The 144,179-nt window shown below is 43.7% G+C and overlaps 2 protein-coding genes, 1 long non-coding RNA gene, 1 other non-coding gene and 1 pseudogene across 8 annotated transcripts; 3 read left to right on the forward strand and 2 right to left on the reverse strand.

The window, feature by feature from the left end:
• Positions 1–3,381: 3,381 nt before the first annotated feature.
• Positions 3,382–3,542, forward strand: LOC120360935 (U1 spliceosomal RNA). The gene has a single exon (XR_005577317.1). It is a non-coding gene; the product is annotated as a U1 spliceosomal RNA (small nuclear RNA).
• A 2,394-nt stretch (positions 3,543–5,936) lies between these two features.
• Positions 5,937–9,310, forward strand: MRPS24 (mitochondrial ribosomal protein S24). The gene is made up of 4 exons (XM_039462039.2): positions 5,937–6,089; positions 6,169–6,237; positions 6,454–6,565; positions 8,889–9,310. The coding sequence occupies exons 1-4, from the start codon at positions 6,051–6,053 to the stop codon at positions 9,170–9,172; spliced, it is 504 nt and encodes a 167-aa protein (XP_039317973.1). The 5' UTR covers positions 5,937–6,050; the 3' UTR covers positions 9,173–9,310.
• An 18,055-nt stretch (positions 9,311–27,365) lies between these two features.
• Positions 27,366–27,446, reverse strand: LOC141580179 (U4 spliceosomal RNA; annotated as a pseudogene).
• Positions 27,447–31,343: 3,897 nt separating this feature from the next.
• Positions 31,344–107,923, forward strand: LOC141580130 (uncharacterized). Of its 4 annotated transcripts, none has more exons than XR_012512219.1 (3): positions 31,344–31,506; positions 62,992–63,367; positions 107,012–107,923. It is a non-coding gene; the product is annotated as an uncharacterized LOC141580130 (long non-coding RNA). The 4 variants fall into 4 exon arrangements; XR_012512218.1 differs by lacking the exon at positions 107,012–107,923 and adding an exon at positions 106,137–106,427; XR_012512217.1 differs by lacking the exon at positions 107,012–107,923 and adding an exon at positions 75,730–80,214.
• On the reverse strand, positions 38,645–82,613 carry BLVRA (biliverdin reductase A). Of its 2 annotated transcripts, none has more exons than XM_039462157.2 (8): positions 82,525–82,613; positions 72,294–72,326; positions 60,086–60,207; positions 56,771–56,890; positions 55,194–55,291; positions 46,298–46,405; positions 42,426–42,597; positions 38,645–39,097 (listed from the first exon to the last, which is right to left on the reverse strand). In XM_039462157.2, exons 2-8 carry the CDS (start codon positions 72,303–72,305, stop codon positions 38,842–38,844), a joined length of 888 nt encoding a protein of 295 aa, XP_039318091.1. In that variant the 5' UTR covers positions 72,306–72,326; positions 82,525–82,613; the 3' UTR covers positions 38,645–38,841. The 2 variants fall into 2 exon arrangements, with proteins under 2 accessions (XP_039318091.1, XP_074235878.1); XM_074379777.1 differs by lacking the exon at positions 82,525–82,613 and adding an exon at positions 72,524–72,606.
• Positions 107,924–144,179: the final 36,256 nt, after the last annotated feature.

Raw genomic sequence — 144,179 nt, forward strand, 5'->3', positions numbered from 1 at the left:
TGCTGTGGGTTTCGGGATTTTACAGATGCTCCACCTGCTGCTCCCAGGACATCCAGACTTGCCTCTGTGTTCCAGGAGCCCGGTTCTCTGCAAACCTGGTCTCTTGCTAATAAGTTTAGGAAAACCTTTCCTTTTTTTTTTTTTTTTTTTTTTTTTTTTTTTTTTTCTGATCTGTTGCCTGGGCTGCGCTGCAGTACAGTGGCGAGGTCTCACTGCAACCTCCACTTCCTGGGTTCCAGTGATGCTCAGCCTCCCAATTAGCTGCGACTACAGGCATCCATCACAAAAATACAAAGAATGTTTGTATTTTTAGTAGAGATGGGGTTTCATCATGTTGGCCAGGCCGGTCTTGACCTCCTGGCCTTAAGTTATCCACCTGCCTCAGCCTCCCAAAGCGCTGGGATTACAAGTGTGAGCCACCATGCCTGGCCTCCTCCCATCCTTTTTGAAGGATTGATGTTTCAAGTCTGTGAACTGTGGATGGGCCTTGCCTTCAGCCCCCCAGTCAGTGCTGCTCTTAGGATTTCAATGAACCCAACACCCAGGACCTGCCTGGCACACCTGGAGCTCAAAATGCTCACCTTCAGGTCTGGGAAGCCCCAGAACTTGCCATGGGGCTACTGGACACTCTTGTTCTTGGAGCCAAGCTTAGCAGAGAGAGCCACCCAGAAAGGTGGACAGGGCAGCAGGCTGCTCACCAGAGCGTGGCCATGTGCTCACAAGGGGTCCCGTCTGATAAAACTGTGAAACCAAGCTAGTAGCATCTTGGAGGAAATGGGCCTGAAGAGTGCTTGGAACAAGGACCAAGAGTGTCTTCGCCTCTTCTGTGAGATGGGGTGTAGCTTGCTTCAGCACATTGGATGTCCAGCCTGGTTCTGAACCTTGGCCTTGCTTCCTACTAATTATATGACCCTTGAGCAAAGTTACTTGGCTTCTCCAAGCCTTAGTTCCCCCTCCTAGCACCTGTGTAGGAATGGAAGGTGCTTACACGGTGCCTGCCCTGTGGTGGAAGAGCTAGTCTGTGCATAGGACAAGTGAGGCACCCATCTTCATGTCTACACCATTCTGCACACCCATGAGGCTTGTGCAGAGGAAACTGCCTTCTGCATCAGCCTCAAACATTTTAACATGTCAGATCAGGGTTCAACTTTAAATCAATCAATGGAACCTTAAGAGAATTTGCAGCCATTTTTCCTTTTTTTTCTTTTCCTTCTTTGAGAATTTGGAATTAACATTTTTCCTTCTTAATGGTATGTAAAACAGCACCTTCTCACCGATGTTATCTTAATTTACTGAAACATAGTACCTAGTGGGGCTGGTGTTGTATAGTCTATATATATGTAATATAAACCTGATCCGGTAGCTGCTCCAACTCCTTAGGTGTGTATTAGCCCAGTAAAAGAGAAAATCCTCTTTCTAAGTCACTAATAAAATGATTTGGCCATAAACCCATCCTGAATTCTTGTAAGACTCCAACAAAATTTCACCAGAGTGCAGCTTTAAGAACACCGATGAATCAGGGCTGCACAAGATCAAGATGACCTTGGTCTTGGTCTCATGTCATTTCGTCGACCACACTCTCACCCCACCACACGCTCACTTTGGAAGCCATGGCTTCATCCATGCTGCTGTCTGCCTGGGGGCCCCTTTTGCCTGTCTCTGGCCCTGGCTGACTCTAGCAGACCCATCTCTCAGAACAACCTTTGGTGCCAGTTGCATCTCCATTCTTGCCCACATGGGGTTCAGGGGACTCTCTGTGTGCCCTCCTTGGTCCTTAGCACATTTTCCTTGTCTCCTCATCTGAGCCCATTATATCTAGATCTCACGGTTTCTGGGAGCCAGGGAGTGGCAGTCTCAGGGGCTGGAGCTCATGAGGCCCATCCCTCAGTTCTGACTTTTAGCCCAGGGTCCCAGTGTGGCACTGGGCATTTTGAATTGCCCACAGCTCTGATAACAGGAGAGTGGATCCTTGGGACCCCAAAGCTGACGTTAGTAATTACAGCTTGAGACCTCACCCACCAAACCCAGCCCTTGTGCCTCAACAGAAGGAGAAAGGAGGTAGGGGGATGGAGCGGGACCTCTCAGGGAAAATGGCTGAGCCGTCTTGGCATCTGGGTTGACACGCCTCCCTACTTTACTCATAGGGTTTCAGTTGTTTGACCTAGTTCTCAGAATAGAGCTGAGAGCCTCTGGGATTCTTTATTGTGAACGAGTTGTTATTAGGAAAAAAAGAATCAGGAGGAATAATGTCAACAGGTTTACAAAGTGTAAAGTGTCAGCAGTTCTGAGTTAGGATAAGTCAGTTGTAAAGAGAACCACCATGAGTGGAATGATCTTGGCTCACCCTTCTGCCAACAGGAAGGGAGATGGCACCTCACTGCCCCCAGGCTGGATTCTGAAACTCTTCAGGCTCTGGAAGTACAGTGGGGCTGAGGGCTCCCGTTTACACAGCGTGTCTCCACAGCCCAGCCAGTGCTGTGTCCCCTGAGCACTCTGGGTGAGCCTGCAGTGGCTACACCGCACCCAACGGGAAAGATCATCTCAAAGAAGTCCAGACCTCCCAGCAGATTCCTCCTCCCTTCCTCTGCCCTTGTAACCAAGAGTGGCAGGCGTGGAGAGCCTGCCCCTTGGAGAGCTGCCATAATCTTCCAGGAGCATCCAACAGCCTTCTCCCCTCAAGGGCCTCTGCAAATACACATTTTGGGAGTCTCCCAAATAAACAGGTCAGGACACTGGTTCTCAGCCCCAATTGCAAATCAAAATCATCTAGGGGCATTTTAAAAGTGTGAGTGCCTGCCCTCTCACCACAGAGGTGGTGTGGGGCCCAGAGGCTCCGTCATGCAATTGGGGTTACAAATCTCTGCTTTGAGAGCATAGGCGCAACTTCTGGTTCCTGGTTTGCGTCAAAGGCTCACGTCAGAGAAAAAGCAGTCTTACATCCATGTCCCTGCATTAGGCCCCAGGAAGGGTGCAGATGGGTCCTTCATGCGGGGTCATAGGCTCCTGGCCTTTGCCCAGGCAGTCCTTGATATCTAGGCAGTCCACGATGGCCAGCTGGGAGCTGTCTACAGCAAGCTATGGAAACCCAGGCCATTTCCTGATCCTAACTTGGGTCTGAACCCTCGCCCCCAGGAAGTGAAACTGAAGGAGCACATGCTTTGGAGCAAAAGGCCTGCTACCATTTACTAGTTCCATAACCTCAGGCGAGTCTGTGAGCCTCCCTCTTCTGCTCTGTGAAGCCTGGAAATACTGCCTCCTTTATGGAATTGATAGGAGAAGGAAAGTGCATCAAAACGACCACAAATGGAAATTACAGAAAAATAAAACATCCCCAGTCAGATTTTTCTGCTGATGATTTAAAACAGTATAGCAGTTCATACTATACTTACCTGGCAGGGGAGTGTACCATGATCACGAAGGTGGTTTTCCCAGGGCAAGGCTTATCTATTGCACTTTGAATGTGCTGACCCCTGCGATTTCCCCAAATGTGGGAAACTCAGCTGCATAATTTGTGGTAGTGGGGGACTCCACGCTTTCCCCTGGGAAAAAACACCAACAATTCATACTGATGTATAAAAGTCATTTTAAGCGATTTTAATCATGTGAAGACAGACATGACCCCTTTTCCCCAATCGCAGTATAAACAAAGCTAATAAAGGATAGGTAACAAGATACCGGAACCCCAGAAATGTCTGCCACTGAATTGGCCATTGTGATACTTGGAAAGATCTAGATTGGTTTGGAATTCCGGAGTCACCTCAAGCATAAGGGAGAATGGCTTGAATAGAGGAAAGCGTAAGTTTGACCATTTTATTGCCTACTGCCTTATGGGCAAAACTTGATTCCCAATCACAGCCTTCTTGATGCAGCCCCTGCCCACCTTGGGCCCCAGTAGGTGTTGTGCCATTGCCACCTCTGCCTCTGATCAGCCCAAGTATCTTGTTTTCCTTTCTCCTGACAGGATGGTGTTGCTGTGAGTTCTCATAGAAGCCCCAATAACTGGCTCATCTCCCTAGTGTGGCTATCAAAGACTCATTAAAAACAACAACAACAGGCCGGGCGCGGTGGCTCAAGCCTGTAATCCCAGCACTTTGGGAGGCCGAGGCGGGTGGATCACGAGGTCAAGAGATCGAGACCATCCTGGTCAACATGGTGAAACCCCGTCTCTACTAAAAATACAAAAAATCAGCTGGGCATGGTGGCTCGTGCCTGTAATCCCAGCTACTCGGGAGGCTGAGGCAGGAGAATTGCCTGAACCCAGGAGGCGGAGGTTGCGGTGAGCCGAGATCGCACCATTGCACTCCAGCCTGGGTAACAAGAGCGAAACTCCGTCTCAAACAACAACAACAACAACAACAACAACAACAAAACCCACAACTGCTCTCTTCCTCTGGCAGGCACATCACACTGTAATTTTCACAACCACCATTATTGTCCCCAGTTTACAGATGAGGGAAACTGAGGCTCAGGAGGTTCAGTCACTTGCGCCAGTTACATAACAAGGAAACGCTGGGTCCAGGATTTGGACTCAGGCAGTTTAGATGCCAGATCCCATGATCCTCACCACCTTGGTGTAAATTAATGAAAATAATTATAAAATTATTGAACGTTATGAAAACTTTAATAAATATTGTCAGTTGAAAAAGATTCCTTAGGAAAAGCTGAAAATTCTTACATTTGCAAAGTGTTATGGATTGGAAGGCATCTCATTCCTGTTATGTCCCTTTATTCAATATGCAGAACAGTTGGGGGCTACAGTTTTTAAAAATTAAGAATAAAACATTTCTGAGGAAGTGAACATGGAAGACCTTGTCCTTTTATTATGGGTTTTTTTGAGAACCCACCTTCCTGTAATCAGAGGAGTCTTGGTCATGGAAAAATGGACTGGACTGAAGTCAAGAGACTGTGTTGATCCCTCTCTCCCTCTTCTCAGTGTGGTCATGGGCAACTCATTTCCACCTTTCTTCCATTTCCCCTCCCCGTACATCATAATGCAGTCCTCCTCCGACAGGAACCTGCAGCAGTATGCAAGTACTGTACCATTAAGGAGAATGATGTAGGTCCAGAACGGCCAAAATATTGGCAATTTCATATGATTCAACCAAACACAACCCATCATTTATTAAATACTCTCTCCATCCTAATGGCTCTCTAAGGTAGTCCTATTATTAAGACCCATTTTATAGATAATAGAACTGAGTCTTAACTATACAAAGATTGTTATATATACATGGGCCTGACTCCAGAGCCCGTGTTTTACCCATCACCGTGGTGAGTTCTAAAATAAAATATCCCGTGTTACTATTTTTCCGTTTGACATTAATAATTACTGGATACCAATTATAGTGGCGACGCACTGGTTTGAGCATTACAGGCCCTGAAATGTTCTCATGAATTTCCTTGCTCTCTGGCCCTTTCCCTCATAGTTAAAATGTTCCTTCCCCAGGGGCCAGTCACCAGTATGGCCACATGTGGCAAACCCATCCTTGCATAACTGCATTAGTCATCCTTGAAGAACTGGGTGACGTTTTAACCAAAACATGTTTCTCCTTTATTTGTTGATAAGAGTCTGGAGGGTTTTTCTGTTTTGTTTCATTTTTTACGAATATTATTTGGAGGCAGAACTCAGCAGCCTGATTCCAAGGACCTGGGAAAACGCTTCACTCCCCTTCGAGCCCCGAGGGTTCGGTTGGGCAGGGCTGGGTCCGGTGGGCCGCACACCCATCCCCCGTACTAGAGCTGAAGAGGAAATCTCACGTTTCACACCCTCAAATTTCCAGATCTGAAATCTAATGCAAGCAGCCATCGTGACAGAGTGAAGAGCGGCGGGCTAAGCATTCACAAGGCTGAGCACTCAAGGCTGAGCATGCACAGGGACGCGAGGAAGGCGGGAGTGAAAGCTCACAGCACCACGCGGCCCCGCCCAGAAGAGGGCCCGCCCCACGGACGCCCTGCCCCGCCCCGCCCCTGCGCCTCCGACTTGGTCCCGTCCGCAGCCGTCCCCACGCCGCAGCACGCTGTGGTACGCGCTGCGTTCCGCGCGGCGCAAGATGGCGGCCTCCGTGTGCGGCGGGTTGCTGGGGCCAAGGGTGAGTGGACCATGCGGCGGGTCCCGGCGAGTCGGAGGTGGGGTCCCTAGTTTCCGCCTCACGCGCCCTCCCTCCACAGGTGCTGTCCTGTAGCCGAGAACTGCCTTGCACGTGGCGCGCCCTGCATACCTCTGCGGTCTGCGCCAAGGTGAGCCCCGCTGGGGCGGGGGCGGGGGCCGGGGTCGGGGACGGGGCGAGGGCTGAAGGGGGCGTGGCGTGGGGGGGTCCGAGGCGGGGCTAGAGTCGAGGCACGGGGATCTTGGGGTTGGGGTCGGGGAGCAGTGTCAGCTGATTGGAGGAACAGGGCTCGGGGTAGGGGTCTGGATGCGGGGTCTCGTGGAGTCACGGCCCCTTTTGCTTCTAGAACCAGGCGGCCCGAGTCCGCGTGAGCAAGGGAGACAAGCCGGTGACCTACGAGGAGGCACACGCGCCGCACTACATCGCCCACCGAAAGGGCTGGCTGTCGCTGCACACAGGTGCGGGAACCTCAGGCCTCCAAAAGGAGCACTTTTGGAGGATACGATTGTGTTGTAAACAAAATGAACACGTGTCACAGGTTTCCTTTAACTAGGGAGGTAATACCAGGGTCGGAAATCTATGGAACCAACTCAAAGGAGACATTTAAAAAAGCAGAGACATATATAGATCAGGATGTTGATTCAGATTTGAAGATGGATGCAAAACTGACTTCCGGAGGGCAGGGACTCAAATGATCCTCCACTGAACAGAACTTATTTTACTTGCATATCTACAGACAAGAATTATTTTACATTCTTATCAGTTATCTGTAACTTACAGAGCTGTAAAATAAGCTCAGAGTCAAGGAAAGGAGTGAAGCCCTTATAGAATTTGATAACATTGGAGAGTGTACTCTAAGGAATGCAGTTTTTCACTGATGCACAACTTTTTCTCTATGAATATATACAGACGACCCTCATGAATACATGAATTCCATATTTTCAGATTTTACTGGCTAAAATTTACTTTATTTTTATTTTTTGAGACGGAGTTTTGCTCTTGTTACCCAGGATGGAGTGCAATGGTGCAGTCTTGGCTCACCGCAACCTCCGTCTCCTGGATTCAGGCAATTCTCCTGCCTCAGCCTCCCGAGTAGCTGGGACCACAGGCACGCGCCACCATGCCCAGCTAATTTTTTGTATTATTAGTAGAGACGGGGTTTCACCATGTTGACCAGGATGGTCTTGATCTCTTGACCTCGCGCTCCGCCCGCCTCGGCCTCCCAAAGTGCTGGGATTACAGGTGTGAGCCACCGCGCCCGGCCTAAAATTTATTTTTAAGCCCCAAATCAATACTCTGGACACTTTCAAGGTCACTCTGAGATATGGGTAAAGCAGCCACCCCCCAGCTGCATGTTCCGAGCTCAGGTGGGCAAGGCTCTGCCTTGTTTCAATTCTCATACTATAAAAAGTATCCCTTTTTTTTTTTTTTTTTTTTTTTTTTGAGACGAAATTTCACTCTTGTTACCCAGGCTGGAGTGCAATGGCATGATCTCCGCTCACCGCAACCTCCGCCTCCTGGGTTCAAGCAATTCTCCCGCCTCAGCCTCCTGAGCAGCTGGGATTACAGGCACTCACCACCATGCCCAGCTCATTTTTGTATTTTTAGTAGAGACGGGGTTTCACCATGTTGACCAGGATGGTCTCGATCTCTTGACCTCGTGATCCACCCGCCTCAGCCTCCCAAAGTGCTGGGATTATAGGCGTGAGCCACCGCGCCCAGCAAAAGTATCCCTTTTATGGTCTAGAATTTCTTTTCTTCTTTCTTTCTTTTTTTTTTTTTTTTTTTTTTTGCATTTTTGTCCTTTTCGTTAGTGATTTTGCTGTTTAAAATGGCCCTGCAGTGCTGAAGTGCTATCTAGTGTTCCTAGGCAGGAGAAGGCTGTGAATTGCCTTTGGGAGAACATATGTGTATTAGAGAATTTTTCTTCAGGCATGAGTTGCTCTTGGCCCTAAATTCAATGTTAAGGAATCCACCATATATATTAAGTAAGGTGTCTTTAAACAGAAACAAATGAAAATAGGTTATGTATTGACTTACTAACAAAAATATGGTGCTCAGAGGCTAGAAGGAACTTAACTCTTTATTTCCCCTAGAAGCAATAGTTCAGTATTCACTCAGTGTTGGCAGTGACTTTATAAAACCTAAGTACTGTGAACTATTGAGAACCAACTGTGTTTTGTTTAGTATGGGAGTTCTCAACTTGGATGTTTGAGATGCATCTAGAGAACTTACTTAAAATACAGATGCTTGTCCCCCACTCTATCAGGTTCTGGTCTGAGGTTTGGATGTACGTGTGCAGACTCTTAATGGACATTGCGAGGGCTGCAGGGGATCCAGGGTTCACACTGAGAATCCACTGGTGGAAGCCCTAGGCCTAGCTCATGAGAAGATTCATATCCCTAACCTCAAAATAGCTGGTAGCCTCATCTTTCTGGCTCTTGGGATGGCCAGTGTTTTTATAAGGCAGCCAAGAAAGGCTGGGAAAGGGGTTAGATATGGTGGCATCTTCTGCGTTTTGTACCCTGACTCAGGCCTCCATCTTCCTTTTTGTAAAATAAGAATAATGGTAATACCTACTAAACAGAATTGGCTTGAGAATTAATGACATAACGTACCTCAAACTTTAAAGCATTGCTTTTCTTACTCTATTAGCAGAAGAGAAGAGGGTGGGGCTGAAGGGTGGGATTGTGCTCAGTGCTTTTAGGGGTTGACTCTGGAGTTATGGCAGGGCCTCGGGGCGATGAGTTTGACTTGTCTATGATGCCCTTCCCTCTTCAGGTAACCTGGATGGGGAGGACCATGCTGCAGAGCGAACGGTGGAGGATATTTTCCTTCGAAAGTTCATGTGGGGTACCTTCCCAGGCTGCCTGGCTGACCAGCTGGTTATAAAGCGCCGGGCTAACCAGCTGGAGATCTGTGCCCTGGTCCTGAGGCAGCTGCCTGCACACAAATTCTACTTCCTTGTGGGCTATAGTGAAACTTTGCTGTCCCACTTTTTCAAATGTCCTGTGCGACTCCACCTCCAAACTGTGCCCTCAAAGGTTGTATATAAGTATATCTAGGATGATCCCCCTTTTTCGCATCAAGCTGTAGCCTGCAGAGAATGGAACTGTGGGAAAGGAATGGAACGTGAGGAAACGCATCCCCTCAGAGGACCGCGGCATGGTCTCAGCTGCTTTTAATAAAGACCCTCTATGTTGTCTTGCCTCTCTGTTTTCACTCTTGGATGAGGGAACTAGAGTAGCATTTCTTTGACGGTGCTCCAGGGTTCGCAGGAAGGCTGCTGCCAGTTGTTTGAAGTTTGATTCATAGCTACAGTTTGGTGAGTACCTGTGCCAATCATTCTGTCAAACACCTACTAAAGTTATTTGCTTTCTCTCAAAATGGAAAGATCCATTCAGTGTTACTTTTTAAGAAACAAAACAATGTGAACATGTATCAAATTGCCTATGAAGCTTTTTTTTTTTTTTAAAGACAGAAAATAAGTGATGGCAAGGATGTGGGATTGGAACTCTTGTTCACTGTTGATGGGAATATAAAATGGTATAGCCCCTACGGAAAACAGTATGGTGGTTTCTGAAAAATTAAAAGTACAATTACTATGTGATCCAGACATTCCCTTTTTGGATATGTATCCAAAAGAATTGAAAGCAGGATCTTGAACAGATATCTGCACATTCATGTTCACTGTGTCATTTTTTCTTTTATTAATTTTTTTTATAAGAAAAAGAATAAAGAGGAAGAAAGAGAAAGAGGAAGAGGGAGAGAGAATGGGGGTATTGCTTTATTGCCCGGGCTAGAATGCAATCTAAATATGGGTATGCCTATAATTGTCCTTAATAATGGAGATATAAAAGAAAATGAAGGAAGAGAATAACAAACAAGGAGCCAACGAACATTTCGTTTAAACTTCTAAGTTGATATGATGTGGTACTGATCTACGTATTCCTGTATTGGGTGCGTATATATTTAGGATCTTTAGCTCTTCTTGTTGTTGCATTGATCCTTTTATCATTATATAATGTCCTTCTTTGCTTCTTTTGATCTTTGTTGCTTAATTGTAACTTCTGCTTTTTATTTATTTATTTTAGCTCTCTGGTTGGTTGGTAAATCCTTCTCCATCCCTTGTTTTAAATCTTTGTGTATCCTTGAATGTGAGATGGGTCTGGATGCAGCATACTGATGGGTTTTAGTTTTTTATTCAAATTGCCTGTCTGTCTTTGGATGGGGGATTTAGTCAATTTAAATTTAGAATCAATAATAATATATGTGAGTTTAATACTGCCATTTAATATTAGCTGGCTATTTTGCCCATTAGTTGATGTAAATTCTTCATTATATTGATGCTCTTTTTGGTATTTTTTTAGAAAGGCTGATACTGTTTGTTCCTTTCTATGTGTAGTGGTTCTTTCAGAAGGTCTTATAAAGCAGGCCTGGTGGTGATGAAATCTCTGAGTGCTTGCTTATTGACAAAAAACTTTATTTTTCCTTCACTTGTGAAGCTTAGTTTGGCTGGATGTGAAATTCTGGGTTGAAAGTTCTTTTCTTTAAGGATGTTGAATATTGGTCCCCACTCTCTTCTGGCTTGTAGGGTTTCTGCTGAGAGATCTGCTGTAAGTCTGATAGGCTTCCCTTTGTGGGTAACCTGACCTTTCTCTCTGGCTGCCCTTAGTATTTTCTCCTTCATTTCAACCCTGGTGAATCTGACGATTATGTGCCTTGGAGTTGCTCTTCTTGAGGAATATCTCTGTGGTGTTCTCTGTATTACCTGGAGTTGAATATTATCCTGCCTTACTAGGTTGGGAAAATTTTCCTGAATAATGTCCTGAAGCGTATTTTCCAGCTTGGATTCATTCTCTTCCTCACTTTCAGGTACACCTATCAAGCGTAGATTCGGTCTTTTTACATAGTCCCATATTTCTTGGAGACTTTGCTCGTTCCTTTTTATCCTTTTTTCTCTAATCTTGTCTTCTTGTTTTATTTCATTGAGTTGGTCTTTGACCTCTGATATCCTTTCTTCTGCTTGATCAATTCGGCTGTTAAAACTTGTGCATACTTCACGAAGTTCTCGTATTGTGTTTTTCAGCTCCATCAATTCACTTATATTCCTCTCTAAATTGTGTATTCTTGTTAACATTTTGTCAAATCTTTTTTCAAAGTTCTTAGTTTCTTTGGATTGGTTTAAAACAAGTTCTTTTAATTCACAGAAGTTTCTCATTATCCACATTTTGAAGCCTGCTTCCGTAATTGGAACACACTCGTTCTCCATCAAGCCTTGTTCCGTTGCTGATGAGGAACTGTGATCCCCCGCTGAGGGAGAGGGGTTCTGATCTTGGGTATTCTCAGCCTTTTTTGGCTGTTTTCTTCCCTTCGTTATAAATTTATCCATCTGTGGTCTTTGTATTTACCGTCTTTGTAATTGGTTTTCTGAGTGGACGTACGACTTACTGATTCTCAGCGCCGAAATCTGAGCAACCCACTGCACCGACTAAATCAGCGGCGTTAAGATTGATGGTGCTTTTCTGACTCTGCACCAAGAACCAACGCTCCGAGGCGCTGGCAAAACCGCCTCGCCAGTCACAAGAGTCGCGCCGGCGACCCGTGGGGCTCCTCCGCTGGGAATCTCCTGGTGCGTGAGCAACAAGAATTCTTGTGAAGGTATGGCGTCCTCTCGTTCTTTGCACTTTCACTGGGAGCTACAATCCCGAGCTGCTAGTGATCAGCCATCTTGGATCTCTCTCCGTCTCTAGTCGCTTTCTTACAGTTCTACTCTAGAGAGAACTACTGTGAACAGTTTATTATATTTTATTCCCAGATGTACTTTTTTACAGGAATACTTTAATGCACACTCATCGATGTTAAAATCTTGAGTGCCTATTCTGTGCCAAGCACTCTTCTAAGCGCTTGGGACCTGTTAATGTGCAAAAAATTTCATTCCAAGATCACTGCCTTTGCAACACTCACGTCCTAGTGAAAAGGCAGGGAGTGTGAGGCAGCATGGTCCATGCACATGAAGGAGGAAGACATGCAGGTAAATGGAGGAAGAGCATTTCAGAAAGTTGCATCCACAAAAGCCAGCACCTGGTGCGAGAAAGTAGCACAGAGGTTGCTGAACCTGACCTTGACTCTCATATCTTGACCTCATGCTGATCTTTATTCTGATCCTAATACCTTTAACCTGACCCTGAGCCTCAACCTAACACCTTTTTTACTCTGAACTTGATAATGGCCCTGACTAACCATGACCCTAATGCTGACCTTTACCCAGACCTTGACATGCAGCCTAAGCTTCACCCTGACTCTCACCTAGGCCCTCTCTGGGCATGTGTCTCACTCTGAGTCTGACCCTGACTCTAATGTTCACTTTGAACTTCACTCTGAACATGACCTCCTTACCATGACTGTGTTAGTTCATTTTCATGCTGCTGATAAAGACATACCTGAGACTGAGTAATTTATAAAAATATGCTAACAGACTTACAGTTCCACATGGCTGGAGAGGCCTTGCAATCGTGGTAGAAGGCAAAGGCAGGTCTTACATAGCAGACGAGAGAATAGTAACCAAGCCAAAGGGTTTTCCCTTTATAAAAGCTTCAGATCTCATGAGACGTATTCACTACAGTGAGAATGGGGAAACCACTCCCATGATTCAGTTATCTCCACTGGGTTCCTCCCACAACATGTGGGAATTATGGGAGCTACAATTCAAGATGAGATTTGGCTGGTGACACAGCCAAACCATATCATTCCACCCCGACCTTCCCAAATCTCATGTTCTCACATTTCAAAACCAATCATGCTTTCCCAACAGTCTCCCAAAATCTTAACTGATTTCAGCATTAACTCAAAAGTCCAAAGTCTCATCTGAGATAAGGCAAGTCCCTTCCATCTATAAGCCTGTAAAATAAACAGCAAGTTAGTTACTTCCTAGAGTATACCCCATACAATGGAGGTACAGGCGTTGGATAAATACAGCCATGCCAAATGGGAGAAATTGGCCAAAGCAAAGGGACTGAAGATCTCATGCAAGTCCAAAATCCAGCAGGACAGTCAATTTTTTTTTTTTTTTTTTTTTTTTTAGATGGAGTTTTGCTCTTATTACCCAGGATGGAGTGCAATGGCTTGATCTCGGCTCACTGCAACCTCCGCCTCCTGGGTTCAGGCAATTCTGCCTCAGCCTCCTGAGTAGCTGGGATTACAGGCATGTGCCACCACACCCAGCTAATTTTTTGTATTTTTAGTAGAGACAGGGTTTCACCATGTTGACCAGGATGGTCTCGATCTCTTGACCTTGTGATCCACCCACCTCGGCCTTCCAAAGTGCTGGGATTACAGGCTTGAGCCACGGTGCCCGGCCAGGGCAGTCAAATATTAAAGCTCCAACATGATCATTGAATGCAGCTTTTCTAGGCACATGGTGCAAACTGTCGGTGGCTCCGCCATTCTGGGGTCTGGAGGATGGGGGCACTCTACACAGCTCCACTAGGCAGTGCCCCAGTGGGGACTCTGTGTGGAGGCTCTAACCCCACATTTCCATCCCACACCACCCTAGCAGAGGCTCTCCGTGAGAGCCCCACGCCTGTAGCAAACTTCTGCCTGGGCATCCAGGCATTTCCATACATCCTCTGAAATCTAGGCAGAGGTTCCCAAACCTTGATTCTTGACTTCTGTGCACCTGGAGGCTCAACACCACATAAAAGCTGCCAAGGCTTGGAACTTACATGGTTTGAAGCCATGCTCAAGCTGTAACTTGGTCCCTTTTAGCCATGGCTAGAGCAACTGGGATGCAGGGCACCAAGTCCCAAGGCTGCACACAGCAGGTGAGCCCTGGGCCTGGCCCACAAAATCATTTTTTTCCTCCTAGGCCTTTGGGCCTGTTATGGGAGGGGCTGATGCAAAGGTCTCTGACACGCTCTGGGGTTTCCCCATTGTCTTGGCAATTAATATTTGGCTTCTCATCACTTATGCAAATTTCTACAGCTGGCTTGAATTTCTCCTCAGAAGATGGGTTTTTCAGCTGGGCGTGGTGGCTTGGCTCACACCGTAATCCCAGCACTTTGCGAGGCTGAGGCATGTGGATCACTTGAGGTCAGGAGTTCAAGACCACCCTGACCAACATGGTGAAAACTTGTCTCTACTAAAGATATAAAAATTAGCTGAGTGTGGTGGTGGGCACCTGTAATTCCAGCTACTCGGGAGACTGAGGCAGAAAAACCACTTGAACCTGGGATGCAGAGGTTGCAATGAGCTGAGGTGGTGCCACTGCACTCCAGCCTGGTGACAGAGCAAGACTCCCTCTCAAAAAGTGGGGGCGGGGGCGGGGGCGGGGGAGGGGGGGCGGGGGCGGGGGAGGGGGGGCGGGGGCGGGGGAGGGGGGTGGATTCCTTTTCTATCCTATCACATCATCAGGCCTCAGATTTTTTCAACTTTTATACTCTGTTTCCCTTTTAAAATTGATTGCTTATAACAACACCTAAGTCACCTTTGAATGCTTTGCCGCTTAGAAATTTCTTTTGCCTCATATCCTAAGTCATCTCCCTCAAGTTCAAAGTTCCACAAATCTCTAGGACAGGGGCAAAATGCCTCCAGTCTCTTTGTTAAAACGTAGCAAGAGTTACCTTTTCTCCAGCTCCCAACAAGTTTCTCATCTCCATCTGAGACCACCTCAGCCCAAATTTTATTATCCATATCATTATCAGCATTTTGGTCAAAGCCATTCAACAAATCTCTGTGAAGTTCCAAACTGTCTCACGTTTTTCTGTCTTTGTCCGAGCCCTCCAAACTGTTCCAACCTGTGCCTGTTACTTGGTTCCAAAGTTGTTCCCACATTTTTGGGTATCATTATGGTAACACTCCACTCTCCAGGTACCGATGTATGATATGAGTCTGTTTTCACACTGCTGATAAAGACATACCCAAGACTGGGTAATTTATAAAGAAAAATAGGTTTAATGGACTTACAGTTCCACTTGGATGGGGACGCCTCACAATCATGGTGGAAGGCAGAAGGCATGTCTTACACAGCAGCAGGCAAAAGAGAATAATAACCAAGTGAAGGGGATTTCCCCTTATAAAATCATCAGATCTCATGAGGCTTTTTCACTACCATGAGAACAGTATGGGGGAAGCTGCCGCCATTATTCTCTCATCTGGTCCCTCCCACAACATGTAGGAATTATGGGAGCTACAGTTCAAGATGAGATTTGGTGGGGGGCACAGCCAAACGGTATCAGTGACTGACTCTGACCTCATCCTAACTCTAGCACTGATGCTCACTTTGACTCTGACCATGACCCTCACCCAGACACCTATCATAACCTTGACCATGAACATGGAAGTCATGTAAATCTGACCCCCACTCATCTCTAACCCTGACTCTGGCCCTGACCTTGACTCTATCTCTTATACCAATCTAACCCTGCCCTCGACCTGATTCTCACATTCAACAGTGCTGACACTGGTTGTCATTCAGGCCCTAGGACTTCCCTGTTCCTTGACCCTGGCCTGAAGCAGATTCTCAACCTGACCATAATCTGTGTGCAGATCATGACTGATTTTGACCCTCAACCAGACTGTAAACTCGGCTTGACCCTGACTTTGTCTCTCACCTTTTCCCTGACTCTCACCTTCCACTTAATCAGACCCTAACTTTCACCCTGATGTGAATGTTTTCTCTTACCCTCACTCTGACATTGACTTGACTGTGAGCTCCATTCTATCATGGATAACTGAACCTCATTAGAACTTGATCATGTCCCTGACCTTCACCATGCTCCTGACTCTGACCTTGACTTTTATCTTGAACCTGATTTTCCTCACTCTGAATAGGACCCTTACTCTGACCCTCACTTCCTCTCCTCTCACCCTGACCCTAACCCTAACCCTTGTAATAATCCTGACCCTGATATTCAAATGGACATAATTTGACACTGACTTTGACCCTGAGCCTAACACCCTGATTCTTACTTTTATGTTGACTTTGACCCTGACTCACATAGACTTTGACCATGAGCCTGAACCTGGCACCAAATCACACACTCAGTCTCACCCTCTGACCTTCAACTTGAGCCTGACTTCACCCTTACCCTGCACCTAACTTCAACCTGATTCTAACCCTAACTCTTACCCTCACCCAAATTGGTTCCTGCACTTGAAATTTGAGTTTTGTGGGTCAAAAGTCAGCCATGGGTCTCACTGTACTAAAATCAAGGGATTGGCAGGGATGCATTCCTTTCTAGAGGCTCTAGGGGATAGTCGGTTTCCTCACCATTTCCAGCTTGTAGCGGCTGTCTACATTCTTTGGTCTGTGGCCCCTGCCTCCATTTTCAAAGCCAGCAGTAGTAGGTCAAATTCTCACTTTACATCACTCTGAAGATTGTTGTCTGGCTATTCTCTTCCACCTTTTTTTTTTTTTTTTTTTTTTTTTTTGAGACGGAGTTTCACTCTTGTTACCCTGGCTGGAGTGCAGTGGCGCGATCTCGGCTCACCGCAACCTCCGCCTCCTGGGTTCAGACAATTCTCCTGCCTCAGCTTCCTGAGTAGCTGGGATTACAGGCACGCCTCACCATGCCCAGCTAATGTTTTGTATTTTTAATAGAGACAGGGTTTCACCATGTTGACCAGGATGGTCTCGATCTCTTGACCTCGTGATCCACCCGCCTCGGCCTCCCAAAGTGCTGGGATTACAGGCGTGAGCCACTGCGCCCAGCCCTTTCTCTTCCACTTTTAAGGAGATTTTCTTTCTTTCTTTCTTTCTTTCTTTCTTTCTTTTTCTTTTTTTTTTTTCTTTTTTTTTTTTTTTCTGGCAGCCTTGCTCTGTTGCCCAGGCTGGAGTGCAATGGCATGATTTCGGCTCACAGCATCCTCTGCCTTCGGGGTTCAAATGATTCTCCTGCCTCAGCCTTCTGAGTAGCTGGGATTACAGATGCACATCACCACATCTGGCTAATTTTTGTATTTTTAGTAGAGATGGGGTTTTGCCACGTTGGCCAGGCTGGTCTCGAAGTTCTGAGCTCAAGCAGTCTGCCCACCTCAGCCTTCCAAAGTGCTAGGATTACAGGTGTGAGCCACCATGCGCGGCCAGGATTTGGGGTTATTTTGGATCCACCTGAATAATCCGGGGCATCTTACTACCTCAAGGTAAAAGGATTAGCAACCTAATCAAATTTGCCACGTAAGGAGATGTTCACAGGTCCCAGGGATTAAGACGTGGGCATCTTTGGGGGCCATTACTCTGCTACCATAAATCTAAGTGTGCCCTTTCTCTGATTTGACCTACATTCTGACACTCACCCTAACCATGAAGTTCAACTTGACCCTTTCTCTGATCCTTATGGTGAATTTGACTGTCACCTTGTCCCTGACTGGCACCATGACTCTTAATGAGGAAGGTGTGGCCTGACCCTCACCCCAACTCTGACCTTGACCTTGACTAGAAATAGACCTTCACCCTGACAGTCACCATGACCCTCCATTGACCTTGACAGTGACTCACTGATTCCAGCCCTCATGCTGACCCTGACCCTATTCTCAACTTTACCTTTATTCTGAACCTTATCCTCACTGTGACCCTGACCCTAAATCTCAACTTGACTGTGGTTGGCTGAATAATAGCTCCCACAGATATGCATGTTCCAGTTCCCAGAACCTGTGAATATGGTACTTTGTCAATATGATTAAGAATCTTAATACAGGCTGGGCGTGGTGGCTCACGCCTGTAATCTCGGCACGTTGGGAGGCCAAGGTGGGCAGATCACCTGAAGTCAGGAGTTCAAGACCAGCCTGGCCACTGTGGTGAAACCCTATCTTAAAAAAAAAAAAATCATAAAAATAAAGAAGAATCTTAATACAAAAAAAAATTAGCCTGATGTGGTTGTGTGCACCTGTAGTCCCAGCTATTCGGGAGTCTGAGGTTGGAGGATTGCTTGCTTGAGCTTGGCAGGTTGAGGTTGCAATAAGCTATGATCACAACACTGCACCCCAGCCTGGATGACAGAGAAAGATTCTGTCTCTTAATTAATTAGGCCATGCATGATGGCTCATGCCTGTAATTTCAGCACTTTGAGGGGCCAAGGCAGATGGATCACTTGAGCCGGGAGTTTCAGATTAGCCTGGCCAACATGGTGAAACCCCATCTCTACTAAAAATACAAAAATTAGCTGGGGATGGTGGTCCACTTTTGTCATACCAGCTACTCGGGAGGCTGAGGCGGGAGGATCGCTTGAACCTGGGAGGTGGAGATTGCAGGGAGCTGAGATTGCATCACTGCACTCCAGCCAGGGTGACAGAGAGTGACTCTGTCTCAAAAATAAATAAATAAAAAGTCAAAAAAAAATTTTTAAACAGAAATTTTCTAAAAAGAGACAGGAGCTCATTATGTTGCCCAGACTGGTCTTGAACTCTTGAGCTCAGGTGATCCTCTTGCCCCTGTCTTGGTAGGATTACAGGCATGAGCCACCACTCCCACCAGAAAGAAGAATCTCGAGATAGGGAGATTGTTCTGGATTATCTCGGTGAGCTCATTGTAATCACAAGGGCCCTATATTAGTGTTCTCCAGAGAATTAAAAAAACAAAAGTATGTGTAGCTCTGTATCGACTTGAGAGATATATTTTAAGAAATTTGCTCAGGCCAGGTGCAGTGGCTCAGGCTTGTAATCTCAGCACTTTGGGAGACTGAGGTGGGTGGATCACCTGAGGTCAGGAGTGCTTGACCAGTCTGGCCAACATGGTGAAACCCTGTCTCTACTAAAAATACAAAAATGAGCCAGGCATGGTGGCAGGTACCTGTAATTCCTCTACTTGGGAGGCCGAGGCAGGAGAATTGCTTGAACCCAGGAGGCAGAGGTCGCTGTGAGCTGAGACCACACCATTGCACTCTAGCCTGGGCAACAAGCGTGAAACTCCATCTCAAAAAAAAAAAAAAAAAAGAGAAAGAAAGAAAAAGAAATTTGCTCACATGATTGTGGAGACTTTGTGGTTCCAAAATCTGATAAGACAGGCTGGCAGGCTGGAGACCCAGGGAAGAGCTGCAGTTTGAGTCCAGAAACAGCCTGCTGGCAGAATTCTTTCTCGGTAGAGGGAGGTCAGTCAGTCTTCGTTCTGTTGAGGCCTTCAACTGCTCACCCGAATTATGGGAAATAATTTCCTTTACTCACGATTCACTAATCTGAATGTTATTCTAATAAGAAAAAATACTTTCGGGGTGGGGGGTGCAAAAAAAAAGAAAAAAGAAACAAATAAAAAAAAAAACTTACACAGAAATGAATAATGTTTTTTTCTTCTCCTCCTCCTCCTTCTCCTCCTTCCTCCTCCTCCTCCTCCTTCCTCCTCCTCCTCCTCCTCCTCCTCTTCTTCTTTTCCTTCCTTCCTTCCTTCTTCTCCTTCTCTCTTTTTTTTTCCTTTGGGACAGAATCTTGCTCTGTCACTAGGTTGGAGTGCAGTGGTGTGATCTCTGCTCACTGAAACCTCTGCCTCCCAGGTTCGAACAATTCTCATGCCTCAGCCTCCACAGTAGCTGGGAGTACAGGTGTGCACCACCATGCCTGGCTAATTTTTGTATTTTTAGTAGAGACGGGGTTTCACCTTGTTGGCCAGGCTGGTTTTGAACACTTAGCCTCAGATGATCTGCTCACTTTGGCCTCCCAAAGTGCTGGGATTGCAGGCCTGAGCCACCATGCCTGGCCAGAATAATGTTTCATGAAATATCTGGGCCCAATGGCCCAGTTAAGTTGACACATAAATGCTCATCACTACAAGTCCTTCTAAGGGAAAGAGGAGTAGGATGGTCAGAGTTAAAGGAGATGTGACTAGAGATAAAAATAGAGATGAAGAGAGAGGGAGAGAATGATGGAGGAGGAGAAAGAAGAATTTGAAGATGCTTCCCTGCTGGGATTGAAGTGGGAGGAAGGGAGATGAGCCATGAAATGCAAGGGGCCTCTAGAAGCTGGAAAAAGCAAGGAAAGAAATTCTCTCCTAGGGCCTCTCCAGAAGGAATACAGCCCTGCTGATATGTTTTAGACCTATGTTGAGTAGTAACTATCTGGGGCTGGTGGTGCAGGAGGTAAGGGAATTTACCAACACTGCTGTATATAAAGACAGATTTATTAGGGAAGTTATGAAAATACTTTTAAGATTGCAATGGGAAGTGCAGCAGAGAATGGAGAATGCGTTGTCTGCAAAGAGGCTGGGGCTGCAAGGAAGTTTTTTGTTTTGTTTTTGAGATGGAGCCTCACACTGTTGCCCAGGCTGGAGTGCAGTGACTTGATCTTGTCTCACTGAAACCTCTGCCTCCCTGGTTCAAGCAATTCTCCTGTGCAATTCTCCTGTGTCAGCCTCCCAAGAAGCTGGGATTACAGGCACCTGCCACCGCACCTGGCTAATTTCTGTATTTTTAGTAGAGATGGGATTTCACCATATTGGTCTTAAACTCCTGACCTCAGGTGATCCACCTGCCTCAGCCTCCCAAAGTGCTGTGATTACAGGTGTGAACCACCATGCCCGGCTTTGGAAAGAAGTTTTATAGGGTTGTGCTGGAGGGGGCTGCATGCAGAATGAGGTCATTGTGCCCGTGGAATGCAGTAGAGATCATTGTAATTAGTCATCTCTTAAAACAATTGTTTCTTGTTCTTCCCCACCTAGAGCCCTCCCCAACTCAGGGCCCCCTTCCTCAGAGTGGCTTACTTATCTTCTCAGGACTCCACACTTCTGATCTCCACAGCTGTAAGATAATAAATGTGTATTGTTTAGGCGGTCAAGTTTTTCACTCCTGTAGCTCAGCGAGCAGGAAGGAGTGGCACCAGCGGCCTCTTCACTCCCACAGCTTAGCGAGTGTCACAGCTCTTATTCCTGCTGCCCATAGCTCAGTGAACAGGAGTATTACAGCTTTTTAGTTCCTGTGGTTCAGTGAGTTCTGGGTTCTTGTCCTGCAACCAAGAGGAATAAGGTATGGGGACACCAGAGAGTGAGTTAAGGCAGAGTAGAGTTTTACTGAGCAACAGAAAGAAAGCTCTCAGCAGTAAAGGGTACCCACAATCAGGTTACTGTCTGTGAGGCTGAGTCCGGGATTTTTATGAGTTTAGAATGGGGAAATGTGTGCTGATTGGTCCATGGGCAGGCTTGGAAAAGACACCATTCAGTTGGTTAAAAGGCATCATGAAGAGGGAGCCAATCAAGAGAGAATGGGTAAGATGGAGATGAAAGTTCTCACTCTGGTCATGGACTCTATCCAGAATCGGCAGCTTGGTTTTTTGGTTTTCAGGCTTCAGACTGTCCTTGGCCTGAAGGTCGAGTTTCCTCAGGGACCTGTCCCTGTCTAGGAATTTGTCTGTCTCCTGTCACCATCAATAATGTGTTACAGCAGCAATAGGAAACTAATATACTACTCAACCTCTGGATGTCAGCTTAAAAGTCATTTCTGTTTAAATTTGTAAAACAAGCATTAATTGAGAGCCACTCAGTAACACACACTTAGGGCCGGCCGTGTTCTGAGATGGATCTCCATAGTCTCTGACTCCCTCCTGTAGATTTCCTTATAGCACGGATCACAAGTGCTAATGGAAGAGTAATCTGATGGCTGTTTAATATCTGTTTCCCTGTGCCCCTAGACAGTAGGCCCTGTGAGGATAGCCACTGTAGGTCTAAGTTTCCAGGAGACCTGAAGGAAAAGGCTAAATGTGGGGGTTTGGGTCCTGGGTCAGCACAAGGAAGGTGGTGGGTGAGGACTCACTTGGATTCCCATTTGCCCAGGCTCTGTCCTGGAGGGGGCAGAGGGGAAGGAGCAAGGGAAAACCTGCCCAGGCCACTGGATACCCTGGGCCTATGAAGTCAGTGTGGGCATCAGTGTGGAACAACTGACTTTCCGGGATGGGGGCAGGGAAGGCATCTGCCAATTTCTGTGGTGTAAATGCTGCTGGCACGGCTGACTTCCAGACACCACTTTCTTGAAAGTGGAGTTGGGAAGTTTAGAGTGTGTTCTCTGATACCAACCAATTCTTCAGGTTTTCTGACACCAACTGGGTATCCAACAATTTAAGAAATAAAAATGAAATCCTAAACCCCCCAGCCAACTGAATGAACTCTCCTTTTGGCCAAGGAGACCCCAAAGAAACCTTGAAAACAGTTCCAGGCCATGACAGGATGGGAGATTGGACACACCTTGTTATTACCCTCACCAACCGTGATGAGGCTTTTTTTTTCCCCTAAGGGCTAAACAGAACCATCAACCAGTGGCCTGCTGCTGCCCCTTGTTTTGTGGTTTTGGCACAACCATCACCAATCATGAAGTGGTTTTGACCAGTCTACAGAGGATGTGCAGTAAGAGTTTTTATGTCCTCTGCTTCACTTTTTTATATCAGAGCGCTGGAAAACTCCACCTTCAGATAATGCTAACACCACCATTTTTGAACATGGGTTCCTTATAAAGGCATGAAGCTCAATTGCGTGTGTACACGCTTCTACCTTCATAAATATTCATGACTCCTATAGCGTATTGAATATGTATATTTGGCCACATCATTCAGCATAAATCCCTGTCTCATTCTTCTACCTTTGAAGTGTCTGTTTCTGGCTTCTGGACCCAGGCTGTGCTCCCCAGCCTTTCAGAATGGCTGCCCTGGAGGCTGCAACCCTTTGTGAGAAATAAAGCTCTCCTTTTCACATTTATCAATCTCATTATTCTTCTTTGGTTGACAACTTCTTTTCAATTCTGACACTAATCAGCCAGATTAGCATTAGACCCTACAAGTTAAATGGCTCAGTTCCATAAAACTGCCCCCACTTCAGACACCAAGGCCACCCATACCTCTGTCCAGCTGACTACAAATTGGGGGTTTCTACAACACCCTCCTTATATTTGATAATTTGCTTAAATGGCTCACAGAACTCAGGAAAATACTTTTACTTACATTTGCTGGTGAATTATATTTAAAAAGACTTTTTTTTTTAGAGATTGAGTGTCAGGATATTGCCCAAGCTGGTCTCAAACTCCTGGCCTCAAACGATCCTCCCCCCTCAGCCTCCCAAATGTTGGGATTATAGGGATGAGCCACTGTGCCTGGCCTACCAGTTTATTATAAAGGACACAAGTTGTTTTTTGCCTTGTTTTGCTTTAGTCTCACTGTGTGATGTTACCCAGACTGGAGTGCAATGGCACAATCATGCAACCTCAACTCCTGAGCTCGTGTTCCTCCCACTCGGCCTCCCAGGTAGCTGGGACTACAGCCACATACCACCACAGCCAGCTTTTTTTTTTTTTTTTTTGGGTGGGGAGTATTTTTTGTAGCGATGGGGAGTCTCACCATGTTGGCCAGGCTGGTCTTGAACTCCTGGGCTCAACAGATTCTCCCATCTCAGCCTCCCAAAATGTTGTGATTATAGGCATGAGCCATAGCACCCGGCCTACTAGCTTATTATAAAGGATACCACTTTAGAACAGACAAATGGGAAGCATGCATAGGGCAAGCTATGCTGGGAGGGGTACGAAGCTTCCCGGCCCTCTCTGGAGGCATCACCCTCCTATCCTCAATCTGTTTGCCAATCTGGAAGCTCTTGGAATCTCATTGTTCAACAGTTTTTACAGAGTTCAATCTCCAGCTCCTCCTCCTTCCCAGAGGTCAGTGGGTAGAGCTGAAAGTTCCTGTCCTCTAATCACTTGGTCTTTCTGGTGACCAGCCCCCTCCTGAGGCTAAGAGTCCCACTCTAAGTGGGGCTCATCTCATTAGCATAAACTAAAGTAATCGGTAACAAAAGACACTCTTATCACTCAGGAAATTCTAAGTGTTTTAAAAGCTCTGTGCCAGTGTACAAAGACCAAATATATGTGTGTGTGTATATATATATATATATATATATATTTATGTATATATATTTTTGAATTATACCATAGGAAAAGATATGCTATAGCACATTACTTCGGTATGCATGAATAAACATCCTCAAGAAGATAGTCACATTCAAATTAAATCAAAATAATTATGCAAACTGACCAGGTGGTTGAAATAAAAAAAATAATTAGATGTGATTGGTTTTGTTTTATTTTATTTTATTTTTCTGAGACAGGGTCTGGCTCTGTTGCCCAGGCTGGAGTACAGTGGTGTGACCTCCTCTCACTGCAACCTCCACCTCCTGGGCTCAAGCAATCCTCCCATCTCAGCCTCCAGAGTAGCTGGGACTACAGGCACATGCCACCACACTCAGCTAACTTTTATATTTTTTATAGAGATGGGGTTTTGCCATGTTGCCCAGGCTGGAGATGTGATTGGTTTTAAATAAATATTACCTTTGTTTTAAAAAAAATTCATTGTAAATTTTACAATTTAATTGTTAATAATAGGTTAACTGCAAGAAATAAAAATAAAATTCCAGGCCCCAACTGACTGAATGGATACTCTCTTGACCAAGGGAACACCAGAGAACCCTTGGAAGACTGAATTAATGTCTAGGCTGGTCTCAAACTCCTGGGGTCAAGCAATCCACCTGCATTACAGGCCTAGCCACTTTGCCTGGCTTGACTAGTTATCATTTATCTATGCACAGGTCTTAGCAGAATTCAGACCCCTCCTGTAATTCAAACTTTGTGGTCTTTTATTAGTTTTTACAAAGATGACTTCCATCCCCAGATAAGTGTGTGTCTGTGGGGGGGTGGGTAGTTTTCGGAAGGGACTATCGTTATCTTTGTTTGTTTGTTTGTTTGTTTGTTTGTTTTAGAGACAGGGTTTTCTCCATGTTGGTCAGGCTGATCTTGAACTCCCGACCTCGGGTGATCTGCCTGCCTCAGCCTCCCAAAGTGCTGGGATTACAGGCATAAGCCACCATGCCCAGCTGGGTTTCACTTTTTATTAAAATGAAATAGCATATCCCTGAGCACCAGGCCTATTAGCTTTGTTTTAAGGTTAAACTGCACACTGAATTCCTTCCATGGAAAGCCTGGCCTATACCCAGGAATAGTGAAGACAATCGGCTTGTGAGGTTAGAAGCAAAATGGAATCAGTTATGTCTCTCACTGTCGTAATCTTTGCAAGGGCAGTTTCAGTAAGGTCTGTTTAGAGCTATTGGCAGCCACTCTGGTGGTGTAAATGGTGAAAAATGACAGTGACAATAATGATAATGGTGGTAGTGATGAAGACAATAATGACTGCAACGATGAATCGCCCCATCCCTCTGGGCAGCACTGCACTGGTGAGGGATATCGCCCCCCACTCCCTGCCCTTATATCCAGAACCTTTTCTTTTATAGCCCTCCCGACTCCAGGACAGTCTTCCTGTGCGGAGACTGGAGGTCATCACTGTTTGAAAGGGAAACCTTTGAGCAGAGTGAGACGGAAACAGTGAGGATTTTTATGCTCACCTATAGAAAGAATGTCCTGGAGTAATATGAGGATGTAGCAGAATAAGAATGTAGTAGAATGAGTAGCAGCAGAATGAGGATGGTTCTAAGCGCTCTCCAGTCTCTGAACAAATTATTCCAGTTGAGTTGCATTGTCAGTGATATAATTTGCTGTAACAGAACTTATAGTCACAGTGTCTCCAGTATATGACTCAGTGCATGTGGGCACAGAGCAGATCTGGGAGAGTCCCATCAAGCCCATTGCTCACTCAGTGGATGATGCTTTACTGAGAACCTGTGATGTGCCTCGATCTAGCTGGTGTTCTGAGGACCTTGAGAGGATCCCTCTCGGGGATGGTTACCAAGGAGCTCCTGGTCTCTGGAAGAAACAGACACACATTCAAACAATTACAACACCATGCTGTGGGCAGGGACCAAGAGAAGAGTGGCGACTCCACCTGGAGTAAGCCACCATGCCTGGCTTGTGTAGTAAATTTCTATTCAACTCTATTGGCTTATCCATTTATTTATACACATACAGACATCCAGAAAGTAACTTTAAGCTTTGGTTAGCCAATGCTGCAGTCTTTTGTTGCTCAGGAATTCAGGCCTGGTTTGGCACCTGGGAGCTCTTTCCATTGGCTCCTGTTTTTTGTTTTTTTCTTTCAGTTTTGAGATGGAGTTTTGCTTTTGTTACCCAGGCTGGAGTGCAATGGCATGGTCTCGGCTCACTGCAACCTCCACCTTCCAGGTTCAAGCAATTCTCCTGCCTCAGTCTCCCGAGTAGCTGGAATTACAGGCGCCTGCCACCATGCCCAGCTGATTGTTTGTGTGTTTTTAGTAGAGATGGGGTTTCACCATGTTGGTCAGGCTGGCCTCGAACTCCTGACCTCAGGTGATTCAACTGCCTGAGCCTCCCAAAATGCTGGGATTACAGGCCTGAGCTACTGTACCCAGCCATTGGCTCCTGTTTTACTTTGACTTTGTTCAACATTGTTCATCTGGGGTAATACCCGAGGTTTGTCACGTCAGACCCAGGAAATCAAGGATGTGGACATACATGGAGTGAAGTTAAGAGCAGAAGTTTAATAGGTGAAAGAGAGACTGGCTTGAGGAGGCAGCGTCTGATTTACTCAGGTCCCAAAGATTGTTTGGACCAGGGGTGACATTTCCAGAGCACAGGAAGAAGCTGGCTACCTCACTCTAATCTTACTATGCAATTGAGTTTTCCACTCAGCCGGTGCCATGTTGTCTACGTGGTTGACAAGGAAAAGGGAAGATGGAGCCGCCGTGTTGAACATGCCTAGCCCCCAGGTAGTCTTTTCCTGTTGGCACAGCTGCTGGCCTTCACCCCTGTGAGCTCCCAGCTTGCTCATCTATTATCTACAGCTCGATTTTATAGGCTGCTCTTTGTTAGAAAAGAAATGATTTGGGGGCTGCTTTTTATTAAAAGGGAAACCTTACTGAGGACTTCCTTACTCTCGCTGCCTGCCTAGAGAACTTCTGTTTAACCCTTTTCAAATTTTTATTTATTTATTTATTTTTTTTCAGAATAATTCAGTCTCCATAGAGACTGTCAAAAATTGCCAATGCCGACTGTATTAAGTCGTCATGGTGGGGTATTGGGAAAAGTTTTCTTTCTTTTTTTCTTTTTTTTGAGACGGAGTTTCGCTCTTGTTACCCAGGCTGGAGTGCAATGGCACGATCTCGGCTCACCGCAACCTCCGCCTCCTGGGTTCAGGCAATTCTCCTGCCTCAGCCTCCTGAGTAGCTGGGATTACAGGCACGTGCCACCATGCCCAGCTAATTTTTTGTATTTTTAGTAGAGACGGGGTTTCACCATGTTGACCAGGATGGTCTTGATCTCTCGACCTTGTGATCCACCCGCCTCAGCCTCCCAAAGTGCTGGGATTACAGGCTTGAGCCACCGCACCCGGCTCGGGAAAAGTTTTCAATTAGCAATAACTGCGTCTGGATAAACCTCATTGGCTATGATACTGCCACTGAGCAAAGCTTTTAACTCCTGTATCATTAATTTCATCTATTTTTTCCTGAATACTTTTTAACCTTTTTAAATTTTTCATCCTTTGTTGGATGTCTGAAGACCACACTTTTTGAGAGTTCGAGATTATCCTAGCTCATATATTTACTGTCCCAGCGCTAGTACCAACCATTTCTTCAAACAGCCCTGATTCCTTTTATTAAAGGATATTAGCTGGGCGTGGCTGCTCATGCCTATAATCCCAGCACTTTAGGAGGCTGAGGCAGGATGATCACTTAAGCCCAGGAGTTTGAGACCAGCCTGGGTAAGGTAGTGAGACCCCGTCTCTACGAAAACAAAAAGAAAATTAGCTGAGTGTGGTCATGCACACCTGTAGTCCCAGCTACCTTCGAAAGCAGAGGCAGCAGGATCCCTTAAGCCCAGGAGTTTGAGGTAGCAGTAAGGCATGATCACACCACTGCACTTCAGTCTGGGCAACAGAGTGAGACCGTGTCAATAAAAATAATAATAATAAATATGGCTTTCCAGATTTTCTTTTTCTTTTCTTTTTTAAAAAATTAATTAGAGATGGAGTCTCACTATGTTGCCCAGGCTGGTCTCAAAGTCTTGGACTCAAGCAATCCTGCCTCAGCCTCCCAAAGTGTTGGGATTACAGGTGTGAGCCACCATGCTTAGCCTAATGTGTTTCTTTCTAATACTGATTAATATTCTGTTGCATGAGTATTTCCCAATTTGCTCATGCACTTTTGCGAGCAAACTTGCCTCTTCTAACTTTGTTCCAGTGGTTGAAGATCTGTAAATGAACTGACAATAGATACATTAACAGGGGGACAATGCTTGGTTTCTCTTCTCACACGTGTCTTTGTGGGACATAATGCACCAAATGGCAGCATCCAGTTTTCAAAGAGATGAAAATAGCTCAGAGACAATGAACAGGATTAGAATTTGATCCTGTGAGATTCTGAAATCTTAAGTGTGAGTTGTCTGTCGTTTTCCATTGTGTTTTCTACAGTCTCCCTTAATTTTGGTCAAATATAATCAAAGTACAATTATTCTTGCTTGCAAAATAAATCTAGATTAGACTTAGATTTTGCCTGATTGTTTACATAAGTGCAGTAAGAATGGTAACCATATAGTCTTTTTAAGTTGGCTTTGCTGGAACTTTTCATAAGGAATGTTAGCTTGAGGCTGGGCATGGTGTCTCATACCTGTAATCCCAGCACTTTGGGAGGGCAAGGGCGGGGGATCACATGAGCCCAAGAGTTTGACCATCCTGGCCACATAGCGAAACCTGTCTCTATTTAAGAATAAAAAAAAAAAAAAAGGAACATCAGGTTGGACTTTCAAAACCCCTCTGGAGGCTAGGAAGCCAAGCCAAGAATCTATTATGAGACTTCACCTGCAGTAACTACAGATTTGGGTGAATTCTTCTCTTCTTCAAGTCCCCAAAATATCCTATTTTCTGGTCTTTTCAGGAAGTGACCATCTCTACTCACTTGTTAGGTTTGGAACTCTGTAATTTGGGTATGAGCCTCCCCGTCACACCTAGTCAACCTTAGTTCCTTAACGCTGTCTGGTCATATCCTATGTACATCATTCTCAAATGGGACTTTACAGTCAATGCATTAGTAATATTACCAATTTTCTCAATTATGTTCTAAGGTAAAGATATTACTGAATTTATGCAAATAACTATATTGCCATGAAACTAAGAATATCTAATAAGAGTTTCTTTCTTTTTTTTTTTTTTTTTGAGACGAAGTTTCACTCTTGTTACCCAGGCTAGAGTGCAATGGCGTGATCTCAGCTCACTGCAACCTCCGCCTCCTGGGTTCAGGCAATTCTCCTGCCTCAGCCTCCTGAGTAGCTGGGATTACAGGCACGCGCCACCATGCCCAGCTAATTTTTTGTATTTTTAGTAGAGACGGGGTTTCACCATGTTGACCAGGATGGTCTCGATCTCTTGACCTCGTGATCCACCGACCTCAGCCTCCCAAAGTGCTGGGATTACAGGTGTGAGCTACCGCGCCCGGCCTTTCTAATAAGAGTTTCTAAATTCTGGAAGGATCAGGCAGGGAGAAAAAGATAAATATTTCATTTCTGTTTATAAAAGTATCGTCTCCCAAATTGTTATAAGATATAGTTAGCTTAAGAGAAAAGGCTTCTTTAAATCCAGAAAATAGAACATTAAAGAACCAGCAATAGCTGAGTGTGGTGGCGTATAATCTCAATTACTCAGGCAGCTGAGGTGGGAGGATGCTTCAACCCAGGAGTTCAAAACCACTGTGGAAAACATAGTGAGGCTCCATCTCTACCCAACCAAAAAAAAAAAAAAAAAAAAAAAAAAAGCCAGGCGTGGTGGCATGTGCCTGTATTCCTACTTGGGAGGCTGAGGCATAAAGATTGCCTGAGCCCAAAAATTCCAGGCTGCAGCAAGCTATGATGGCACTACTGTGCTCCAGCCTGGGACACAGAGCAAGATGCTGACTATAATAAGAATAGGCCAGACAAAGTGACTCATGCCTGTAATCCCAGCACTTTGGGAGGCCGAGGTGGGCAGATTGCTTGAGGTCAGGAGTTCGAGACCAGCCTGGCCAACATGGTGAAACCCCCGTCTTTACTGAAAATACAAAAATTAGCCGGGTGTGGTGGCATGCACCTGTAGTCCCAGCTACTGGGGAGGCTGAGGCAGGAGAGTCGCTTGAACCTGGGAGGTGGAGGTTGCAGTGAGCACTCCAGCCTGGGCAACAGAGTGAGATTCCATCAAAAAACCAAAAAAACAAAAAAACAAAAAACAACCCCAACCCAAAAGATGTAAATTGGCTAAGGTTAAGGTCTGATGAAAGTTCATTATAATGCAACTAGCAAGGAAATTTGGTTGTTTCTGTGGTATACAACATTTAAAATAATAAGTAGAATTATGACTGATAACATTACACTGGGACAGATCTTGGTTAGGGAGGGCATTGACAAACTCCCAGGAGCTTGACACAATTTCTGAAACAATAACATTTTACTAATTCAAATATAACCTAGAGAAGATGATTATGTCACTCTCTCTCTCTCTCTCTCTCTGTCTCTCCTCTCTGTCTCTCTCTTTCTCTCTGTCTCTCTCTCTCTCTCTCTCTCTCTCTCTCGATAAGTTGTCTGCCACCCAGGTTGGAGTGCAGTGGCCTAATCAGGGCTTACTGCAGCCTCCACGTCCTGGGCTCAGGTGATCCTCCCATTTCATCATCCCTAGTAGCTGGGACTACAGGTGTGCACCATCAGGCCTGGCTACTGTGTGTGTGTGTGTGAAAGCAAGTTTATTAGAAAGTAAAGAAACAAAAGAATGACTACTTCATAGGCAGAGCAGGCTAATTTTTGTATTTTTTGTAGAGATGGGTTGGTTGTGGGGTGGGGGGTGTCCAGGCTGGTCTCAAACTCCTGGGCTCAAGCAGTTCTCCTACCTTGGCCGCCTAAGGTGCTGAGATTAAGGTGTGAGCCACTGCACCTGGCTAAGTAGTTGTCGTTTGACATTGCTTTCCATGTTATTTAACGTAACTTTAGAATTTTTATAGCTTTGTATTTTAAATTTAAGTCAATGGACCATTTTGAATGAATTTTTGTGAAGCTTGTAAAACAGATCTACATTCATTTCATTCCAATTAATTGTTCCTTTAACATTTTTAAATTTCTTTTTTAATTTTTTAAAAAAATATTTTGCTTCTTTTTTCCTTTAACATTTTTGAGAAAGACACAGGATAGCGGGCCCCATTTTAATTTGAACGTCCAAAATCATGGCATTAAATAATCTGCACACTGAATTTAATTAATTCAGCCAGACAGCCAGGAGAGGGCACGCGAACACCACTAAACAGTGAGCGAGCGCCGAGGGCCCCGCCCTGCCCCAGACGACCAGCAGAGGGCGCACGAGCTGCCTTGTTGGACCCCTGAGAAGCCCCCACCGCCTCCGTGCGCCTCCTACGGCCGCCAGCGCCCGCGCCCGCAACCGGGACGAGAACCTCATTTTCCTCACCGCAGATCTAAGGGGACAGCGCCTCACTTTGGGACAACTTGAGGCTGCGTCAATGGTGAGTAAAATCCTTCCTGTCACAGTCCTGACTACTGAGGAGCAGCCGGTCTTCAGAGTCCCCAGTAGAGGAAGGGCTTCCTGCGGAATCTCGGAAATGGAAAAACCCCGGTTCCCACCACACACGAGGTCGTTCCCCGCGGCTGAGACACGGCGGCTGCTGGCATCGTGTCTCGCTGCGCTTTTGATACTAACCTGGCATTCACAGGCTTCCCAGGGAGACTGGTTTCCTAGCTTTGGCTGAACTGGATTTGAGTCAGGCTTAGCCTCTGGAATGAAGTTTGATGTCCCCTCTGCTTTACTGACCTGGTATTGACATGGTAGTTTTATTTATTTATTGTTATTTTCTCCTAGAAACAGGGTCTCCGTATGTTGTCCAGGCTGGTCTCCAACTCTTGACCTCAAGTGATCCTCCCGCCTCAGCCTCCCAAAGTGCTGGGATTACAGGCCTGAGCCACCATGCTTTAGCCTTATTTTTATTTTTATTTATTTATTTATTTTTGAGACAGAGTCTTGCTGTCTTGCCCAGGCTGGAGTGGAGTGGCTCCATCTGGGCTCACTGCGGCCTCTGCCTCCCGGGTTCCAGCGTTTCTCCTGCCTCAGCTTCCTAGGTGGCTGGGATTACAGGCACACACCACCACACCCAGCTAATTTTTGTATTTTTAGTAGATACAGGGTTTCACCATTTTGGCCAGGCTGGTGTTGAACTCCTGATCTCAAGCAGTCCTCCCACCTCGACCTCCCAAAGTGCTGGGATTACAGGCGTGAGCCACCATGCCCAGCTTCATTCCATTTCTTATTAATCTCTTAAAAGCAAAGAAACTACTCCATAAATCCTGTCAGGGTATGTTTACATGAATTTCAGTATGGTAACTACATTCCTTCACTGAAATAATACTTTTCACAACACACTGCATAAGTAACATCTGTAGAACGTCTTTTTAAAATCGTATATAAATAATATTTCAGAAGCCGGTTTTAACATGACTACAAACACTTCGCTACTTTCATTTCTTCCTTACATGGAAGTTACACTGTTCTTGGCAAACTTTGTAAGGAGCATTTAGAAAATTTCTTCTGCTTATTCCTGGAATTATAGGCATGAGCCACCAGGCCTGGCCAGAAACATCTTTTAAACAATGCCTACCCAATTAATCAATAGAATCCTTTCCTGCTTTCAGCATTGCTACAACAGATAGGGAGAGAGAGTCCTCAGTCACTGCAGCAAATTAACACCAGGAGCATTTTATTCAGATGCTATATGAGCCAGTTCGAGAAGCTGGAGGTCAAGGAGGAAGAGGTGGCAGTGGCTGTGGAGGAACTGCAGAAGCTGGAGGCGGTCATATGAATTACATTCAAGTAATGCCAGGGAAAAGCAGCTATACAAAGGCTAAAGGCATTGGAATTTTCTGAAGGACTTAGAATACAAGCATATTTCGTTTGTGAGAAGAATGAGAATTTGGCTGCCATTTTTCTTCTATAGCAGAACTTTGATGAAGATTGAAAGGGACCTCTTGTATCACACACGTCATACCAGTGCATGACACTAACCTTGTTCATTGGATTGTCTGGGTTGATAGGCTCATAGCCACGGTACTTGCTATAAAGTAGTAGATTGTTGGAGGTGGGGAGGGAGGATCTAGGATACAGGGCAGGGATAAATACAGTGCATGTCTGCCTCAATGAGCAGATGCCACAACTCCAGTGTTTAAAATATTATACAACCAAAAATCAGCTTCTTCAGGTTTTTATTCCTTCTATAAAACAGTAGGTTTACTTTGGTTTTGACTGGGTGCAGTGGCTCATGCCTTTAATCCCATTGCCTTAGAAGGCCAAGGCAGGAGAACCGCTTGAGCCCAGGAGTTCGAGACCAGCCCAGGCAACACGGTGAAACACCATCTCTATTATTAAAAATAAATACATAAAAAGAAATAATATGAAATAATGGCCTTTCTTACACACTAATTTTTTTTTTTTTAGACAGACTTTAGCTCTTGTTGCCCAGGCTGGAGTGCAGTGGCGCTCTGTTCATCGCAACCTCTGCCTCCTGGGTTCAAGTGTTTCTCCTGACTCAGCCTCCCAGGTAGCTGGGATTATAGGCATGTGCCACCACACCTGACTTATTTTGTAGTTTTAGTAGAAACAGGGTTTCACCATGTTGGTCAGGCTGGTCTCGAACTCCTAACCTTAGGTGATACACCTGCCTCAGCCTCCCAAAGTACTGAGATTACAGGTATGAGCCACCACATTCAGTCCATGTTAATTTTATACTTAGTTTTGAAACAGCAACAATTAACCATCAATGATTTTGTATTTCTGTTTCTAGATGCTACCAAAAATTTTAAATTCTACACAGCCAGTGTTGCCATGAAACAGACACTGTAAATTCTAGGTAGCAAAGATTCTTTCTGATACCAAAGTTAAGTCAAAGAAATATAAAGCAGGGTACTGCACGAAATTTCTGAATCTAGTTCAATAAAAAGAGTGAAACCTAGGGAAAGTCACCTACTGGTTTTTGTTTTGGTTTGTAAAATTTTTGAGACAGTGTCTTGCTCTGTTACCAGGCTGGGATGCAGTGGAGTGATCACAGCTCACTGTAACCTCAAACTCCTGAGCTTAAGCAATCTCCTTCCTCAGCATCTCAAGTAACTGGAATTACAGGTGCACCACCATGCCCGGCTAATTTTTATTATTTTTCAGATGGGGAGTACAGTGGCACAATCTTGGCTCACTGCATCTTCCACCTCCAGGGTTCAAGTGATTCTCCTGCCTCAGCCTCCCAAGTAGCTGGGATTACAGGCAGGTGCCACCACAGCCGGCTAATTTTTTTTTTTTTTTTTTTTTTTTTTTGAGATAGAGTCTTCACTCTGTCAGGTTCAAGCAATTCTCCTACCTCAGCCTCCTGAGTAGCTGGGATTACAACCCTGCCCCCACCACCACCACCATGGCCAGCTGATTTTTATATTTTTAGTAGAGATGGGGTTTTACCATATTGGCCAGGCTCAAAGTCCTGACCTCAGGTGATCCACTCACCTCAGCCTCCCAAAGTGCTGGGATTACAGGCATGAGTTCCCGCACCCGGCCTGTTTTTTGTATTTTTAGTAGAGACAGGGTTTCACCATGTTGGCCAGGCTGATCTTGAACTCCTGATCTCAGGTGATCTGTCCACTCAGCCTCCCTAAATGCTGGGATTACACCATTTGAGTCACCATACCTGACCGATATTAAAATTTTTTTTTTGTGGAGACAGGAGTCCACTTTATTTATTTTTTGGAGGAGACAGGGTCTCACTGTGTTGCCCAGGCTGGTCTTGAACTCCTGGGCTCAAGCAATCCACCCACCTTGGTCTCCCAAAGTGCTAGGATTACAGGAGTAAGCCACTGCACCAAGACAGTTCTTTGTTAAATACTTTGGGTGGGAGGGGAGAAGAGGAAGTTTTTCTTTCTTTCTTTCTAATTTTTTAATAACATACATACTCATTGAGAGGAAGTTTTTATTAAAATGAAAATAATTACTGCTATTTAAAAATTTCATTTTTTGTGAGGACATCTTGCTGTAGATATTTTTAACTTCTTGATCATTGAATATGAGACCCTTCTAACATGATTTGAGACCTCAAGGTTGTAGGCTATGAAGATGGGAAAAGGCCATCCATCACTCTGGCTTCTTCCTGCCGACAGGGGACGTAGTAGGAATGGTGAGAAAGTGGAACTGCTTTGCAGTTGTCTGAGCTTACTCTTGCAGGCCTGGTTGAGCTTCCAAGGCTTGCGTGGCAAAAGCATTAGTACTCTCATCTCTAGTTTTAGTACAGTATTTATGTGAACAGCATACTATAAGGTAAATAACGAATCCTAGGATGAGGAGTACAGTTTCCAAGTTTAAAAGCAGACTGGAGGCCGGGCGCGGTGGCTCACGCCTGTAATCCCAGCACTTTGGGAGGCCGAGGCGGGTGGATCACAAGGTCAAGAGATCGAGATCATCCTGGTCAACATGGTGAAACCCCGTATCTACTAAAAATACAAAAAATTAGCTGGGCATGGTGGCGCGTGCCTGTAATCCCAGCTACTCAGGAGGCTGAGGCAGGAGAATTGCCTGAACCCGGGAGGTGGAGGTTGCGGTGAGCCGAGATCGCGCCATTGCACTCCAGCCTGGGTAACAAGAGCGAAACTCCTTCTCAGAAAAAAAGCAGACTGTGAAAGCATCAGTTTGGGGACTTTTAACACATAAAGCATTTAGAATTTAGGCTAAACTGCAGGAAAAAAAACCCCTGAAGAACAACTAACAACAGTGTACTAGTTTTTCTTCTGAAGCCTAATTTTTCTCTCTCTAGTCCCTGTTTTTGTTAAAAACAAATCCTGATAGAACTGATTTGCGTACAAAATAAACTTCAATCTTACTGTACTTGGCCTGACTATTTGCTGGGTTATCGAGGGATTTTCCAAAAACAAGCCTTTTCTGGAGTAACTCAGGTGTCACTGACCAAAATGTCCTACTTTTTTTTTTTGAGACGGAGTTTCGCTCTTGTTGCCCAGGCTGGAGTGCAATGGCGCGGTCTCGGCTCACTGCAACCTCCGCCTCCTGGGTTCAGGCAATTCTCCTGCCTCAGCCTCCTGAGTAGCTGGGATTACAGGCACGCACCACCATGCCCAGCTAAGGTTTTGTATTTTTAGTAGAGACGGGGTTTCACCATGTTGACCAGGATGGTCTCGATCTCTTGACCTCGTGATCCACCCGCCTCGGTCTCCCAAAGTGCTGGGATTACAGGCTTGAGCCACCACGCCCGGGGTGTCATACTTGTTTTGACTGGATTCCTTGAGGTGGAGGATCATGTGGTAAATTTTTGGGATTTTAAGGTCCAGTAAAGAATATTTTTTTCTCTCCTCCCAATTTAGGGGACCAATTAAGCTATAGATGCAAGAGAAAGATGAAGTTTTAAAAATAGTTTTAGGATAAAGTTGATCTGGGAATGTGGGGATCTGCAGCCAAATAGGTTAGGCTCTGTCTTAGGGTAACTCTGTCTTAGGGTAACTCTGTCTTAGGCTCTGTCTTAGGGTAACTCTGTCTTAGGGTAACTGTCTTAGGGTAACTCTGTTTTAGGGTAACTCTGTCTTAGGGTAACTCTATCTTAGGCTCTGTCTTAGGGTAACTCTGTCTTAGGCTGTGTCTTAGGGTAACTCTGTCATAGGGTAACTCAGGCTCTGTCTTAGGGTAACTCTGTCTTAGGCTGTCTTAGGGTAACTCTGTCTTACGTAACTCTGTCTTAGGGTAACTCTGTCTTAGGGTAACTCTGTCTTAGGGTAACTGTCTTAGGGTAACTCTGTCTTAGGCTGTCTTAGGGTAACTCTGTCCTAGGCTCTGTCTTAGGGTAACTCTGTCTTAGGATAACTCTGTCTTAGGTAACTCTGTCTTAGGGTAACTCTGTCGTAGGGTAACTCTGTCTTAGGTTAACTCTGTCTTAGGTAACTCTGTCTTAGGGTAACTCTGTCGTAGGGTAACTCTGTCTTAGCCTCTGTCTTAGGGTAACTCTGCTTAGGATAACTGTCTTAGGGTAACTCTGTCCTAGGCTCTGTCTTAGGGTAACTCTGTCTTAGCGTAACTCTGTCTTAGGTAACTCTGTCTTAGGGTAACTCTGTCTTAGGGTAACTCTGTCTTAGGCTCTGTCTTAGGGTAACTCTGTCCTAGGCTCTGTCTTAGGGTAACTCTCTTAGGGTAACTCTGTCTTAGGGTAACTCTGTCTTAGGTTAACTCTGTCTTAGGCTGTCTTAGGGTAACTCTATCCTAGGCTCTGTCTTAGGGTAACTCTGTCTTAGGGTAACTCTCTTAGGGTAACTCTGTCTTAGGGTAACTGTCTTAGTGTAACTCTGTCCTAGGCTCTGTCTTAGGGTAACTCTGTCTTAGGCTGTCTTAGGGTAACTCTGTCTTCGGGTAACTCTGTCTTAGGTTAACTCTGTCTTAGGCTGTCTTAGGGTAACTCTGTCCTAGGCTCTGTCTTAGGGTAACTCTGTCCTAGTCTCTGTCTTAGGGTAACTCTGTCTTAGGCTGTCTTAGGGTAACTCTGTCTTAGGCTCTGTCTTAGGGTAACTCTGTCTTAGGGTAACTGTCTTAGGGTAACCCTGTCCTAGGCTCTGTCTTAGGGTAACTCTGTCTTTAGCTCTGTCTTAGGGTAACTGCCCTGCCTTAGGGTAACTCAATTCTTCATCACAACTTCAGGCCACCTACTTGCAGAGGAAGAGCCTGCCTCGGTCACCTGCCATGTGGACCAGCTCAGGTGCATCCTAAGGATGTGGGGTCAGAGGAAAGTGTGGCTGGGTGTCATGTTCTTAGGCCCTCTCCCAGCTTCACCCGACAGGCAGGTGACTCCTGCCACAGGGAGAGGGGCTGAGGGGCAAAGGGCCCCACTCTGGTCACTCTTGCTTGGAGACACAAGGCCCTCCTGGAGATTTTACGAGCATGAGTACATTGGGATTAAGGGCTTTTTCCCCCTTCAAATTGGACAGAGGGACAGATTGCTGAGGAATACATGTGGATTCTTTCCTCTGTGACACTCTCAAAGAATTGTTCCTGGGGCTGGGGTGCCACCTTCAGAGGCAGGAGTGTTTAGGAAACGCTGTAGTGGCACATGACCCTCGAGTGCTCCAGCAGCAGTAGCAGCCCCCGGGGAAGAGAGGGCAGCTGAGAATGCGAGAGCGCAAGGGCAGTGCTCCATCATTTCAGAGGGTTCTGTTCAAACAACATTTTCTAGTATACAATGAGAAAAGACCTGGGGCCAGGCGTGGTAGCTCACGCCTGTAATCCTAGAACTCTGGAAGGCCGAGGTGGGTGGATTACATGAAGTTGAGAGTTCGAGACTTGCCTGGTCAATGTGCTGAAACCTCATCTCTACTAAAAATACAAAAATTAGCCAGGCATGGTTTGCCTGTAGTCCCAGCTCCTCGGGAGGCTAAGGCAGGAGAATCGCTTGAACCCGGGAGGTGGAGGCTGTAGTGAACTGAGATTGTGCCACTGCACTCCAGCCTGGGTGATAGAGTGAGACTTGGTCTCAAAAAAAAAAAAAAAAAAAAAAAAAAAAAAAAAAGAGGACTGCTAGTGCACATCTCATAGGGCTGTCAGGAGGAGTAAGTGAAATCAGACACAAAGCATTTAGTTCAGCTCAACCAATGTTCATTCTCGCCTTGTCCCCACTGCATAACCCGTAACCCCAAATATCCCCCAAACACAGCTCATAACAATAAGATTCCTGTTTCCACCACGTTTAATTGTAAGAATAGAGATGATGATCAACTCTTGAGAAGAACCAGACTCTGGTGCCATCTTGGAAGTGTGGCATTGCCCGCTCTCACTTCCTTGAACAGTATTTCCGGATTTCTTCCGCAAGCCCCAGGCAGTGCAGGATGCGTTTCTTTTCAGCAGCCAGTTCCTTCTCAGAGAACTGGCCCAAGAGTTTCTGGACAAATATATTTTGATCTTTCAGAAATATGTTCTTATTTATTCCTACATTTGGCACATTCTCCAGGGACCCAGACTTGAAATGGAAGCTTAAATATCTGTTTCGTTTTAGACCAGGCCCTTTTTCTTCAATCCATGTCAGTGGACTGCAAAGACAAAAGACAAAAGAATCATGTCATGGTAGAGATGACACAAGAGCGCCAAGTGGGTACTTGCTGGCACACGACTGCCTGGTAACAGGTCCTGGTCAGGCACCCATCCTCCTTGCGGGCACCAGCCTCCCAGAGGCTGTGGGTGACTTTGTCAACTTCACGGCCAAACAGGCTTTTATTTAATTTTGCCATCAGGCAGGGAAATTCATTCAGTGACTTTTTTTTTTTTTTCCTGGGATGGAGCCTTGCTCTGTCACCCAGGCCGGAGAGCAGTGGTGCAGTCTCCACCCATTGCAACCTCTGCCTTCCAGGTTCAAGCAATTTTCCTGCCTCAGCCTCCCAAGTAGCTGGGACTACAGGTACACACCACACACCCAGCTATTTAAAAAAATATATTTTTAGTAGAGATGGGGTTTTGCCATGTTGGCCAAGCTAGTCTTGAACTCCTGACCTCAGGTGACCCACCCCCTCCTGGCCTCCCAAAGTGCTGGGATTAAAGGTGTAACCCACCACACCCAGCCTTCTGAGACTAGTTTTAAAAGTTCATAGTACAGTCTGGCAAATGTTCTGGGATATGGTAACAAAGATTAATTTTAGGGCAACTTATTCTCTACTTTGACACTGAATAAAAATAAATGAGGTATTTCTACATAGTCTAATCCACCTAAGAAAATGTCTCATGTCTTTTTTTTTCTTTTGTTTTTTGAGACAGTTTCACTTTTGCTGCCCAGGCTGGAGTGCAGTGGTGCAGTCTCTGCTCACTGCAACCTATGCCTCTGGGTTCAAGCAATTCTCCAGCCTCAACCTCCTGAATAGCTGGGATTACAGGTGCCTGCCGCCACGCCTGGTTAATTTTTGTATTTTTAGTAGAGATGGGGTTTCACTGCGTTGGCCAGGTTGGTCTCAAACTCTTGACCTTGGGTGATCCAACTCCTTAGCCTCCCAAAGGGCTAGGATTACAGGTGTGAGCCATCATGCCCGGCCTCTCATGTCCTTTTAAATAATATGAAATCTTGGGATTTAAGGGAATATAGAATGTCAAGATCTTTCTTGTACCTCAATTTCCTCACTAGTAAAAATAAGTAATGGTAATAAGTATATAGCTTTACCTATATGTGGTGACATTGTGAGACAAAAAAATGCAATTTGTGGCCAGGTATGGAGTCTGATATGGGTGGATCATTTGAGCCCAGGAGTTCAAGACCAGCCTAGACAACATGACAAAAACCCATCTCACCCAAAAATATGAAAATCAGCCAGTCTCCTAACCTGGTCTCAAAATAAATAAATAAATAAATAGATAGATAATTATTTTAAAAAAATGCAATTTGTGACATGGAAAGTACCATGATTTTAAGAAGTTATTATTATATGGTAGCTGCCCTCTGTCCCAACCCCTCATCTGATGCTTGCCTCTCCTGTGCAAAAATGAGAGTCAGGGCTGGGTGCGGTGGCTCACGTGTATAATACCAGCACTTTGGGAGGCCAAGGCGAACAGATCACTTGAGGTTAAGAGTTCGAGACCAGCCTGGCCAACATGTCGAAATCTCATCTCTACTAACGATACAAAAATTAGCCAGGCATGGTGGTGGGTGCCTTAGTCCCAGCTACTTGGGAGGCTAAGGCAGGAGAATCACTTGAACCTGGGAGGCAGAGGTTATAGTAAGCTGAGACTGCGCCACTATACTCCAGCCTGGGTGACACAGTGAGACTCTGTCTCATTCAGAAAAAAAAAGAGAGTCAGCCTTTGCCTCTCCCACATCTTTCCTCGTTGACTCCTACTCAACTTCAGACCAAACAAGGCACTGCTTCCTTCCAGAAGCATGAGCTGACCTGTCCAGGGTCCCATTCCCTGTGTTCCCACAGCACCCTACAGTATCTACATCACCCCACCTCTGATTACAGAGGACTGCAACTGTCTGTGGACAGGTCTGACCATGGCTGCAATCCTAACACTCACGTGGCCACACCGGAGCCTGGGCAACCACTGTCGGTGCACCACAGGCAGTCCTGCTGAGTTCTATGTGCTTTGCCTTTATCTGTCAGGCCTCTGCCTTTTCCTAACAAAGAAGAAACTCCTCAAAATGGACTAGATCAGGCTTCATTCAGGCACTCAAATTCTTTTCTCTTTTTAAAATACCCAATGTCGTCTTCTTCTTTTTTTTTTTTTTTTGAGACAGAGTCTCATGCTGTCGCCCAGGCTGGAGTGTAGTGGCATGATCTTGGCTCATTGCAGCCTCACTCAGGGTGATCCACCCACCTCACCTCCCAAAGTGCTGGGATTACAGGTGTGAGCCACCACGCCAAGCCCAATGTCTGCTTCTTTTAGGAGACCCACCTCCCTGGAAAGCCATCAGGAAACACTCTAAAACCTTTACCGTTCTAAATAGTTTACAGAGCCCAGGTGCTTTGGGAGGAAAATTATGAATATGCTTTTGTTAAAAAGGACTTGGTATGAGAAGTAAGTCAGAATATATGGGGGACAGTGTGACAGTGTTATGTGATGATGACGGTGAGACACAGATCCTTGCACTCTGGCTGCACCAAGGGGTGAATGTGTGGTCCTGTAGGGAACACGTACAGTGTTAACGGCAGAGTCTAGGGAGTAGGTAGATGATGTTTACTGAAAAATTCTTTCAACTTCACCATATGCCTGAAAATTTTCATAAGAAATCACTGGAAAAAATTCAGATCACAGAGTTAACTTTTTTTTTTTTTTTTTTTTTTTTGAGACAGAGTCTTGCTTTGTTGCCCAGGCTGTAATACAGTGGCCTGATCTCAGCTCACTGCAACCTCTGCCTCCCAGGTTCAAGCAATTCTCCTGCCTTAGCCTGTCAAGCAGCTGGGACTATAGATGCGCACCACCACATCCAGCTAATTTTTGTATTTTTAGTAGAGATGGGGTTTCACCATGTTAGCCAGGCTGGTCTCGAACTACCAATCTCAGGTGATCCGCAAGCCTCAACCTCCCAAAGTGTTGGATTACAGGTGTGAGCCACCATGCCCAGCCAAGTTAACATAATTTCTATTACTAAATTTGCTATGAATGACTTGTGTGACTTAGGCAACCTGCTTACATTCTGTAAGCCTCAGTCTACTGACTGGCAGATGGGATTACGTTTGTCTCCTTTACCTCACAGGGTTGCTGAGAGGATGAGATGAGGCAACACAAGTGTGATCTCAGCACTCCATCTGCAGAAGCAGACAGCCCTTCTGGAGCTGAGACTGAGGGTCCAGCCCCTTGGGGCTCCCTTTAGATCACACCTGCAAATGCACTAGGATGTCTTAAATTGCCTCCTCATCATGGCTTCTCATGACTTACCTTTTCTTCTCTGTCTCCAGGCATACTGTCATTTTCATATACTGATCTTCCTTTCGCTCTTCCAAAGTAGCAGACACAAGAGAAAGCTCCCCAAAGAGGGAGACCAGCCAGGTCAGGCGAGAGATGCCGCTGAATGCGGGGAAGCCAAACCGCTCTTCTTCCAACGGGCCAGCTGTGGGAAATCACAAACGCTGTGGGAACTGGGAAGCAGGAAGGCCAGGTGGAGAGCAGGACCCAGGATCGGGGGTGGCAGTGGAATGAAAAGATGTGGCCAAGTGATCAGCACAATGGGGCCTTGTGCTACCTGCCTTATGTGGCAGGTAGACAAGATGATTAATGATACTGATGAAAACTCAGGTGGCTGAATTTAAACTCTACTATAAACCCATCTCTGTCTTTTCCTGTTTATTAGATTCAGTTTTAGTAAAACATTCTGCTGGAAACCACAGTCAATCCAGCCAAACAGAATAATAAAACAGTTTCAGGCTTCTAATATATACATCTATGTATACATATGTAGACACACATACATACGCGCATGTATCTACATATACATATGTATCTATCCTTTTAAATTAGTGACTTAAAGTAGTCTGGTAAAAGTAGAAGAATCAAGGTATTTTAGCCCTGCAAGTCTGTATTCTTATAATTACCTGGTATGTAAGTGACAATAGGGTGTGAAGGCATTATAATAGCTATAGAGAAAATGGTAATACCTTTGAGCTATTTCAGTATCAAGAAAACTGATACAATGTTAAATGTTTTCTTAGTCTTTCTAATCTTGTGAACAAAAAAGTACACTAAAAAGAATATTGGAGCCAGGCACAGTGGCTAATGCCTGTAGTCCCTGCATTTTGGGAGGCCGAGACAGGTGGATCCCTTGAGGTCAGGAGTTCGAGACCAGCCTGGCCAACATGGAAAAACCCATCTCTACTAAAAAAATTACAAAAATTAGCCAGCCATGGTGACAGGCGCCCGAAATCCCAGCTACTTGGGAGGCTGAGGCAGGAGAATTACTTGAGCCTGGGAGCGGGGAGGTTGCAGTGAGCCTAAAAAGGCCAGGTATGGGTAGCTCATGCCTATACCAGCACTCTGGGAGGCCAAGGCAGGTAGATTACTTGCGTCCAGGAGTTCAAGACCAGCCTAGGCAACATAGCAAGACTCTATCTCTACAAAATACACAAGCAAAATTAGGTAGGTGTGGTGGTACACACCTATAGCCCCAGCTACTTGGGAGGCTGAGGTGAAAAGATCATCTGGGTCTGAGGAGTTCGAGGCTGCAGTGAGCCGTAACTGCACCATAACATTCCAGCCTGGGTGACACAGTGACACCCTATTTCAAAAAATATATATAGAAATTAAAAAAAAGAGTATTGGTGTGAGAAATCCATTTGGTCAAGATACTGCTCCCCTCTGCCTCCAGTCAAAATCTTAAACATAACCTAAGTTTAAAATACTTCATATCTGTTACATTATAAACATTTCTGAGCCTCTTGATATTCACTTAAAAATGACTAAAAACAATGAGTATATTCTTAAAAAGCAGTAAGTTATATATAAAACCAAACACAAATTAGAAGTTTCATAGACAGCATGGTTTGAAATCACTAGGACCTAAGTAACAAACTTACAAAACAGGAAGACTTCCCAGGGCTGGTTACTTCTGCTCTAGTTCTTTTTGTTTGTTTGTTTGTTTTGTTTTGTTTTGTTTTGTTTTGTTTTGTTTTTTTGAGACAGAGTTTCGCTCTCGTTACCCAGGCTGGAGTGCAATGGCACGATCTCGGCTCACCGCAACCTCCGCCTCCTGGGTTCAGGCAATTCTCCTGCTTCAGCCTCCTGAGTAGCTGGGATTACAGGCACGTGCCACCATGCGCAGCTAATTTTTTGTATTTTTAGTAGAGACGGGGTTTCACCATGTTGACCAGGATGGTCTCGATCTCTCGACCTCGTGATCCACCCGCCTCTGCCTCCCAAAGTGCTGGGATTACAGGCTTGAGCCACCGCGCCTGGCTGTTTGTTTGTTTTTAAGACAGAGTCTTGCTCTGTTACCCAGACTATGCAGTGGCACGATCTTGGCTCACTGCAACCTCTGCCTTCCAGGTTCAAATGATTCTCCTGCCTTAGCCTCCCAAGTAGCTGAGATTGCACGTGCGTGCCACTACGCCTGACTAATTTTTGTGTGTGTGTGTATATATATATATATATATATATTTTTTTTTTTTTTTTTTTTTTTTTTTAGTAGAAATGGGGTTTCACCGTCTTGGCCAGGCTGGTCTTGAACTCCCAACCTCAGGAAATCCACCCGCCTCAGCCTCCCATACTGCTGGGATTATAGGCATGAGTCACTGTGCCCAGCATAGTTCTTTGGAGAGAGTACTAAGCAGCCACCAACAGCAGTTCCATCCACTTAGAGAGCTGAGCTCTAATCCGGCTCTGTCTCATGAATGCTGTGTGACCTCTGTGAAGCCACTTATGTCTCTGAGCTGCTTCAGTTTATCTGTATAATGGGGGTAGTGAATACCACTTTATAGGACTCTCATATGGATTAAGATAATTTAAATTGAGGCCGGGCGCGGTGGCTCAAGCCTGTAATCCCAGCACTTTGGGAGGCCGAGGCGGGTGGATCACGAGGTCAAGGGATCGAGACCATGCTGGTCAACATGGTGAAACCCCGTCTCTACTAAAAATACAAAAAAATTAGCTGGGCATGGTGGCTCATGCCTGTAATCCCAGCTACTCAGGAGGCTGAGGCAGGAGAATTGCCTGAACCCAGGAGGTGGAGGTTGCGGTGAGCCGAGATCGTGCCATTGCACTCCAGCCTGGGTAACAAGAGCGAAACTCCACCTCAAAAAAAAAAAAAAAAAAAAAAAAAAAAGATAATTTAAATTGCATACTTAGCACAGTTTCTTGTACAACTTAATAGTTTGTACCCTCATTACAGTACCATTTTCAAGGATGAAGACAGATTTGAAATGAGGTTTTACTGTGTATCAGAGGCTTTACCATGCAAAAATTCCAGGCCATGTCAGGGTCTCCTTTCTGTAATGAAAGCTCTCAGGAGTGGTGGCCCAGATGCCCAATGATACAGCCAGAGAAGGGACCATCCAGAAGTGACCACAAGAGCAGGAGGTTCCTGCATGCTCATTTCCATTGCTAATGGAGCTGCTCACACAGTGACCAACATCAAGTAAATAGCTACACATACAGCAGATCAGATACTGTGGTCAGCTGGGTGTGGTACCTCATGCCTATAATCCTAGCATTTTGGGAGGCCAAGCCAGGAGGATCACTTGAGCCCAGGAGTTTGAGACTGGCTTGGTCAACATAGAGACACTGTCTACAAAAATTTTAAAATTAGCTGGGCATTGTGGCATACACCTGTGGTTCCAGCTACTTGGGAGGCTGGCGTGGGAGGATTGCTTGAGCCTGTGAGGTTGAGGCTACAGTGAGCTATGATTGTGCCACTGCACTCCAGCCTGGGCAATAGAGTAAGACTTTGGCTAAAAAAAAAAAAAAAAAAAAAAATACTGTGGTTGCTGCGAATGTCCTTGTAACTTGTGAGAGGAAGAAGGGGGCTCTTCATTATTATATTTGCTTTGCAAGGAAGTATAAAAATGTTCTCCTCTCCAAGCACCTATCTTCTTTTAAAAGAGTTTTAATGTACACCTTCCTGTTGAAAAATGATCTTCAACTAGTTAACAGATTGGGACAAAGCAGAAATACGCTTGCGATTTCTAACATACTTTTTACCCAAGGCCCACCAAGCAATTCAATCCCATCTGGGAAAATTAAATTGGCCGAGTCAGACAGTCTTGAGCAGAAATGAACACAGGTTCCCACCCTAGAGAGCCAGGAAAGATCCTGTCACTGACCTGTGAAGAGGAGCGACCCTTTCAGCAGGTCTTTCCCCACCACTTCTTTTTTTAGAAATGCGAATTCCTCCATCAAGAGTTCAACATGCTCCTCGTGCAAGACTTTGCCTGTAACGACAAAAATGGAATAAAAATGGCACTTGTCAGTTGTGTCTAGGTGTGTATCCTGGAGTGTACTCTGTCTTCCCCTAACATAGGATATGCAGCACTGATAACTGCCCTGGGCACACGGTCAGGATGGCCTCCCTACCACTGTTACCCACCCCAGCTGAAGAGGCTGCCACTTCTAAGCTTATAACAGAAATGAATGAAATGAAGGCCAGGAATGGTGGCTCACACCTGTAATCCCAGCACTTCAGGAGGCCAACACTGGCAGATCACCTGAGGTCAGGAGTTCAAGACTAGCCTGGCCAACATGGTGAAACTCCATCTCTACTAAAAAATATTAAAAATACAAAAATTAGCTGGGTGTGGTGGTGGGCACCTGTAATCCCAGCTACATGCGAAGCTGAGGTAGGAGAATTGTTAGAACCCAGGAGGCGGAAATTGCAGTGAGCCAAGATTGCATCTCTGCACTCCAGCCTGGACGACAGAATGAGACTCCATTTCAAAAACAAACAAACAAAAAAAAAAAAAGAAAAAAAGAGAAATGAATGAAATGAAAACCTGAGAAATGAAATGAAAATCTTAAGAAATCAAGATGGTATCTACCCATGCCCAAAGGGAAGATGAAATCAGGGATGCATCTTTGGGCCAGGACAGAGTTAGCTTCTATTATAGACAGCAGGAGGCAGTGCAGCGTAAAAATCTAACAGAGTAAGAACGTGGCCAGGTGTGGTGGCTCATGCCTATAATCCCAGCACTTTGGAAAGCCAAGGCAAGTGGCTCGCCTAAGTTCAGGAGTTTGAGACCAGCCTGGGCAACATGGCGAAATCTTGTCTCTACAAAAAACACAAAAAATTAGTCAGGTGTGGTGGCATGCACCTGTGGTCCCAGCTACTTGGGAGGCTGAGCTGGGAAGATCACTTGAACTTGGGAGGTGGATGTTTCAGTAAGCCAAGATCATGCCACTGCACTCTAACCTGGGTGACAGAGTGAGACCCTGTCTCCGAGAAAAAAAAAAAAATCCAGTTTGGAGGGAGGAGAAAGCCTTAATATTCATAACTAAAATTTTGAATTCTGGCCAGGTACAGTAGCACATGCCTGCAATCCCAACTCTTTGGGAGGCTGAGGTCAGGAGTTTGAGACAAGACTTGGTTTGAACCCGGGAGGTGGAGGTTGCAGTAAGCCAAGATCATGCCACTGCACTCCAGCCTGAGAGACAGAGTGAGACCCCCATTTCAAATAATAATAATAATAATAATAATAATAATAAAATAAATTTTGGATTATAAAAGAAAGCTGTTAACAATTTTTTTACACTATAAAAATTTTTCGTTTCTAGGCCACAAGCTTCCTAAAACACCAGAATTATTTTGTGATTAAGTGCAAAGAGTGTTTATGATCTATCTACAGTTTCACTGAAACAGACAGAAATCTGGGCCGCTGGGAGATGCTGCTGAGACAGTAGCCTTTGTCTAACCCAGCTTCACAGCAAATGCTGCCAAATGCTCTGGGCTTGTCCTGCACCTCAGGAGCAAAGAGATGTCTGTAGCAGGAGTCTCCAGAAATGTCAGGTGTATGGGAGGATGAGGTCCTTCTCACTCACTCCCTAAGACGTGAATGTGGCAAAGGGAACTTCTCATGATAAGTAGAAGCTTTCTGGCACAAAATGGCTTTGCAACAACTAAATGGCACAAAATGCTCTGCAATAAGTAGAAGGCTTTCTCCTTGCAGGTAGTTTCGCTAACCCTTCCCGTAAAACTGGGGAACATGGTGTATTTTCCCCAGCACTATGTAACAGTCTCTGGGTTTCCATATCCATGGTTACCAAAGAACCTATGTATCTTCCAACTGTGTCTTTGGTGTTTTTCTGTCATTTACTCAATCCCTGATTGTGTTAAACACACATGGTAACCACAGTACACACAAACATCCATATATCTTTTTTTTTTTTTTTTGAGACGGAGTTTCGCTCTTGTTGCCCAGGCTGGAGTGCAATGGCGCGATCTCGGCTCACCGCAACCTCCGCCTCCTGAGTTCAGGCAATTCTCCTGCCTCAGCCTCCTGAGTAGCTGGGATTACAGGCACACGCCACCATGCCCAGCTAAGTTTTTGTATTTTTAGTAGAGACGGGGTTTCACCATGTTGACCAGGATGGTCTCGATCTCTTGACCTCGTGATCCACCCGCCTCGGCCTCCCATAATGCTGGGATTACAGGCTTGAGCCACCGCGCCCGGCCAACATCCATATATCTATATATTCCCAGGTCTATTCACTGAAAGGGCTTGGAGAGATAGCCCAAAGCCATAAGCATACCCAGTGTCCAAATCTTCCCATAAAAACATTATTAGCCGTTGCTGATTTGACTCATTGCAAGGCTGAGGCAGAGAAAGTACAAGATGAGCCTAAACCACTTTAGCCGGAAAGCAAGAATTCAAAGAATAATGGAAACATAACAAAATAACGGATTAAAATCCACTGAATAAAAAAACAAAGCCATGAGTTTCTACTGATATAAAATAATAAATGAATACCAGAAAGTGTGATGAGAATGGATATCTAACTAGTTATAAACTACCTCCTCACAAAATAATCACTGATTACAAAGGGAAAAAAGGCTGGGTGTGGTAGGTCAGGCCTGTAATCCCAATACTTTGGGAGGCTGAGGCAGGCAGATCATGAGGTCAAGAGATTGAGACCATCCTGGCCAACATGGTGAAACCCCATCTCTACTAAAAATACAAAAATTAGCTGGGCGTGGTGGCACGCGCCTGTAGTCCCAGCTACTCAGGAAGCTGAGGCAGAAGAATCCCTTGAACTCAGGAAGCAGAGGTTGCAGTAAGCAGAGATCCCACCACTGCACTGCAGCCTGGCAACAGAGAGAAACTCCATCTCAAAAAAAAAAAAAAAAAATTAACTTTCAGTGGAAAAGCCCGTCAGACACCACCTAATGAAGTGATATCATTAGTAATTAGATGAACTGGTATTGGATGTTACCTGAGAGAACACAATGTGAAAAACGGCATAGTTTCCTTTTTTTTTTTTTTTTTTTTGTGAGACAGAGTCTCACTCTGTTGCCCAGGCTGGAGTATAGTGGCATGATCTTGGCTCACTGCAACCACCGCCTCTCAAGTTCAAGCAATTGTCGTGCCTCAGCCTCCCAAGTACCTGGCATTACAGTTGCCCACATCACACCTGACTAATTTTTTTTGGTGTTTTTAGTAGAAACAGGGTTTTACCATGTTGGCCAGGCTGATTTTGAACTCCTGACCTCAGGTGATCCGCCCACCTTGGCCTCCCAAAGTGTTAGAATTACAGGCATGAGTCACCATGCCTGGCTGCTTCCATCATATTTCTATGAAAGATGCATACCTCAAATCTAATCTTGAAGAAACATCAGATATACTCAAATTTAGGGACAGTTTACAAAATAACTAACTGTAATATTCATAATTGTCAAGAAAAGACTGAGGAACTGTCTAGAATGAAGGGCACTAAAAATGACATGTCACACTAAAGATAATACATGATTCTGAACTCAGTCATTTTCCCATCAAGAATGTTATTGGGACAACTGGTGAAATTTGAATGAGGTCTGAGGATTAGCTTGTTGTAATGTACCCATCCCAGTTTCTAGATGTTGATGATTGTATGTGGTTACACGCATACCTCAGAGATCCTGCATGTTTCATTCCAGACCACAATGAAGTGAATATTGCAATAAAGGGAGTCATACAAATGTTTTAATTTCTTGGTGCATATACAAGTTATGTTGATATTATATTGTAGTTTGTTAAGTATGTGATAACACTATGTTTAGGAAAACAACATACTTACCTTAATTTAAAAATACATTATTGGGCCGGGCACGGTGGCCTGCACCTATAATTTCAGCATTTTGGGAGGCTGAAGTGGGTGGATCACTTGAGGCCAGGAGTTCAAGACCAGCCTGGCCAACATGGTGAAACCCCATCTCCACTAAAAATACAAAAATTAGCCAGGCATGGTGGTGTGCACCTGTAATCCCAGCTACTCAGGTGGCTGAGGCACAATAATCATTTGAACCCAGGAGGTGGAGGTTGCAGGGAACTGAGATTGTGTCACTGCATTCAAGCCTAGGTGACAGAGTGAGACTGTCTTAAAAAAACCTAAACCAAAACCCAAACATCTGATTCTTCAGCAAGTCATAATCTTTTTGCTGGAGAAGGTCTTGCTTCCATGTTGATGGCTGCTGACTGATCAGGGTGGTGGTTCCTGATGGTGGCTGTGAATTTGATTTGCATTTCTATGAGGATTCTTGGTATTGAGCATCTTTTCATATGATTGTTTGCTGTCTGTATAACTTCTTCAGAAAAATGTCTATTCAAGTCCTTTGCCCATTTTAAAATCAGGTTATTTGGTTTGTTTGTTGTTGTTGAGTTGTAGAGTTCTTTAGACATTCTGCATACTTTTTTTTTTTTTTTTTTGAGACAGAGTTTTACTCTTGTTACCCAGACTGGAGTGCAATGGCGCGATCTCGGCTCACCGCAACCTTCGCCTCCTGGGTTCAGGCAATTCTCCTGCCTCAGCCTCCTGAGTAGCTGGGATTACAGGCACGCGCCACCATGCCCAGCTGATTTTTTTGTATTTTTAGTAGAGACGGGGTTTCACCATGTTGACCAGGATGGTCTCAATCTCTTGACCTCGTGATCCACCCGCCTCAGCCTCCCAAAGTGCTGGGATTACAGGCTTGAGCCACCGCGCCCGGTCGACATTCTGCATACTGATCTCTTATCAAAGACAAGATTTGCAAATATCTTCACCAATTCCATAGACTGCCTTTTCACTGATGATTGCTTCCTTTGAGGCACAGAAGGTTTTAAGTTTGATTAGTCCATTTGTTTTTGCTGCTTTTGCCTGTGTTTTTGATGTCCTACGTAAGACGTTATTGCCAAATCCAATGTCATTATGCTTTCCCTCATTTTCTTCTAAAAATATTATAGTTTTAGGTGTTAAATTTAGTTCTTTAATCACTTTGAGTGAATTTTTTAGAAGGTGTAAGGTAAATGTCTAACTTCATTCTTTTGCATCCTGTTTTCCTGGGACCACTTTTTGAAGAGACTCAAACATTTGGTTGAATTCTCCAGCGAAGCTATCTGGTTTTAGGCTTTTCTTTATTGGGAGGTATTTAATTACTGATTCAATCTCCTTACTAGTTATAAGTCTGTTCAGATGTTTATTTCTTCATGATTCAGTCTTAGTAGGTTATGTGCTACTAGGAATTGATCCTTTTCTAGGTTATCCCATTGTTGGAGTGTAACACTTTTATAACTGTTCATTGTAGTCTCATAATCCTTTTCATTTCAGCAGAATCGGTTGTAATGTCTCCTATTTCACTTCTGACTTTAGTTTGAGTCTTCACTCTTTTTTCTTAATCTGCTAAAATTTTGTCAATTTTATGGATTTAAAAAAACAATTCTTGGCTTTGTTGATTTTTTTTCTATTGCTTTTCTTCTCTTTCTCTTTTGTTTATGTTCTAATCTTTACTTGTTTCTTTCTGCTAATTTTGATTGCGTTTGCTCTTCTTTTCCGAGTTCCTTAAAATGTAAAGTTAGGATGTTGATTTGAAATGTAGGTCCTTCACATTTCAAGAAACTAGGAAAAGAAGAGCAAACTCAATCCAAATGTTACTGTAAGCATTTACAAGTATATACTTCTATCTTAGTACTGCTTTCATAACATCTCGTCAGTTCTGTAGCGTTTTGTTTTGTTTGAGCAGTCTAACTTTGTTGCCCAGGCTGGAGTGCGGTGGTGTGACCTCCCTCACTGTAACCTCTGCCTCCTGGGTTCAAGCAATTCCCCTGCCTCAGCCTCCCCAGTAGCTGGGAATTCTAGGCGCATGCCACCATGCCTGGCTAATTTTTGTATTTTTAGTAGAGATGGGGTTTCACCATGTTGGCCACGTTGGTCTTGAACTCTTGACCTCAGTTGATTCGCCTGTCTTGGCTTCCCAAAGTGCTGGGATTACAGGCACAATCTATTTTATTATTTATTTATTTAATTTTTGAGATGGGAGTCTCACCGTGTCACCCAGGCTGTAGTGCAATGGCACAATCTTGGCTCACTGCAACATCCACCTCCCGAGTTCAAGTGATTCTCATGCCTCAGCCTCTGGAGTAGCTGAGATTACAGGTATGTACCACCATGCTGGCTAATTTTTGTATTATTAGTAGAGATGGGGTTTCACCATATTCCCCAGGCTGGTCGTAAAATCCTGACCTCAGGTGATCCACCAGCCTCGGCCTCCCAAAGTATTGAAATTACAGGTGTGAGCCACCGTGCCCAACCACACAATCTAGTTTAAACTGCTAACAACTTAACATCAATCATATACAATTCTACTTCTTTACAGCTCTGGCCCCCCATTTTGTTACTGATGTTACAAATTAAATCTTTTTATACTGTATATCCATTAACATAGTTTTATAGTTATTTTTGTGTTTTTGTCTTTTAAATTCTATACCAGCATTTAAAGTTATTTATTTATTTATTTATAACACCCAGGCTGGAGTGCAGTGGCACCATCGCAGCTCACTGCAACCTCTTCCTCCCGGGTTCAACTGATTTTCCTGCCTCCGTCTCCTGAGTAGCTGGGAGTACAGGCATACGCCGCCACACGCCCAGGTCATTTTTATATTTTTAGTAGAGATGGGGTTTCACCATGTTGGCCAGGATGGTCTCGAACTCCTGACCTTAAATGATCTGCTTGCCTCAGCCTCCCCAAGTGCTGGGATTACAGGCTTGAGCCACCGTGCCCAGGCTAAAGTGATACATATGTCAACATTACAATACTACAGAAGTCTGTATTTCTCTATATATTTACCCTTACCAAAGAATTCCTTTAGCATTTCCTGTAGAGCAGGTCTAGTAATGATCAACTCACTTGGTTTTTGTTTGTCTGGAGTCTTTTTTTTTTTTTTTAAGGCAGAGTTTTGCTCGTTGCCCAGGCTGGAATGCGATGGCATGATATCAGCTCATTGCAACCTCCGCCTCCCAAGTTCAAGTGATTCTCCTGCCTCAGTCTCCCGAGTAACTGGGATTACAGGCATGTGCCACCACATCTGGCTAATTTTGTATTTTTAGTAGGGATGGGGTTTCTCCATGTTGGTCAGGCTTGTCTGGAACTCCTGACCTCAAGTGATCTGCCCACCTCATCCTTCCCAAGTGCTGGGATTACAGGCGTGAGCCACGGCGCCCAGCCTGGGTAAGCCTTTTTAAAATTTTTTATTTTTATTTTGAGACAGGGTATCACTCCGTTGCCCAGACTAGAGTGCAGGGGCCCAACCACTGTTTACTGCAGCCTCGACCTCCCAAGGTTCAGGTGAATTTTGGCGTAGCTGGGACTACAGGTGTGTACCACCACACCCAGCTAATTTTTGTATTTTTAGTAGAGATAGGGTTTCGCCATGTTGCCAAGGCTGGTCTCAAACTCCTGGGCTCAAATAATCTACCCAAAGTGCTGGGATTACAGCTGTGAGCCACTGTGCCCAGTGAGTCTTTTTTTTGTAATTAAAACTTTTGTACACCAGGCATGGTGGCTCATGCCTGCAATCCCAACACGTTGGAAGGCCAAGGTTGGTGGATCACGAGGTCAGGAGTTTGAGAACAGCCTGGCCAACATGGTGAAACCCTGTCTCCACTAAAAATTAGCTGGGCATGGTAGTGGGCGCCGGCAATCCCAGCTACTCAGGAGGCTGAGGAAGAAGAAACTCTTGAACCCAGAAGGCAGAGGTTGCAGTAAGCTGGGATGGTGCCTTTGTGTAATAGAGAACAGAATGTTATAAAGGCATGAGAGTTTCTGGGTGACATAGTGAGACTCTGTCCCCTACCCAAAAAATAATTTTGTAAAAAGTTTTTGGCCGGGCACGGTGGCTCACGCCTGTAATCCTAGCACTTTGGGAAGCTGAGGCGGGTGGATCATGAGGTCAAGAGATCGAGACCACCCTGGCCAACATGGTGAAACCTCGTCTCTACTAAAAATACAAAAATTAGCTGGGTGTGGTGGTGCGTACCTGTAGTCCCAGCTACTTGGGGGGCTGAGACAGGAGAATTGCTTTAACCCGGGGGCAGAGATTGCAGTGAACCGAGATTGCACCAGTACACTCCAGCCTGGCGCCTGGCGACAGAGCAAAGCTCTGTCTCAAAAAAAAAAAAAAAAATTTTTTTTTTTTTTTTTTTTTGTAGAAACAGGGTCTATGTTGCCCAGGGTTGTCTGAGCTTTGGCCTCGCAGAGTTCTGGGATTACATGAGCCATTGCTCCTGGCCTGGGAAAGTCTTGTTTTCTCCCTTCCGGAGGGTGGTGTGGCTTAGGGCAACAAATGTGAACCCAAGAGCCCAACAGGATTTGATTCAAATCTCTACCTCCCACTTAGTAGTCATGTTATTAGCTTTGTGACCGGGCACAAATCATTTCACTTCTTTGGGCCATGTTTTTCTATGCAGAATCTAGAGAAAATATCCACCTCCAAGGGTTTCTAGAGGGATTAAGCAAAATAACATATGAAGTACTTAGCAGAGTTTCCAGAAGCTGATAAGTTTGACCAAAGTTTGCAAATTCCCACCCATCCTTCTGCCCTCCACTGTGTGTGCCTACAGCATGGAGCTGAGGAGGCAGCTGGGAGCCCACAGTGCCAGTAGCCAGGGGGAGATATCTGAAATTGGGTTAAGTTTTAAAGATATGACATCTCAGAAATCCTGGAGGCAGAAACTCTTGGTAAGAGGGTCTGTATTCCAGACAGACAGAGTATACATTACCTTTCTGCTCAGCCAGCTCCCATAGTTCCTGAGCTGCCACCAACGACAGTGTCATGGGGTATTCCACAAGGACATGCTTGCCAGCATTAAGGAACTGCCTTTGGTAAATGAGGAAAATACAGAGAAAGAACACTTGGAATAAGCTTCACTAAAATGCTCTGCGTAATAGAGAAAAGAATGTTATAAAGGCACGAGAGTTTCTGTGTGTGACTGTGTCATGACTGGGGTAGAGGCAGTGCCATGGGATATGAAGGAACTGTATCCCACGTTGCTCTCTACTATCCTGTGACAGAACGACTTTGTAGTTATGTGTTAATTTGAACATTCAACCATTCATTTATTCAGTTAAGTACTATTTACCAATTACTCTGGAGACGAAATGAAAATACATTAATAAATAAATTTCCTCTTACCACATGGTAGCTATAAAGGCTACCAAAAAATGGCAGCTAGCTTTGCCTGAGGCAGTCTGAAGAGATTTCACTAAGGACCTATGAACTGGGTCTCAAAGTATGGGCAGACATTTTCCAGGTGCAACGTGATGAGTGTATTTCACTGTGAGCAGTGTATGCAGGGGCTTCAGCTTTTGTGGGGCTTTGTTCAACTGGCAAATTTCAGTGTGGAAGGAGAGTGGGCTACAGGCAGTGGAGGATAATAACGTCAGAAAAGTAGCTGGGGGCTTGACTGTGAAGGACTTAGAATTCTGTGCTCAGCAGTTCACATTTCATTCTCTGGATATCAGGGTACAAATATTTAAAAGCATGGGACTTGTGACATAACTACTTTTCTTAGGGAAATACACTCCAGCGCCAGAAAAGGTTAAGGAAAGCCAAGGAAAGGCGTTTTTGTCCACTCTAGAGCTAGACTCATAAAGAGGAAGCATCTTACCCGTGGGAAACAGCATGGTGGGAGCAAGTGTACGAACCTAGAAGGAAGCTAGACTGAGGAAGGCAGCTGGCACTTCCCTGTTAGCTCCCAGGTCCTGAGGTTAAAGGAACCCTCAGAGTTATTTTATGACATTGAAAGTACAAAGGAGAAAATGCTGGAAGCTGATCCAACTTGAGAAAGGGGTATGATGATTCGCCAAGGATGCCAGCTCCACATCCTAAGCTGTCTGATGAGAAGGGGGCCACTACTGTTGAAAACTACTTTTGATGGGTTTTTACAGAGAAATAAAATACTTTAATTCAGAATGTTTCTGTTTCAAATTACACATTAGTCTAAATATTAATTTTACTATTTTTTCATTTCCTTATATATTTATAACCAACAATAAGAGTTTCTTTTTTCTTTTAATAAAGATGGGGTTTCACCATGATGGCCAGGCTGGTTTTGAACTCCTGACCTCAGGTGATCCACCCACCTCCGCCTCCCAAAGTGCTAGGATTACAGGCGTGAGCCACCATGCCTGGCAAGAGTTTCTTAATGTTTTGACATTTCTGTGATTGGTCACAGAGCAATTGTAATTTTCCCATGGACTCTTCTGACTCCTTTGCAGGGTGTTTTAGCTTTGCTTGCTCATTTTTCCAGTTCTGCACTGCTGTATAAGGCAAGGACTGCCTGTGTGGAAAACCTACCTGATGTAGTCCTCATGGCTGGAGCTCTCACTGCAGATATAGGCGACTTCCACCTCTTGGCTGGAAAGAGCATCCTCCAAAGAAATCTGCTGGACTCCATCAATGCTCCCAAGCTCCCGTCTATTTCAGAGTAGCAGGGAAATGGAACTCAACGGTAGACAGAAGAAAGGAGCACCATTCTTCTCCCTCCCAACAAGGTTTTGGTGATCTGCTACCAGAAGTGAAGAAATGAGTTTCCTCTCCCCCACTTCTAGGCTATTTTCCATGGTGGAGTGAGAAAAATAGCCTCAGGGTTGAAGTCAGGGGACCTGGCATTGAGTGCCTTCAGTACCATTCACAGCGTGAATGACCTAAGAGTCTTGAATTACTTCATCTCTAAAATAAAAAGAACAGCTGGGCGTGGTGGCTCACGCCTGTAATCCTAGCACTTTGGGAGGCCAAGGAGGGCATATCACTTGAGGTCAGGAGTTCAAGACCAGCCTGACCAACATGCTGAAACCCCGTCTCTACAAAAAATACAAACGTTAGCCAAGCATGATGGCGGGTGCCTGTAATCCCAGCTACTTGGGAGGCTGAAGCAGGAGAATCACTTGAACCCGGGAGATGGAGGTTGCAGTGAGCCGAGATTGAGCCACTGTACTCCAGCCTGGGTGACAGAGCGAGATTCCTTAAAATAAAATAAAATAACAGGAACAATCTACTTTTATCTCATGAGAAGTGATCTCTATGGTCACTTCCAGTTCCAAGCACTTGGCCAAACCATAATACTGGTTTGGTAGATATAATACTACCAAACTTAATCCAAATCTAATACACTAACACATTAAGCATGCAAACTGCCATCCAACTTCAAGCTCCTTTATAGCTGAGCTAACAAAGCCCAATGGTATGTATGCACACGTGTGTGTATGTGTGTGTATCTTCCTCCCTGTAGCAGACTAAGCTCATTGGAAGGTGAGGATTTTAATTTGTTCTCTATGATTTCTCCTACAGTGCCTAGCACTATAGGCAGTGATAGCCTGACTAGCCAGGAGCAGAGGCAGGAGGGGAACACAGGGCCTTCTGATTCTTCAAGAGCATGGAGGAGCTGCAGTGTTTGAAGAGCCAAAGCCCTGGCAATCCGTACACTGCCCAGTAGAGAGACTGGGGCAGGAGAGTAGCCCTCTAAGGGGGGCAGTCATGGGGGAATGTGGGACAGCCAGCAAGCAGGAGGCCCTCAGCCAGCTCAGAGCTCCAGCTGAGTTGCAGCAGGCGAAAGCATTTGGGGAAATCTGGCTCCCAAAGGGTATTATGCTAGGTTTCTTCTAATGGGGCCACCCAAACTACATTGCTCAATTTCAGCAATACTTATTGTTTGCCAATTACGTCCTAGCAACTGTAGGAGAAATCATGGAGAACAAATTAAAATCCTCACCTTCCAAGGCACTCATTCTGGTAGAGGAAGACACACACACACACACACACACACACACACACACACACACAAAAGCGCGCATGTGCACACGCATGTGTACATCACACCACCACAAGACTACCAGGGGAAATGTGGTACTTGGAAGTAGGAGATGGACACTCAGGGAGGGCAAGAAATAGATAAGAAAAGGCTTCCTGGGGAGGTGGTAGAACTTAGCAGGTAGGTCAGGAGGGGACGGGTATGTGAAGAGGGAAACAGTGTGAGTCCTGGCAGGGTGCTGTAATGCAGGGGAGTGACCTGCCATCCTCCCACACAGCCTGGGTAGTGTAGGTGTTCCCACTGAGCTGATCCTGGAAGCCAACTGGCGGAGGACTCGGGGTTAAGGGAAAAGGAGAGGTCCTACTTCAGCCCTGAGCCCAAGTGCTGTGCTTGGTCCCAGCTCCACGTAGGGGTGCGATGGGGGTGACAGAGCTGCCTGATATTAACTCCCTTGAAATCTTATGGGGAGGAGAAGGCTGCTCAAGGGCAGATTCTAGCACTTCTGGGTCTCCCTGGTGCCCCAAAGCCCATTTTAAATCCTTAAAAGTGGGGCCACGTTTTGAGACAGGTGGGTAGAGGATGGTCCCATGAATGAAAACATGAAAAAACTTCCGCATGGACCATTGCAATTGTCCCTTATGCTTTGTGTAAATATTCATCTGATGTCTCTAAAGCACTAGAAAAAGAGTTGCCTAACTTACTTCTTGCCACGTCTCCAGGCCCAGTCCAGTGCCTGCTCCTCGTCCACAATTCATATGGATAAATGATGTTATACAGGATTATTCTGGTGCCTCTAGTTCACAATTAATACAGACAAATGCTGTTATACAGGATTAATCTAGTGAGTGATGTGTGTGTCTGTGTGTATAGGAGTCAGTGGAAGAGTTGAGCATGGGGCAGGGAAGAAGGAACAAGGTGATAAGTTTGATTTTGACTGGAGATAAATGAATCCTTAAAGAAAAGGGGGAGGCTGGGTTTGGTGGCTCACACCTGTAATCTCAGCACTTTGGGAGGTTGAGGCAGGAGGATCACTGGACCCCAGGAGTTTGAGACCAGTCTAGGCAACATAAGGGTACCCTGTCACGTCTATAAAAAATAAAAAAAAAAATTAGCCAGGCATGATGGTTTGTGCCTGTAGTCCCAGCTACTTAGGAGGCTGAGGCTGGAGGATCACTTGAGCCCAGAAGGTCAAGGCTGCAGTGAGCTGTGATTGCACCATTGCATTGCAGCTTGGGTAACAGAGTGAGACCCTGTCTCAAAAAAAAAAAAAAAAGAAAAAGAAAAAAAGTGAGGCTCAAAATTACCAATGGGAAAAGAACACATGTTGTTTAAAAGATGGGCTTTGGAATCAGACTTCTGCTCAGCTTTAATTCTTAGACTTTCCAGCTGTGTGACCTCAGGCAGATTATTTAACCTTTCTGTGGCTCAGCCCTCCTTATCTGCAAACTGGGGGTTGATAACGCTACCCAGAAGGGAATATCCTAAGTAGAGCCCAGGACCACCTAGGATGGCTGTCACGATGACTATGTCAGGATTACCAGGTACACACCGAAAGCCTTTCAGGCCAAAGCCCCCTGTGTTTGCAGTGCCCATTCTCTAACTGTCAGCCTTAAGCTCACCCTCCTGCCTCTGTCTTTGTAGTCTCCCCAGGCTGACCTACTGTGCATCCCAGCTGTAGGCCCAGCAGGCTTCAGTTCCCAGACCCATCCCAACCTGAGATCTTGTGGGCCTGACCCTAAGCACAGTTCTCAGCCTGGAGATGGCTCTCCCTGCCCTGGGTCTGGAAAATCTCCTTGTCCTGCAGCTAATGTGCCTCACTGGGCTTCCCACAAATTATGAAGCACAAAGCCAGTGCAAGCCACCTGGACACAAAGCCGATCAGGTTCAGGAACGCTGAGGAAGGGTGTGGATTCCGCAAGTCCCTCATCCGCACGGAGCCGGCTCTGCCAACACCAACCACCACCACTCCAAACTTCCTCTCGGGCTGAAACACAAGGGACCAAGGTGGGGTTTGAAAATACTGCAGACTTCGAGTGGAGAACAGCAAAACAAGGAGCTGGCAGTGTCCTGATGAGCAAGAATGAAAGCCAGCCCGCAACTCACAGGAAGCCATGGCATCAGCATGGGAAAACGGGGGCCTGGAGAAAAGTCAGTCCCACCAAAACCTGTTCTTGAAGATGCTTCATCATGTCTTTGGGTTGAAAACCTTCTGAGCACCCACAGAAAGTGTTACCCCCATTTGGCTCTCCACTTCTACTGCCCCATCTCCAATAACGAGAGGCTTTCCTCATTAAGCCAGACCCAGCCCACAGCCTGGCACCTCTGCCTTCCCTGAGTGCCTCTTCCAGCAGACACATGAGTCTGATACTGCTGGGAATCATTCAGAGGCCACAGCTGCTTCATGAGATGCTGGCAGAGGAGGCGAATGGGCAAACCATGATTAGTCACCTTATTCAGCTTGGGACCCATAAGCTTTTACTCTTCACTACAACCTTCTGAGTTACACATTTAAGATCTGTGGTATCTTAAATATTATTTAAGTGTACTGCTGGAGGCTATATGTGAATAGTATTACAATGAAAAATAAAACTGACTTTTAAGTCATACAGCAACTCAATATAATCAAAACTGACAAAAATTACCTCCATGCACCTGGCATAGTGGCTCACTCCTGTAATCCCAGCACTTTGTGAGGCTGAGGCAGGCGGATCACCTGAGGTCAGGAGTTGAGACCAGCCTGGCCAACATGGAGAAACCCGGTCTCTACTAAAAATACAAAAATCAGTTGGGCATGGTGGCAGGCACCTGTTATCCCGCTACTTAGGAGGCTGAGGCAGGAGAATCACTTGAACTTGGGAGGTGGAGGTTGCAGTGAGCTAAGATTGTGCCACTGCACTCTAGCCTGGGTGACAGAGTAAGACTTGATCTCAAAAAAAAAAAAAGGCTGGGTGTGCACTGTGGTTCATGCCTGTAATCCCAGCACTTTGGGAGGCCAAGGTGTCAGGAGTTCGAGACCAGCCTGGCCAACATGGTGAAACCCTATCTCTACTAAAAATATGCAAAGTTAGCTGGGTGCGATGGTGAGTGCCTGTAATCCCAGCTACTAGGGAGGCTAAGCCAGGAGAATTGCTTGAACCCAGGAGGCAGAGGTTGCAGTGAGCTGAGATCGCACCACTGCACTCCAGGCTGGGTGACAGTGCGAGACTTTGTCTCAAAAAACAAAAACAAAAACAAACTTCATGCAACCCTTAAACTCACTTCTTGGATTTCTCTGAGCACAGAAACATCCATGTCACCTCAGATTTGCCCCTTTCCTTCACTTTTGTAGCCAGTTGTCACCACTTCCCACTGACCCTGCCCCTCTTCCTGTGCCCATTGCTCTTGTCTTCCTCCAGAATTTCTTCCAAATGTTTGGGGATTTGCCAAATATTTTTCTATTATTGATTTATCATTTAATCCCACTGTGGTCAGAGAACATTCTTTAAATGATTTGAATCCTTTCAGATTTGAGAGTTTTTAGGATCCAGGATGTGGTCTACCTTGGTTAATGTTCTGTGCACATTTGAAAAGATTGTGTATTCTGTAATTGTTGGGTGGAGTGTGTACAAGTCTGTTAGATCAAGTTGGTTGATTGTGTTGTTCAGGTCTTCCATATCTTTCCTAATTTTCTGTCTCCTTGTTCTATCAATTATTGAGGATAGTGAAATCTGAATATAATTGTATACGACTATGTATTTCACCTTTCAGTTCTATCAGCTTTGACCCACATATTTTGAAATTCTCTTATTAGATACATGTATGTTTAGGATGTTATTAGATACATACATGTTTTGAATATTATTAGATACATACATGTTTAGGATGGTTATATCTTTTTATTAATTGACCCCTTTATATTCTAAAATGACCATTTTTATTCCTGGTAATATTTTTTGCCCTATAATTTATTTTGTCTGATATTAACAATCCATTCCCAATTTCTGTTGATCAGTGTTAGCATGATACATTTTTTCCCAACCTTTTACATTTAATCTGTATGTGTTTTCGTATCTATAGTTAGTTTCTTGTAGGCAGCATACAATTAGGTCTTGCTTTTTTTAACTTAATCTAACAATCTCTGCCTTTTAGTTAAAATGTTTAGACAGTTTACATTGTGATTATTGATATGGTTGGGTTTCCATCCAAATTCTTTTTTTTTTTTTTTTTTTTCTTTTGAGACGGAGTTTCGCTCTTGTTACCCAGGCTGGAGTGCAATGGCACGATCTCGGCTCTCCACAACCTCGGCCTCCTGGGTTCAGGCAATTCTCCTGCCTCAGCCTCCTGAGTAGCTGGGATTATAGGCACGCGCCACCATGCCCAGCTAATTTTTTGTATTTTTAGTAGAGACGGGGTTTCACCATGTTGACCAGGTTGGTCTCGATCTCTCGACTTTGTGATCCACCCGCCTCGGCCTCCCAAAGTGCTGGGATTACAGGCTTGAGCCACTGTGCCCGGCCACTCCATCCAAATTCTATAGCAATCTTGCTGTTTGTTCAATCTGTTTTTTTTCCCTCTTTTCCTGCCTTATTTTAGATTAATTAGAATATTTATTATTATTATTCCATTTTATGCCATTTGTTGGCTGTTAGCTGCAACTCTTTTTCAGAAGTTAAGGCTTTTATATTATATATTTTATTTACCACAGTCTACTTTAAAATAATATTATGCGCTACTCCGTATATACTATAAAGAACCTGACAAGAGTACACTTCCATTTCTTTTCTCCTAGACCTTCTACTGTTGTTACACAGTTCAATATTGAAGGGTGAGATTCTCCAGAGCTTGCCCGGAAGCCAGGATGTCTGGAAAGAATCTCAGCCTCTCTCAGCCTGCAGCTTGGGAGAGTGATTCATGGAGCCTGACTGCCCACTGCCGCTAAACCGTAGACTGGCCTTGGCTCACACATCTGACTGCAACTGTCCCCTCTGAGTAAAAGCCTCTCTTTCTTCAGCCTTGCAAGTTTCCTGGAGGTGCTTCTAACAAGCGGACTTCACATATAAAAGGGGACTCTGAGAGACCTACTTCTGGCTTCTCTTCTGGAAGTCAGGGAAGAGTACAGGAAGGAGTGGCCACAGTGCCCAACTGACAACTGACAATTTCACCAAGTAAGTCCTTTTGGGTTACAAGTCAAGTTCTATTTTTTTAATTTGGTAATTTCTAATTACCAAAAAGCAGTAAGACAGCCCCTGGAGAAATCTGTACAGCCAAAACACATAGTCATGATCAAATATTAATATTTGTTTCCCTTTCAATCAAGAAAAGAAGACTAGCAATCCCTTTATTAAACATAGATGGCATTCTTACGGTTAACTACCGAATTACTACGTTCCAGATAATAACCAGGATATGCTTCTAACCAGCTTAAAAAAAATCCACAAGGTTAAGAAACAGCTCTATTATCTATAAATAAGCCAAACAGCTTTTAAAAATTTAATTAGTTAATGATACAAACTTGCCTACACAACCTGGCCTGCACAGTATGTCAGACTAAATTATAAACTGCTTTAGGGTTTGGTTTCGATATTATTGGCTTGCAAAGCTGACACACAGGGACAAGATATGGGTGAGTGGCCAGGCGCAGTGGCTCACGCCTGTAAACCCAGCACTTTGGGAGGCTGAGGTGGGCGGATCACATGAGGTCAGGAGTTCCAGACTAGCCTGACCAATATGGTGAAATCCTGTCTCTACTCAAAATACAAAAAATTAGCCAAGTTTGGTGGCGGCAGGTGCCTATAATCCCAGCTACTTGGGAGCCTGAGTCAGGAGAATTGCTTGAATCCAGGAGGTAGAGGCTGCAGTGAGCCGAGATTGCACCACTGCCACTCCAGCCTGGGCGACAGAGTGATACTCCGTCTCAAAAAACAAAAAAAACAAAAAACAAGATATGAGTGAAAACATTGGTATCTTAATAGTTAAGTTCCTCTTAGGGGAAGAACTTTATTTTTGAGAAAAATCACTTGTTAGGCCTTTTAATGTGAGTCTCTTCATTATGTGAGGGATGTTGAAGGTGCGTTCTGAGGGGAAACTGCAATCAGAGATGGCCAGACCACGTTGTAGTAGCAGCTACTTTGTGGGCAGGAACCAGTAGGAGGCAGAGGAAAAGCGAAAGTGCACACAAGTTAACAAGAGGCTGAAGTCTGCAGAGAGGGAAGCCAGTGAGAAATGCCCAGTGGAGGAGGGAGCAATGGACTTCTAGACACCGGGATGTCGATAATTCCATTTTCAGTTGTCTGCTGTGCTCTGCTGTCCTGAACCTTTGGGAAAATCCCTCTACAAACAGCCCTATGGAGGTAGTATTTAAGGAACAAAGAACAGGAGCAGTTTTGAGGCAGCAGAAAAGGACACATAAGCATAGCAAAGTGACTCAAAAACTCACTCAGGTCCAAACCACAGTCACAGAGTGAGCTTGTGCCTCCACCCTTGGACTCAGAGAAACTGGTGTTTGGCACTCCAGACACGAAAATGGAGTTCACATCAAGTTAGGATTAAGAGAATGTGCTCTGCCAACCGAAACAAAATTTGTTTTCGAGATGAAGAGGGTAGAAGAAAATGTAAAATTTTTGTATAAAAACTTCAAGGTGCCGGGCGCAGTGGCTCAAGCCTGTAATCCCAGCACTTTGGGAGGCCGAGGCGGATGGATCACGATGTCAAGAGATCGAGACCATCCTGGTCAACATGGTGAAACCCCGTCTCTACTAAAATTACAAAAAAATTAGCTGGGCATGGTGGTGCATGCCTGTAATCCCAGCTACTCAGGAGGCTGAGGCAGGAGAATTGCCTGAACCCAGGAGGCGGAGGTTGCGGTGAGCCGAGATCGCGCCATTGCACTCCAGCCTGGGCAACAAGAGCGAAACTCCGTCTCAAAAAAAAAAAAAAAAAAAAAAAAAAAGAGATCGAGACCATCCTGGTCAACATGGTGAAACCCCGTCTCTACTAAAAATACAAAAATTAGCTGGGCATGGTGGCGCGTGCCTGTAATCCCAGACTCAGGAGGCTGAGGCAGGAGAATTGCCTGAACCCAGGAGGCGGAGGTTGTGATGAGCCGAGATTGCACTCCAGCCTGGGTAACAAGAGCGAAACTCCGTCTCAAAAACAAAAAAAAAAACAACAAAAAAAACTTCAAGGTGTGAGGCATGAGGGCATGTTCTGGGAAGGTGGAAGGAGATTCCATCAGTCAGGCAAAACAAGCTAGTCATTTTCATCCACTGTTTGAAAGAATTAAAAAAAAGTTATTGGTTGGCCTGGGAAAACAGGCATATTCGTACATTGTAGGAGGGTAGAAAAACCTAATTTATGGAGAGCAAGTTGGAAATATTTATTATAATTTAAAATGCAAATGCACTTTGCCCTGTTAAATCCAACTGTAAGAATATGTCCTACAGAGCTAACACAAGTCAAGTGACTTAGGCTTACTGCAGCCTTGCTTATAACAAGCAAAAGATGGAAATAATCTGTATGTCATTAATAACAGGCTTGCTATGAAAGTTATGGTGGACTCGTGAAATAGAGTATTACACAGCTATTATAAAAAAGAACAAGGAAGCCCTTTATGAATTGAAAGGGACTGTTCTCCAAGACAGATTATCGAGTGAAAGATGCAAAGACAGACTAGTGTGCACTGTGTGCTCGAGTCTGTGTAGTAGCAGGAGGGGAAGCAGCCAAAGGAACAAGATCCTGTCTATGTTTAGAATCTCTCTGAAAGGACAGCCCAGAAACCTGGAACACTGAAACTGGTGACCTGCTCTTGCTGGGAGCGTGAAAAACAGAGTGGCTGGGAAACAGGGATAGAAGGGAAGAGGGCTTCCCATAGTAGATTCTTTTTTCTTTTTTCCTTCTTTGAAGTTTAGAATCACACAGATGTATTCATTATCTAAAATATAAACAACCACTGAAAACAGAGGCCGCTCCAAGGTGAGAACTCTGCAGGGTACAGCGCCTTGGCTCACTCCCGTCTCCCTCTACAGTGCTCAGCATCCTCTGCTGCCCTGGCCCCTGCCCTGTCCAATGACCCCAAGCCCCTCTGACTCCTCTTACCCCTCCTGGCCTTGCAGCAATTGGTTTTCACTCCTATGCCTCCCTGCTTCACCATGGGTCATCCAATACCTTCTCATCACCACATTCAAGGGCTTCTCCTCAGCCACGTGCTCCTGGGCTTCAGACACGGGCGACCCTTCCCTGGACCTTCTTTAAACTCACTCGTTTCTTTCTTCTCTCACCTCATGCTGCTGAGGTTTTCTTTTCACATTTCATATTCTTCATTTTGCCAGAGATGTGCATATTTCCCAACGGTCAATCGTCATCCCTCTGTTCTTTTCTCTCCCACATATCTCCAGAGTGCGGAGGTCCTTTATTCTGAGGGTTTCCATGACCACCTCTATGCCAAAGACTCTAGCATCCTGAGCTGTGGATCCTCTCTTCCAAGCCGCATTCCCAAGGCATTTCAACTTGGCTGTCCCACCTGCCCTGGATCTTCACACTCTATGCCAAATTCCAATCATCCACCCCTCCTGACAGCTGTCCTCTGAACTTCTGGGCAAAAGCCAGTAGCTCTAGGAATCCTGGTAGCACCCAGCTTTAAATGCTTGGGGTCATTCCTGAATTCCGTAAACATCCTGAGATCAAAGGCCAACTGTAGCCATAGTCCTTCTGTGCTTTCTCCCTCCACCCAGCCTCTGGGCCACAGCAAGTTTTACTTGAAAATTTGTCATATGATTTCCTTCCTCTGCATTTTCACTGACCCACCCAAGCTCTGGACTGCATTAGAAGATTACTTAACAGTCTCTGACTCATCCTATCATTTAGGCAACTGACATTTAGCGAAGATAAGCTATGTATGAGGCATCAAGCCAGACGCCATGGGGATGCTAAGATGAGCGAGGCACCTGGACAGTTACAGTCAAAGCAGGAGGGGAAGGTAACAAATAAAAAGATCCATAAAGCACAACGGAAATTCATAAGAGGGAGGTATGACTTCCCGAGAGAGGACTCAGAAAACTGTTAGTGGAGTACAAAGGACATTTGAACTGGATGGACGGGATTAGCTAGATGCAGACAAGGACAAAGGAATTCATGGGTCAAAAACATCAGGGCTTGGGTCCCCATTATGCCCCTTAACCCCCTGTGACTTAGAGCAATTGACTTACCGCTCATTTTCCTCATCTACAAAACAGGTTATAATAGCATCTTGATCCTAGGCTTTTTGTTAAGACTAAATGGATGCACGTTCTGGCCTTCTGTGTAGCACATTAACTATATATTGTGAACATGTAGAAAAATGAAAAATGAGATATAAATGATATAAAATATAATTATGTACATTAAAAGGATGTCAGGCTGGGCACCTTGGCTCACACCTATAATCCCAGCACTTTGGGAGGCTGAGGCGGGTGGGTCACTTGAGGTCAGGAGTTCAAGACCAGCCTGGCCAACATGTCAAAACTCTGTCTCTACTAAAACAAAACAAAAATTAGCTGGGTATGGTGTCTCACACCTGTAATCCCAGCTACTTGGGAGGCTAAGGCAGGAGAGTCGCTAGAGCAGGGAGGTAGAGGTTGCAGTAAGCTGAGATCACACCACTGCACTTCAGCTTGGGTGACAAGAGTGAGACTGTCTCAGAAAAAAAAAAGTATATCACACAGGAGATGATGTATGTTGCCAGGGGTCAGTAGCAAGGAGAGGTTGTGACTATAAAGGGGCAACAGAAGGGAATATTTTGGGGTGAGGTTCTACATCTTGATATCCTGGGGTGACTGTTATGCATGTATTTTTAACTCGTAAACCTGTACACCAAAAAAAAAAAAAAAAAAAAAAAAAGGAGTCAATTTTACTACATACAATTTTTTTTTTTTTTTTTTTTTTTTTTTTTTCCTGAGACAGAGTCTTACTCTGAAGCCCAGGCTGGAGTGTAATGGCATGATCTTGGCTCACTACAACCTCTGCCTCCTGGGTTCAAGTGATTCTGCCTCAGCCTCCCGATTACAGGCATGTGCCACCATGCCCGATTAATTTTTGTGTTTTTAGTATAGATGGGGTTTCACCATGTTGGCCAGGCTGGTCTCAAACTCCTGACTTCAGGTGATCTGCCTGCTTCGGCCTCCCGAAGTGCTAGGATTACAGGCGTGAGCCATGGTGCCCAGCCTACTGTCTATAAATTTAGAAGGTATTTGAACAAAAACAAAATTTTTCATGAACATACACAAATAAAAAAGGAAAACACTTAATTCATTGGCATAGTTGTCTTTGACAGGGTGAGAATGAGGATGGAGAGAAAAGGGATAAAAATAAATAAGTCTGAGAGCAGGGCCTTGCACAGCACAACAGAGGCAATGTGTCAGGAACTGGGCGTGCGGACCATCGCTCTGCCTGAGGTCTCCCCCGCCTTCCAAAAAGGAGAGTGAATGACCTTAGAGGAGGGTGAGGAAAGTAAAGGAGGAGGAGAAAAGAATTAGGTAAATGAGGAAGTGATGAGGAGGCTGAAAGTAGGGGAAGAAAGGAACAGATTGGAAAGATATGGTGGTCTCACTTAGCGAGAAGTGTGGCGTTCGTACCACACTTACATTTTTACCATGACAGCCATCAAGCCAGGTCTAGAGTCTGGCACAGTGTAGTGTCACATGAATTTCGGTGACATCAAAGCAATGACAGGATTTATAGTCTTGGTCACCGGCTGCTGGTGTGTGGGAACAGAGTGAGGGGACTGGAGTGCTGGGCCCAGCAGGAGGAACAGATTTGGGGCAAGTGAAAGCAGCATGTCCAGCCTGGGCTGTAACGGGCTTGGGGTCTGACTGAGGCAGCTATGACTCAGAGGAGTGACAGGCTCCTGGATGTACATGTCTGGAGCTGAGGAGGTGCCTGTGTGAACAGATCCATCTGGGACTTCCCCAAACACACAAGTGACACGAAAAGCTGTGGGAGCAGATCAGCTCCTAGGGCAGCAGGCAGGACGCTGGGGAACACAGACTCCCAAGGAGTAGGAAGAAGAGGAGCCGAAGAGGGACTCTGAGAAGTGGCCCAGGAAAACAGGCAGAAACCCTGGGGTGTCAAGGGGCATTTCAAAAAAAGTGTGGTCAACAGTGTCAAATGCTTAAGGAAAAAGTTTCTGCCAAATTTGGTAATGTGGGGCTCACTGGTACCTTCCCTGAGACATAGAGCAGTGAGAACAGTCAGGCTGCAGCGGACTGCACAGAAAAGGGAGAAGGCAGTCTGACACCAAGCAGCGGATGTGTACGGAACAGCTGGGCGTGGTGGCTCCTGCCTGTAATCCCAGCACTTTTGGGAGGCTGAGGTGGGAGGATCACTTGAGATCAGGAGTTCGAGACCAGTCTGGCCAATATACTGAAACCCTGTCTCTACTAAAAATACAAAAATTATCCAGGCATGGTGGCGCTCCTCTAATCCAAGCTACTCAGGAGACTGAGGTGGTAGAATCGCTTGAACCCGGGAGGCAGAGATTGCAGTGAGCCAAGATCATGCTACTGCCCTACAGGCTGGGCAACAGAGTGAGGCCCTATGTCAAAATAAATAAATAAATAAATAAAGAGATATGTAAGGAACAGCAGAGGAAGACTGAAGTCTAGGAATCTTCTTACAAGGTTAAGAGGAAAAGGCCAGAAGTGATCACTGATGACAGATGGAACTCTTCCTGGGCCAGGTTGTATAAGCTTAGTATTAATGCAAAGTTTCTATTGTTTCTTTAGAACTTAGAAGATCCTGAGAATTCGAGCAAGCCACAGGGTGACCCACAGGGCCTTCAGATAAGGAGGTGAGAGGCACGACAAAGTGGTTACCAAAAGTCAGTCCCAAGCGGGGCAGGGCTGGTTAAGATAACTAATAGGGAGACTTACTTTTGGCTGTTTTCCATTCTGTAGCCTGAGTTTTGCACTATGAACATGTATTTACATTATTACAAAATAAATTTTTATAAAATTTACAGAGATCATCACTGACCCTGACAAGACTCATTTAAGTATAATATGGGGGGCGGGAGAAACCCAAAAATAGACTGCAACAGGCTGAGAATGACCCAAGGAAGAGAAAATGGAGAAATTAACTGAAAGTATCTCTTTTGAGAAGTATGCTCACAGGGGATGAGAAAGGTAGTCGCTTGACAAGATGTGAGGTGGTGGTGGTTTGTTCTGAAGAAAGCATTTTGAGGTATCGATGAGGATAGTGGGAGTTAGGTTGATGATGCAGATGGCAAAGGAGGTAACTAAGGAGGCAGCGGAAGGTCTGTGCAGGCGGAGTGTGCCGTTTCAGAGCAGGGGAGGGTACTCCATCACAGGTGATACGGATAGGCTTTGCATTCCCACCCAAATCTCATCTTCATTGTAATCCCCATAATCCCTGTGTGTCGAGAGAGGAGACAGGAAGCGGTAACTGAATCATTGGGGTGGTTTCTCCATGCTGTTCTCATGACAGAGTTCTCGCCAGATCTGATGGTTTTATAAGGGGCTCTTCCCCCTTCACTCCGCACTTCTCCTTCCTGCCACCTTGTGAAGAAGGTGCCTTGCTTTCTTTCCCTTTGCCTTCCGCCATGACTGTTAAGTTTCCTGAGGCCTCCCCAGCCATGCTGAACTGTGAGTCAATTAAACCTCTTTCCTTTATAAATTACCCAGTCTTGGGCAGTTCTTTATAGCAGCATGAAGATGGACCAGGGATGTCTCATACCAGACAGGGATACTTCCCCCTTTCTTCTTCCCACACCCAGGCCTGGTGCAGGGGGGAAGCTGCTCCAGGATGGGCTTGAGTAGGTGAAGCCAATCACAAAATCCCTGCTCCTCAGACACATTGGGGTCCAGAATCTGAGGCTGGCCAATACGACCGAAGGAGGCATTTGATGGGGCTTAAAAAAGGCTCCCACCCCTCTGAAGGAGTTGCAGGAAGCCACTTCTTCCCGCTGATGAAAGGGAATGCAAATGTGTATGGCCCCAACTGCCACTGCAGCTATCCTGCTGCCACAAGGGGACCTGCCCAAGCAGGTAACCAGCAGCTGGGTGGGGAGCAGAGAGATGAAAAGCTCCTGGATCCTTGAGGAGTCACAGAGCTGCAGGATCGACCAGCCCTGAAGCCTGCCCTTCACCTGGACTTCCAGGAAAAAGCCACATTAAGTCAGGCTTTCTGGTGTTCACAACCTGGAACTCTCTCACTGACAAACATCCCTTGCACTGTGACAGGAGGAACAGGACAAATGGAGAGGCAGGAATTGAGGGAGATGACGTCGGATGGAATGTTTACATTTTCCTCTGTAGAATGCAAAGGGATTTTGATGCTAAGAATGAGGGGGAGCTTCGAGGAAGACAGAGCTCAGGTAGAGGGATGAAGCCTGGAGTTGGGGCATTCAGGGCACTGGCAAGGAGCTACCTAGAGCAACAGGGAGGCTGGCGGGTGGTGCTGAGCACAAGATGAGGGTGTTGAGACATCTGCCAGCTGCAAACAGCACAAGGCTGTTTCACTTGCCCAGGAACTCCTCTTGTGGGGACAGCATCTGGGTTTGCCATGGTGGATACACAGGACAAGTGGGAAAAGCACAGTGGGCATCAGCACAGCAGTGGTGGAAGGGATGAGGCCCAAGGTCTCAGCTGCACTCGGGAGGGAGTGAACAGAGGAAGGGGCTGATGGGTAAAACAAAAAGAAGAAACAAAGGGATGAGAAGCTAGACACCTCCGTGCATCAGAGAACTGGAACTGAAGAGCACCAAGGAGACAATGCAGAGGTGTCTCCAGAATAACACAGAGCAGGGATCTGGACCCGGCACCCTCCACACCCTGAGCTGCCAGCCTGAGCTCTGGAGTGTTGTTTCAGGATTAGCTGCAGTGAGTAAGTTTGAATGAAGCTGGATAGACACAGATAAGAACTCAGAGGGACCTAATTCTTCCTGCATCACCCAGAACCATGTGCACATCGGTAGGCTAGAAGGGAAGTGTTCTTAAGTTTGTGCTGATGTTTCTGAAAGGGAATGGAGACCCTGCAAAGGAGCAATGGAGGACACAGTAAGAAAAGCATCCCTTAAACTGGTCTGTGTAAAGAACTCACCTCTGTATTCATCTTGGTCTCTTCCTTTGGTCACTGTAAAGACAAAAGCAGAGGTTCAAGTCCCTGGTGGCACCTGCCAAAACTCCATGCAAACACTCCACTTTGCCACCCCACGCTCCCCCACTGCTTCCTGTCCCATCGGTCTCATCTTCCCCAAATGCCTTCACCACCTGTGCCTTCCAGCCAGGGTACCCAGGCTGGTGACTACCCTGGGGCTGGCGGTGGCTGACTTCCCTGGGATGTCACACCAGCAATGCCTCCTTAGAGAAGGGCATTTCCAACTCCAGGTCCATCGCCTACATTGGAAGAGCAGCTACAGTCGTGATGCCTCCACGGGACGGATACACTTCCCAGAGCTGGTGCCTGAAGAGGACAGCTTTTTAATCTGTTTTTTTTTTTTTTTTTTTTTTTTTTTTTTAATGGAAATGGAGACAAGCAAGGAAATAAGAAATACATCCTTACTTTTTTTTTTTCTTCCTAGCTGAGTTTCCAGAGGACTGCAATTTAATATGTTCAAAGAACAGTCCAAGAAGCCACTCTGGACCCTCAGCATTAAGACAAAGGAAGGAGGGGCAAACAGGTGGGCAGGGGTAGCAAGGAAGGAGGGGCAAGGGGAGATGACGGGAGACCAGAGAGGGAAGGAAAAGGAAGACAGCGACTGCACGGCTTACCAGGGATCCCCAACTTTATTGTACACCTGGGATTCTTGTTGAAAATGTATATTTCTGGGTTCTGCTCCCAGATTCTGATTCAGAAGGCCTAGAGTGGAGGGGAAGCCACGAATCTGCGTTTTTAGCAAGTATCCAGGTAAATGTGCACAGATGGTCGGGAGGCACCCTGGAGAAACACTAGAATGGCAGTAGAACAGAGGCCTGTAAAGATTAACATTTTCCCTCATCTTTTAGAGCCACTAGAATTGCTACTGTATTTTAACTAAAACTGGGCAGGCAAGGGCAGGCAAATGGATAACCAGAGGTGATGAAAAATGCACTACAGATGCCTTTCCAGCCCCTCCACCTGCATGGGCTGTCCAGGAAGCCAATGCCGATGACCACTCCTAGCTTGCAGAGGGCAGGGGCCTCTGAAAAGGGAAGGCTGTGGCAACCCCTGCCCTTGGACCCAGCACAGCATTTGACCTTATTCTCTTTGGTTAAACACAGGGATGATAACCATGAATGATGGTGAAATAACCACCCCCATTCCCCAAAAAAACAAAACCAAACTTTGACTCCCGGCAACCTTAGGACTAGTTGAGGAAGGGTGCATGGGTGATCCTATGGGCTTTGTGTCGAAAACAGCCTGCTTTCAGCAACTCCCCTCCCTTCTCTCTTTCCATTCCTCCTTCCTGCTTTGAGAGTGGGTCTCATGACCTAACCAGCACACATGATGCCTTTCCTTTTGTAGCCTGGAGCCTTTTCACATCTCCTGAAAAAAATCTGAAAAAGGGGACTTGCTAGAAGAAAAACTCCAAAAAGCAGAATGTGACAAAGAAAGTGGACTTTCTTCTCAGATCCTGAAAAGGCAGTATAGGTGTGATGTCTTTTTTTTGAGACAGAGTCTGCCTCTGTTGCCCAGGCTGGATGGAGTGCAGTGCAGTGGCACGATCTTGGCTCACTGCAACCTCCACCTCCCAGGTTCAAGTAAGTCTCCTGCCTCAGCCTCCCAAGTAGCTCGGATTACAGGTGCATGCCACCATGCCCGGCTTTTTTTTTTTTTTTTTGTATTTTTCATAGAGATGGGGTTTCACCATGCTGGCCAGGCTGGTCTCAAACTTCTGACCTTGTGATCAACCGTTGGCCTCCCAAAATGCTGGGATTACAGGTATGAGCCACCACGCCTGGCCTGTGTGATGTCTTTTTATGCATAAAATATATCAGAAAGGCCAGGCATGGTGGCTCACACCTGTAATCCAAGCACTGTGGGAGGCTAAGGTGGGAGGATCACTTGAGCCCAGGAGTCCGAGACCAGCCTGGGCAACAAGGTGAGACCCTCTCTTTACTTAAAAAATTAAAAAATTCACCAGGCATTGTGGTACGCGCCTATAGTCCTAGCTACTTGGGAGGCTGAGGCAGGATTGCTTGAGCCCAGGAATTTGAGGCTGCAGTGAGCTATGATCATGCCACTCACAGAGTGACAGAGACCCTATCTCCCTATCTCTCTCTCTCTCTCTCTTTTTTACAACAATTTTTACGCAGATGAGAGACTCTGTCTCATATTTTAAAAACTCTCAAAAGGATAAGACACTGAGAGCTGACCCGTAGGTGGTGTGTGGGGTGGGAGTTCCTGCACTAAGTGGAGGGGGTGTGAAGACACAGGAGCAGAGGGTCGCCAGCAAGTACGCTCTGCTCACCTTCCCCTGGCTACCTGGAGGCCCCACAGAGATGCCCTCCCCAACACCCTGCTGTGCTTTCCTTCTGTTTTTAAGAACTTTCGTTCAGGCCTCAGAGCTTGCACATAAGTGATACAGAACACACAAATGTGAGGAGGGATCTGTTCTCATGTGAGCCTCTCCAGATCAGCTAGTTCATACATATTAACCCTAATCCTCAGAATCCTGGCAAAAAAAAAAAAAAAGCTAGAATTAATTCCATTTAACAGACAAAGCACCTGGAGTTCAGGGAGGGTGAATCACCCTGCCTCACAGCCAACGCACTGCAGCACTATCCTCAACTTCCAGACTTTCTCGTTCTAGACTCAAACCCCAGGCTGTGCCTGAGGCCTTGACGGGTCCTGTCTTACATTCACCCAGAGAACTTCAATGATCAACAGGAGACCTGGTGTCCTGAACTACCCAAGCAACTATGATGGTCAAATGGGTTCCTCAGCTGTAGGCTAAATGGCCGGACTTCATCTCTAAGATCTGCTCCAGCTGTAACTTGCTCTCTGGTTCCCAGAAAAGGAAATTCAGATAACTCTCAGTCATGATCACAGAATGTAAATTAGGATTACAGCCAGAAGGCCTATCCGACGGACAGATCAAAATATTTGCCAGAGTGTGCTGCTTAAAGTGTGGTCAGGAGTACACTCTGACATTACTGGGGGACTACAAGTGGGTAGCATCCCTGTGGAAGGCAGTGTAGCAATGGCAATGTGACCTAGCAATTCTACTGCTTCCTGTTTCTGTCTCCAGCGCCCAAACTACATTCAGAATAAACTGCCCTGAATCCTTGGACCTTGCAGAAATTTCACTACTGCTTGCTTTCCCTTTCTATGAGAACTTAGAGGAAAGCTTTCCTATAGAAGTGGCCTACAAAACATTACATATAAACTTTATTGTTTCCCTGCGTAATCTGGGGAAGGCAAAACAAAAGAAAACCCACGAACAATGTGGAGAGGTGCATATGCATGAGAAAGAAGCCTACCCAGAACTACACTGGGCATCAGGGGTGTGCCACCTACAATAAATTGCATTGCTGTTTGTTTGTTTATTTTTCAGGAACAGGAATTCGCTCTTGACCCAGACTGGAATGCAGTGGCACACATGATCACAGCTCACTGCAACTTCGAACTCCTGGGCTCAGGTGATCCTCCTGCCTCAGCCTCCCAAAGTTCTGACATTGCAGGCATGAGTCATTGCACCCACATTCAGATGGGGGTACCCTAGCTAGTTGCTTACAGAGCTTTGAGTGACTGGCAGGACCTGCCATGGTCACAAAACTGCAAAGGCCAGATGTATCCTTTCTGTGCTATTTCCCCTTCTGCTTTCAACTGCCCCTTATTATAAGATGCACTGTCAGGAGAGGCAGCAACACAGGCCAGGCGAGATCTGTCTCCACCTTCCAGCTCTCTGCTTGCCCATCACACAGCTCCCTCTCCTTTCCTTCCCATCGTCTGGCCAAGACCAGTTAAACTCTAAACAGAATCCAGGAGGAACTTTATTCTCTATTTTAATATATCTGAAAATATCTAAGACCTAATCCTGTAACAAAAAGGTTTTGGTTTGTTTAGTTTTTCTTTTTTTTATTTAAATTTCAAAGGTTTAGTATTTAAATGGTCAAACACAAAAACATTCTGTTTTCTAACTTTTAGTATTATGTTGAGAAAGATTTTCCCAAAAGACTTATATTAAATAGATATATTTTTATTTCCTTTTAGATTTTTAACTTTTCTTTTTTTCTTTTGAAATGGAGTTTCACTCTTGTCACCAGGTTGGAGTGCAGTGGCACAATCTCGGCTCACTGCAACCTCTGCCTCCCGGGTTCAAGCCATTCTCCTGGCTCAGCCTCCTGAGTAGCTGGGATTACAGGCACATGCCACTATGTCCAACTAATTTTTATATTTTTAGTAGAAGCGGGGTATTGCCGTGTTGACCAGGCTGGTCTTGAACTCCTGACCTAAGGTGATCCAGTCGCCTCGGCCTCCCAAAGTGCTGGGATTACAGGTGTGAGCCACTGTGCCTGGTCTTAACTTTTCTTTCATTATCTATATATATTTTAAATCAAATCTAAATAGTATTTTGGTATATGGCATGAGATAAGGCTCTAACTTTACATTTCGCCAAATAATTGAGTTGTTTCTACATTATTTATTGACCATTCCATCCTTTCCCCCAGTGACTCCACACTTAAATTTTTATGAATACAGTTGTTCTTTTTTCACTTTTTCTGCTGTACCACAGACCTCAATTACCATGCTTATAACATACTGTTTACATTATTATGGCTTTACAGTGTTTCAATACCTGGTAATTCAAGTTGTCTCATTAATCTTGTTCAGTATTACTATATATTCTTACTTGCCTAGACCTCCATATTAATTTTAAAACATCTTAACAAGTTAAAAAATTCCAGTGGGACTGTGACTATGATTGCATCAAATTTATATATGAAATTAGGGTGAATTAATAAGCCTTCCCATCCAGAAACATGGTATACCTTTCTAGGAGCAGCCACTTTAAAAATAAATAAATAGGCTGGGTGAGGAGGCTCCTGCCTTTGGGAGGCCGAGGTGGGCAGATCACTTGAGGCCAGGAGTTCAAGATCAGCCTGGGCAACATGGTGAAACCCTGTCTCTACTAAAATTACAAAAATCAGCAAGGGGGGTGGTGGCATGACCCTGTAATACCAGCTGTTCGAGAGGCTGAGACATGACTTGAAGGGAGGGGTGGGCAGAGGTTGCAGTAAGCTGAGATCACACCACTGCACTCCAGCTTCGGTGACAGAGCAAGGCTCTGTCTCTAAATAAACAAATACTTTTAAAAGAAGAATCTTGAGTTAGTTCCTGAATTATTGCATAATGACAAATAACAGCTCAGGCTGCAGTGGCTCACAGGAAGTTGAAAGAAAAAAGTCAACACCTTTGTTGAAGCAACTTGCTTAAAGCAATTTAAAGCAGGGTTCTCCTCCCCCCTATTATCTACTGCAGCTGGTCTGCAAAACAGCCTTGGAGTTTGAGCCTTTATTTGCTTTGACTCCAAAACGCAATGGATTCAGGTGCACAGAGATGAGCTGTCTTTCTAAGGGATGAAGAGCCAGCCTGTGACCCCAGAGTTCTAGACCTAGCTTGGCACCCACTAGTTGTGTGATCAAGAGTAGGGAATGGGGTCCCTTGTGCCTTAGTTTCTGCACCTTGAAATAGGAGAGGGGGCAGATGAACTTAGATGACCCTTATGTTCTTTCTCTGTGCTAACATGTTATCACTTTAACCCACTTTACTTCTTTTTTGCGGGGAGGTTCTCTATCAGTTTACCTTTCTTGGTGTCTGGCTTGGTTAACTGAAGGTTTTTAGCTTCTCTTCTGGCTCTGCAGGGAAACTAGGCCGAGGCTCAGGTTGCAGTCATCAAGGCCCCAGGCACAAAACTGCCTGGGCTTTTCCTTGGCACTCTGCCAAAGAGAAGCCAGCCTCTTCCTCACCCACCTTTCCACCCGCCCCATCTGCTCTATTTCTCTCTTCTTCTTCCTCCCAGCCACTTCAAAAGCTTCTACCTTTTACTGAAAGTGATCTTAATATAACAAGAGAGAAATGAGATGAGGTCAGTTACTTTCACTGAAGCCTACCGTATTTAAACGTAGAAGGGCATAATCACGTTTGAAAAGAGCTGCTTATTAACTCAAATATTTGTAGATATTTCAATCAATTTCAAAATTGGGTTGACAGCAGGACTTTTCTGGAGTTCTTGGGCATTGACCGTCCCCAGAAGGTCCAGGTCATTTATAACTATCCTCCCTTATTGCTGAAAGACGAGTTCTGCCCAGCTGAGTGCTACAGGTACTGCCTAACAGGCACAACTCATAAGTGCCGGGGTGGGCAGGGGAAGGAATACAAATCTTCCACATAGCCAAAATATGTGTGGGTCTAACTTTTGTGTCTAACATTTTAATAGCTCAATAATTATGCTTTCAAAGATCTCTAGAGAGAACATCTTTCTTCAGCAGACCAAGATTTTTTTACAAGCAAGATTTCACAATGTGTTATCTGCACCCTCAATATGAATTACATATAAAATTGTATTCTCTACATTGACTATATCAGGTTCTTTCACTCTTTTGTTTTCCCTTAGCTTTTTTTAAGGTGCTCCAAGTTCTCAGATTTCAGGTGAGGAACTTCAAGGCCTTTTCAAAGTCTGAGGTTTTCTGAATTTGTAAAAGAGAAACAGCTAAGTTAGATGAAAAAATCATACGTGCAAGTGCAAGGTAAATAAGATATCCAACGATTTACTAAGGCATCAGTGAATATTTGTTTTAGCACAACAGACAGCACACATAAACTGAAATAGCGTGGACAGAAAACAAACAAACAGAAAAACTAAAGAAATCCTGTAGCACCTCAAAAGAGACACAAGTCTGGAAATATGTACATCAAAATATTAACAGTAATTATATCTCTGAGTGGTGGAACTTTTAGTGACTTACTTTCTTTTTGCTTACCTATATACTTTAAACTCTTCTACAAAGGTTAGTTAGCATAATTATTAAAAACTCTAAAAAACATTACAAATTATGCCACATTCACTGGCTGCATCCCTCCTGGCCCCAATTCCTTAATTAAACGAACTTTCACAGGGCAATAACATATCAAGGTGCTCTGATAATGAAGTCCAAGAAAATTTTCCCTATAGTTGAGATTCAGGAAAGGCTGTGCTTCCTTCAAGGCCATTAACCTTTGGGGGAATCAATGAATGGATGAATGAAGTTGCTATGCATGTTTGACTTTCAAATGACAAGAACCATGTTAACTGACCAAGTTTACCTTTCTAGAAACAAATTTGAGACTCAACTACAAAAATACAGGCCTGCACTGACCTATAAGGGAGCAGCTAGACAGAATAGCTATTGAAATATAAATTAATTAAATACAGCATATTTTCATAATCATAGAAAACTCCATTGGATGGCACTTTATTCTTTTTTCCCTTGGACTAACTTAATGTACTTATACTTTCTCTCATCTCAATTCCTGGTCATATTTATCTTCTATTTATTTGTTACTATTCTATGTGATTTTGTTGCAAATGACCTCAATTCCTTTGTGGAACAATTTGGGGCACTGTACTTTTGAAATATCAGTGTGTATATATATCACTGTTCCTGAGAGTTCAACTTTGGTTTCTGACCAAGGCAGATCTAGCAGCTCATAGAATGTAGTTTGCTCATAGCTCAAAGACTCAAGAGAGGCTGGGTGGAGTGGCTCACACCTGTAATCCCAGCACTTTGGGTGGTTGAGGTGGGTGGATTTCTTGAGGTCAGGAGTTTGAGACCAGCCTGGCCAACATGGCAAAACCCCCAAAATTAGCAGGCATGGTGGCACAGACCTATGATCCCAGCTACTAGGGAGGCTGAAGCAGGAGAATCACTTGAAACTGGGAGGCGGATGTTGCAGTGAGTCAAGATTGTGCCAGTGTACTCCAGTCTGGGTGACAAGAGCAAGACTCTGTCTCCGGGAGAAAAAAAAAAAAAAAAAAAAAATATATATATATATATATATACACACACACACACACATACATATGTGTGTATATATATATATATATATATATATAGATATACACATATATATGTAAATAAATAAATAAATATATAAATTAGCTGGATATGGTGGTGCTTGCCTGTAATCCCAGCTACTCAGGAAGCCGAGGAATGAGAATCACTTGAACCCAGGAGTCAGAGGTTGCAGTGAGCCAAGATGGTGTTGCTGTGCTCCAGTCTGAACCATATAGGAGACTCTGCCAAAACAAAAGGACTCCTTTGGGAGGCCGAGGTGGGCAGATCACAAGGTCAGGAGTTTGAGACCAGACTGACCAACATAGTGAAAAACCATGTATCTACTAAAAAAATACAAAAATTAGCTGGGCATGGTGGTGTGCACCTGTAATCCCAGCTACTTGGGAGGCTGAGGTGGGAGAATTGCTTGAACCAGGGAGGCGGAGGTTGCAGTGAGCCGAGATCACACCACTGCACTCCAGTTTGGGTGACAGAGCAAGACTCTACCTCAAAAAAAAAAAAAAAAAAAAAAAGACTCAAGAGAACATTGTCAGGAACTAAGCTCCCCTGTCACAAAGGGACTATATTCAGTGTTTTTTTCTTTTAAATAAACAAAAAAGGTATACACTGTCCATTAATGAAAACTTTTACTATTTGATTAAAGCTTAATTTGAAGCTGAGTAATGTCTTTTTCAAATTCCAAAATATATGACTATCAACTTATTTCTAAATCTTACATATTTATGACAAAAAAACAAATGGCCCAACCTATTACTACTGATTCATATATACGATCATGTTATCAGAGTCCTGGATATGCCAAGGAGAATCAGGAATAAAAATGGTGCCACAGCTCCCGTATACTGTGATTCCCTGCCAGCCCACGGCACTTATGGAGTGTCACCTCTACATAGAAGCCCATGCAATTCTGAGTATTTTACCAGATTCTGTAAAAAATGACTGGGAGTACTAAGCAGTGTAGATCAAAAGGTAAATACAATTAGAACAGAGATGAAAATTAATAAATGTGGCCCAGAGTTGCAGATCTTTGACTTTAATCAGATGCTAACTGGGTAGGCAGTGGGTACAGAGAATACAAAAGTAAAGATCACATATGAAGTGTGGGAAAACACACTGAGAATTATTCCCTAAAAGTTCAGGTATAATTCGGGCGCCTTTTGTAATTTTTAGCTCTCTGGCTACACAATCTGCCTTATAATACTTTGTCTAATATTTGACTTAAGTTTATGTTTTTATGGAACGCATAACGTTAAGGGAAGGATGAGCATATTTATCAATACAATCTTTTGGGAAATAGCCATATACCAATACCTTTATTTCCATAATTTAAATAACCTCGTGGAAATGGTACTGTAGGAGCTGCATTAATGATGGAAAAATTTCAACACAGTATTGCTTGCTTTGTAGGCGCTGATTATGACTGCTAACATTTACTGAATCCTTCCCATGGTTCGCTAAGTCATTTATTCTTCAGGGCCATTTAACCAAGTAAGCATTATGATTATCCCCACTTTTACAAGTGAGAAAATTGAGGCACCAAGATTAGATCGCGCAGCGGTATAATAGGATGGAAGACTCCTAACATATAACGAGCGTTAAGTGAAAAAAATTAGTATCCAGAGCTGTTAACTCTGATGCTGCAAATCCTTTTTATATTTTAAGTAGTTTACAAATACCCTAACTGTGAGTCCTATTTCTGAGCACTTCATATGTAGAGTGCACTTTACAGAACACTGTCATGTAATCCTCACACCGTAAATGAAGTAAGTGATAGTTTCCAGTTTCCAAAGACGAAGGCGGAGCCAGGAGAGGCCAAGTGCCTGCGCGGCGCCACAGGGTTCGTCCCCGCGGAGCGGACCTCAGGGCATCCTGGGCAGGTCCCGGCCGAGCTCGCGGCCCCGCGGTGGCGACGCCCGGGCCCAGCCGCTCGCGCTCCCGGAGCCGCCGGGCTACGCGGCACGCGGACGCCGAGCCTGCCCGCCTGGGTCTACATAAAAACCGCAGCCACAGGCAGTCTTAATAGAAACGGAGACTCAATTTTTGAGACTGTCTTTTGTGTATTTGAGAAAGCCCCTCGGCCGGCTCCGGGCCGCGGGGCCTCTGACCGCGTCCTCGCGCCGGGCCCGGGCGGGGCGGGGCAGGCGGCGCCCAGGCTGCGTCCCGGCTCTGGCTGCCGCGGGCCCGGGCCTCCCGCGGGCCTGGGGCTTCGAGCTCAGGCCGAGCGCTCTATGGAAGCCGCGCGCGACCCCCGCTCCCCCGCGTGCGACCCCCGTTCCTCGCGCGCGCCTCACCTGACCCGTGCACCGCTCTCCGTGCAGCCTCCGGGCGCCGCCGGCTTTGCGGACCGGGGCGGGATCCCAGCTCCGATTGGCTGCCCGGCTGGGTGGCGGGGACCGGGAGGGGACGGGAGGTGGAGGGGAAGAGAGAGGACGGGAAGGGGAGGGAGGGGCTCGGCCTCGCGCGGTCGCGCGTGAGATGCCGGCCTCTGCGCCCTGGGCCTGGCGCCTGGGGCCGTGAGAACTGTCGGTGCGCCTGCCCTGTTCTCTGCACCCAGCTGGGTGGCAAGGGTGGGTGGTAGGTGCTCGCCAATCGGAGGGCGTAAGGAAGTGGCCGAGCCCCTTTACGGTGTTCCTGGCCCCGGCGTGAGGGTGTCGCATCCCTCTTATCTGCCCCCCACTCACCACCTAGAACCCACTGGGTCCCTTTGGTATTGGTGGACCCGGCCCGACTGAACGGGCGCCGAGGCTTACTTGAGTTCTCCGTGTAATTGTGAGGAGCGGAGTGAATATTCCAGGAGGCCGGTGTCCTGCTCTTGGGTAGCTAGGAAGTGAACAGTGTCCTAGGGAACTGCCTGGGCTCTTATCCACCTGGGAATGGGCTTTTTGGGGATCCTGACGTGGTAAAAGCCAGGGAGCTTCTAGCCTAGCAGGGCTGGGGGAGAAACTAGGGAGAGGGGTGGATTAGGCTGAAGAACAGAAATCTCTTTGATCTTTTATTAAAAGCAGCATTCTGACTGGTAAGGTTGACCGGCATTTTGCCCTCCAAAAAAGTTCTTGTACTTTATTCCATGACCTGACAAGCCTGTTTAAGTGAGGTTTTGTTGGGTGCAGAGTGAGAAGGCTTGGCTTTGAATTTATCTCCGGGCGGGGCCTGTCTCCTGAACTCCATACTTCTCTATCCAGCTGCCTAGTTAATACCCCCTCTTGGATCTCTAAAATAAATTTCAATCTCAACACATCCAAATCTGTGCCCTTGATGTCTTCCCCATATGGCAACTCCATCTTCCAGGTGTTAAGACCAGAAACCTTGCGGTTACTCGGCACTCAGCTTTCTTTCACATTTCACCTCCAGGGCCCAAAAATTCTGTTGGTTGGACCTCCCTAGCATACTCAGAGCCTGACCACTTCTTACCTCTGCCTCCCTCATCTCCCACCTTGGTCATGATAGTGGTCTTTTCCCTGATCTCCCTGCAGTCTGTCCCCATACAGCAGCCAGAGTGACCCTAAAGAAAGCCAAATCAAATTCCTCTTCTGCTGGAAACCTTCCCAGTGGTTTCCCAAACTCAGAGTAAAAGCCAAAGCCCTGTGTGATCGCTCCTCTGTTACCTCTGCAGCCTCATCTGCTACTGCCTCCCCACTGCCTCACTCTGCTCCAGTCACTCTGGCCTCCGTGCTATTTCTTTTTTCTTTGGAGATGGAGTCTCGCTCTACCACCCATGATGGAGTGCAGAGGCATGACCTCGGCTCACTGCAACCTCTGCCTCCTGGGTTCAAGTGATTCTCCTGCCTCAGCCTCCAGAGTAGCTGGGATTACAGGCATGCACCACCACGCCCAGCTAATTTTCTCGTAGAGACGGGGTTTTTAGTATTTTTAGTAGCGACGGGGTTTCACCATGTTGGCTAGACTGCTCTCAAACTCCTGACGCCAGGTGATCCGCCCATCTTGGCCTCCCAAAGTGCTGGGATTACAGGTGTGAGCGACCGCACCAGTCCCCTCCATGCTATTTCTTGCGTAAGGCAGACAAGGCTTTGCTGCAGGGTCTTTGCATGGGCTTGCCTCTGTTTGGAATGCATGACTACTTCTCATGCTTACTGATCGTTGCTCAAATGCTGCCTCATTGAGAACTACCCTGACCACTCCATTCAAAATTGCCACCTGCCCTGCTCCTGACTTATTTATTTAGCTCCTGACTGAATTTATTCATTTATTTAGCTTATTGTTTATTATCTGACTCTTCTATCCACCCCTCCTTGCTGCTGCCCCTTGGCCCATGATATGTCCTTTCGCAGAAAAATAACTGCCACTAGAGAGGTACCATATTTTCACTGGCAAGGCCTAGGACATAAGCCAAACTCTGGGGTCTGAATGTGTAGTCACTTGAAATAAACCACAAGAGGAAAGAGTGATTCCCCAAAAGGACATGCTGACTACTGCTGCTAGGAGAAGGGATGCTGGCTAGGCAAAACCACAGATGTTCACTTGCTGAGTCAGACCAGTACACCCAGAGGAGCTTTGGGAAAGTCTGTGAGAGGGGCCCTCTGTGCCCTTGAGAGCAGAGTTTAAGACCTCTAACTCCCTCACTTTTTCGTAATGATGTGTTATGAATTTATTTATCTTATCCTTCTAAAGTCTGGTTTTGTATTCAGTTTCTACTTTTTGAGTAAGAGCTTCCCGTTCTACAAAGTGGCAGCCCTCTTCAACCTGAAGAACTCTGTGGGAGGTTGGGGGGCAGTAAGACTGCTGTAGGCCACAGGTGACAGAAACCCTACCCAAACAGATTAACAGTCAGGACGTGTATTAAGGATCCAGCTCCATTCTGTTGTAATTCTCTCAGCTCTTTTTCCCCATGTGTAACAAGATATGAAAGTATAGATTTTGATTTGGACAACAAGATACACGAATGTGGAATTCTAGGAATAGATCTCCAAGGATATAAGAAGGAATCAGGTGAGAACCACCTGTAATTCCAGCACTTTGGGAGGCCTAGGCGGGCAGGTTGCTTGAGGCCAGCCTAGGCAACATATCAAGACCCTATCTCTACTAAAAATACAAAAAATAGCCAGGTATGGTGGCATGTGCCTGTAATCCCAGCTAATCTGGGAGGGAGGCTGAGGCATGAGAATCACTTGAACCCGGGAGACAGAGGTTGCAGTGAGCTGAGATCGCACCATTCAACTCCAGCCTGGGCGACAAGAGCAAGACTCTGTCTCAAAAAAGAGTAAAGAAAAGAAAAAAAGAAATCTCTGATAGACCTTTTGCTGTGCTTTGAGTCTGAGTTTACCTCCTTCCCACCGAGGGAAGCTTCAGGCAGCCCATTTCCTTCACTTCATGCCTGCAGGCTTCCAGTCATTTGGGGAGCTTGTCAGGGATGTTGGTGCACATGGAGACTCTCTGGCCTGTCATTTACCTCCCACCTGAAAAAGGCAGGCAGTGTGGCTGTCAGCCCACACATGCAGAGGGGTCCCAGGATGCATTTGTCTTTCCCATGGATAAGATATGGATCGTGCAGGAGACAGTTCCCTTGGATCTGGTCCAGTAAGGCTGCTTGGACGGGCAGGAAGCTGTCGGTGAATGCCAGGTATATAGAGGTGAGGAAGAAGTCACAGTATATCTGCCCAGGGAGAATTGCTGGGGAGAGGTCCAGCATGGTCATCTCCAAGGAGTTTATGAATGCTACATTTCAAAAAATAACATAATGTATTGTCATAGTCCATTCAGGCTACTATAACAAAAGACCTTGGACTGGGTAATTTATAAACAGCAGAAATTTATGGCTCTTAGTTCTAGGGGCTGGGAAGTCTAAAATCAGGGTGCCAGGAGGTTCAGTGTCTGGCGAGGGCTCACTGCATCCTACATGGTGCCAGGGGCAAGGCAGCTCTCCTCAACCTTTTTTTTTTTTTTTTTTTTTTCTGAGACGGGGTCTCACTCTTTGACCCAGGCTGGAGTGCAATGGCTCATCAAAGCTCACTGCAGCCTCTGGCTCCTGGTGGAGCCTACTGAGTAGCTGGGATTATAGGTGTGTACCACCATGCCCAGCTAATTTTGAAGTTTTTTTGTAGAGATGAGGCCTCACTATATTGCCTGCACTAGTCTTGAACTGGTACACTCAAGAGATCCTCTGCTTTGGCCTCCCAAAGTGCTGAGATTACAGGTGTGAACCACCACACCCAACCAAGATGTTACAGTTTTGAAAGCATCTCAGGCAGAAGGAGAGTGCAGTATCCAGCATGCATTACTCTATTTATGAAACAAACCCTCTGAGATGCCACCAGGGAAGGGGATCACTGAGTAAGTTTCTGCAAGTACAGGTAGAAATAACTATCTAGAAAAAAAAAGGTGAATACGTGTAAATGTGAACTTATTTATAGATGCAGGTGACAGAGGTTTGAAAACATCAGAAAAATATGCATCTTCTAAAATTTTGAATGTGGGGAACACACAGTGGGGGAAGCATTCCCATATTTTCCATTATAGCAGGAAAAAAACCCCCATATACTCTGACAGGGATGCATCTGGATTCCCTTTAAGATTTGAAGGAATGGCCAGGGGCAGATTGGCTCACGCCTGTAATCCCAGTACTTTGGGAGATTGAGGTGGGGGATCAGCTGAGGTCAGGAGTTCAAGACCAGTCTGACCAACAGGGAGAGACCCCATCTCTATTAAAAATACAAACTTATCTGGCCATGGTGGCACATGCCTGTAATCCCAGCTACTCGGGAGGCTGAGACAGCAGAATTGCTTGAACCTGGGAGGTGGAGGTGGAGGTTAGTTGAGATCGTACCATTGCACTACAGCCTGGGCAACAAGAGCAAAACTCTGTCTCAAAAAAAAAAAAAAAAAAAAAAAAAAAAGGTTTCCTTCCTCAGAAGAGACTTCCCAGGAAAACCTGCCTCATTTTTGAAAAAGGAAGCAGTGATTTAAAATGTTATTTAAAATGTTTACTAGAGGCCGGGCGCGGTGGCTCAAGCCTGTAATCCCAGCACTTTGGGAGGCCGAGGCGGGTGGATCACAAGGTCGAGAGATCGAGACCATCCTGGTCAACATGGTGAAACCCTGTCTCTACTAAAAATACAAAAAATTAGCTGGGCATGGTGGCTCGTGCCTGTAATCCCAGCTACTCAGGAGGCTGAGGCAGGAGAATTGCCTGAACCCAGGAGGCGAAGGTTGCGGTGAGCCGAGATTGCGCCATTGCACTCCAGCCTGGGTAACAAGAGCGAAACTCCGTCTCAAAAAAAAAAAAAAAAAAATGTTTACTAGAAAAATTATTCAACTCTGTTTTATCATTTACCTCTCCGCCCCTATTGGCTTCCTCTGTAATGTGCAGTGTGTTTTCTTTATTGACTCCTTTTATTGACCAGTATTTTATTTTTCTTCTGAAAAATGTGCTAACCCATGCCAATTACACACAGCTCTAGGATAGCACACCCACTTTTTTTCCCACTACTGGGCAATAGACTTATCAAGAATCAGGGTAGTGAATGGACTACCCTGAGTGGAATTGTGTCCCCCCAGAAAAGATACATTGAAGTCCTGACCTTTGTTCCTCAGAATGTGACTGTGGAGATAGGGTCTTTACAGAGGTAATCAAGTTAAAATGAGGTAATTAGGGGAGTCCTATCCAGTATGACTGGTGTTCTTATGAGAAAAGTAAAATATATGGGAGTTTATTAAGTAGTATTGACTCACATGATCACAGGGTCCCACAACAGGCCGTTTGCAAGCTGAGGAGCAAGGAAGCCAGTTGGAGTCCCAAAGCTGAAGAAGTTTCAATGTTCCAGGGCAGGAAGCAGCCAGCACAGGAGAAACATTAGGCTGGGAGGCTAAGTCAGTCTAGTCTTTCCGTGTTCCTCTGCCTGCTTTCATTCTGGCTGCACTGACAGCTGATTAGAATGTGCCCACCCAGTGGTGGGAGGATCTCCCCTCAGTGGACTGAGGGAGGGTCTCCCTTTCCCAGTCTACTGACTCAAATGTTAATCTCCTTTGGCAATACCCTCACAGACATACCTAGGAACAATACTTGGCATCCTTCAATCCAGTCAACTTGACAGTATTAACTATCACAGACACCCACAGATAAAATGACCATACGAAGACAGCGAGTTGGACTGATGCATCTACAAGCCAAGAAGTGCTAACAATTGCCAGTAAACAACTTGAAGCCAAGGAGAATCAGGGAAAGAGCCTTCCCCTCCAGCTTGCAGAGGAAGCACAACTCTGCTGACACCCTGATTTCAGACTTCCAGTCTCCAGAACAGAGACAATACATTTGCGTTGCTCTAAGCTACTTAGCTTGTGGAACTCTGCTGGGTGGCCCTACAAACTAATGCAGCCTGTGTATGCCAATGCCAGTTATATTTTTTATTGTAATTACATAATTTACGTAAACATATAAGCCCATGAATTAATTTAAAAAGAAGTTGTTCTTAAAAAAAATTAAATTGAATGCTTTGGAAAGACTTGATAGAAGAGGATGATTGAAAAAATTGCTGTTGGATTAGAAGTGGGCAAGCAACTGTAAAATGCTGGAAGAAAAAAAATGTAGGGTTCTGCACTCAAAGTACTCTGAAAGTATTTTAAAGTTCTCCTTTAAAGAAATAAAGACTAGAAATCTTTGATGATGCCTGGTGTGGGTCATGCCATGATGATGTGAAACTCTAGGGCAGGTGCCATGACTCAAGCCTATAATCCCAGCACTTTGGGAGTACCAGGCAGGTAGATTGTTTGAGTCCAGGAGTTCAAGGCCAGCTTGAGTAACATAGCAAGACCTCGTCTCTACAAAAAATACAAAAATTAGCCATGTGTGGTGATGCATTTTTGTAGTACCAGCTATTTGGGAGGCTGAGGTGGGAATGAAGCAGGAAAGGCAAGACACAAACGTCTCAAACATGGAACTGAGGAAGGAAGTGGCTTTTTATTTGGCCGTGAGCTGCGGGGGGGCTACAGCCTCATTTACCGAGTTCCCTGAGAAACAGCTTCTTTTCCCTTTTATAGGCTTACAATGCTAAAGGGGAAATTGAGGTGAAACTATGTCATTGTCCATTGGCTGGACGTCCGACCTTAAAATCTTTTGGCTTCATTGATTTGCTAGTTCATATGCAGTGTGAGTGGGAACAGGCAGGGGAGGCGGTTTACAGAGACCAGACAAAGGCAGTAAATTATTAGTTGGCAGAGGTGTTTCCAGGAGGGAGCCTTGGCCGTGCAGACATGGGGATGTGACCCAGTGCTGGGCTCCAGCTGGTAGGGATAACATTTATTTGTAACTCTTTCAAGGCTTACAGATAGCAGACATGCTGAGATCCAAAAAGGGAGTTATTTTCCCAGCTCTTCAGTATTTTATCTCTTTTTTTTCACTCTCCTTCCCATCTGGAGGAGAGGAGGAGGTGGAAGCCAGGAAGTGAGAGGAGGGGAGGGGGTCTCTCCTCTCAGGAGGATAGCTTGAGCCTGGGAGGTCGAGGCTGCAGTGAGCTGTGATCACGCCACTCCACTCCAGCCTGGGTGACAGAGGGAGAACTTGTCACACACATATACACACACAGACACACAGACATGTACACACACGCACAAAACCAACCTTTAGTCATCAGTGACACATTCAAATAAATGCTTCGAATCTGTAGAAAAAATTGGCAATCAAATATATATTTATGTGTTTTAGTTTGTTATGTGATGTATGTGTGTATCATTAAAAATTTTTTATTTTCGGCCGGGCGCGGTGGCTCAAGCCTGTAATCCCAGCACTTTGGGAGGCCGAGGCGGGTGGATCACAAGGTCGAGAGATCGAGACCATCCTGGTCAACATGGTGAAACCCCGTCTCTACTAAAAATACAAAAAATTAGCTGGGCGTGGTGGCGCGTGCCTGTAATCCCAGCTACTCAGGAGGCTGAGGCAGGAGAATTGCCTGAACCCAGGAGGCGGAGGTTGCGGTGAGCCGAGATCGCGCCATTGCACTCCAGCCTGGGTAACAAGAGCGAAACTCCGTCTCAAAAAAAAAAAAAAAAAAAAATTTTTATTTTAATTTAAAAAATAGAGACAGGATCTCGTCTCATTATGTTGCCCAGGTTGGTCTTGAACTTTTGGGCTCAACTAATCCTTTTGCCTCAGCCTCAGGGTGCTGGGATGAGCCATGGTGCTCAGCCATGTGTATAATTTTTTTTTTTTTTTGAGACATATTCTCACTCTGTCACCCAGTCTGGAATGCAGTGACATGATCTCAGCTCACTGCAACTTCCGCCTCCCGGGTTCAAGCAATACTCCTGCCTCAGCCTCCTGAATAGCTAGATCTACAGGCACACGCTGCCACACCCAGCTAATTTTTTTTTTCTTTTATATTTTAGTAGAGATGGGGTTTCACCATGTTACCCAGGCTGGTCTTGCATTCCTGAGCTCAGGCAATCCACCCACCTTGGCCTCCCAAAGTGCTTGGATTACAGGGATGAGCCACCATGCCAGGCCCGTGTAAGAAATTTTAAGTAATTCTTCATTTTGACTTTTATGGTTAACTGATCATGTATGTGCAAACTAAGTGAGCAAGAGGGCCTCTATTGTATTGTTTTGAGCTTTCAGAACTAGATATGAGTTTGAAAGTTGGTTCAAGGAGCTGTGCGTATTGTGCAAGTTACTAAATTTTTCTAAGTTCCAGTTTCCTCATTTGTATAAAATGGGAATAATATCTATGACACTACAAATGTTGTGAAATTAAATGACACAATGAACTTAAAGGGTCTGGTAGTATTAGATCTTTCCAACTTAAAGTGGGAGAAAACTCCCAGCACTTTGGGAGGCTGGGGTGGGCAGATCACAAGGTCAGGAGTTCGAGACAAGCCTGGTCAATATGGTGAAACTCTGTCTCTACTAAAAAATACAAAAATTAGCTGGGCATGGTGGTGGGCATCTGTAATTCCAGCTACTTGGGAGGTTGAAGTAGCTGGAATTACAGATGATTGGTCTTGAACTTTTGGGCTCAAGCAGTCTTTTTGCCACAGCCTCAAGGCGCTGGGATGAGCCACGGTTCTCAGCAGGAGAATCACTTGAATCCAGGATGTGGAGGTTACAGTGAGCTGAGATCATACCACTGTACACCAGCCTTTGCAACAGATTAAGAATGTTTCAAAAAAAAAAAAAAAGTGGGAGAAAACTCACTCTACCATGGCTTAAACAAAAAGAGAATAAATTGATTTGTGACAATAATGAAATTCTAAGGGAGCATTGGCTCCAGACGCAGTCCTGCAAGTAATGTCCCAGAACCTGCTTTCTCTGTGTACATCTGTCAACTACTCCTTGTTGGCTCAATCCTTGGACACAATCTCTCTAGCAAGATGTGCACAGCAGGCATTTCCCCCCCATATCTTCCTAAGTTCAAGTTCAGTGGCAAAGAGTGCCTGCTAAAGCCCCTCTTGGAGCCCTGTAACATGCTTTCTTGCATCCCCTTCTGTTATGGTTTGGATCTGCACCTCCACCCAAACTCATGTCAAATTGTAATCCTCAGTGTTGAAGGTGGGGCCTGGTAGGAGGCGACTGGATCATGAAGGCAGATTTCCCTCTTGGTGCTTGTAGTGAGATCTGGTCATTTAAAAGTGTGTGTCACCTCCCCTGCACCTCTCTTGCTCCTGCCTTAACCACATGAGTCTGTTTCCCCTTCCGCCATGATTGTTAAGTTTTCTGAGGCTTTCCCAGAGGCCAAGCAGATTCCAGTGGCAGCGACTACTGCCATCACGCCAGCTGCAGCAGGGGCTGCACATTCCATGGAGCTGGTGGGAGCCCTGTTCCTTCTGAGTTGTGGCGGGAGCTCCCTTGCTGCTGCTGCTGCAACTGCCCAAACTGCAGCTGCAGACCCAGGCCTCCAGCTCTAGGGAGCAGGCAGGAGCCATGCCCTCCTGGGCGGTGCTACAGCTGCCCAAACCTCGGCTGTGGATTCAAGCCTCCCTGTGTTCTTGGTGGGGACTGGGAGCAGGTAGGATCTGCCCTCCCGGGTGCAGATGCAGCCTCCCAACCACAGCTAAAGACCTGGACCTCCCACTCCATGGAGCAGGCAGAAACTGGGACAAACAGGAGCCCCACCCCTTCCCAGCTGGTGGGGCAGGAACTCCTGGGGTGCAGTAGCGGCCTCCCTCCCCGGTGCAGGACCCAGGCATGTCTGCACCTGCGCCCTCGGGGGCCCAGGAAGAGCCCTCTACCTCCCTGCAGGCTGGGGTGTCTGCTTCTGCTGCCTGGCCTCTCTCCTCCCCTGGGGCCTAATCTGATCTCAGAGAGGGGTTGGAGCTAAGCCGCAGGGCCATGAATGGCAGCGGGAGGCAGATTCCTGGGTGGAATGGGGTGGATCCCTGGTAAGGCCAGGAAGAGCATAAAGGCTGGAGGCCGGCTGAGAGACCTGCAGACTGGAGTGGGGATTCGGTGCCTCTTCCACCCCTGCATGGCCACCCATGGACCAACTGGCATGCACTTCCTCCCCTCTGAAGTCCATAAAAGCCTTGGGCTCAGCCAGAGGAGGGCAGAAGTTGGAGAGTACAGAGAGAGATGACGGGACAGGATGACCAGCTGCAGAGAGGAACTACTCTCTCTGTTGAGAGCTTCAGGGACCTGCAGAGATGTCAGGACTACCAGCTGCAGAGAGGAGTGACCCTCTCCAGGGCCCCCTCTCGGCTGAGAGCTGAACATTCCACAGGATGACCTGCCTACAGAGAGGAGTATCCCTTGCTGGTCTCCTCTGAGCTGTTCTAACAGTTAATAAAGCTCATCTTCATCTTGCTTACCCTTCACTTATCAGCATACCTCATTCTTCCCGGATTCAGGACAAGAACTTTGACAAGAACTCAGGCAAAGGTGCCACTGGTCACAGAGGTTTCTGGCCAGGAAATTGAAACCCCAAAGATCCCGTAACACCAGCATCATGCATGATTCCTGTACAGCCTGTGGACTCATGAGCCAGTTGAACCTCTGTTTTTTTTTTTTTTTTTTTTTGAGACAGAGTTTCGCTCTTGTTACCTAGGCTGGAGTGCAATGGCGCGATCTCGGCTCACCGCAACCTCCGCCTCCTGGGTTCAGGCAATTCTCCTGCCTCAGCCTCCTGAGTAGCTGGGATTACAGGCACGAGCCACCATGCCCAGCTGATTTTTTGTATTTTTAGTAGAGACGGGGTTTCACCATGTTGACCAGGATGGTCTCGATCTCTCGACCTCGTGATCCACCTGCCTCGGCCTCCCAAAGTGCTGGGATTACAGGCTTGAGCCACCGCGCCCGGCTGAACCTCTGTTTTTTATGAATTACCCAGTCTCAGGTATTTCTTTACAGCAGTGCCAGAGAACAGACTAATACACCTTCATGCTGATTACGCTACATAATTACCTCTGGATTAATCACTGTCCCGGAGGAAAGCATGATTTGATTTGGAGGGAGTAGGTCTGATGCTCCACACAAAGCATGTGCACTAGGTGGGGTGAGGGAGTTCTCTCCAGAGAAACTGGAGCAGTATTAAGAGCAAGGGAAATGGATTCTGGGTAGCTAAAAACACTGACTGTTCATACACTAGCTCTGAGGGTAATGTCTAGTAAGAAATCAGCATTAGCTGACTCCCTGCAGTGTCTTGCACCTCAAACTCTTAACTCCAGCTTCCTTTTGGCTTTAGTGAGAGCACTGCCTTTGCTAGGGCAGATGCTCCTGGCATCCCCCCAACTCTGCTCTTCCCATTGATTGCTTACATATTTATTTATTGACATGGAGTGTTGCTCTGTTGCCCAGGCTGGAGTGCAGTGGTGCGATCTCGGCTCACTGCCACTTTTGCTTCCTGGGTTCAAGAGATTCTCCTGCCTCTGTCTCCTGAGTAGCTGGGATTACAGGCACCCACCACTATGCCTGGCTAATTTGTTGTTTTAGTAGAGATGGGGTTTCACCATATTGGCCGGGCTGGTCTTGAACTGCTGACCTCAGGTGATCTGCCCACCTCAGCCTCCCAAAGTGCTAGGATTACAGGCGTGAACCACGGCGCCTGGCTCCCTTTGGTTTTAAATACTCAGTTGTGAACCCAGCTCATCTGCCAGGCCAGAACATGGCAAATATATCCTGGCCCAGTCTTGCTCTTCTAACTGCCTGGCAATGTGTTTGGCTATTAGGGCCATGATCAGCCCATCCCTCCCATCCACCACTCTAGTTTAGGCCAGTGCCTCCTTCAAGTTTCAATGTTGCCTCTCAGTTTCAGGACGAGATGTGATAAAGTATTAACTTCTTTATGAATCTGTACATTTAATGCTCATCCTTAATTTTTGGTCTTTTTGAACTTAAGTCTTAATTTTTGTCTAAGCCATAGATGGAAACTTAGCTATCTCCTGTTATTTGCATTGGAAAACTCGACTTTGTTCCCTTCTGTAAGTGTCTCTGTAGTGTGGTAGTTGTCTACCCGGTAATTTATAGTTGGCTGTTCAATTCAATACTGTGGTAGAAACAAGGAATCAACCCCAGTATCTATTCTCTTTCCTTTGCTTCTCCAAATGTTGCCTGGACACATGCTGCCCGGAATAGACCATGTTATATAGCCTCCTTTGCAGCAAAGTATGGTTATGAGATTAAGTTTGAATTGGAAGCATGCAAACTGAAATGACTTGTACAATTTCCAAGGCATTCCCTTGAAAGACAAGAGTGCTCCTTCAACTGCTCAGATTTCTTTCCATTTTGGCTGGAATATAGATCCAGTGGACATGGTGGCATGGCCTTTTTGCCTTTGTGGAAGAGGGCAACACCCTAGAACTGGGAATGGCATATTTCTTCTGTAAAGGGCCAGATGGTAAATATTTTCAGCTTTATGGGACACCCAGGCTCTGTCATAGCTGCTAACTCTGCTGTTGTAGGGGATAGCAACCATAGGCAATACGTAAACAATGGGCATGGCTATGTTCTAAGACTTTATTTGCCAAAACAGGCAGTGGCTGAATTTTCACCTCAGGCTGTAGTTGGCTGACCCCAAACCTAGAACACAATAAGGCAACAATATATAAAAAAAAAAAAAAAAAAAGTGGGGCCAGGCTCAGTAGCTCACACTTGTAATCCCAGCACTTTGGGGAGCTGAGATGGGCCTATCACTTGAGACCAGGAGTTGGAAACCAGCCTGGGCAATATGGCAAAACTTGGTCTTTACAAAAAAATTACAAACATTAGCTGGGTGTGGTGCTGCATACCTCTAGTCCCAGCTACTTGGGAGGCTGAGGCCAGAGAATCTCTTCAGCCTGGGAGGTTGAGGTTGCAGTGAGCTGAGATCACGCCACTGTACTCCAGCCTGGGCAACAGAGAGATCCTGTCTCAAAAAAGAAAAAAAAAGTGCCAGGCGCGGTGGCTCAAGCCTGTAATCCCAGCACTTTGGGAGGCTGAGGCGGGCGGATCACGAGGTCAAGAGATCGAGACCATCCTGGTCAACATGGTGAAACCCCGTCTCTACTAAAATTACAAAAAATTAGCTGGGCATCGTGGCGCATGCCTGTAATCCCAGCTACTCAGGAGGCTGAGGCAGGAGAATTGCCTGAACCCAGGAGGCGGAGGTTGCGGTGAGCCGAGATCACGCCATTGCACTCCAGCCTGGGTAACAAGAGCGAAACTCCGTCTCAAAAAAAACCAAAAAACAAAAAACAAAAAAAAAGAAAAAAAAAAGTAATAAAAAGCTTCTATCCTCAACACTATCAAGGAATGAGGGGTAGAGGAGAGTTAACTAGTCTTCTGTAGAGAGATCTCTTTTGTTCAAGCCACTGTATTTTGGGGAATTGTTTCAGCAGCTGTATCTTAGTAATTTTTATTTTTAAAATATCATCAAGCCAGAATCTTCTTAACTTTTTAGACCGCAACTCTCAGTCCTTTTCTCTCATTTTCTCTGACTCAGTCCTCACAGGACCCTGTGAAGTTATAAACTGGCTTGAATCCTAGAAATTCTCATGGAATCTACATAACTCTCAGGCCACTCTCCCTGCTTTTTTTTTTTTTTTTTTTCCCCTTTTACCAGCAGAGTTTCCTCAGTGTTCATCAGCGTACTGAAGTCTGGCTTCTACCTCTGTCCTCCCCTGTAACTGAAGATCCCTATTGCCAGCGTGGGCTTCCCAAGCGTCACCCTGCTGAGCCTCTCTGTTGCATCTGCCATCACCATGCCATCACCCCTTCTCCCCACGCCTCCCTTCTTTCCTGCTTTCCTGAAGCTGTCCCGCTTAAGTTCTGCAGCACTAACCTATCCTTCCACGTTTCTTCTTCATACATCTCTGCCTAATTCAGCTTAGCCATTTTCATTAGTTATTCTTCCCCTGCCTATCCCTTCGTGTTGACAATATGGACAGTTGCACACTTGGTTCTTGTTCAGTTCCCTCCTGAATTCCCACAGATTCCCTAGGCTTTCATCATTAATTGTAGCCTAATGCCTTCTGAATATGTACCTTCAGGCTAGATTGCTCTCTGCAGCTCAAACCTATATACCCCACTGCCTATCTTGTTCCAGGTGATCTTCTAGATCTGTCATTCTTGGGCTTGGTGCAGTGGTTGACACCTGTAATCCCAGCAGTTTGGGAGGCCAAGGCACGCTGATTACTTGAGGTCAGGAGTTCGAGACCAGCCTGGTCAACATGCTGAAACTCTGTCTCTACTAAAAATACAAAAAATAGCCAGGTGTGGTGGTCCAAGCCTGTAATCCCAACTAGTCAGGAGACTGAAGCAGGAGAATCACTTGAACCCTGGTGGTAGAGGTTGGAGTGAGCCAAGGTGGTGCCACTGCACTCCAGCCTGGTCAACAGAATGAGACTGCTTAAAGAATAAAATAAGGCTGGGCACGGTGACTAACACCTATAATCAGCACTTTGGGAGGCCGAGGCAGGCAGATCATGAGGTCAAGAGATTGAGACCATCCTGGCCAACACACACAGTGAAACCCCGTCTCTACTAAAATACAAAAATTAGCTGGGTGTATTGGGGTGCGCCTGTTAGTCCCAGCTACTTGGGAGGCTGAGGCAGGAAAGTTGCTTGAAGCTGGGAGGCGGAGGTTGCAGTGAGCTGAGATTGCAACACCGCACTCCAGCCTGGCACCTGGCCGAAGAGAGAGACTCTATCTCAAAAATAATAATAATAATAATAAAATAAAATAAATCTGTCATTCCCTTTTTATTTATTCATTGGAATTTTTCTACTCAGAAGAATTTTCCCTCATCAGCTATTTGGTTACCCTGAAATATAGTATATACAGAAAATGCATGTGAATGCTTATTTGTTTTCCCTACTTACCTATATTCAGAACACTGTTGGTGTTCTAACAACTACCGAAAAGAATCAGGGAATTTGTTTTCCTTAGTTATCACTATGAACTCATAGGTTTTCATATAGATTTAATGAATTTTGATTCAAGATAGTCATTATTTATTTTGAGGCTCAAATTTGCCTCATATTTGGCCAGGTCCAGTTTATGTCTGCATTCTTCTAACGTGATTCCAGTCGTCTTTGATAGCTTCCTGCTTTCAGATATAACAAGATATTTCAGGGTCGTTTTTCATACTTCCCATCCCCTATCTGGAGACAATAATTTCTCCAAAGAGTCCTGGTTTCTCTTGGAGAGCAATGGTATTAAAGACCACCATCCAAGCACTCGGGGTATTCATTGCTAATTGGTTGTCATTATTTGGAGGACTATTTCGTAAACAGGGCTAGGAAATTGTTTGTTTGTTTGTTTGAGACAGGGTCTTATTCTGTTGTCTGAACTAGAGTGCAGTGGTGTGGCCGTAGCTCACTATAACCTCCAACTCCTGGGCTCAAGCAGTCTTCCTGCCTCTGCCTCCCAAAGTGCTGGGATTACAGGCTGAGCCATCATGCCTGGCTTGGAAATATGTATTTCTTTGGGAGAGAAAAATAAGTTAATTCTACTTATTACCAATACTTTTAATTCAAAATAAAGACTACTAGGGTTTTATTCTTGATTTTGTATTTGAATCTCATTTTCTTGTTGTGAAAATATTTTTTCCCAGCAACACTTACATAATTATTTATTGTCTATTATCCTAATATACATATATACATTAAATATACAAATGATCATAATGACATAAAAATAATATTACTACAAACAGAAATACACTGAATTCAATTTATAACTTCTTTGCATGTATTTTTGTCATAAGATGTATAGTTAAAATACAGTGCTTTAAAGTCATGATAATCACGGCCGGGCACAGTGGCTCCTGCCACCTGTAATCCCAGTACTTTGGGAGGCTGAGTCAGGAAGATCGCTTGAGGTCAGGAGTTTGAGACCATCCTGGCCAACGTGGTGAAACCCTGTCTCTACTAAAAATGCAAACACTATCTGGGCGTGGTGGCGCTTGCCTGTAATCTCAGCTACTTGGGAGGCTGAGGCACAAGAATCACTTGAACCTGGGAGGTGGAGGTTGTAGTGAGCTGAGATTGGGCTACTGCACTCCAGCCTGGGAAAAAAGAAAAAAAAAAAGTAAAGAAAAAGGAAAATAAATAAAGTCAGGATAATCTTTCTCCAAGTGTTCATGCCACTATCTTTTTTTAATTTTTATTTTTTTTGAGACAGGGTCTTACTCTGTCACCCAGGCAGGAGTGCAGTGGCATGATCTTGGCTCACTGCAACCTCCGCCCCTCAGGTTCCGGCAATCCTCCCACCTCAGCCTTCTGAGTAGCTGGGACTGCAGGTATGTGCCACCACACCAGGCTAATTTTTGTATTTTTAGTAGAGACAGGATTTCGCCATGTTGCCCAGGCTGGTCTCCAACTCCCGAGCTCAAGCAATCCACTTGCCTTGGCTTCCTAAAGTGTTGGGACTACAAGCATTAGCCACTGCACCCCGTCCTAACTTTATTCAGAATTAGGCTCATTTGTTTAATTTTTTCTTTGTTTTTAGAGTTTGACTTTTAAATGCATTTTTAATTTAGATTTTTGTTTTAATTTATGTGTAACATATATTTGGTTCCAAAATAAAAACCATAAAACTTGGTATTTTCAGAGGTTTATTTTCCATCTCTATTTCCTTTTCTCTGTTCTTCCCCTATTTCCTATAAAATGGGAATTTAGGTTATTTCCAGTTCTATGCATTAAAAACAATGCTCATGGATGTATATTTTCATATTGCCTAAAGTTGTATATTCAGAGTAGATTCCCAGAAGTAGGATGGCTGGGTCAAAAAATAACTATTAGCTTTGTTAGGCATGGCTGAATTCCCTTTCAGAAGAGTTGCACAAATTTGAAAATCCACCAGCAATGAGGTTTATTCCCTACAGCCTCACCAGCAGAAGGTATTGTCATACTTTACCATTTTTGCCTAAGTGTGAAGTATTATGTCAGTTGTATTTTTCTATAGTGAATGAGTTTAAACTTGTTTTTTATATTTTTCAGGGCCTTTATATTGTGAATTGTCAGTTCATGTCTTTCTCCAACTTTGTATTGAATTTTTGGTTCTTTGTCCCTCAACTGACAAAATTTCTTTATAAATGAGGGATATAAGTTTACATGATATATTTATTTCTATTTTTGGAGGCAGGGTCTTACTTTGTCACCCAGGCTGGAGTGCAGTGATGTGATCATAACTTACTGCAGCCTCGAATTCTTGGACTCAAGTGATCCACCTGCCTTGACCTCCTCAGTAGGTGGGACTATAGGCATATGTCACCATGCCTAGATAATTTTTAATTCTTTTTTTTTTTTAATAGAGAAGGGATCATACTATGTTGCCTATGTTGATCTTGGATCCCTGGCTGTAAGTGATCCTCCCTCTTGAACCTCCCAAAGTGCCCCGCAATATATCATTTGGCTCCACGCACATGATATATTGCACCCAGCCACATGATATATTGGGCACCCAGCCACATGATACATTGCAAATTGAATATTTTCTTCCATTTTGTATGTTGTCTTTTGATTCTTTTTATACTGCTTTTGTCATGCAAAAATTTAAAATTTAATTTTTTGTTAAATTTATCAATCTTTTAATGCCTCTAGATTTTAAGCCACAGTTTTAAAAACCTTTCTGAACTCCAAAGTGTAATAGGAATGCACTCATGATCTTTCCCCTCCTCCTTCTTGTATAGTTTTATTATTTACGTATCGATTCTTAATCCATTTGGAATTTCTTCTTGTTAATGGTGTGAAGTATGAGTATGATTTTATCATTTTTTCATGTGGCTATCTAGTTTTCTCAGCACCATTTATTAAAATACCTACCTCAGTGATTTGAGATATGGCTTCTATCTTAATTTCCATATGCACAGTACTTGGGTCTATTTCTGAGCTTTCTGTAATATTCCACTTATCTACTTATCTATTCATATGCCAGTATTTAATTGCAGGAGCTTTATAGTATGTTTTAATGTCTAATAACGCTAGCCTCGCAGTTTTTCTTTTTCATTGTTTTCCTGGCTCCTCTGCAATCTCTGCTTTTCCATATAAACTTAAGTGTTGACTTGTCTGATGCTGTAAAATAGCTTTTTGGTAATTTCTTTGAGATTGCATTGAATTTATAAATTAACTTAGGGAGAACTGTCATCTTTATAATGTTGAGGGTTTTTTTGTTTTTAAATGGTGATGTTCTAGTCTGTATTTGTATCTTTCAAGGGTGTTTTAAAATCTTATGTAGGGTTTGCATATTTCTTGATAAATGCAATTCAAGTATTTAATCTTTTTTGTTACTATCATAAATAGGGTTTTCTCTACCTTTTTGCCCTCTGTTTAATGTCTGTGTCTATGAAGGCATATATGATATGATCATCATATGTTAACTTTATGGTCTGCATTTTTAATAAATCATGTCACTACTCGAGTTATTTTTATCATTGATTCTCTGAGGGTTTTCAGGTTTAACTATCATATCATCTGCAAATAAAAATAGTTACAGCCGGGTGCAGTGGCTCACACCTGTAATCCCAGCACTCTGGGAGGTCGAGACTGGAGGATCACTTGAGGCCAGGAGTTCAAGACCAGCCTGGCCAATACAGTGAAACTCCATCTCTACCAAAAAATACAAAAATTAGCCAGGCATGGTGGCATGGGCCTGTAGTCCCAGCTACTTGGGAGGCTGAGGCACGAGAATTGCTTGAACCTGAGAGTTGGAGGTTGCAGTGAGCCGAGATCATGCCAGTCACGGCACTCCAGCCTGGGCAACAGAGTGAGAGCCTGTCTCAAAAAATAAAAACAAACAAACAAACAAAAAAACAGGTGGGGTGGCTCACACCTGTAATCCCAGCACTTTGGGAGGCCGAGGTGGGCAGATCCCAAAGTCAGGAGTTTGAGACCAGCCTGGCCAATATGGTGAAACCCTGTCTCTACTAAAAATACAAAAATTAGCTGGGCATGGTGGCAGGTGCCTGTAGTTCCAGCTACTCGGCAGGCTGAGGCAGGAGAATCGCTTGAACCTGGGAGGCAGAGGTTGCAGTGAGTCAAAACTTCACCACTGCACTCCAGCCTGGGTGACAGAGTGAGACTCTGTCTCAAAAACAAAAACAAAAACAAAGAAATAGTTTTACTTATATGTTATGTACTCTTCTAACTGATTTCTCTCTACAATGCCACACTGTGGTGAAAATTGTTGCCTTGTTTCTGATCCTAGTGGAAATATTTCTAGTGTTTCCCATTAAGATATTGACTTTACAACTAAAATGTGTGTGTGTGTATGTACATATGTGTGTAAACATTGTCATATTAAGAAAGTCTCCTTCAATTCCTTTTTTCTTAAGAGTATTTTTTTAATCATGAAAAGGTATTAAAATTTATCAAAGGGTTTTTTTCATCATTTATGGAAAGAACCATGTGAATTTTTCCTTACATATATTAATATGGTATATTATATTAATGGGGTTCCTGACGTTAGACAAATGTTGCATCACTGCTTGGCCTTTTGGCTAAGATCAAGTGTAGACCAATGTTGCATCCTGGAATAAATCCATTTATTTGTGGTATATTGTTTTCTTAACGTGTTGTTAGATTCTGTTTGCTAGTATTTATGTTTCTGCATCAATATTCATGACATTAACCTGTAGTTTTCCTTCTTAGCACTGACTTTATCTGGTTTGGCATCAGTGATATACTTGCATTATAAAAGGAGTTAAGAAGTTTTCCTTCCTTTTCAATGTTCTAGAATAATGTATAAAACATTGGGACTATTTGGTCTTTGAAAGTTCAGTAGAATTTCTCTATGAAACTGTGTGGGCTTGGTGCTTTAGGGGAGTTGTTTCTTAATAAGATTCTCTACTTCTTTTATGGTAATAAGTTTGCTTAACAAAGAATGTGATCAATTTTGGTATTTTTTTGTGCTTCAAAGAACACCATCAAGAAAGCGAAAAGACAACTCATAGAATAAGATAAATTTTTTTGCAAGTCTCTGATAAGAGACTTGTATCTAGAATATATAAAGAAGCCTTGTAACTCATTTATTTAAAAAAAAAAAAAAAGACCAGGAAACCAATTTAAAAAGGGGTGAAGGACCTACACAGACATTTCTCCAAAGAAGATGTATACAGCACTTGAAAAGATGCTCAGCACCAGTACTTATCAAGGAAATGCAAATACAAAACATAATGAAACACCGCCTTGCTTCCACTAGAATGGTGATTTCATTTGTATATCATCTCATATTGAATTGTAATCCCCACTATTGGAGGTGGGGTCTGGTGGGAGGTGATTGGATCATGGGGGTGGATTCCTCATGAATGGTTTAGCACCATTCTCTTGGTGCTGTCCTCTTGATATTGAGTTCTCATGAGATCTGGTAGATTAAAAGTGTGTAGCACCTCCCTCCAACTCTCTCTTTTGCTCCTATTCCTGCCATGTGAAACTCTAGCTTCCCCTTTTGCCTTCCACCATGTTTGAAAGCTCTCTGAAGCCTCCCCAGAAGCAGGTGTACTATACTCCCTGTATAGCCTGCAGAACTGTGAGCCAATTAAACCTCTTTTCTTATAAATTACCCAGTCTTGAGCAGTGGCTCACCCCTCTAATCTCAGCACTTTGGTAGACCAAGGTGGGCGGATCACCTGAGGTCAGGAGTTTGAGACCAGCCTGGACAATATGGCAAAACCCCATGTTGATGTTCTATACTAAAAAATACAAAAATTGGTCTGGTGTGGTGGTGGGCCTGTAATCCCAGCTACTTGGGAGGCTGAGGCAAGAGTATCACTTGAACCTAGGAGGTGGAGATTCCAGTGAGCCAAGATCGTGCCACTGTACTCCAGCCTGGGTGATAGAGCAAGACTCCATCTCAAAAATAAATAAATAAGAAATAACCCAGTGTTAGGCATTTGTTTAGAGGAGTGCAAGAACACCCTACTACAGATGGCTAAAATAAAAAAGACAGTTCATGGTGGTGTGTTCCTGCAGCTATTCAGAAGGCTGAGGTGGGGGGATCCTTGGAGCCCAGGAGGTTGAGGCTGCAGTGAGCCAAAATCTTGCCACTGCACCCCAGCCTGGGTTACAAAATGAGACCCTGTCTCAAAAAAAAAGAAAAAAAAAAGGTAAAATCACTCACATCTGCTGATCGTAGTTGTTTTATAAAGCATTGGATGAAATCATCTTTCAGAGTAAGAGGAAGAACCGGAGACAGAAATTTAATTATAGTAGGTTTGCAATAACCTTGGCATAAAGTGTTTTGGACAATCTGACTACTAAATGAAATAATTTATTAGAAGCTTTAAAAATCCAAGGTGAAGATACTACTAAGTTTCTCACAAAGTAACACTGGCTGTAATGAACGCTATATTTTAACTGAAAAGACAGCATACTTGCCATAAAGTTATAGAGATGGAGAACAGATTAGTGGTTGCTAGGGGTTACAGAGAGGGTCTAGCAGGAAAGACAGGAACTGACTGTGGCTATGAAAGGGAAATAGCAGGGATCCTTGTGATGTTATGAAATTGTTTTGAATCTTTTTTTTTTTTTTTTTTTTTTTAAGATGGAGTCTTACTCTGTAGCCCAGGCTGGAGTGCAGTGGTGCAATCTTGGCTAACTGCAACCTCTGCCTTCCGGGTTCAAGCAATTCTCCACCTCAGCCTCACGAGTAGCTGGGATTACAGGTGCCTGCCACCACGCTCAGCTAATTTTTGTATTTTTAGTAGAGATGGGGTTTCACCATCTTGGCTAGGCTGGTCTTGAACTCCTGACTTCGTGATTCACCTACCTCAGCCTCCCAAAGTGTTGGGATTACAGGCGTGAGCCACTGTGCCCAGCCTGTTTTGAATCTGAACTGGGGTGATGCTTAGATGAACAGAAATGTGATAAAATTGCATAGAACTACACATACATACACATACACACACACACACACACACACACACACACACACACACACTATACATATAAAACTGGTAAAATCTGAATAAATTCTGTGGATCGTACCAATGCAAACTTCCTGGTGCTACATGATCTCAGGGGTGTCAGTTTTTCTGGTTGGAAACCTCTGTAGCTGAAGTGCCTTTGCCTGAGTTCTTGTCCCACATCTAGGAAGAATGAGGTATGCAGATAAGTCAAGGCTGAAGAAGAAGAAGAGTTTTATTTAGTGTTAAATAAAGAGGAGTGGGTAGCTCCTCTCTGTAGGCTGGTCCTCTCGTTGAGTATTCAGCTCTCAGCAGAGAGGAGGCCCTGAAGAGGGTGGCTCCTCTCCATAGGCAAGTCATTTGGATGCCTCTGCAGGTCTCTGAAGCTCTTACCAGAGAGGGTGGCAGGTCGTCCCTGCAGCTCTCAGTGGAGAGGGTAGTTCTCTCCGCAGCTGGTCCTCCCTTCCTCTCTCTGCCCTCTTCCTCCTCTGGTCATCCTCTGCCCTGCTCTGGCTGAGCCCAGGATTTTATGGACCTCACCGGGGAAGAAAGGCCTTCTAATTGGTCCATGAGCATCCATGGGCACCCAGAAGAGGCAGCACGAGTCCCCACTCTGGTGGCGGGACTGGCAGCCTGGCCCCCATTCTTCAGGTCCTCCCTGGCTGTAAGGTGGGGCCTTACTGGGGGCCCATCCTTTTCTGCACAGGAATCAATCTGCCTCCTGCTGCCACTCATGGCCCTGAGACTGGGCCCCAATCCCCAGTCAAAGAGATAAGCAGTGGGAGAAGACCTACCCCCAGGCTTCAGGGACGTGGTGGGGGAGGGTGGCGCCCACAGCTGCTTCAGGGAGCTTCCACCCTGCAAATTTGGAAGGTACAGGGCTCCTGCTTGCCCCCAGCTCCTGTCTGCTTTCTGGAGCCAGGAGGCCCACGTCTGCAGCTGTGGGCACGGGCAGGTGCAGCTGCACCTGGGAGGGCACATCCTGCCTGTTCCCGGCTCCCCCAAAAGCATAGGGAGGCTGGGATCCACAGCTGCAGTTTGGGCTGCTATAGCTCCGCTCAGGAGGGCAGGGCTCCTGCCTGCTTAGTAGAGCAGGAGGCCTGGGTCTATAGCTGCGATTTGGGCAGCTGCAGTGGCAAGGGGAGCTTCCGTCCCAACTCAGACGGGGCAGGGCTCCCTGGCATGTGCATCCCTAGCTGTGCTTCCCTGCTGCAGCTGCCATGATAGCGGCAGCCCCTGCAGTCACTGGTTCAATATTGTTGTATAGCTATGTAAGATGTTACTACTCCAGAATATTGGGGGAAGGGTACACAGGACTGCTCTTTACATTTTTTTCTCCCAAATTTCCTGTGAATCTATAATTATTTCAAAATAAAAAGTTGTAAAAAAGACAACATACTTGCAAATCCACAAAAAGTTTCAATAATTTTAGAAATTAGCTCCTCCTTTTTGTAACTCTGTGCTTTGTCTCACAGTATTCTTCAGCTGGAAATGCTCTTTTTTCCATTACCTAAATCCTACTTGTTAAGGACATCTTTCAGGATGCTTTACCGAATTAATGTTTTTCTTGTTCTTTTGTTGAGCCACTGATACATCTTAAATGTAATCAAACTCTCCAAATATTTCCCTCCCTTTTCTCTCATAGGTGGATGGTGGTTCCTGTGGGGCACAACCTGGGAATGAAATGCTCATTTCCCCATCTGCTTAGGCACTTCCTTCAGGAATTGCCTCTGTGGAAAAGAACTGTTTCATCCTTGGTCATGGTTCCTTCCTGGAATGGCTGATCTACAATGACTAATTAATGTGGGGGTGTTAAAGTTTGGCCTTGTGCTTCATTTCAGGAGATCTGTGAAAGTCATACCATCTTCAGAACTTTTAATGTTTGCAGAATCAGTAATAGCTCATCCTCTTTCATTCCTAATATTGCTGATTTGTGTTCCCTCCCTCCCTCCCTCCCTCTCCTTCCTTTCTCCTTCCCTCCCTCCCTTCCCTCTCTTCCCCTTCCTTCCTTCCTTTCCTCCCTCCCTTCCCTCTCTTCCCCTTCCTTCCTTCCCTCCCTCCCTTCCCTCTCTTCCCCTTCCTTCCTTCCCTCCCTCCCTTCCCTCTCTTCCCCTTCCTTCCTTCCTTTCCTCCCTCCCTTCCCTCTTTCTTTCCCTCTTTCCCTTCCTTCTCTCCCTCCGTGCCCCACTTCTTTCCTGCTTTCCCTTTGTTTCCTTCCCTTCTCTCCTTTCCTCCCTCCCTTCCTTCCCTCCCTCTTTCTCGCTTTCATTTTCTCCCCTCTCCTCTCCTCCTCTCCCTTCCCCTCCCTCCCTCCCTCCTTCCCTCCCTCCTTCCCTCCCTTTCCTCCTAATCTCACTCTGTTCCTCTGGCTAGAATGCAATGGTGCAATCATAGCTCACTGTAACCTTGAAGTCCTGGGCTTAAGCAATCCTCTCACCTCACCCTCACATCTGTAGCTGGGACTATGGGTGTGTGCCATCATGCTTGTCTAATTTGTAATTTTTTTTTTTTGTTTTTTAGAGATGAGGTCCTGCTATCTCGCCTAGGATAATCTTGAACTCCTGACTCCAGGCAATCCTCCTCCCTTGGCCTCCCAAAGTGCTAGGTTTGTAGGAGTGAGCCACTGTGCTTGGCTTCCCTTCAGTTTTTGGGTTTTAGATGGCTCAAAAGGCTTGGCACACATATGTTTCAGGTGTCAGCCAGATATGTGGGCAGCTACTACATATACACAGTTTGGTTTTCCTTCTCTCTGACTTCTTCCCTTTCTGGGAGATTTCTTTTCTTGGATATCCCCCCACTTTCCAGATGCTCTATGTATCCCAAACTCTGTCTTCTGGTTTTTCAAACAAGTAAGATTGAGATTAACAACTAGGGCCTGTCCTCAAGCAGAAAACTCATGACATGGGAAACTCCCTGGGCCCCATTTCTTTCTTCCCAGCATCAAATTCCCTCTGGTATCGACCTTCTTTGGGTGTTCTCCAGTACCTTCAGGTAGTTACTTTTTGTACTTGGTCCATAGCTTTTAGTTTTTACCTACGGGAAGATTGGTCCAATAGGAAATACTCAGCTGTAACCAGAAACAGAATTCCTTATTTTTCTTCTAATGTCTCTACTTATTTCTCTTCTTTCATTCCTGATATTGGTAATTTGTGTTCTCTCTTTATTTTGACTGGTCAGTTTAGCTAGAGGTTTACCAATTTTACTGCTCTTTTAAAAGAACCAGCCCTTTTAGCTGGGTGCAGTGGTGAGTGCCTATAATCCCCAGCTACTCCAAAGGCTGAAGTAAGAGGATTGCTTGAGTCCAAAAGTTTGTGACCAGCCTAGGCAACATAGCAAGGCTTTGTCTTGAAAGTAAATAAATAAGCTGAATAAAGAACTAGCTCTTTTAATTGATTTCCAAAAGTATCTTATTTCATTTTCTATTATTTTTGTCTTCCCCTTAATTTCGTAAAGTGGAAGTTAAAATAATTTAACTTATACTTTTTCTTTTCTTATATTTTTATTTCCTTATATTAAGCATGTAAAGCTATAATTTTCCTCTCTAAAGCACTACTTTAAGTGCATTCAATGTCTTTTGATATATATTTTTATTTTTATTCAGTTCAAAATATGTTTGTTTCCCTTACTATTACTTCTTTGACCCAAAGTGTATTACTTAATTTCAAAAGAAGTATGCTACTTAATTTCAGAATACTTGGGGTTTTCCAGGTATCTGTTACTGATTTATAATTATGGTAAGACAACATACTGTGTACAATTTCAATCTGTTTAAGTTTTTCAATGTTTATTTTATGAACTAGCATAAAAAATTCTACACACTTAAAAAGGTGTATTTTTGCTATTTATGGAGTGTTCTATAAATATTAAATAGGTCAAGTTGGTTAATAGTGTTGCTCTAGTAATTTAGGCACTTACTGATTTTTTTAGTCTAATTTACCTATTAATTGCTGAGAGGTGAATGTTAAAATCTCCACTATAATTTTCAGTTTTTCTAATTGTCCTTTCAGTCTTTGCTTCACATTTATTGAAGCTTTGCTATTAGTTCCATACAAATTTAAGACTGTTACATCTTCTTGATGATCTAACCCCATTATTATTGCAACCAGCATATTTGAACAGATACAATTTCGTATAACAAAACAATAGGAGGTGCACATGATTTCCTGTAACAAACATGGAGAGTATGTGCTTGGAGTATATGTAAAAACAAATACAAATGCAAAAACAAAAAATATGTAGTGCAAGCATTAACTTTACATTAAACCAGACATTTTTTAGGAGACGAATAACTTTTTTAGGAGACGAGTAACTTTTTCAGGGTTAAAAATCAGGTATCACAGATGAATTTTTTGTAAACAAACTAGGCAGGACTGAATTTTATGCTGGTAGTAAGATAAGCAAGAAAGGACATTCATACCAACCTAGCTAATGTTAATTTTCGTAGTGTCTTTGAGGTAAATACCGTCTAGCTTTTACTTATTTTTATGACACTCAATGCTTTGTTTTCTCAAAGCCCTTATGCCAAATTTTCTTCATTCTTTCAACAGATGGATGCCTCCTTAACATGATAAAAGATATGTACCTCAGTCCTTAAAACCAGCATTATGCTTAATGAGAATATTCTAGAGAAACCTCATTAAAGATAGAAATAAGACACAAAAGTCTACTGTCATTATTTATTATATATTTTACTGGAAATACTAGCCAAAGCAATTAGATATGAGAAAGTAGAGGTACAAAACTTGGAAAGACGTAGGTAAAACTATTTCAATGGTAAGATTGTAATCCTAGAAACCCTATAAGAATAAATTCCAAATAATAAAGCAACTTAGTAAGGCAGTGGAGTTTAATATTAATATGTAGGAAATGATAACTTTCATGTATACATACAACTATGATGTGTGGTAACCCCATTCAGATTTGATAGTTCTAGGATCCTGATGTTCTTGAATGAATTTCTCAAAGTGGCCATTTAACCACTTAACAGTACCCCTCATACAGCATTACAGTCAGCCCCTCCTCTTTCAACCTCCTACCCCTTTCCTGGCTCCTTAGAAGTTAAGAATTATCAAAACAGACTCTTTCTTTAAATATATAGAAAAAGAGGGGTAGGCTGTATATTAGATGGGATACTTTGGCTATCCGAAACAGAATCCCTGACTTAAGCTGAGTTAATGACTAATATTTATTAAGCATTTACAATATGACCAGCACCATTTTAACCCATTTAATCTTTATAGCATCTCTATTAGAAAACAGTAAGGATCCCAGCACTCTGGGAGGCCGAGGTGGGTGGATCACTGAGGTCAGGAGTTTGAGACTAGCCTGGCCAACATGGTGAAACCCTTTCTCTACTAAAAATACAAAAATTAACTGGGTGCAGTGGTGCATGCCTGTAGTTCCAGCTACTTGAGAGGCTGAAGCCGGAGAATTGCTTGGACCTGGGAGGCAGAGGTTGCAGTGAGCCAAGATCATGCCATTGCACTCCAGCCTAGGTGACAGATTGAGTCAGTCTCAGAAAAAACAAAATACAAAAAACCAAAACAATAAAGAAACCTATTAGACATCCCTACAAGGGGTTCAAATACAGGGTGAGTTCCAGGTTTAGAATGATGTCACCTAGGACATCTTTTTATCACTTCGTTTAGTTGTCAGTATCAGCCGATCGGTTTTATTCTTTGTGATGGGCAAGATGGCTGTTAATGACAGTGTGGGATACATGTTTTCATGTCAGGAGGACAGTATGTCAGAAACTTTCTCCTGAGCATGAAACAGAGGTCCTTTCCTTCAGTCAGACTGAGCCAATGTGGGTCATATACTTGTTCCTTGATCAGCAACTATTTCCAAAAAAATTCTGTATGGTGACTGGTTTAATCAGTATGACTTTCTGATTCTGGGAATAGGGCAGCTATCTGAATAAAATAAGGATTATGTTAGAATGAGTTAGAAGAAAATGAATATTGAGTAGGTAACATTATTCACTATAGTTTTGTTTTTAATGTCTAATTTAGACAAAAACTTTAGCATATTTACATCCAGTGATAGAAATGTAAGTTCTGAGTTTTCAAGCAAATGGTCAGAAAAGCCGATTTAATGTTTTATTACTTACAAAGTAAACATATTTCTCTTTCTAGTACAGAATAGGAGCTAATTGATCTGGGATTCATTTTCATGAATGTTATATAAAATACACATATACCAAACTTTATAAGCTTTCTATGAGTTGATTTATTCTTTGAAATATTAAGCTTGGTGTAAGATGTTATAACGTCAATCTCTTTTTTTAAAAATGTAAGAAGTCAATAGTCAGTGTTGCATCAATGAAGACTACTCAGTGGATGCCTATTTTATTTCTTCTTTTTCTCTAAGAACCATTTAAATAGTCCTTATGGTTCAAGCACTTCACAATCTGATTAGTGTCTATTAATTCTTCCTAAAAGAAACATTCTGGGAACTCAGAATTTAATGGCAGGTTGCTTTGATAAATATGCTCATTTAGCTAGCGGATTCCAAAGTAGTAGAATGTATGCTTGGCAATCTAATTGTTGAGTAGGAAGAAAAGAACTTGTTAGAAGTTTTAAAAAACATTTTAAAATTGTTTTTACCTCATTAAAATGTTTGACGTCTTGTGAAAGTTTTATAGCATGCATATTAATGCCATACATGATACATGTAAATAATTTTATTTTTTCTGTTAGGGATGTGTGAGCAAGAGTTTAAAGAATGCCTCAGACTAAAGTTAATTAGTCTTGGAGTCACGGCTTTGCGGAGGAAAGGTACTTGGACTTAAAGCTTGACATTAAGATGGTAATAGTGACGACTACAATATAAAACTAACAGCTAACATTTACTGAGTGTCTACAAAGTGCCAGACACTAACCTACGTGCTTTACATCCTTATAACAAATTTATGAGGTCAATGCTATCCACCTGACTTCTGAAATTTTCTTACCTCCGTACTCCCTCGTGTTAACCGGGCACTTAATTGTAGAATAAAATAAAATTTAGTGCTGGCAAATTTGTCAGCTGAAGGGGGTGGCATGGATTTCAGTGCTAAAGTGGGGGTCAGATGGCCCCGGGCTTCTGGTCCTTGGAGGCCAGCGGAAGCGCCGCATCCCTGCGAGGAGCAACGTGAGCCTGTGGCTTACATTTCCCGGGCTAGTGCTACTGCATTGAATGCATAGGCAATAACCAGACGCAGGAAAAAAAAAAAAAAAAAAAAAAGCGGGGACCAGAGTAGGCGAATCCCTTCCCGATGCGAGTACGAGCGTCTGAGAAGCACAAGCACAAGTCCCGGCAACCTAAGGCCTGAATCAGCCGGCCCGAAGACCCACGTGGGCATTTAGAACCTGAAGCGAGCCGACGCCTTGGGTAGCCAGGCTTCGACGCTCTAGAGGGCGAGCTGCAGACGCCGGAAGTCTCGACTGCTCCCCGCTAGCGCGCCGACCCGCGGGCATTTACCAGCTTCTCCCTGCACCCGGAAGAACTCCTCAAGGTTGTCACGGCGTGGTGTTTCTGTCATTCACAGGTTAGTCTCCCGCGGGCGTGAGAGTCTCCGTCTTCACCCTCGCAAGGAGCATTTGTTCCCGCAATCCGGGCGACTGCGTTTGCGCGCGGGGTGAGTTGCTGCTTGGAGACTTCCTCAGGGGTCACCTCGCGGAGGTTCGCGCCGGCGCCGGGTCGCCGCCTCCCTGCGCTGCTGCTTCGGGGTCTGGTCTCCGCGAATTGGAGGCCACCAGTGCCCCCGCGCGCTCGGGGTTAGGAGGCTGTGTCGAGCTAACCAGGGCCACGTCCTGCAGTTTTTCCTCATCATCCCCGACAGCGCACTCTAAAGAGTTGGGGGTCCTCTTCGAGAGTTGGGACCGGCCTCTTTTCTTGGTAGTCCTAAATTTCAACACCCTGAGGAGTACGCTGCCCGAATTATTGTAGGAAAGAATATTGTGGTTTAGTGGTCATAATACTTTTTATCCCCGCCACACTTGAAGAACAGAACCCTCCCCTCCCCAACAGGGGCTGACTGCAGAAGTGATTTCCGTGTAAGGGCACATTTGGATGTATTTCTGTATATATGAGTGCTTGTGTGTGTGTGTTTGGGGGTGGGTGCTGTGTAATTTTTAAAAATCTATGGAGATTATGATAATTTGATAACCTGCTTCTCCAGTCTTCCCCTAATTCCTCCGCATTCTTCCCGGAGAGCTATTGCTCTGATTCTAAGGTGGGTCACTTCTGTATAGAAGTAGCAACCTTCCGCGTACACTTGCACATTTAAACATAGATCTGATGGTGTATTTCTGCCCTCAGAACTTCCTGTCCTTCCCGTTGCCTTCAGGAGAATACACATTTCTTAGCCTACCTTCAAGGGCCTTCAGGGTCTTGATTCTGCTGAATTTTTCAGTCTTTAGTCCTTTCATGGAAAACACGCCTGCAGGTACATGTATATTATGCTCCCACCATGCCAGTCTACAATAGTTTAATCACTTTAGATATGGCAAAGTTTTATATGGTTTACCCACGTTTTTATTTTTGTTCTAACTTTCAGACAAAAATCAATTGAATTACTAATATTGCTAAGCACTGTTTTAAAAACGGGATGAAACGGAAAAAACAAAACAAAACAGTCTTCAGTCCTTTTTTTTTTTTGAGACAGAGTTTCGCTCTTGTTACCCAGGCTGGAGTGCAATGGCGCGATCTCGGCTCACCGCAACCTCCGCCTCCTGGGTTCAGGCAATTCTCCTGCCTCAGCCTCCTGAGTAGCTGGGATTACAGGCACGCGCCACCATGCCCAGCTAATTTTTTGTATTTTTAGTAGAGACGGGGTTTCACCATGTTGACCAGGATGGTCTCGATCTCTCGACCTCGTGATCCACCCGCCTCGGCCTCCCAAAGTGCTGGGATTACAGGCTGAGCCACCGAGCCCAGCCCAGTCTTAAGTCCTTTAAAAAAAAAGAAAACGGCTTTACTGACACATAATTCACCTACCATAGAATTCGCCATTTAAAACGTACAGCGATTAGTACATTCACAAGCTTGTACAACCATCACCACAAAACGTGCTTTAATCTTCTTCAACTTCATTAGTTGGTTTAATTTTCTCTTTCAGATAGACTCCAAGAAATTATTCTCACATTATTGCATTCATGTTTAATATGCCATATTCAATTTGTGAGAGCCTGTTGGAACAATTTTATAACATTTTCATCACTCCAAAAAGAAACCCTGTACTTATTCAGCAGGTTCTCCTGACTGTCCCGTCCCCACTCCCCATTCCAAGTCTTAAGCAACTGTAAATTGACTGACTATATATTTGACTATTCTGGATTATTCATGTAAGTGAAATCAGACAGCATGTGGTCTTTTTCAACTGGCTTCTTTTAATTAACATTCATGTTCATCTTTGTTGTGTTTAATAGCATGTGTCACTACTTCATTTTTAGAAATTGCTGGATAGTCTTTTATGGGTATAACCACTATTTATTTTCCTTTAGTGGACATTTGGATTGTTTCCACCTTGTGGCTCTTATGTATAATGCTGCTGTGAACATTCACCTACAAGTTTTTGTTTGGACATCATGTTTTCATTTCTCTTGTGTATGTGCATAGGAGTGAAATGGCTGGGTCATATGGTAGCTCTGTTTAACATATTAAGAAATGATCAGACGGTTTTCCAAGGCGTCAGTTTGCATCTTTTTAACATTCCTACCCCCGGTGTATTAGGGTTTTGATTTCTTACTCCTTGCCAACACTTGTCATTATCTGTCTTTCTAATTCTAGCCATTCTAGTGGGTATGAAGTGTGTGTCATTGTGTTTTCATTCCTTTTAGTTGACATGTAATAATTGTACATATTTAGGGACTACCCAGTGATATTTTGATGCATGTATACAATGTGTGATGATCAAATCAGGTAATTAGCATGTCTGTCACCTCAAACATTTGTCTTTTCTTTGTGTTGCGACCATTAAAAATCTCTTAACTTTTTGAAAATATTATGGTTTTGAATTGCATTTCGCTGATGGCTAATGATGCTGGGCATCTTTTCGAGTGCGTATTGCCCATTTGTATATCTTCTTTGGAGATATGTCTACTCAGATCCTTTGCCCATTTTTAAATTAGGTTGTCTTTTTTGTAATTGAGTTGCAAGGGTTCTTTATATATTCTAGGTACAAGTCATTTATCAGATATGTGACAGTTTTTTAGATTATGCTACTGTTCTTTTAAGTGAAAAGCATCTGAGATTAATTTTTAGTAGCCCTGGAGACCTCCTTATGAGTGTGGCTGCAGTTCAGAGAGTGATGTTTTTCCAGCAGCTACATGGAAGGCCAGGCCCAGGAAAAATGCTTTGAAGAACCTGTGAGGAGCATTTTAAGACTTGAAAAATGAAGCAAGGGGAAACTTTATAATTTGTCCATTCTCTACTGAGTTTTGTCTTTATTGATTTTTAGGAGTTCTTTGTGTAGGGATATTAAGCCATTGACTGTTAGATATGTGGCAGATACTTTCCATCTATTTAGTTAACTTTTTATATTTTTTACTATACTGTTTTAAATTTTTGTGTAGTCAGGACTTTTCCTCTAAAAGGCTTCTGGCTAGTAGTTTAGGATATTGTTCTTAAATTATATGAGTTACAGAAATGGACATAGTAGTTCCCAGTTAGTGTGACATCTGAGTCCCTGGTATTATGTTAAGTCTAATGGTGTTCATTGTTTCAGACATTGGTACCTTCCTCACTTTCTGCCTTGAAAAATATGCCATGATCTACTTCAACTTTGTTCGTTTAACTTTCTATTTTAAACAGACTCCAAGAAGTTATTATTTTATTCTCTTGTTTATATTTCATATACTACATTAGATTCGTGACAGCCATATTGGACAGTTGGTCACCAAATAGAAGTTACTTTTTTATGCTAGCAGGCATTTATTTGAAGATTGAAAGTATGCAGAGGTTGAGTATAACTATTGTGTTCTGTATTGTTTGGGGCATGTTGGAAAAAGTAGTTTTATAAAATTCTGTTGACATTGTTTTGTATTTATTTTCTTATTCCATTGGTTAAAAGGCAGTAGTAGTAGTTAAAAAAATATATATATATATTTATATGTTATGAATATATATCTTTTTTTTGAGACAGAGTTTTACTCTTGGCACCCGGTTTGGAGTACAATGGCACGATCTTGCTCACTGCAACCTTCGCCTCCTGGGTTCAAGCAATTCTTCCACCTCAGCCTCTTGAGTAGCTGGGGTTACAGGTGACTGCCACCATGCCCAGCTAAATTTTGTGTTTTTAGTAGAGATGGGATTTCACCATGTTGGCCAGGCTGGTCTGGAACTCCTGACCTCAGATGATCTACCCACCTTGGCCTCTCAAAGTGCTGGGATTATAAGCGTGAGCCACTGCGCCCGGCTAGTACTAAAAATATTTTTAGAAACTGCGCATTTTGAGAATCTAAGGAAAGTGATATACCATAGCTTCCAGAAAAAATTTCATCTCTCTGTTTACATATAATGGCCAAGATTTCATTCTTTCCCTGTGGCTTGATTCCAGTTAGAACTCTGTTTTTTGTTTCAGTGTTTTGTCTTTTCTTTTTAAAAATTGTGATAGAATATACATAACATAAAATTGACCATATGTATTAACTATTTGTAAAGGTACAATTCAGTGCTATTAAGTAGTTTCACATTGCTGTGTAACAATCACCACCATCTATCTCCAGAACACTTTCATCTCAATATACTGCACCCATTAAATGATAAATCTCTATTCCTCCCTCTCTCTAGCCCCTTGTAACCACCGTTATATTTTGTCTCTATGAATATGACTATTCTAGGGTCCTCATAAAATTGGAATCATAAAATATTTGTCCTTTTGTGTCTGGTTTATTTCATTTAGCCTAATATCTTCAAGGTTAATTCATGTTATAGCATGTGTTAGAATTTTCTTTTCTTGGCCAGGCGTGGTGGCTCATGCCTGTAATCCTAGCACTTTGGGAGGCCGAGGTGGGTGGATCACCTGAGGTCAGGAGTTCAAGACCAGCCTGGCCATCATGGTAAAAGCCCATCTTTAAAAAAAAAAAAAAAAAAGAATTTTCTTCTTTTTAAAGGCTGAATAATATTCCATTGTATGTATAGAACACATTTTGTTAATCCATTCATTAGTAGATATATATTTGGGTTGTTGCCACCTTCTGGCTATTGTGAGTAGTGCTGCCGTGAACATTGGTTTACAAATGTCTGAGTTCCTGCTTACAGTTCTTTTTTTTTTTTTTTTTTGAGATGGTGTCTTGCTCTGTGTCTTAGGCTGGAGTGCAGTAGTGTTATCTTGGCTCACTGCAACCTCCACTTCCTGGTTCAAGTGATTTTCCTTCCTCAGCCTCTCAAGTAGCTGGGACTATATGTGTGCACCACCACACATGGCTAATTTTTATATTTTTAGTAGAGACAGGGTTTTGCCTTGTTAGCCAGGCTGGTGTTGAACTCCTGATCTCAAGGGATCCACATGCCTCAGCCTCCCAGAGTGCTGGGGTAACAGGTTTGAGCCATTGCACCTGGCTGTGCTTTTGCTTCTTATAGGTATATGTACCCAGAAGTGGAATTTCTAGATTGTACGGTGATTCTTTTAAGTTTTTGAGGAACTGCCCATATGCTTTAGTGTTTTTGTTATTTACGTAAAATGTGAGATTTAAAAGAATTGTGTAATTTAGGCATGCATTATTACATTTACCTTTCCAAAGGGCCATTTCTTACTTAAAGGGGTATAGGTGTTTTTGTATTAGGAGTTGGAGACCTTTGAGTTTTAAAACCACTGTAATTCAGACTAAATAAAAGGTTTACCTTGGATAGCTTTCCAATCCTAATCGTCTCTATGAATCTCTATGATCCAAGATTCTTTTTCTTGTTTTTTTGAGGCAGAGCCTCACTTTGTCTCCCAGGCTGGAGTGCAGTGCCATGAACGTGACTCCCTGCAGCCTTGATTTCCTGGGCTCAAACGATCCTCCTGCTTCAGCTCCTCAGGTAGTTGGGACTACAGGCACATGCCACCACACCTGGCTGATTTTTGTATTTTTTTGTATAGATGCAATTTTGTCATGTTGCACAGTCTGGGTTCAAACTCCTGAGCTCAAGCCATCTGCCTGTCTCCACCTCCCGAAGTGCTGGGATTACAGGCATGAGCAACCTCGCCCGGTCTTTTTTCTCTTAATGCTTTGGGCAAATTACCCATCATGACAGACTCTAAAATGGAGGTGAGTTTGCAAACTTGTATAGTTCGAAAAGTCTGTAAATTATTCTGGTATGATACCACTGCTCCGTTTGGGTACTTTGGCAATTACTGTGGTGTGCTGTGACTATTGCTTCTTCGGACAGGCAAGTTTACCTCCTTCAATGCAAAGATAACCGTGTCATTAGTTGAAGATTAGGAAATGACTAGTGTTATTCTCTTTTATGACTGTATCATTCTTTTTTCAACTATTCTCCTGTTGTTGGAACTGCAAATTACTGTGGGTACTTGAATCTCTCTGAATAGCTGTGACCTCCTAGGGATCACTGAGAAAAGGTAGAAAAACAGCCTACATTTTTGTTGGCTCCACCACAACTTAGAAAACTAAGGTTGCATGTGGCTGCCAGATCCTGGGAACAGGATGGCTGAAGGGCAGCCCTAAGGGATAAAGGGTAGAGGATTTATATGGATTGTACTCTCTCTACCAGCCTGTGCCTCCCATTGCAACATCTTTCATAAGGTCTCAGTTTAATATTCTGTCATTACTATTATAACCCATATCATGTTATCAACAGCAAGTGTATTATCAGGAGAGATGGGAGGTGTGTGTTAATGTGACTTTTGCTCTTAGTTTGGGTTTCTTTGTCATTTGGACTCTGATCTGGTGATCTGTTATCTTGTGGGCTTTTGGTGTCTTATGACATTTGGCATTTGCAAATTCACTGGAAAGGTCCCCAGATGGATTTAGATGTTCCATATCTCTTGGAACTTTGATGCCACTTAGATTCATAAGTGATCTGGCAAATACCAAGATTACATAGATGCTAAGCACTCAGCTTTCCCTGTTTATACATCAGCTTTGTGAGGGAGATGAAACACAATCACATAAAGAATGTACTAGCCAGGTGTGGTGGCTCATGCCTGTAATCTCACCACTTTGGGAGGCCAAGGCAGTTGTTGGGTCACTTGAAGTTAGGAGTTCCAGACCAGCCTGGTCAGCATGGTGAAACTCTGTCTCTACTAAAAATACAAAAATTAGCTGGGTGTGGTGGCATGGGCTTGTAGTCCTAGCTACTCGAGAGGCTGAGGCAAGAGAATTGCCTGACCCTGGGAGGCGGAGGTTACAGTGAGCTGAGATTGTACTATGGCATTCCAGCCTGGGCAACAGTGTGGGACTCTGTCTCAAGGGGGTAAAAAAAAAAAAAAATTTCCTAGCCAGGTGTGATGGCTCATGCCTGTAATCCCAGCATTTTGGGAGGCCAAGGTGGGCAGATCACTTGAGTTTAGGAGTTTGAGACCAGCTTGGGCAAAATGGTGAACCCCATCTCTCTACTAAAAATACAAAAAAACTAGCTGGGTGTGGTGGTGCATGCCTATGTTCCCAGCTACTCAGGAGGCTGAGGTGGGAGGATCACCTGAGTCCAGGAGGTCGAGGCTGCAGTGAGCTGTAGGTCACAGCTGCAGTGAGGTGTGATGGTGCCACTGCACTCCAGCCTGAGTGACAGAGTGAGACCCTGTCTCCAAAAAAAAAAAAAAAAATTACCAGAATCAAAATATTCCTAACTTTTAATTATAGATTGTTCCTCTCATTGGAATGTCCTATGTATGCTGGGACAAAGATTGACTTCTGATGTGCAATAGTAGCCTTTAGAAACACTTCTTTTATTTATTTATTTATTTATCTATTTTTTTTTAAATTGCATTTTAGGTTTTGGGGTACATTTGAAGAACATGCAAGATAGTTGCATAGGTACACACATGGCAATGTGATTTGCTGCCTTCCTTCCCATCACCTATATCTGGCATTTCTCCACATGCTCTCTCTCCCAACTCCCCATCCCCCACTGTCCCTCCCCTATATCCCCCCAACAGACCCCAGTGTGTAGTGCTCCCCTCCCTGTGTCCATGTGGAAACACTTCTTTCTATAAACATATGGCACTGAGTATTTATCCTCTTATCCTGTTTTTTAAAATTACCATACAGTAAAATAAACTTTATGTTATAAATTTTAACCCGTGTACCAATTTGTATAACCACCACCATAATCAGGATGCAGAATAGTGCCTCATCTCAAAAACTCTCTAGTGCTGTCTCTTTATGGTTATATCTTCTTATCCAAGTAACCAAAACCAAAAAGTAAATACCATTTTATGTTTTTATTGTGGGGAGCAGTCATGTTACATCCTTGCTTTTCCTCTTTATTAGGGGTTTTATCTAAATATGATGGGCTAGAAAGGATAAAGTCAACGTAGTCTCTTCTTTTTTTTTTTTTCCCCCAGAAATTCACAAACTTTCTCATGCATTTAGTGTTTTAAGAATAAAATCATTTGGATGGCAGGGTCTTCCAACAGGTGGCAGTGTTTTACTATGTAATAGGACTTACTAATATAATAAAGATTGTGGCTTTTTGTCAGCTGGATGATAATTGCTCTACATTTATATGTCAAAATCAAGATGGTTAATTAAGAACTGACATTTAACTATTGAAATTATCTTTTAAAGTCGATTTCAAAATTCATCTTATTCTTGTAATGTTACTAGTAAAACAGCCTATGGATAAAAGTATTCCTTAATACATTTGTATTTGTTTTCAGTGTTTGCAGAATTATGAATTAACTTTCCTTAATGTTAACCTTAGTGGCAGGAATAACTTCAGTGTTGTGGATGAATCTGTGAGTCACAGAATTTTATCAGTGCGACTTCAGATGTTTTATGTTTCAGCCTTCTCAGTCACATGTAGGAATCCCATTTATAACATCTCTGGTAGTCGGTGGCATTGATCAGCAAATAGAACAGACTAAAAGAAAGATACAGGTTTTAATTGCCAGCATCCTGAATGTGAAGCCTTAATGGAGATGTTCAGTGAGAAATGATGAAGTGGAAGCTTGTGAGATATTTGCACTTTAGTGACTCATAGGTTTTCAGAGCTAACCTGTCCAAAAAATGGATTCTCTTTTTCTTTATACTTCCAGCAACTTAATGTCTGGCAGTATATACTTCCTTAGGGACTGGGGCTGCCATTCATCCAGATGCTCTTGAGCAATATCGGAGTCACTTTAAGACCTTTCAATATTCTCTTAATTCTACCTCCTAAATATTTTCAAATATGGCCACTTCATCTCTACCTCTTTCATTGCCCAAAACAATGATTTTTCACCTAGATACACTGCTCCTTAATAGATCTGCCAGGATGTATTATTACCTCTGTTTTTCACACAATAGCCATTTTTTTTATAATGTAAAATCTGATGATGTCACTCCCCATGTTTGTTTTTATTCCTAAACAAGTTTGTCAGAAAGTTTGTAAGTTTCTGAATAAAAAAGGGACTATATTGATTTTATCCTATCTAGTCCATCATACTTAGCTACAACCCTTAATAAAGAGGAAAGGTAGGGATACAATGTTACTACTTCCCATAGTAAAAACACAAAATTATATTTAGCATTAAACTCTTCTTTTACTTTTTTTTTTTTTTTTGAGACAGAGTTTCGCTCAGTCACCTAGACTGGAGTGATCTTGGCTCTCTGCAACCTTGCCTCCCAGGTTCAAGCAATTCTTCTGCCTCATCCTACCTAGTAGATGGGATTACAGGCACCCGCCACCATGCCTGGCTATCCGCCCACCTTGACCTCCCAAAGCGCTAGGATTATGGGTGTGAGCCACCGTGCCCAGCCTTTTACTTATTATTATTCTTAGAATAAACCCCAGATATTTAACTTGACCCCCACAACATTCCTCCCTTCTCTCTGTTCTGTGATCTGGCCTCTCTTCTTACTGTTATAGTCTCATCTCATGTTGGTTTCCCCTTGTTCACTGTGCTCCAGCTTCTCTAGTGTCCTCTTTGCCCCTTTATTGGAGGACGTGGGGAGAACAGATGCAACCATGTAAGCAAACAGACATTTACTAATGTAATGTATGCAAACGTACATTTCAGGTAGTGTAATGTAAGCAAACATACATTTCAAGTAATGAAAACAATGCTTAATAGTATATTAAAATTTGTGGCTCAAAGGGACATTTTGATAGTCGTCAGGAAGCAATCCATCCCTTTGTCACTTTTCAACTCCTCATATTGAATCTAGGGATAAATGCACATCTGAGTACAGATTCTGTGTGTGGGCAAAATTATATTCTAGTAGAACAGGAAATTTAGGACCTGACAGCGATTACCTGTAGTACTGTTAATTATGGATAATCCTTTACTTTTGGTAGCTCTCACTTAGTTTGACTTTATTTTTGTAATTTCATTCTTCTAGCATTTCATTATTTATTAACTTTGTTTTTCCTGTGTGACAGCTTTGCCTCACCAACCAGTTGGACCATATAGCCATCTGGGGATTAGATGCTGTTAGTGGCATCCTAATAAGTGATAGCTGTGTACTCTGTGCTTGAGTTTCTTGTTTCCCAAGGCAATTTGTTCCTGCTGGAGATAGTTTTATCTATGAAGAAGCTCTTCTTTGCCGGGCATGGTGGCTCACGCCTGTGATCCCAGCATTTTGGGAGGCCAAGGTGGGCGGATCACTTGAGGTCAGGAGTTTGAGACCAGTCTGGCCAACATGGTGAAACTCCATCTCTACTAAAAATACAAAAATTAGCTTGGTGTGGTGGCTCATGCCTGTAATCCTAACTACTCAGGAGGCTGAGGCAGGAGAATTGCTTGAACCTGGGAGGCAGAGGTTGCGGTGTGTCGAGATCACGCCACTGCACTCCAGCCTGGGGGACAGAGTGAGTCTCAAAAAAAAAAAAAAAAAAAGTTATTCTCTGTTCTCTATTTTTTTTTTTTTCTTTTTTCTGAGACGGAGTTTCACTCTAGTTACCCAGGCTGGAGTGCAATGGCGCGATCTCGCTCACCGCAACCTCTGCCTCCTGGGTTCAAGCAATTCTCCTGCCTCAGCCTCCTGAGTAGCTGGGATTACAGGCACGCGCCACCATGCCCAGCTAATGTTTTGCATTTTTAGTAGAGACGGGGTTTCACCATGTTGACCAGGATGGTCTCGATCTCTTGACCTTGTGATCCACCCGCCTCGGCCTCCCAAAGTGCTGGGATTACAGGCTTGAGCCACCGCGCCCGGCTGTTTGTTCTCTATTTTGTACCAAGTCTCTGGCCTGTAGGTTCCTTACAGTGGTTCTAGTTTTTTTGGGTTGTAGAGAACAAGCCTAACTTCTTTTCCCCCATTATCTCTTTTACTATTGAAGTAGCTGTTATAGGTCTAGAATATTCTCTTTGATATTAACATCTAAAAATTATTCACCCATTTCAAGTTGTGCCCATTTTTCTGAGCACTTTTCACTGTTTATCCTCTAGTACAGTGTTTGAAAGTTAATTTGGGTACCACCTGCATCAGAACAACTTAAGGTACTTGTTAAAAATGTGGATTCCTTGTAGATTGAATCTGTACTTCTAATCTTGCTTCCTGTTGAAACTCTGTTAAAACTGCAGTACAAACCCAATGAATGTAGAAAACAAACAACACCAACACTGTGTAGAGTACTGAGAAGCCTAAGAATGAGTCGAAATTAACTGACAGACACCCAAGACTTAGGAATCCTGCATGGGGAAAGGGAAAAACTATGAACCAATCAGATTTATCCTCTAAATCCTCATAAAGCTCAAGAAGTAGCAAAGCCAGGTATGTTTGGAAATTGGGGTGCAAAAGACATAAAATAAGGAAGATTGGATAAATATTGCTAAGAAACAACTCTCTGAGTGCATGCTATTCACCTTGGGACAGATTCTGGAGGTTCAGAGCAGATGATCTCTGGATAGAGTTGTGTTTCCATATGGGAAGTCACTCCCAGTATTTCTCAGGAAATTTGTGTGTTACTTTAAATCCCAAACCCTGAGGAAAGTCACTGGTAATTCCAAGTTGGGAAAACAGAATAATTTTCATGAGAATAAACGATCAGTAGTCAATAGTATTAGATATGATTGGCTCTTAGAGCTCCACTGATGTCAAGTGGAAAGCAAGAGCAGGTCATGCTGACACCAACTAGAACCTTAAGGTGCACTTCTCTGGGAGCTGAGACAAGAGCATCTAGGAGATAAGCTCGTGATCTAAACAGCTAGTCTCATAGCTGTGGACATCTTATAAATGTATTTTTTACTCCCTCTGCTGCCAGCAGTGAGTTATTCTTACACATAAATAATAATACATTTGTATGCATACTTCACTTCATATAAATCCTATTAGCGGTGTTTCAAGAAATGAAAAATTTGAAAGCAAAGTAAGTCCTAAAGTTGGCAGTACAAGATATTATTTTGTGCAGTAGTATATTAATCCATTTTCACACTGCTGATAAAGACATTACTGGAGACGGACAATTTACAAATGAAAGAGGTTTAATTGGACTTACAGTTTCACTTGGCTGGGGAAGTTTCACAATCATGGCAGAAGGCAAGGAGGAGCAAGTCCTGTCTTACATGGATGGCAGCAGGCAAAGAGAGAATGAGAAAGATGCAAGAGCAGAAACCCCTGATAAAACCGTCAGATCTTGTGAGACTTACTACCATGAGAACAGTATGGGGGAAACCGCCCCATGATTCAATTATCCCCCACTGGGTCCCTCCCACAACACATGGGATTATGGGAGTACAATTCAAGATGAGATTTGGGTGGGACACAGAGCTAAACCATATTGTTTTGCCTCTAGCCCATGCCAAATCTCATGTTCTCACTTTTCAAAACAAATTGTGCCTTTCCAACAGTCCCCCAAAGACTTATTTCCGCATTAATGCAAAAGTCCACAGTCCAGCATTTCATCTGAGACAAGGCAAGTCCCTTCTGCCTGTGAGCCTGTAAAATCAAAAGCAATATAATTACTTCCTAGATACAATGGGGTTACAGGTATCTGGTAAATACAGCTGTTTCAAATGGGAGAAATTGACTAAAACAAAGGGACTTCAGGGCCCAAGCGAGTCCAAAATCCAGCAGGGAAGTCAAATTTTAGAGCTCCCCAATGATTTGCTTTCACTCCAGGTCTCATATCTGGGTCACACTGATTCCAAAGGTGAGTTTCCATGGTCTTGGGCAGCTCCACCTCTGTGGCTTTCCAGGATACAGCCTCCCTCCAGGCTGCTTTCATGGGCTGGTGTTGAGGGCCTGCGGCTTTTCCAGGCACATGGTGCAAGCTGTCAGTGGATCTACCATTCTGGAGTCTGGAGGATGGTGGCCCTCCTCACAGCTTCACTAGGCAGTGCCCCAGTAGGGACTCTGTGTGGGGGCTCCAACCCCAATTTCCCTTCTGCACTGCCCTAGCAGAGGTTCTCCACGAAGGCCCCACCCCTGCAGCGAACTTTTGTCTGGGTGTCCAGGTGTTTTGTTACATCTTCTGAAATCTAGGTGGAGGTTCCCAAACCTCAGTTCTTGACTTCTGTCTTGACCTGCAGGCTCAACACCATGTGGAAGCTGCCAAGGGCTGGGGCTTCCACTCTCTGAAGCCACAGCCCAAGCCCTGTGTTGGCCCCTTTCAGCCATGGCTGGCATGATGGGGACATAAGGAACCAAGTCCCTAGGCTGCACGCAGTATGGGGACCTTGGGCCTGGCCCACAAAACTGCTTTTTCCTCCTGGGCCTCTGGTCCTGTGATGGAAGGGGCTGCTGTGAAAGTCTCTGACATGGCCTGGAGACTTTTCCCCATGGTCTTGGGGATTAACATTGGACTCCTTGCTACTTACGCAAATTTCTGCAGCCATCTTGAATTTCTCAAAAAATGGGTTTTTCTTTTCTGTCACATTGTCAGGCTGCACATTTTCTGAACTTTTATGCTTTTTATTCCTTTTAGAATGGAATTGTTTTAACAGCACCCAAGTCACCTTTTGAATCCTTTGCTGCTTAGAAATTTCTTCTGCCAGATACTCTAAAAATCATCTTTCTCAAGTTCAAAGTTTCAGAGATCTCTAGAGTAGGGGCAGAATGCTGCCAGTCTCTTGCTAAAACACAACAAGAGTCACCTTTGCTCCAGTTCCCAAAAAGTTCCTCATCTCCGTTTGGGATTACCCCATCTTGAAACCTTATTGTTCATATCATTATCACCATTTTTGTCAAATCTATTCAACAAGTTTATAGGAAGTTCCAAACTTTCCTACATTTTCCTGTCTTCTTCTGAGCCCTCCAAACTGTTCCAACCAATGCTTGTTACCCAGTTTCAAAGTTGCTTCCACATTTTTGGGTATCTTTTCTACGACACCCAACTCCTAGTACCAATTTACTTTATTAGTCTGTTTTCATGCTGCTGATAAAGACATATCCAAGACTGGGCAATTTACAAAATAAAGAAGTTTAGTTGGACTTACAGTTCCATGTGGCTGGGGAAGCCTCACAATCATTGCGGAAGGCAAGGAGGAGCCAAGTCCTGTCTTAAATGAATGGCAGCAGGCAAAGAGAGAATGAGGAAAATGCAAAAGCGGAACCCCCTGATAAAACCATCAGATCCTGTGAGACTTATTTACTACCAAGGGAACAGTATGGGGGAAACTGCCCCCATGATTCAATTGTCTCCCACTGGGTCCCTCCCACAACACATGGGAATTATGGGAGTACAATTCAAGATGAGATTTGGGTGGAGACACAGAGCCAAATCATATCAGGTAGTATTACTCTTGCCGTGAGATTCAAATGTTGTATATCTAAATACTACCCAATAATGTTTGTTGGTGTTTTTTAGTTTAAATATTCACTGTAGATTGCCATCCTTTGTAAATGCTTTAAGAGAGGAATTTCAAGAGAAAAAGATATGAGTGTTTTTGTGGAATACTTCAACATTAAATGAGAACTTGATCTAAAATTAGTGAAAGCAATATTGAATTCAAAATCAAAATAAAAATGAGAGGAGGCAGACAAAATAGTTTATCATTAAGAAAGTAAACAAGCTTATATGAAGCAACATACTCTTCAATTTAAAGATGCTTTTTGATGCACTCAAATTAATTTGATAAATGTCAATATTAAATGAATGAATTTTTTTCTGTATTGGGAATATTATGAAACAAGGATCAAGACTATTGGAAAAGGCAAGTAATACTGGGTGTGTTTCAAGCTTTCATATTAATCATGATAACTTCTAAATATAGTATTATCTTTCAGGTTTTAGAATGATTTTTACTTGGCACTTACTTTTGTATTACTTTTTTTTTTTTTTTTTTTTTGAGACAAGAGTCTTGCTCTGTTGTACAGGGTGGAGTGCAGTGGTACAGTCTCGGCTCACTGCAACCTCGGCCTGCTGGGTTCAAACAATTCTTGTGCCTCAGACACCTGAGTAGCTGGGATTATAGGTGTACACCAACACATTCAGCTAAATTTTTTGTAGTTTTAGAAGAGATGGGATTTTGCCATGTTGGCCAGGCTTCAAGTGATCCATCAGCATTGGTCTCCCAAAGTGCTGGGATTACAGGCCTGAGCCACTGCTTCCAGCCTATTGTTTGTTTTTTAATTTGTTCTAGTATCATGTGTCTGTGTCAGATACAAACCATTTTTATACATTTTCTCAATATGTAATTTTTATAGTGTACTGGTTCATACTAGTAATAAGCCATAGGTTTATTATTATATCTTGAATTCTTAAACAGAAAATCTTTCCAAGTTTTAGTATAACCCTATTACAGAAAGATGATTCACTGTTTTTATTTTTTATTTTTTTAGAGACATGGTTTTGCTCTGTCACCCAGGTTGGAGTGCAGTGACATGATCCTATCTCATTGCAACCTGGAACATGTGGACTCAAGTGATCCTCCCTCCTGAGTAGCTGAGACTATAGGTGCATCCCCACTGCACTCCAGCCTGGGCAACAGAATGAGATAGGCGCATACCACCATGCCTGGCTATTTTTTTTTTCTCTGCCATCTGTGTTTTAATTTTTTTTTTTTTTTTTAAAGACAGAGCCTCATCCTGATTCCTAGGGCGGAGTGCAGTGGTGTGATCTGTCACTGCAACCTCCGTCTCCTTGGTTCAAGGGATTCTCCTGCCTCAGCCTCCTGAGTAGCTGGGATTATAGGTGTGTACCACCATGCCTGGCTAATTTTTGTATTTTTAGTAGAGACAGGGTTTCACCATGTTAGTCAGGCTGGTCTCGAACTCCTGACCTCAAATGATCTGCCTGCCTTGGCCTCTCAAAGTACTAGAATTACAGGCCTGAGACAGTGCACCCAGCCCTAGACCTCCAGTCTTAATCATAAGCAAATACCCAAGGATTACCAGTTATTTGAGGAAGGCATCCAGCATTGAAGGTGGATTGTGGGAATTAAACAAAATAAAAAAGCAACTTGAAAGAAATATAGACTTTGCAGGGAGAAAAAACAATGACCGACAACCTCCTACCCCAGTTACAGATATATTCAGAGAGATGAGATGAGGATGCATAAAAACAGGATGCTGTATAAGACTAGCCACAAAACTTACCAGAGACTTGGGGAGGGAGAGGGGAAGGTAGGGAGAGGTTGGTCAAATGAGTACAAAGTCACAGTTAGGAGGAATAAGTTCTGGTATTATATTCCACAGAAGGGTGATTATGGTTAATAGTAGGGTATTGTATGTTAGAAAATAGCTAGAAGATAGACTTTTGAGTGTTCTTACCAGAAGGAGGTGATAAGTGCATGAGGTGATGGACATGCTAAATACTCTGATTTGATCATTACATAACATATGTATGTATTGAGGCATGGTGGCTCATGCCTTTAATCCCAGCACTTGGGAAGCCAAGGTGGGCAGATTACTTGAGGTCAGGAGTTCGAGACTAGCCTGGCCAACATGGCAAAACCCCATTTTCACTAAAAATACAAAAATTAGCTGGGCATGGTGGTGTACGTCTGTAATCCCAGCTACTTGGGAGGCTGAGGCAGGAGAATCGCTTGAGCTGGGAGGCACAGGTTGCAGTGAGCCAAGATCATGCCACTGCACTCCAGCTTGGGTGACAGAAAGAGACTCCATCTAAAATAACAAAACCTATATATACATATATATATATGTATATGCATTGAAACATCAAACTATACCCCTCAAATATATGTAATGACAATGTGTTAATAAAAAAAAAGTCTAGATAGAAAGTGAAAAAAGTTTAAAACATGATAGTGGAAGTGAAAACCTTTGGAAGATTGTAACTTTTGGAAAATCTAGGAAGTAGGCAGAAAGACAGAGGACACTTAGCTAACTATTCCTGAGGTTCAACATTTATACAGTTGAGTTGCAGATAAAATAGGGGGAAATGAAAAGGTGAAAATAATTTAAGAAAATGACCAGCAATAGGAGATTGAAGTTTGCAGATTGAATGTGCTTTCTGTGTTTCCACCCTAATAAATACACCCACACTGGGGCACATCATTAGGAAATTACAGGATACTGTGTGGTAAAGAATGATTTTAGAGTGAAAAAAAACCAAGATCACATATACAGGATCAGGAATCAGAATGGCTTTGGATTTCTCTATAGCAACCTGGAAGTGTGAAAGCAGTGAAACAATGCCGCCTTCACAATTCTGCAGGAAAATGATTTTTAACTTAGAATTAGGTACATATATTATAATGTATGAGAGATAAAACTGGTAAGAAGGAAAAGAGGCTGAGCACAGTGGCTCACATCTGTAATCCCAGCACTTTAGGAGGCTGAGAGGCGGGAGGATTGCTTGAAGCCAGAAGTTCAAGACCAGCCTGAGCATTGGAGTGAGACCTCTATCTGTACCAAAAATAAAAAACAATTAGTCAGGTATTGTGACATGTGCCTTTAGTCTCAGCTACTCAGGAGGCCCCAGTGGGAGGATTGCTTGGGCCCAGGAGTTTGAGGCTGCAGTGAGCTCTGATTGCCCCACTGCACCCCAGCCTGGGCAACAAAATGAGATCTTGTCTCTTAAAAAAAAAATTTCTATCTCCCTGGAGGGATAGAAGCTAAAAAAAAAAAAACACACAAAACAAGAATAGTAAAGAGAATGATTAAATCAGGATAATAGCTGCCTCAGTAGAGGGAAGGGGATGGGATCAGAGAGTCTTTAAGGTCTTGGTAAAAAGCTGTGTTTTAATAGGGGTAATGGACACTTGAGAGTTTATTGTATTAGTTTCTCTTCCTATCCACATATGTATTTTATATATTTTTACATGTGTAGTCATGTGCCACTTAGTAACATTTCAGTCTACAGTGAACTCTATATATGACACTGGCCCAATAAGATTATAGTACCATACTATTTTTCTTCATTCTCTTGATTGATTGATTGATTGATTGATTGAGACAGGGTCTTGCTATGTTGCCCAGGCTGGAGTCCAGTGGCTGTTCTCAGGCGCAATCCCATTACTGATCAGCACAGGAGTTTCGACCTGCTCTGTTTCTGACCTGGGCCGGTTCACCCCTCCTTAGGCAAACTGGTGGTCCCTGGCTTCCAGGAGGTCACCATATTGATGCCGAACTTAGTGTGGACACCCGATTGGCATAGTGCACTACAGCCCAGAACTTCTGGGCTCAAGCAGTTCTTCTACCTCAGCCTCCTGAGTACCTGGGACTACAGGCACGCACTACCGTGCCCAGCACCATATTTTTGCTTCACCTTTTCTGTGTTTAGATATGTTTAGATACACAAATGCTTACCATTGTGTTATAATTACCTACAGTATTCAGTACAGTGACATGATGTACATGTTCATAGCCTAGGAGCAGTAGGCCATACCATACAGCTTATGTGTGTTGTAGGCTATACCATTTAGGTTTGTGTAAGTACACTATGATGTTTACACAGTGATGAGATTACCTAACTATACATTTCTTAAAATGTATCCTAATTGTTAGGTGACACATGAGTATTTGATACATGTGAAAATACAAACTTTTTAAAAAGCAGATTCCCGCTTTTGACTCAATGAATCAGAGATTTTCTTTCTTTCTTTCCTTTTTTTTTTTTTTTTCCTGAAATGGAGTCTTGCTCTGTCACCCAGGCTGGAGTGCAATGGCACAATCTCGGCCGACTGCAACCTCCACCGCCCTGGTTGAAGCACTTCTCCTGCCTCAGCCTAGCAGTAGCTGGAATTACAGGCATGTGCCACCATGCCTGGCTAATTTTTGTATTTTTAGTAGAGACGGGGGTTTTACCATGTTGGCCAGGCTGGTCTCGAACTCCTGACCTCTTGATCTGCCCACCTCAGTCTTCCAAAGTGATGATATTACAGGCATGAGCCACTTCAGCTGGCCAGAGATTTTCTAAATAATGGTCAAGAATCTGCATTGTAAATCTTACTCTTTGGTAAGAATATTACTGTAGTTGATCTGCTGTTCTTATTAAATGTATTACACAGTATTACTGATGTGCTTTGATGAGTACGTAATAAAGGGGGGACATTACTTCCCTACATTGAGTTACTATGCTGTTTTATATATGTATACATGGAAATTGTTAGTCTCTGATTAGTTACACCAAGATATATCATAGTGAACCCTTATTTTTTCATGAACCTTTAATACCCTCATTTTAATTTCTCTCAGAATATGTTAAAAACCAAACCACAAGATTTCTGCTGTCACTGCAATGATATTGTAAAAAATGTGGGATGGGATATTACATGTGCTCTAACATGTATTAAGGATCTGATATCGTTTTACAAAAATTAAAAAAGAAAACCCAACAACAAATGCAGTATTGTTCTTAAAGGTGGCTAGTTGGGGCAGTTATGTCAAAAGGTTCCCATGTGACTTACTACATTTAATCATAATGAAACCCTGACAGCTGCTTATTGTTTTAGTGTCCCTTGTGTATTCCCTGGTGGAAAATCTAGTTTTTCAGCTCAGTTGTGAAACAGGTAATCACAGACATTAGCACTGTGCTGTTTTGGAAAGGGCTTAGCAACTTAGGTTTCAGTTAAGATCTGCTGTCCAGTAATTTCTTTTTCACTTTGGACAAGTTGACCTAACCTTTCTGAATCCTTTTGTTTGTTTGTAATTTGGGTCACCAGTAATACCTGCTGGAGTTAGGAGAATAAAATGAGATAGTTTATGTTAAGCACCTGCCACACTGCCTAGTTGTTAAAGAAATATTATTTTCCTTCTGTAAGCATCCTTTACTCAAGCCAGACATCTGGGAATCATCCGTAAATCTTTTCTATTCTTTACCTACCAAAGAGCTGTCCATTTCATCTTCTTAGTAGCTCTAGAAAGAGAATGAGACTTGACACACATTTTATAACACTGGGCTATAAGCAGGCAGTAACTATTAATAAATCAACTCTTTAGGACATATCTTAAAATTACTCATAATATATATATATTATGAGTATATGTATTTTATTTATTTATTTATTTATTTTTTGAGACGGAGTCTTGCTCTTTTGCCCAAGCTGCAGTGCAGTGGTGTGACCTTGACTCACTGCACCTTCTTCCTCTCAGGTTCAAGTGATTCTTCTGCTTCAGCTTCCCAAGTAGCTGGGATTACAGGCCTGTGCCACCATGCCTGGCTGATTTTTGTATTTTTAGTAGAGGCCAGGCTGGTCTCAAACTCCTGACCTAAAGTGATCCACCCATCTTGGCCTCCCAAAGTACTTGGATTACAGGTGTGAGCCACCATGCCTGGTGACCCATAATAATTTGAATTGGTGTTAGAATGATGCTTCATTGTTATTTTTACTTTCATATATTTTTATTTTTAGGCTTAATGTTTTCACATGTGAGGTTAGCCCTGCAGGATGTTGTAGTGAAAAAGTGTACACTTTGCACAGAGACACTCCCAGGTTTACATCTAACCTTTGCAGTGTTAGGACTTCAGGCAAGTTATGTACCCCTTATAGGCTGGCTTTATGATATTTTTAAAGTATGTTAATAAGATTTAGTTATGGACTATCACATTATTAAAAGGTAAATTTATATGAAAGTGCAAAAGGCTAAGAAGAGCCAAGATACTCTTCAAGAATAAAGTGGAAAAATTTGTTTTATCAGATATGAAATTTTAAAAAATAAAACTAGATTAACAAAGACAGTGTTATATTGGTGCCGGGATACACAACAGTCTTGGTTTTGTATAGTAGATCAGTGGAACAGAATAAGGAATACAGAAATAGACATGTGCATATGTAGATACTTTATTGTAAAGCTAACATGCAGAACAGTGGCAATATATTTCAGTAAATAGTGCTGGAGCATTTTATATATATATATATATATATATATATATATGCACGTTCATGTGTAGATACACACACACACACACACACACACACACACACACACACACCAAAACAAATCAAGACCCATATCTCATATCATATCCCAAATAAATTCTCAGTGGATTGTGGATCTACCTGTGAAAGGCAAAACAGTAAAGATTTTAGGAGATAATATAGGAAAATATATATATGACCTTACAGTATGAAGAGTTTTCTTAAATGGACATAAAAAAGCATTAACCATAAAAATGATATATTGGAGTGTATTAAAATCAAGTATTTCTGCTTATCAAAAATCATCTTTAATTAAGAGATTCTATTCATGAAAAAAAAAAAGAAAAGAAATCATCTTTAAGAGATTGAAATGCAAGCCAAAGAGTAGGAAAAGATGCTTGCAACTCTGTGACAAAGGGATTATGTATAGCATATAGGAAGGACTACAAATCAGTGAGAAAAAGACAAGCCAATAGAATAATGGGTAAGCAACTTGAATAGGCACTTCACTGAAAAGAATATCCAAATGGCCACTAAAAATAAGAGAAGGTGCCAAAGACCACAAATCATTAGAGAAATGCAGATTAAAATAATAATGGCATACAACTGTTACATACCTGCCAGAATGCTAAATTAGAAGGATTAATAATGCAGAGGGTTTGTGGGAATATAGAGCAAGAATTTTTTTTTTTTTTTTTTTTTTTTTTTTTGAGGAAAGGTCTCACTTTGTTACCCAGGCTGGAGTGCAGTGGTAAGATCTTGGCTCACTGCAGTCTTGATCTCCCAGGCTCAAGCAATCTTCTAACCTCAGCCTCCTAGTAGCTGGTACTACAGGCATGTGGCACCACACCCAGCTAATTTTATTTATTTTTTGTAGAGATGAGGTCTTACTATGTTGCCCAGATTTGTCTTGAACTCTTAGACTCAAGTGATCCTTCCGCCTCAGCCTCCCAACGTGTTGGGATTATAGACATGAGCCACCATGCCCAATGAAATTTTTTATGCTGTTGGATATAACCACTTTGGTAAACTGGTTGGCAGTGTAGCAGCAGAATATATGCATGCTCTATGACTTAGAAATTTTACTTCCACAGAAATGGGTGGGCATGTGTGCAACCAAGTAGTGTCAATAAGAATGTTTATAGCACCACTATTTGTACTAGCTCCAAATTGTTGTGTGAGGAATGGATTTCCATCAACAGTATAGTTGGTAAGTAAATTATGATATATTTCTAACTTGGACTATTGTACTCTTACAAAATTGAACAAACTCAATTCACATAACATGGATGAACCTTAAAAAGATGATGTTGAACAAAACCCACACACAAAAGAATCTGTACTACTGTATATGATTCAATTTAAACAATTTTGAAATCAGACAGTACAGAACTAGAATATTAGAGGTCAAGATGATAGTTACCTTTGGAGAGGAGGGAGGGGTTAATGATTGGAAAGAAGTAGAAAGGATTGCTGGGCTACTGGCAGTCCTCAATTTCTAGGACTCTGGTGGTTACATGGGTGCTTGCTTTTCTTTAATTTATGGGGCCGAACATTTATGTTTTGTACACTTTCCTTTGTGTGATTAAAAAAAAAAAAGAACCACCCAATCCCATGTCCAGCTAATTTTTGTAGTTTTAGAAAATATGGGCTTCACCATGTTGGCCAGGCTGTTTTCAAAATCCTGATCTCAGGTGATCTACCCTCCTCATCCTCCCAAAGTGCTAGGATTACAGGTGTAAGCCACCATGCCTGGCCTTTTCTTTTCTTTTTGTTTTATGAGACAAGGTCTCGCTCTGTTTCCCAGGATGGAGAGCAGTGATACTGTCACAGCTCACTGCAGCTTCAACCTCCCGGGCTCAAGCAGTCCTCCTACCTCTGCCTCTCAAGTAGCTGGGACCTCAGGTGTGCAACACCATGCCCATGCCCAGCTAATTTTTGTATTTTTTGTAGAGACAGGCTTTCACTATGTTGTCCAGGCTGATTTTAAACTCCTGGGCTCAAGGGACCTGCTGATCTCACCCTCTCAAAGTTCTGAGATTATAGGTGTGAGCCACTGCACCTGGCTGGACTCTCTCTCTCTCTCTCTCTCTCTCTCTCTCTCTCTCTCTCTATTTTAAGATTTGTTCTTGGCTGGGCATGGTGGCTCACGCCTATAATCCAAGCACTTTGGAGGTCAAGGCAGGTGATCACCTGAGGTCGGGAGTTTAAGACCAGCCTGACCAACATGTTGAAACCCTGTCAAAAAAAAAAAAAAAAGAAAAAAGATGTTCTCGCTTTGTTACGCAGGCCAGAGTGCAGTGGCATGATCTCAGCTCACTGCAACCTTTGCCTTCTGGGCTCAAGTGATTCTCTCACCTCAGGCTCCTGAGTAGCTGGGACCATGGGTGTGCACTACCATGCCTGGTTTATTTTTGTATTTTTTCTTTTGTAGAGACGTGGTTTCACTATGTTTCTCAGGCTGGTCTTGAACTGAGCTATACTGATCTACCCGCCTCAGCCTCCCAAAGTACTAGGATTACAGGCATGAACCACTGCATCTGACTTGCTTTCTAATATTAATACATCATTTTTTAGCTTTTGAATCAAAATAAGCATTTGTATAAAAAAGATTTTTTTCAGCAGTGTAGGAGATGAAAAATTTACTTTTATTCAAGTTATGAAAATTGCTTTCATACTTTATTCTTTAAAGATAGTTTGGGACAAATAGCAAGATGGCCAACAAAAGGCAGCTAGGAAGAGCCTCTCCCACTGAGAGAGACCAGACCATCAAGTAGGCTGGCACACTCGGAACAGATCTTTGGAAAGAAGGCACTGAGAGTGGACAGAGTAAGGATACAGATGCCGGGTTGAATGGGAAGGAAGCTGGAAACCTTGCACAGGGTTGCCAAGCACCAGGAATTGTCCCTGGCCCTTAGTGCTTTCCAGAGAAAGGGTGAATGAAATAGATGTGGAATGGCCCACTCTTGCCACAGACCTCTGGGAGTCTAGCTGTGGGAGACCCCACGATTCCCATGAACATCTGAGCTGGCAGGTAGAACTTCCTGGAAAGCTGGCAGAGAGGGAACTCCAGCCTGCATGGAGCCCAGAGGGTTTGTTGTGGGAACAGCTGCAGTGGAGCACAGCTATAAGTGTCCATAACCTGAGGTCCACCATATTCCTCTTTGTTGGCTGCCAGACTTTGACAGAACAGGGCTGGCTTGCTTGTGGAATAGGACCAGTCTGATCTGAGGACCTCCCCCAACTCCCCGTCTGGTGGCCTCTCATAGGGTCCCTTCCTGGCTATACTTGCTTGCAGCACATTCTCAGCTTGCCAGTGGCCATTGCCATAGCTTTTCCACCACAAGATCCTATCTATCCATTGGAGTGCTTTTGCAGATGGACCCCTGCCATTGTACACCTGCCTGTGGCCTTCCCCTGCTGGCATGCACCCACCTGCAGCCTTTTCCTGCCAGTGCACTCTTGCCCTCTGCTTCCCCCACCACTCTGTAGGCATGCCTGCGCATGGGAGCCTACTGCTGCCCCACCAGAATACTTTTGCCGCCAGCTTCTACTGGAGTGTTGTTACCAGTGGACTGTGAACACCAAAGTTTCTCCAGAGCAGCAGGTACTTAATCTCAAGGGGCCAGAAAACAAAGCCACAGGCCTGGTCCCAGCCCCACAAGGATTAGAGCATATAGCCTAGGAGTGCTCAGTTGAGCCTTGGCCCCCTGAAAGCATCTACAATGAAGCCAGTTGATTAAACCAACCAAATATTAGTCAAGCTTTCAAGAGCATCAAAGAATATAAAAGAAAGAAGTCCCATGCAATAGATAACTACTTTAAAGATTGCAGGATGTCAGCCCACACAGGTGAGAAAGAACCAGTGCAACAACTCTGGCAACTCTAAAAGCTAGAGTGTTTTCTTAATCTCTGAACAACTGCACTAGCTCCCCAGCAATAGTTCTTAACCAGACTGAAAAGACTGAAATGACAGATAAAGAATTCAGAATCTGGATGACAAGGAAGCTAATTGACGTAAGAGGATAAGGTTGAAACCCAATCCAGGGAACACAGTAAGAGTGCAAGAATTGAAAGACCATGTAGCCATTTAAAGAAAGAACCAAACTGAACTTCTGGAAATGAAAATTTACTACAGGAATTTCAGAATGCAATTGGAAACATTAATAACAGAATAGATCAAACTGAGGAAAGAATCTCAACACTTGAAGACTGCTCCTTTGAATCAGTGCAGTTAGACAAAAATGGAAAAAGAGTTAATGAACAAAACCTTCAAAAAATATGGGATTATGTAAAGAGACCAAAGAAAACATCCCCAACCCCTCTATAGAGTGACATGCAAATTTAGGAAGTTCAGAGAACCCCTGTACTATACCCCCATACTATAGAAGATGACCTTCCTGAAGACACATAGTCATCAGATTGCCAAAGTCATCATGAAAGAAAAAATCTTCAAGGCAGCTATACAGATGGTGCAGGTCACATACAAAGGTAGCCCCATCCAGCTAACAGGAAGCCTTTTGGCAGAAACCTTACATGCCAGAAGAGATGGATTCCTATATTCAGCAGCCTTAAAGAAAAGAAATTCCAAGCAAGAATCATATCTGGCCAAACTAAGCTTCATAAGTGAAAGAGAAATAAAATTCTTTTCAGGGAAGCAAATGCTAAGGAAACTCTTTACCACCAGGCTTGCCTTACAAGAGGTCCTTAAGGGAGTGCTAAAAAATTAAAGACTGGTACCTGCCACCACAAAACACACTTAAGTATATAGCCCACTGACACAATAAAGCAAGTATACTATCAAGTCTAATAACAACCAGCTAACAACACGACAGGATGAAATTCTCACATAGCAATATTAACTTTGAATGTAAATGGGCTAAATGACCTGCTTAAAAGACAGAGGGGCAAACTGGATAAAGAAGCAAGACCCAACTATATGTTGTTTTCAAGAGACTAATCTTGCATGCAGTGACATCCCTAGGCTCAGAGTGAAGGGATGGAGAAAGAACTGACAAGCAGGCAAACAAAAAACAAAAACAAAAACCAAAAAAACAAACAGAGCAGGGATTGCCACTTTTATTTCAGACAAAACAGACTTTAAACCAACAATAATAATCAAAAAGGACAAAGGAAGGACATTACATAGTGGATGATAAAAGATTCAATTTAACTAGAAGACTTAACGATCCTAAATATATATGCAACCAACACTAGAGCACCCAGATTAATAAAACAAGTTCTTAGAGACCTGCAAAGAAACTTAGATGACCATACAACAATAGTGGGAGACTTAAATACCTTGCCAACAGTGTAAGACAGAGCATCGATGCAGAAAACTAATAAAGGTATTTGGGACCTAAACTTGACACTTGACCAAATGGACCTAACAGACATCTACAGAATATGTCACCAACAAAAACAGAATGAATATACCTTCTTCTAACCTATACATGGCACACATGCTAGTATTGACCACATGCTTGGCCATAATGGAATTCTAAAACAAAACCTAGTATCATGCCAACCATACTTTCAGACCACAGTGCAATAAAAATAGAAATCAATACCAAGAAGATCCTCAAACCATCCAATTAGATGGAAATTACACAACCTGTTCCTGAATGACTTTTGGATAAAGAATGAAATTAAGGCAAAAAAACCCATACACACACACACACACACACACACACACACACACACACTTGCCTTAATATATATATTATATATATGTAAATATATATATATATTTGACTTAATTTCATTCTTTACCCCAAAGTCACAGAAATACTATATATATATATGTATGTATATATATATGTATGTGTGTATATATATATATATATATATTTTTTTTTTTTGCCTTAATTTTATTCTTTACCCAAAAGTCATTTGGGAACAGGTTGTGTAATTTCCTGTTATTATATTTGAAACTAATAAAAACAAAGATACAACATACTGGAATCCTTGGGACACAACTAAAACAGTATTAAGAGGAAAGTTTATACCACTAAATGCCTACATCAAGAATTTAGAAAGACCTGAAATTAATGACCCAACACCACACCTAGAGGAACTAGAAAAACAAGAGCAAATCAACCTCAAAACTAGCAGAAGAAAAGCAATAATCAAAATCAGAACTGAGCTGAGCAAAATTGAGACATGAAAATCCATACAAAAGATCAATGAAACCAAAAGTTAGTTCTTTGAAAGAATAAATAAGATTGCTAGATTGCTAGCTAGTTTAGTAGAGAAGATCCAAATAAACACAACCAGATATAACAAAGGTGATATTACCACCAACCCCACAGAAATACAAAAACCCTCAGAGACTATTATGAACACTTCGATGCACAGAAATTAGAAAACTTAGAATAAATGGATAAATTTCTGGAAACATACAACCTTCCAAGATTGAACTAGGAATAAATTAGAATCCTGAATGGACCAGTAACAGGTTCCAAAATTGAAGTAGTAAGGAAAACCTTCTGACTAGAAAAAGCCCTGAACCAGACAGATTCGCAGCAATTTCTACCAGCCATACAAAGAAGAGCTATTGCCAATTCTATGGAAATTATTCCCAAAAAATTGAGGAGGAGGGACTCCCTAACTCATTCTTTTAGGCTAGATCATTCTGGTACCCAAACCTGACAGAAATGCAACAAAAAAACTGCAGGCCAATATCCCTGATGAACATAGATGCAAAAATCCTCAACAAAATACTAACAATCCGACTTAAGCAGCACATCAAAAGCTAATCCACCACTATCAGTAAGCTTTATTTTGGGGATGCATGCTGGGTTCAACATATGCAAGTCAATAAATGTGATTCATCACATAAACAGAACTAAAAACAAAAACCACATGATTCATCTCAATAGACACAGAAAAGACTTTCAGGAAAATTGAACATCTCTTTATGTTAAAATCTTCAACAAATTAGGCATTGAAGGAACATACCTCAAAATAACAAGAGCCATCTATGGCAGACCCATAGCCAGTATCATATTGAATGGGCAGAAGCAGGAATCTCATTGTCACCACTCCTGTTCAGCATAGTGCTGGAAGTTCTAGTCGGAGCAACCAGGCAAGAGAAAGAAATTAAAAAAAAAAAAAAATCTGTGTAAGAAGAGAGGAAGTCAAACTATCTCTGCTTGCAGATGATATTATTCTATATATAAATAATCCGGTAGTCTCTGCCCAAAGGCTCCTAGAATAGATAAACAACTTCAGTAAAGTTTCAGGATACAAAAATCAATGTATAAAAGTCAGTAGCATTTCTATACACCAGTAACATCAGGCTGAGAGCAAAATCAGGAATGCAATCCCATTCACAATGTCACAAAAAGAACAAAATGCTTAGGAATACATCTAACCAGGGAGGTGAACAATCTTTACAAAACACTGCTGAAAGAAATCAGATGACACAAACAAATGGAAAAACATTCTATGCTCATGGATAGGAGAAATCAGTGTTGTTAAAATGACCATACTGCCAAAAGCAATCTACAGATTCAGTGCTATTCCTGTCAAACTATCAACATCTCTTTTCACAGAATTAGAAAAAACTATTTAAAATTCATATGAAACCACAAAAGGGCCTGAAAATGGCAAGAGCAATCCTAAGCAAAATGAACAAAGTTGGAGGTATCATACTATCTGACTTCAAACTATACTACAAGGCTACAGTAACTAAAAAAGCATGGTACTGGTAGAAAAACAGACACATAGACCAATGGAACAGAGTAGAGAACCCAGAAATAAAACTGCATACCTACAACCATTTGATTTTCAACAACATTGACAACAATAAGTAATGGGGAAAAGACTCCACTATTCAATAGATACTGCTGGAATAACTGGCTTGCCATATATAGAAGAATGAAACTGGACCCCTGCCTTTCATCATATACAAAAATCAACTCAAGATAGATTACATACTTAAATGTAAAACGTAAAACTATAAAAACTCTTAAGAAAACGTAGGATAGTAATGTCATAGGTTTTGTCATAGGTCCAACACTGTGGACATACACCTTGGCAAAGATTTCATGACAGTCTTCCAAAGCAATTGCAACAAAACACAAATTAGGTAAGTGAGACCTAATTTAACTGAAGGGCTTCTGCAGAGTGAAAGATGTCAACAGAGTAAACAGACATCCCACAGTGAGAGAAAATATTTGCAAACTATTCATCTGACAATGGTCTAATATCTAGAATCTGTAAAGAACTTAAATTACAAGCAGAAAACATAAAGAGTGGGCAGAGGACGTGAACAGACGCTTTTTAAAGACATGTCGCTAACAAACGTGAAAAAATGCTCAGTATCGCTAATTATTAGAGAACTGCAAATGAGAACTACAGTGGGATACCATCTCACACCAGTGAGAGTGATTATTATTAACAAGTCAAACAGTAACAGATCCTGGCATGGTTGCAGAGAAAAGGGTATGCTTATACACTGCTGGTGGGAGTTAAATTTGTTCAACCATTACAGCATGACGATTCCTCAGCTGAAAACAGAACTACCAGTCCCATTACTGGACCCCAAAGGAATGTAAATTGTTCTACCAAGAAGACACATATATTTGTATGTTTATTGTAGCACTATTCACAATAGCAAAGATATGGGCACCCAGGTGCCCATCAATGGTGGACTGGATAAAGAAGATGTGGTACATATACACCGTGGAATACTGTGCAGCCATGAGAAAGAACAAAATCATGTCCTTTACAGCAACATGGGTGCAGCTGGAGGCCATTATCCTAAGCAAATTAACACAGGAACAGAAAACCAAATACCACATGTTCTCACTCATAAGTGAGACCTAAACACTGAATACATGAAGATGCAAAGGGGAACAGCAGACAGTGGGGGGCCTATTTGAGGATGGAGAGTGGGAGGAGGATGAGGGTTGAAAAAACTACCTACTGGGTACTATGCTTACTAACCGAGTAATGAAAGCATTTGTTCACCAAACCTCAGTGACATGCAATATACCTATGTAACAAATCTGCACATATACCACAAACCTAAAAAGTTGAAAAAGATTTTAAAAAATAAAATAATTTTTGGCCAGATGCAGTGACTCACACCTGTAATCCCAGCACTTTGGGACGCCGAGGCAGGCACATCACCTAAGATTGTAAGTTTGAGACTAGCCTAACATGGAGAAACTCCATCTCTACAAAAATACAAAATTAGCTGGGCATGGTGGTGCATGCCTGTAATCCCAGCTACTCGGAAGGCTGAGGCAGGAGAATCCCTTGAACCCTGAAGGCGGAGGTTGTGGTGAGCTGAGATCGTGCCATTGCACTCCAGCCTGGGCAACAAGAGTGAAACTGTCTCCAAAAAAAAAAAAAAAAAAAAAGATAATTTTGTGACAAGGAGGTATTTCAACTTTGTTATGAAAAATAGTCTTCAAAACATATTGCTTTAAATCTATGTAAACTTTTTGGTTTTGTTTATAGCTTGCTTGCTTTTGTAGGAGAGAAAGCAGAAAGTTGGGCAGGATTTATCAGCATAAGCTCATTACCACTGTTGGCAAAATGCTATGTTTATGGCAGGCGTCCCCAAACTACGCATGCGGCCCCCTGAGGCCATTTATCCGGGCCCCCGCCGCAATTCAGGAAGGGGCACCTCCTTCATTGGTGGTCAGTGAGAGGAGCACAGTATGTGGCGGCCCTCCAACGGTCTGAGGGACAGTGAACTGGCCTCCTGTGTAAAAAGTTTGGGGACGCCTGGTTTATGGCATCATTGCTGTGAGTCAAGGGACCTCTTTTGTGCTTCCAGTAGCCTGAGATGTTCTTTATAGAGCACCTAGTAGGCAGGTCTTTGTTTTGGGTGTGGTGGCCAGTGTTGCTATGGCTTCATTTTCTTAACTCACTACACTTGTAAACTGTAAAGAACATTTGCCAGTTTGTTTTTTTCCTTAAAATAGGACTATTGTGAGAAAATGCAGAAAGGTTAGTGTGAGCATTGAATATGAAAGTAGCCATCTGGGTGCCTTCCCCAAATATATATATATATGAATCTGCCTACATTTTTATAAAAGCTGATCAGGGCATCTTTGTCATTTTTTTTTCTGTGATGGTAACATATTTGAAATCACAGGCTTGAATGAGTCAGAATATGGGTCTAGAAGAATTTTCTGTGAGACAAATCAGACTACTTTCAGAGGCTTTCTTTTTTTGTTCTTTTCTCATGGAAAACTTGATGTATACACAGATTTAAAGAGCCTATTAGATGGGTAGTGGATACCCTTGTTAGCTATCATCTGTGTTCAACAACTATCAAAAGCATTAATTTGTACTGAGGTTGAAATACTTTTACTGATACTTACTGTGGTCCATATTTTTTCTGCAACTTAAAAAATAGATTTGCCACTAGATGGTGCCAAATATTAAGAGGCCAGTTTGGACAAACTCCATTAAAGCCATTGAGCATCTGTATTTGCTGGCAGTCTTGATTTTTTTTTTTTTTTTTTTTTTTTTGCCATAAATATACTTGGACTTCATGTTTTATTTTCTAATGAGGACACTAAAGAGGTAGAAATTAAGTGTTCATTTGTCTTTAGAGTGCTTACATAGTGATATTAAAGATATTTATAGATATACTTAATATCTACTAGATGAAAAGTGAAAGGACAAACTAAAAACATACCCAAAATAATCCCAAGACCTGGCATTTGTATATCTGACTCTTTTTTTGTAAGGCTCTTTTTTTCTGTAAGACTGTCTCTAATCAATGCCTCAAGAATTCTGCACCTCCTGCTTAATTTCTCTTTTGACATACTTCTTAAATGCCTTTGGCCATAACTTCTAAGATAGCTCTACTTTTGAAATGATACTGTTTATGATATGCGAATTAGATATTGGGATGTTGATAGCATTCTAAATATGCTTAGTGTCACTTTGAAGGCATCAAATAAGTTTCTGTGTGGGACATATAGAAACAAAACATTCTCTATCACAACTGTTTCAACATTTGCTTCTCATGTCTGTGTGACAGTTTTGCGGTCTGTGACAGAGAGTCATGTGGAAATCTAATCTTTCAAGACTGGAAACTGTACTAGGAGCAAATATAAAACATACCCTTGCTAATTAGTACTTAAACATCTTCACTTTTTTTTTAAACAAATAGTAGGTTGGCTCTGCAAATCCCACAGTTCACTTTAAACAGACATAATTAACTCTGTAATTAATAAAGTGAATAAGAACTTATAATTAAATCATAATAACTGCCTTAGTTACAGCCAGAAAGATGCAGGAATTTCTCCTCTCAAGGAGTTATGAACTGGGTACTTCTTGTTTCTGTGCTCTCTGTAAAATTCACTAAGTGAGGAGTATATGTGA

The sequence above is a fragment of the Saimiri boliviensis genome, chromosome 10 (assembly GCF_048565385.1).
Source record: "Saimiri boliviensis isolate mSaiBol1 chromosome 10, mSaiBol1.pri, whole genome shotgun sequence".
Taxonomy (NCBI): Eukaryota; Metazoa; Chordata; class Mammalia; order Primates; family Cebidae; genus Saimiri; species Saimiri boliviensis.

Bases quoted from the DNA above. Each gene is read 5' to 3' on its own strand.
- MRPS24 (XM_039462039.2), top strand. From the start codon at position 6,051: ATGGCGGCCTCCGTGTGCGGCGGGTTGCTGGGGCCAAGG. The intron at 6,090-6,168 runs GTGAGTGGACCA...CTCCCTCCACAG, and splicing joins GCGGGTTGCTGGGGCCAAGG to GTGCTGTCCTGTAGCCGAGA. The intron at 6,566-8,888 runs GTGCGGGAACCT...TTCCCTCTTCAG, and splicing joins CTGGCTGTCGCTGCACACAG to GTAACCTGGATGGGGAGGAC.
- BLVRA (XM_039462157.2), bottom strand. The intron at 55,292-56,770 runs GTAGGTTTTCCA...CATTTACCAAAG, and splicing joins AGCCATGAGGACTACATCAG to GCAGTTCCTTAATGCTGGCA. The intron at 42,598-46,297 runs GTCAGTGACAGG...GATTTCCCACAG, and splicing joins AGGGTCGCTCCTCTTCACAG to CTGGCCCGTTGGAAGAAGAG.